At 38.1% G+C, this 138,753-nt stretch overlaps 3 protein-coding genes across 3 annotated transcripts; all 3 read right to left on the bottom strand.

Moving 5' to 3' along the window:
* Nucleotides 1-17,068: 17,068 nt before the first annotated feature.
* LOC139709452 (uncharacterized) lies at nt 17,069-69,004 on the bottom strand (the record flags this gene model as incomplete). Its single annotated transcript, XM_071621419.1, has 19 exons — nt 68,992-69,004; nt 65,758-66,105; nt 57,027-57,278; nt 55,753-55,884; nt 54,371-54,523; nt 53,677-53,814; nt 47,911-48,273; nt 40,769-41,035; nt 40,427-40,558; nt 33,180-33,285; nt 30,625-30,712; nt 29,190-29,436; nt 28,841-28,919; nt 23,857-23,983; nt 22,572-22,818; nt 20,352-20,527; nt 18,584-18,984; nt 17,934-18,033; nt 17,069-17,261 (listed from the first exon to the last, which is right to left on the bottom strand). Coding segments are annotated over exons 1-19 (3,562 nt in total), but the record flags the coding sequence as incomplete, so codon positions are not given.
* A 17,847-nt stretch (nt 69,005-86,851) lies between these two features.
* LOC139709451 (receptor-type tyrosine-protein phosphatase alpha-like) lies at nt 86,852-101,548 on the bottom strand. Its single transcript, XM_071621418.1, has 9 exons — nt 101,096-101,548; nt 100,278-100,427; nt 94,679-94,778; nt 92,618-92,697; nt 91,942-92,067; nt 91,431-91,562; nt 90,026-90,168; nt 88,546-88,681; nt 86,852-87,520 (listed from the first exon to the last, which is right to left on the bottom strand). Exons 1-9 carry the CDS (start codon nt 101,186-101,188, stop codon nt 87,446-87,448), a joined length of 1,035 nt encoding a protein of 344 aa, XP_071477519.1. The 5' UTR covers nt 101,189-101,548; the 3' UTR covers nt 86,852-87,445.
* A 301-nt stretch (nt 101,549-101,849) lies between these two features.
* Nucleotides 101,850-136,754, bottom strand: LOC139709450 (putative receptor-type tyrosine-protein phosphatase mosPTP-1). Its single transcript, XM_071621417.1, has 17 exons — nt 136,699-136,754; nt 134,724-134,852; nt 132,353-132,502; nt 131,043-131,369; nt 130,685-130,755; nt 125,253-125,499; nt 122,903-123,216; nt 121,793-121,961; nt 120,608-120,698; nt 117,030-117,088; nt 115,383-115,558; nt 114,838-114,922; nt 114,082-114,158; nt 108,527-108,563; nt 106,447-106,544; nt 105,813-105,935; nt 101,850-102,667 (listed from the first exon to the last, which is right to left on the bottom strand). The coding sequence occupies exons 1-17, from the start codon at nt 136,739-136,741 to the stop codon at nt 102,485-102,487; spliced, it is 2,379 nt and encodes a 792-aa protein (XP_071477518.1). The 5' UTR covers nt 136,742-136,754; the 3' UTR covers nt 101,850-102,484.
* Nucleotides 136,755-138,753: the final 1,999 nt, after the last annotated feature.

Here is a 138,753-nt window from a genome sequence, read left to right as displayed (position 1 = left end):
TCATCGCACAGCCAGCACGGTTTAGTAAAGATTAAGCGCTTGAATAGACACTGTACTTCAGAGCCTCTTTTCTCAGTTCACACTTTTCCTGAGTTTGTGCTTTCTTTCCAATATTTAGATAGGTTAGGAGAGTCCATTTGATTTGAGTTATACATCATTTTAAAGCTTAAAGTCTGCTCTTTCAGAATATGGACTTAACTAAAAATTCATGTCTGGCGACTTTTTGTTTGTTTTGAGGTGCACTGTCACAATTGCTCTCACGGCCATTTTTTGCGCTAAAAAATATACAATTTAAGTGGCTTCTTGAGTAGCATACCACTATTGCAGTCAATTTACAGAACTCGACTGTTGTAATACGTCCTGTGTAGAAGAGATGACATTGAGTGCCACAGCCACAGCAACAAAGTGCTGGAAAGACAACCACTGCTCAAGAATAATAAGCACAGCTGGTTGAGAGAATGCCACACCCCGCCCAGACCAGCGCCCGCAGCACCGACGCTAGGCTGCACCTCACCGAGAGATAGACCGACGCTGTGGAGCGAAACGCCGTTCACGTTTGGTCGTACTCGAAATCTACTGATTGGACTCCAAGTTTCACAGCGACAAAACTATATAAAAAAATGCAGAAAACAATGCTCTTCATAAGTTTCCGGTGGAACATGCTCTTACCTTACAATTTACAGTGTCCTGAAAGTCTTCTCAGTGACTATGCTTAGGCTGCAAAGCACTCCTAGAACCACTTTCCTCTTTCTCCGCTCTCCACTGTCAACGTTTTCGTGATCGTACGCTTGCAATGCAGGCTAGGGACGCGCTACGGTCGAACGAACCGCTTGTATCATCACTGTGTGACGTGGGGGCGATCGCGAGCGCACACAGCGCGCGTCATGCATGCAGCCACACACAGCGCATAGGTTTTTAGGTTTCTAATAATAATGTGCGTGAGTGTACCAGCTCACCACTGCACATAGAGGAACATCTCTATGCCAATGCGTAAACCGCGCGGATCGGAGTAAAAGATGGAGGTGTTGTGCACTGTTTCACGGTGTGAGGAGCCGGGAAATGTGCAAATTTCAAATGAAGAATGTGCAAATGTTAAATTTTGCTGAGAAATGTGCAAATCATAATTTCTACTTCACAGATATTGTGTATAAAGATTGTAGATAAACTCCATAAATATCAAAACTGCGCATGAATCTTCACCAGTTACATTTTCTTGATAAAATCGTTGCCAGATTTTCACAAAACTTGTCAGGAAGCACTATGCTGATGGGATCTCAATTTGTTTCAGCCCCTCTTTTTGTTTTTTTGTGGTTGGGCACCTCCATGTCCCGAACTTTGTTTTCATAAAAATTCTTTTTAATGAGATAGAGCTAGGTTGGTGCTATAGTTAGTGTAGTTTCAAGTTTAATGTCATATTTCAGAGATGCCGGACACGAGGATCGTGCCGGGGGGGGGGGGGGGGGTGCATTTGGAGATGGATCTAAATTCCAGCATACACTTCTCTCTAAAATCGCATACGTCAGGTGGCCGCTATAGGCAGGTGGTCAACGGCGTAGCCAGGATTTCATCTTGGTGGGGGGGGGGGGGGGGGGGGGGGGTGGGGGGGAGGGTGTTGGAGGGGGATGTCCCCCCTCCCACGGTAAGAACTTTTTGCATTTGGATGTTGTAAATGGTGCAATTTGATGCATGTTTTTGCGCATTTTTATCGACGTGAAATAGTCCCACTTGTTTATGGTAGCAGTTTATTTTGATGTAGATTATCATTGAACAATTTGCCTATAAAATGGTATAATTTAGATATACTTCTTGTATTAATTCTTTTCACTGAATATATGAACGCTGCACTGCAAAAAGTCCGGTGTTAAATAGTGAACACCGACCTGGTGTTAAATTTTCAGTGCTCATTTATGGTGTTAAATCAACACCTACGGGTGTCATTTCCAACTTTTAAACTGTTTTTGAAGAGTTTCTTAGGAACTGCATTTCTTGTTGATTTCTAATTTAAACAAGACGATCAAGAATTTTACATTAAAATACTAGATTTTTAAAAAATGTGAAAATAAATTTACACCAAAGTAACACCAGCTGGCGTGGTCCCTTATTGAAGCTGGACGGATGTTAAACCATTGATATTAACACCAACAAATATCAAATCAACACCGTGTGGTGTCATTTTTAATTAACACCAGTACAGTGTCAAAATAACACCAGGTACAGTGTCAAATTAACACCACGAAGTGTCAGGTGAACACTTTTCAACACCATCACAGTGCATTTTTAACACCTGTGGGTGTGGCCCTTTATTGAAGTTTGATCGGTGTTAGATTTAACACCCGTGGTGTTAAATCTAACACCGATGTTTTTACAGTGTGTCTGTTCAGCAATCAACCAGAAAAAGCATGCACATGAAGGTGTAGATAGGGGCACATCCCCTCCCACACGAAGGTGATTTTGCGTTTTCAGACCTGAAATTCAGCGATCTGGTGCAAATTTTTGGTGCAATACTTTTTCATCGAAGTGTTAAAATCACGGAATTTACAATAGCTCTTATTCCGAATGTGCACGATCTGTGCGTATGTATAAAGTCTAGTGAGGTAGAGCTTAGGGGAAGGGGGATTCCCCTCCCGCTCGCGGAGCTTTTGCGTTTTTAGAATTGAAATAAAGCGATCTGGGTATAGCCACAGTCTACTTCTTCGCCATGCGGCATGGCGGGGGCGGGGGGGGGGGGGGGGGAGCAGGGAGAAGGCGTGGGCGAGTGTTATCTCCACCCTTCCCTTCCGATGGAGCTTTTAACTTTTTAAGGTTGAAATTGAGATATCTCGTATATATACGCATATTTGATGGAATCAACATTTGGGAAATCACCAAAAAAACAAAAAAAAACAAAAAAAAACCTGATGGGGCGGGGGGGGGGGGGGAGACTGAGGGAGGAAAGGGTCGATTTTTAAAAAGGGGAAATTCCCCTTATGAGGAAACCTTCAGTTTCCGGAATATAAGTGATAAGTCTTGTGCACTCAGAATTATTCAGAGTTTTTTTGTAAATCTAAAAAGTGTACTTAGCTAGGGAGAGAGGCACAGAGGGGGAGGGTTTGGGAGGGGGATACCCCCTCCCAAGCACGAGAGATTTTGCATATTTTGAATTGAAATTCAACGATCTGGTGCACACTTTGAGTGAAATATTAAAAAAAAAAAATCTTATTTCATGAAAGGTTGCAAAGGAGACCCGCTTCATGTGCATATATCAGTATACACGCATTTTTTTTCCGCCTCCCAAATCCGCGGTCCAAATCTTATAGGGGGGGGGGGGGCAACCGCCCCCATCGCCCCCACCCCCCCCCCCCACCCCCCATCCCTGGCTACGCCAGTGCAGGTGGTGGCTCTAAGACAAGTTTTACTATAGGGCTCACACGGGTAAATAATTCCCCAGAGACGTGTGTTAAAATTCAAATTTCATAAAATTCTGTAAAATACTAGTAGCTGGAAGAAATGAGGTGTTTCATCTTCACTATTAACCTGAATAAGTGAGCTATACCCTGTCATCCATCAAATTTGCAAGGCAGGTTCTTCTGCTCAAACTCTGTCCAAGGGTCCGCAAAGCCAGACTACGAGTTCTTGTCACTCAAAAAATCACCCTTTTTCCGTACACGTATAATACCCAATAAAATATAGTCCCTCCAAATTCCATGAGAAAGCTTTCATCTTCAAACCAAAATGCAGTTTGTAGAGGAATTCATACTCAATATCTGCAGCTATTCAGTTTTATGCCAAACTGCATTAATGATTTTAATCATTTTTTTCTTCATTTATTTTGGTATCTTTGGTACGAATTTGTGAAGGGGTCTGGGACATTCCATTTTATTTACAGATGTGAGCCCTATACGTGACCCTGCACCTCAAAACAAACAAAAAGTCGCCAGACATGAATTTTCAGTTAAGACCATATTCTGAAAGAGTAGACTTTAAGCTTTGAAATGATGTATAACTCAAATCAAATGGACTCTCCTAACATATCTAAATATTGGAAAGAAAGCACAAACTCAGGAAAAGTGTGAACTGAGAACAGAGGCTCTGAAGTACAGTGTCTATTCAAGTGCTTAATCTTTACAAACCGTGCTGGCTGTGCGATGAATGGGACAAAAAAAACAGAAAGTAAACCGCCAGAGTAACAACAATGAAGAGATTATCAGATTAAAGTGAAATTGAGCATGCCTCATTAACACATTCTTTCCATAATTAATGCCAACTTTCAAAGCAATAGCACTATTCTTTCAAAAGTTATTAGAGTTGAAAGTGAAGAGTGTAGACAAGGTTTTTCAGAAATGAAAAGGGGATTCTAAAGACACACCTAATCACACTATTCTACCAAAAATGTTCAAGATAAACTGCTAAAAAACACACTTTCCTGCCCGTTTTATGATACCAAATTTTAGCATAATGTAAAAGAAGACCCGCTCTTTCAGAAAATATGAAAAAGTCAAGTTCGGCTAGGTTGACCCATTTCACTTATTTTCAGTCCTCACTCAAAATCAGTGTGTGCGACTTTATGTTCGTTTTGAGGTGCACGGTCACATACAGTCAAACCTGTCTGATAGCGGTCATCCCAAGCAAGCAGGGGCGGATCCAGGAATTCCGTAAAGGGGGGGGGGGGGGGGGCGCAAACAATATTCTGGTGCTACTTCTGGGTGTCATGTGATTTTTTTTCCTTTTTATTGCTTTTGTTTTAGCTACAAATAAAGAGTGGGCGCTCGCCCGGGGTGCGCCCCCTCTGGATCCACCACTGCCAATTAGGGGAGACCAAAAAAGGCCGTTGTAAACAGGAGGCCGCTATGCAGGTTCTTTAACATGCCTCTTCTCTCTTGTTTTTATATTATAGGCCTAGTGGTCGTTTAGGGCAGGTGGTCGTTTACGGCAGGTGGTACACCACTCGTCTTTCTGGACTGTATTCGTAGCACTAACCATAGGCCTACCCCCCCCCCCCAAAAAAAAAAAAAAAAAAATACTGGTTTTTGATAAGGTTAGAGCACATTAGAGCGTGGACCCTAGTGCCAACCCCGGACGTTGATGGCGTCTGAATTACACAAAATTACCGATCCTGACTATAGACAGGTTCATTAATTGTTGTTGTTGTTTTTTTCTCCTGGAGGGGTGGTTTCTTCTGGTCGTAGACGGCGGATGGCCGCTACAGACCAGACAGGTGGTCGCAAAGACAGGTTTTTGTTCTGTGCCGTCAAACCTATCTATAGCGGCCACCCAAGGGAAGTGAAAAAGTGACCGTTATAGACAGGTGGCCGCTATAGACAGGAAGTCGTTGAGACATGTTGAACTGTAAAAAATAAAAATGGTAATGGTTCATGCGTAGTTTCGATAGAAAGTTTATATCTTTGATTTACTTTATTCATGCTTTTATTTTCATTTCCAATCAATATACATGTACGTATATAATGCAATACATCTTGTATCATTATTTTAATTAAGGACTTCGTAAAAATGAAAATGAGGGGCTGCTAAAAAAGAGAACTTGTATAGGACTTAGTGCAGTCCCCTCATTTACTCACATTACATATCTATACTTTATACATTAATATATAGCTTACAAACCATGTGTCAAACAAGTTAATCATTGGAAGCATACACTTTTCATTACATCGATAGTAACATGAGGCATGCGCATTCACACACACACACACACACACACACACACACACACACACACACACACACACACACACACACACACACACACACACACACGCATACTCGTCTATGGTCGAAACCGATATATCATGCGGTATTACTTCGTGAATTCTTAAGTTTCTGCCAGTGTGTTGTGTGCAAAAGTCATGGCTCTACAATAGTGTAGCTATAATAGTCATTTGAAAAAAACAAAAAACAAAAACACAATCAGATTTGTCACGCAATGTACATCTACGCAAAGCTTGGCAGTTTCTCTACAACTTCGCCCATTACGTGTCCATACTTAGATAGTAACAAATAATCTGTGAAACTTTACATCGATTTGAGAAACAGAATCTTTTCCAAAGCGTGACTTCCTTGCTGTCCTATAGAATAATGTGGCACACAGGGAATTTACACCATGGCACAAAAAGTGTTAAATGGTAGCCTGTGGGCCAGATCTGGCCCCGCTGCCCCCCCCCCCAAAAAAAAAAAAAAAAATCCAGAAAAAGAATCATCACAATCATAACCCGTAGGTCCCCTAAACACCCGAATTTTCTGAGTTCGCTCGCATCATTTATTGACTAAATAACTTTTGCGGTATCTCTTTTTTGTTTTGCCCAGTTCAGGGACGCACCGTAGGTCAACAGATATGGGGGCACCCCCCCCCCCCCCCCCCCTAATTGTGTTCCTATTGGGTCCTAGTGCCCAATACTACCAAGGAGGTACAATAGGCGAGCCTTCTGCTCTATTTTTGCTATACAGGATATTGACGCCCTCAACGTCCAAAACTGGAGCAGGTTTAGAATGATTCCCCTGCAGAGGAGGCCTCACGCTCCTAATTCAACTCGCGCATTACCTACAGGGAAGGCAGTACTACTTTTTACCAAAAAAATCATTAAGAATCAGTCAAGTGGAAAATTGCCACCTTTGGTAGTGTTTGACATTACTTGAGGATAGGAGCTTCTGCAGGCTTTGAAGAAGTTGAATAAATCAGGGTTTTTGTATTTTTAATGAATTTTTATTGAAATATGAGGTAATTTGCTATTTTTATCGTTTTTGAGAGTGACTGGATGACTAGTCTCATGTGGAGGCTCTTAACTTTTTTTTTAGAGCTGGAAAACATCCCAAAATATGTTGTTTGCTTGAAAGCAAAGACATTTTCCCTTCATCTGTTTCAATTTTAAAAAAAAAATCTATGATTTGGTTGATTTTTTAATGATTTATGGAATATGAGTTACAGCTCGTTATTCCGAACCCTTATGGAACAAACACAGTGTTACCACACTGTGTTCACATAGTGAACTATGTGTAAAATGTGTGAATATCTGTGTTCACAGTGTTGTCACAGTGTGAAATTACAAACTATGTGGTCACCACATAAAACCCATAATTTATTATAGTCATACACAGTTACCACAGGTTACCACATAATAGTCATAGTGTGTCACATGCTGGAGTATGTGGGCATGGTGTGTTCATAGAGCTGTCATCGTATGAATTTTCAGACTGTGTGGTTAACCGCATACTTATCATATGGTGACATGCAGTTACCACATAATAGCCACAGTGTGTCACATATTGCAGTCTATGGGAATAGTGCCTCCACAGAGATATCACAGTGTGAAACGATGGACTATGTGGTTTATCTCCCACTTGTCACATAGTAGTATACAGTTATCACAGCTACCACATAATAGTCACAGTGTGCTACATGTTTCAGTCTGTGGGGAAGATGTGTTAACGTAAGTGCACAGTGTGTATTAAAGACTATGTGACGTACACCACATGCTAATCTCATAGAAATCACAGTTACCACAGCTTACCATATAATGACCACAGTGTGTCACAAACTGCAATGTGTGAAATTTGTGTTTCCACAGAGTTCCCACAGTGTGAATTCTAGTCTATGTGGTTCTTCACCGAAAGTCACATAGTAATCACAGCTACCACAGCTTGCCACACAAAATCCACAATTGTGTCACATATTGCAGTAGCAGTATGTGGGAATATCGTGTCCGCCGAATTGTAACAGTGTGAAATTCTAGATTATGTGGTTTCTCACCTAAAAGTCACACAGTGGCTCGTCACCACAGCTTACCACAAAATAACCACAGAACCTTTCACATGTTGCAGCATGTTGGAATGTAGTTTTGCAGATTTGTCACAGCAGACCGACCCAAAAGTGATTGGGGAGGGGGTACAATGTACGTTATAAAGTGTATGGCTTGGAAAAACATTCATTCACAGTTTACAAGGGACACGAGATATTTTTGTGGTATTTTGGGACACATATCACAGGACAATTATATACCGCACATCAGTACCACACAGGAGTACCATACAGCAAAACCACACAGTATCGCACAGCAGTATCACATAAAAGTACCACACGATAAAAGAAAATATCATAGGATATTTCTGTGGTAGTTTGTCACATATACCACAGGACTACCACAGGACAATACCAAACAGCAGTACCGCAAAGGAGTACCACACAGCAAAACCACACAGTATATCGCGCAGCAGTGCCACGTAGCAATACCACCAGGCAAAACCGCACAAAATACATTAGAAAGTAGGGTCTACTACAGAAAAATGTCACAGGATATTCTTGTGGGTTTTTATTTCTTGACATGCTATACCACATGACTATCACAGGGCAATACCACTCAGCAGTACCACACAGAAGTACCAACTGGAATAAAAAAACAAAGCAAAAACAAAACAAAACAAAACGTGTATTCCAGAATCCCATTAATAGGTGACTTATGCTGTGAATTATGACAATTAATTTAAGCAGTACTTAACCCGTCCTTTACTCCTACAGTATTACCTATATAGTGGGAGTGCTGAGGTACAGCATGTGATACTTCATGTGGTATTTCTGTGGTATTCCTGTGGTATTCCTGTGGTACAGATATTTGCATAGCTCATGAATATTCATAAAAAAGCAACCTGAATTTTAGAAAATTCATAAAATACTTGTAAATTCGAAGTATTTATGATGGGATTTCCTTTGAACTATTGTCTAATAATGTTATGTTATACCCAATATCATAACTTTTGTTATGAAAAGGTAATTTCATATTCAATAACAGCGTTATCTAGTCAGTTACCGTGCCTTCATGCATTACAAATATTGATACACCTGATGACTATGTGGTGATTACCACAATGTGGTGGACTATGTGGTGACTGCCACAGTGTGCTAGACTATGTGGTGAATACCATAGTGTGGTGGACTATGTAGTGAATACCATAGTGTGGTGGATTATGTGGTGACTACCACATTGTAATGTACTATGTGGTTATAACCCTGTGTCACAGTATGTGAGACTGTGGTTTGATTCACAGTGTATTTAATATGTGTTTTGGACCATGTGGTAATACGCTATGTTGCACAGTGTGGTGACGCTGTGTTTCACACTGTGGTAAATACACAGTGTTACCACACGTCCCTAAATCATATATTAAACACATGTGTTCGACACTGTGTTACACATTGTGTTCCACACTGTGTTCGACACTGTGTGCCACACTGTTTTGCACACCGTGTTACATAGTGTGGTAAAACTGTATTCTTTCCATAAGGGAAGGTTCGTTATTCCGAAGGTTCGTTATTCCGAAGGTTCATTATTCCGAAGATTCGTTATTCCGAAGGTTCGTTAATCCGAAAATGAAATAGGGTTTGTTATTCCGAAGGTTCATTAATCTGAAAATGAAATAATGTTCGTTATTCCGAAGGCTCGTTAATCCGAAAATGAAAAAAAAAAGCTCGTTGTTTCGAAGATTCGTTACGGACCCTATGTCACTTCGGATCAACGAACCTTCGGAATAACGAACCCTATTTCATTTTCGGATTAAGGAACCTTCGGAAAAACGAACCCCATTTCATTTTCGGATAGTCGAGCCTTCGGAATAGCGAACCATATCTCATTTTCAGATTAACGAACCTTCGGAATAACGAACCTTCGAATAACGCCACAAATGTTCGGATTAACGAACCCTTTTTCATTTTCGGATTAACCAACCTCTAGGTATAGGAAATTTGTGTGTTTCGGATTAACAAACCTTCGGAATAACGAACCTTCGGAATAACGAACAGCACCCAATTAGTTTGTAAGAGGAGTCCAGTTGGAAAAGTAATTTGGTCTGGAAAACAAACTATAAGTGCTCACCGTGTGTTACGCCACTGGCCCACTAAGTATAAGAATAAGAATTTTGTTAATATAATAATACCCGACAGGATAGTGACACGACTTGGCTTTTCAATTGTTTGCAGTTTTTGAACGACAGAAAGAAGAGTTTATTTTGATCTGCCATGGAAGTATTGAAATAGATGATGCTGTTGTTGTCACAATGACAATGAGAATGAGAGGGATGAAAGCGCAAAGCAGGACGTAGTGGATTGACTGCAGATTGGAAAGCTTATCACGTATGAAGAAATCACGTGAATAACTTTAGGTTTACATTGAAGAAAGATTATTACCCCATGTCTAATATTGTTCTAAATAGGAATAACTCTGCTCAGTTCTGGACGATTTTAAAGGTCCTTACAGGGGACCAAGAGTAGATAAACTGTGGAAAGTCTCGGGATTAAAGGAAAACATGTGCATGATTCTATTCAAATGGCAAATGAACTGAACCAAAATTTGCTTCTTTTGGTGCTACATGACAATATGATCAAATCGTTCAGAGGAGAGGCGTTATGGGTACAGTCAAACCCACCCTGGGAGCGTCTTAAACTTTAATGAAATAGAGCCGAATGTGTTAGAACTCATGAACACGCTTGACGAATAGAAAGCTTCTGGATTTATTACTACATGTATTATTACATTATTACATTCATCTTTATGATGAAACCCTTGCTAATGTGCTGAAAGAGCTTGGATGTGTATAAAGACGTGTAGTGATCCTGTTCCTGGTTAACCACTATCATCACGATGGGTAAATACAGCCCACGAGATACAGCACGGTGCGTAATGTCAATGTATCGATCTTGTGGACCTTGCAAGATTGTCGAACTAATGGGCTGTATGACTCGAGAGCTGTATAACTCATGGGCTGTATGACTCGTGGGTGTCGACTTGTGACGTGCACCCCATTTTTAGGGTACTGTGATGAAATCACGTTAAAGTTCATCTTCAAACGCACCATCTTTTAAAACCTGTGACAGGGAAACACACACTAACACACACGGACACGTTCATGCACACACACACACACATACACACACATATTATATATGTATATATATATAGGGCCTATTAGCCTTTTATTAAAAATTAGAAGGCATTAGTCAAGAAATTGGTCAACAGTAATCTTCAAAAACCAAAATGATGAATTTAATCAGATACACTTACCAAACTATTCAAATGCACAATAATGCTTTAAAAACCTACTGGCGTGCCTCTCACAAGACTACGTCAATCCTGCAATGGTCTTTAGGTCTGTGCTAGTGGTTGTGCTGTTCTATGTTTCAACTGTGTTGTGTCGTCATGTCCCTATTATTGTATGAGGTCAGGTCCTACTTGTCTTGTAAACTGTCTGTCTCCAATCTATGTACGTAAAGTCATGCAATTGTCAGAGCTGGTCAAGTTGGTTTGTTGAGATGGGACTTGGTCAAATCGTATCCGGGCAATTACCCCCAGAGGGAATTACATCCCCCTTTCCCGGCTAAATACTGGTTAGTGGTAAGGTTAGAGTAAAGATTAGGGTATGGGTTAGGTTTAGGGTACGGAGTTTGGGTTAAGGTTAAGAATAGGCTCAGGATTAGAATTTTGATTTCATAGGGCCAGGGGAAGGGTCTGGGGTAATTGCCCAGGGGCTAATTGTCCTAACAGAGACCCGTTCAAATTAAGGTGCACACGGGGCAGTACTGAACTGTTTTAAGTGGCTTGAACAGTCATCAGAGGCTCTGACGCTAAATTGGCTGCACACTACATGTTCATCAACCAACTTCATCGATGAAATTCATTATTATTACTATGGCTTTTTGGCGCTTTCTATGCCTTGTTCTATGCCCCCCCCCCTTCCTCCCTGGTATAGTGAAACCTTATCGAGTATTTGAAAGTGGGTTATGTTCTTCACAGCTTCAGTCGTTTGTAAATAAACACGTCCCAGAGGACTTTTGTTTTCAGAGTTACGAGTACGAGTGTTCTGTTCACAATCTCATGAATCAAGCAAATGTCATAAGTTGTCCAAACCCATTCAATTGATATAATCTTTGAGTTCGCGCTAGAGAGAAAGAGCTTGGATGGTTCAACTCTGTACTGAATAAATCGATGCCTTTCCCAATAAGCAATGTCAGTTTTTTTTTTCGTTTTGTTTCTTTCTTTGTAGATATGGCATTGTTCTAGGAAAGTTGGTTTTAGAGTTCTTTTTGAGATGGATGATGTACTCCTCATTATGGACCAAGAAAAGAAAGCTCGTAGTGGATCTGAAGACGCAGGGTTTATAGTTTGGGATTGGGGTTAGGGTTAGAGTTAGGGTTAGTGTCAGGGTTAGGGTAACGGCTACGGTTGGAGTTAGGGTTAGGATTATGGTTAGGGTTACTGTTGGGGTTAGGGTTAGTGATTAGGGTTAGGGTTAATAGGGATAGGGTTGGTGGTAGGGATATAGGGTTATAATCAGGTTTGACGGCTGTAGGTTTAGGGTTAGGATTATGTGTTCGGGTTAGAGTTAATAGGAGTAGGGTTGGGGTTAGGAATAGGGTTAAGGTTAGGGTTAGGGTTATAGGGATAGGGTTAGGGTTGTGATTAGGGTCTACGGATGTAGGGTTAGGGTTGGGGATGGAGTTATACGGCTGTATAAGGTTATGTTTCGTGTGAGGGTTAGGGTTATTGTTTTTGTTATGTTTGGGGATAGAGGTTGGGTTAGGGATAGGTTTTAGATAGGGTTAGGGTTAGGATAACGGTTTAGGGCTGCAATCAACAGAGTTAGGGTTTTTGTGATATGAACTGAGGACACAGACTTGGGCAAAGGAGAATTGTTTGTTTGTTTGTTGTTGTTGTTGTTGTTGTTGTTGTTTTTGCATGCATAATACGGAGTAGTCTTGAACCAAGCCCAGTAGGCACAATGTTTGTTGAGATTAACTTTTAAGGGACTTTGACAAAGTAAAAGTTTCTTTGAACGTGTAATTTTTCATAATTTTTTATACTTGTTTCCCTGTGAGGCAGATTTCAGCGTTGTGTCACTGTGCATGTGGGGTCCAAAAATGGAAAAGACTTCTTGGATAAGTGCTTCACAATTTTCTCGACCCCGCAGTATGCAACAACAAATCCAAATGCAAATAGTCAAAGAGAACACATAATTCGGATCCAAAATGAGTCAGATAAATCACAAAAAGACATAGTAAAGATGTCATAAAACTACGGAGAAATGAAAAAAAAAAACAGAAGACAGAAGGCCTTACCCTTTAAACAGAGACCAGGACTTAGTCTTTAGCATAATACTATTCGATACAGGCACTGCAGGAAAAGCCTGTATCCTCACCACACTCTAATCCACACCCTTGCTTTGGAATATGAAGTTGGATTTTATTTTCTACCGACCGCCGGAAGGGATGAACATTACGACAAAAATGATCAGTATAATCCATAGGCCTACGTAATCGTTGAACTATTATTTTCCGCCTTCCATCTAAAAAATAAAAATCAGACCTCCAATCAATTAAGTAGCGCACATTTCAAGAAGTTCGTGTACGTCTTTCACATTGGTCTCTCTCTTCCACGTCATGCAGTAAATCATTGATTTTGTTTAGATAATTATCATGTTCATAAATGATACACTTATTTTTTTTTCAGCTTTCATTCATGTGCATCTTATTTTTAGTCATTCTTTTTGAAAAAAAAAAACCCAACATGTTCATTGAAAATAGAATTTTAGCCGAGTAAAACTGGATTGAAATTCTGTGAAGCCTCGTCGGGAGCTCCAAGGCGTCTTGTATGGTTGACTGTTATAATGATAAAAGAGCGAGTAGCACTATAAAAAACAAACAAAACATAAACAAAGCTCACAAAAAAACCCAAAAAAACTTTCACAGTGGATGGCTATGTATCTATTGTGACGTAAGAAAGAAGATTGTTTTATACTGATTTCTAAAGGAGAGAACACAAGACACAACAGAAGAGCTTTGAGTCTACGACATCACTAGGATGATTCATTTAATAATGGTAAGAGATTCTTTATTCAGGGTAGCCACTGCAGTGTTGCCACTGCTCTACCAGAGTGCCCTGGCATTACCGTTATTCTATAGCGTTGCCAGGTACACAATTATACATCTGGATAGAGAGGGACATTGTGGGTATAAACATCTGGTCCACGGAGGTAAGGACTGGGTGGGAATCGAACTCGTGTCCTTCGATTTGGAGTCGGGAATCTCATCCACTATGCCGCAGTGTCCCTTCATTTATTCATTTTTGGACTTATGACTATCAGTAACTATTCATCAATTATACATGTACACACATTTTACCTATACAAAACACACATTTAAACATTCATGCAGGTATTTTAGTATTACATGTAAATGAGCCTAATGTTTGTGGTGGAAAAAAATTCCCTTCCACTGATTTCCATAGAAATGTATGCGGACGTCACTTTAGACAACAAGGGGACGGGGATCTCTCGTACCACCCACTGAGTTTGTATAAAAAATAGCTAGCTAGTTTTCATCTAGCATGTCCTCTATAGAGGTCCTCCTAGACAGGGGGACTGTGAACGGGGTATTATAGTTGTTGAATTACATGAATCTGTGAAACAATACAATAATTACGATGAATAATCATATACCAAAATGTGACTATAAAATGGATGATGATATCATAGCGCGATTGGGAAGAAAGGATAAAATGATAACACAAACTATTTAAAGAGTTTGTTCGCAAGATACTGATGAGCCTATATTTTGTTCATTTTTTTTTAAATCAAGACTTTCGTTAGAAAAAAAAATTCCAGATATCATATGAATGAACAAACTTTCAGATTCCTGAACCAGGGGTACAGATGATCCCACTGTAGAGGCAAATTAATTTGTCCTGCTTAAATGCTGTTAAATGAAATGATACATAATATATCAAATGATTTGAACATGGACACAGACAATGGAACGGATGCACTAAAACTACATTATGGTTGTCCACTATATAACTACTGAGTATTAAATCTCTCCATGGTCACAAATCATCAGCATCTTTGAAAGCTATTCTTGTTTCTTTTATACCTTCTCTTCTCTCTTAAAGGCACTGTAGAAGTTTTCAACTTGTAAGTTTACTTGATTGTGTTCATCAATGCCCTGTATATTCGTTTTTTTCTGTTTTCCACGTCTATTTTTCTCATTCTCGCATATTTCATTTCATATAGTTGTAGAATGTTCTATGAGAAAAATACTCTTAAAAGCTCTGCTTAATAAATGAAAACGAGCACTATAAGCACTATAAATGCCAAAAGGAAGTAAAAGTAAGAAAACAAATCTGAGTAAACAAGTTTTTCTTATTCTATGAAATAACCCTTCATAACAGGTTAACAGCACTATAATATCTTATCAAACGACCACTTGATATAATATTATTACGTGATTTCATAATTTCCATTTTATTTGCGGAGCGTGGTGTTCTATTGAACATCACAATACAGTGCAGCCAGCAGTATATTGCAATACCTTTGCTGCCAATTACAATGTTCAACAATGTCTTCGACAAATAATGATTTCTCAATGGGTCAATCCACGTTTTACAGAACATATCACATTAACAATTAACACATTAAGCTCAAAAGAGAATTTGGCTGAAATCTAATTAACATCGTTTAATTAACACTTTAGTTTTAAACAATGACTAGTTATGAAACTTTATGGATTTTTAATGTTCTCTTGAAGAAAAAAAAGCAGAAAAAATCAATGAAGGTAAGTTGCAAAACAAAAAAAAAATGATAATTTTGAATAACGTGCTTTCTGAATTAGGAGGGGGAACGCGTAAGAAGTTTACTCGCTGTCTTTTGCATCCATACGTAAGCGCTCATAGTCGCCTCGAGCACGACCTCGGTATACAGACTTCACAATAACGAACACGGCAATCAAAACGACCATCATGAACCCCACAGCAACCGAAGATCCCACAACGGCTCCAATTATGAGATAATTGAACTGAGCTCCTGTAGGGTATAAATGACAGTAAAAAAATAAATCGAAGTGGGAAATCGAAGTGAATGTCGTTCAGCTTAAACAAAATACATTCTAAAAAGAGATTCGAATCACTTCTTTCACAGACAGGCGGAAATCGTTGTGTTTCTTTCTTTTATATTTCAAGGGAAATGCGCCATCATAAACTCTTTACGACACCATGAAATCTGGGCCTCGTTTCATAAAAGATGTTAGGATGTCAACTCTTGCTGAATTGTCAACTGCCCATAGTAACATCCAATCAGGAAGCTGCATTCTTGTCGTTACCATGGCATTTGCCATTCCAGCAAGAGTTGTTATCATATCAACTTTTTATGAAATGGGGTCCAGAGATATGCTGCTTCGTGACGTATTTGCCCCCCCTCCCCCCGCCGGCAAAAATGGAATATGTTTATTGTTAGTATTAATGTTGTATAACCTTGCACTAGTTATAGTCACAACAGGCGATGCAGAACACGAAATGAAATTTTGATTTGATGAAAATTATCACTTCGTGTGCTGGAAAAAGAAATAAGATTAAAGTGATGTATTAGTCAGATTTTACTCTGTTTGTAAGACAGGAAAAACAACAACCACAAAAACTACACGACGGGGACTGAAGCCTAAATCCCTTTGACATACATTTTTACCAATATGTTTCTACTGTTGGAATCTCCCGAAGAGTGAAGTATAGCTCTAAATTTGGAGACAAAAACACAAAGATAACAGGAAGAGACTAGAAATGTTAATAGATGTGGAATGTGGTAGTCCCCATATCAAACTGTCACTTAAACATTTTATCTATTATGTTAGAGAGAAAGGCCATAATTTTCACTGTAAAATGCAGCTAACAGTTTTGTTTTGTTTTGTTTTTATGTATGCCTCTTAATGAAATTTGTATTTTTTATATTGTAAACTGACTGTTTTGGGTGCACCAGTTCGGTTGGGGAGGATGGCCTGAGGGCCCAAGTCATTTAGTTGGCTCTTTCCAGACCCGGGCTGCCCAACCTGGTGCACCCTTACCACTCCAGTGTATGTTCTGATTTCGAAAAATGTAATATGATATTTGTGATTGAAAGCCGAATAAATAGTGATAATAATAACTATAATAATAATGATGATGATGATAATAATAATAATAATAACAATAATAGAAATAGCACATGCGGCAATATCAATAGTTTCAGGGTGGCAACAACGTTGACCGTGGTAAAACGTGACGACAAAATTTACCTTGAGGGTTATCTTCCATGTGAGAGGTGCCGTCCCTTCTGAGGAAGAGAGGTCCGTTCGAGATGAGATGCGGAGCGGACCTCGTGCCACGGGGCTGTCGGACGCTGCGACGATCGCGTGACTGGCATCCCTGAAAGCATCGCGATGTTGGATCCTCGTTGTCACACACCAGCACCTGGCAGTGAATGAAGACCTTTGCAAAACAAATGAACATGAAAAAAAAACACGAAAGTTTTGCTTGCGAACAGGATCCAGACGGAATGTACTATGGATGGCTGTTTTCTCACACGTTTTCTCACTCTACCGACAACATTCAAGGATATGCATTATTTAAGTATCTGTTAGTATTTGTTACGAATGGAAATCTTAGAGTAGCACAAAACAATCTATATCAAAGAATTTAGCAAGGTTTGGTGAGAATGGGTGAGAATTTCTAATTCTCTCACAAAGACTGTCAACAAGCATGGTTCTGGCTTGTCGCCAAATTATGATTCAGCTTGAAAACACACAAACCAACAAACACACTATATATAATATGTTTTAGCACGAACAAACATCTGATTATAATGGAAATAGGTACGTGCAGTCATACCATAAAAATGGTGTAGTGTATGTTGTTTATTGGACTGTGTTTTGACAGTGGAGAACTGGACGTTGAAGTTACTACTCGCAATGCTTCTTAGCAGATTCATTCGGACTATCACACTTCACAAAGCAAACAAATAAGTGATAAAATCACTGAATAGATGATATATAAATGAATATATAAGGTTCACACACACACACACACACACACACACACACACACACACAACGAAAACCACTGTCCCACTGTGAAGGCGGAGGCCATTAATCTGCCACTAACCTCTGGGTTTTCCTTGATGAAGGTGAATGCCTCAATGATAAACGGCTGAAATGACGGGTCGCTGTGATCAATAATCTCGAGGGTCGGATCCTCTTCACATCTTTAAAAAAAAAATAGAAAGGAATAGGGTGATGGTAATAATAATGATGCCCATTATCTACATCGTTTTCAACCGCAAATAATTACATTATTGCACTGAAATATCCAGGAACATGATTTTTTTCACAGTAAATAAGAACAAGATTATTTCAATAAAAAATACCACTAACAATCGATTTTTTTCTGGGACCTTTCAATCAAGTCATCATGCCCATCTAGTCAGGCTATGTTCAATGAAACTGTAGGTCCCCATGACTAACGGAGCAATAAATCCACTTTCTTTGCACATTTCAAAAATAATTATTTTTGTGCCTTAATTCATTTGTTACCATATTCTATAACCCTAACTACATCAAGCCTAACCGTTCACCTTTCCAACAATTATCTTTTTTTTTTATCTGCTTAGAAAGAGGAATGTTGTGGAATGTTGTTCGCACAGTCAGTTGAACCATCATAACGTCAAATCTTGGATGGCTGTCTGTATACGGATTATTTGTAACAACATTCAATTTGGTCAGTCTTATACAGCGAATAAGACACGAATAGCTCACCCGTCTGTGAGGAATGCATAACGTTTGTGGCTGTTGGGGTACGGGGTCGGAGTGGCCCAACAGTTCTCAATAAACACTGCTAGCCCTCGGACAGACAGCAGTTCGACAGCAAAATATAGCGGGTCTCCCAGTTCGACTTCGGACTGGTCGTCGACGATGGGCGAGTCAAAAGAATCATCCCTATAGCGAGCGAGGCTGAGGGAAAAGTTCCCGAAACCTGCTTCCCTGTATGAAATGACGCCAGTGACTGTGAGGTAGTTCTCCTCAAGAAGTTGTCGTCGATCTAGCTCGCATTGCACCGATACCTGAAGGTTTTTATCACGAGTGATATCTGTCCCGTTGATGGCCTGAGCAGAGTAGTATGTCACAACGTTCGAGTAGATGATTTTGTCATCCGTCACCTACATTCAAAGAGGAACGATGATACACTCACGATATAATATCTTATCATACAAGTATCAAAGAAATGTTATTTCTTTTATTACGAGCATTAGCCTTTTTACGACAGTCGAGTCTCAGTAAAGATATCGAGGAGCTGCACTGCGTTTGATGAAGTGATGGTCATCGTGCTTCGAGAAAGAAAAAAAAATACTATACGGTCATGTGGTCATGTACAAAACATTACAACTGGAAAAACAATAACAAACAAACACGCAAACACATACATTCATAAGGAACGCAGTATTTCTAAATATTGTAGATTACATAACATGCAATTCACAAAGTGAGAGGAGCAAATATATACATGTGCTATCGATATGGACATCGATATGGATATGGTTGACAATCAATCTTACTTAGCACGTGCTTTGAACCCAATAACAAAAAGAAAATCAGATTTATCATCATTTAGTCTAAAGCCATTAGATGTAAGCCAGATTTTCTGGTATAAATAGAAACACTCTTTAAATTTTACAATGAGTTTAAAAACAGAGCTGTATAATATATCATCTGTATAACTAATGATAACTACTGTTTGTAAAATTCTTCACTAATTGGTTGCATATATTAAGTATACAGAGAAAAAAAAAGCAGCGGACATCCAACAGAACCCTTTCATGCCTGTGGTAGACAAAACTTCACTGTGGTTTTACCAGAGGTAGAGTCACCGATTCTGACATATTTAGATCGTTCAGATAAATAGTACATAACCAACCAAGGATGGTTCCCTTGATACACAAATATTTCAACTTTTAAATCAGAATACATCGTGGTGCGATTTACTGTGTCAAAACTGAGGTCATATCAAGCATGATAAGACCAATGAAGTTACCATTATCCAATTCTCTTGACACATTATCTGTTAAACAAAGTGTTAAATTGACTAACAAGGATGGTTCAATGTTCCCTCCAATGCCATTTATCTCTGATACTGATAATATAATATATTATATTGCTGTATAATTCTTGTATGTCCATGTATTGTTTGAACTGTGATCTATGCATGGATTCTAGTAGTGTGTGTAGCGATATGTTCTGCGCTTGCACGAAAAGGCAACGAATTTCCCGCAGTAATAACTGACAATCAAATTTGACTGAATTGGTTTGGTTGAAAATTTTCCGCCTCTCAGAAAAATCAAGAAGATATCAAATTATTGAAAACTACATAAATATATAGCAGAAAAATTCGAACCCCCCCCCCCCCAATCGAAGTGCCATATTTGCACAAAGAGGTGCTAGTCGTGACAGCTATTACACATAGATAATAGACAAAGGCCGGTTGCTGCAGTTTCATCACTACGCAAAAATTGACCAATGACAAACTTACCGTCATTTTAGTCCGACACATGTCATAGCTCGTGTTAAGCGCCACATATTTAGGGTCATAGTCGAAGCTACCGCAAGTCTCATCTTCAAAATGAACGTTGTTTGCACTGTCATCCGAAAGAAGGCTTTTGTCGATAAAAACCGTCATTGAGAAGCTGGTGCATATAACCTGGGTATCTGAAGACAGGATGTACATCTTCGACATGGATGTGTTTCACGAAGAATGTAAATCGATCTTAAAAATTAAGGTTAACTTTAAATTATGGTTAACCGTGTATGACTTCAATGGTGTTATAGCTTCCAAACAGAAATTACAATCTCGGGGACATTATACACGCAGCTAGTAATATGCAACATAAATATAAGTAACAAAATATTTTTCTGTAAAATTTGATACCAATTTGAATTAAGCGAAGTCCGAAGGGCTGATAATGCTGAACAGGAAACCTGTGGCGCACCATAATTCTGGGACGATCATAACTTTTAAGTGAAAAATGACCGGTTTTAAGACTTTGACTCCGGCGTCATGCATAATTGTAAAATGTTTACTTTGAGCTCATGAGATTTCAGAAAGTCCCAAATCTTATTGGTAACAACCCCTTCACAGATCTAATCTTTGTGCTAAATTAAATAAATAAGCATTTTCTGGGGTTTTTTTTCAAATTCACATGCATGGCTTTTTTTCATCTCACCATTTCTCTTGAGTTTCAGTAAAAATAAAAAAAATCCACTTTTTCAGGTGATTTTCATTGTACGAGATTTCTCACAACTTCGAAGTTTGACGAAAACGGCTAGGAATACCATCCAGGGAAATTTTGATTGATTTACCTTTTTTTCGACAGTTAAACATTATTCAAGTACTTGATCAAAAGCTTACATTCAGAGGACTGGGCTGGCGGAACGACCCTTGTATCATCTTTTGGTGTAAACACAGCTATATCGGCAATGGTAAATTATTTCGAATTCACCTATACAAACATGTATACAACATTTTCTAAGAATTATGTTTAGGGGCTAATTTATCTTTTATTTTGATCCAAAATTTGTAATCAGTCTGTAATCATAAACTATAATTATTTTAATGTGTTCTAGTAGGCAACTTTATTATTTGAAGTTTTGTGTTGCTGTTATGGAGAGCCCCTTTTTAAATCAGTTCTCTAACTACCCTATGAAAAAGGAAATAAAACCTGTCACTGAACAATTTAGGTGATACGTTGGGGGGGGGGGGGTTTATCGGTCGCCCGTGATTGCGCTCTTTCAAAGTAAATTGCAAATAAAGCAGCACATTTAAAAACGTACGCTATTGAAAAGATAGAAATAATCACACTCTCGTCCCCGCGACCATGGAAGCGGATAAGGATTGGAAATTATACTGATATACGTTTGTGTTGTTGAGTGATACGCGTGCATATAAAATATACATGAACACGTCGGAAAAACGGTTCTTTATATTTAAAAAAAAAAGCAGAGGAAAATCGCATGCTTGTGCCTGTGAGAGTAAGTGGGTCTTACAAACTCGGTAACCACTAATTACATTAAAAAAAGACAAAAGACCTTTGTCATGAACAGAATCAAACAAAACGTGAAGTGTCTTGATAATTCATTTGTGACCCTGCATCATAAAACTAACAAAAACATCAACATACATTTTTTTCTAAAGTTAGGGACACCTATATTCCAAAAGAGTAACTTGATACAAACTAACTTTATGATGTATAACTTAATACAAACTTACTTTAATAACCTAACTTAACAGGAATAGTGCTAATGTACATGATTGCTTGAAGTGTTAAAAAGATTGCCGCGAAACGAATCTGGATGCAGGAAGAGTGGCATTGGGTAATCATATTCCCGTCTCATGCAAAATGTAATGACCGCTTCACGAAGTTGGAGTACTTTCTACGAATTTGAATGACAGCATTTTAGATTTGATTGACATGAATACAGATTCGACTGATCGAAAGTGAATGATCGCAATACCAATTTGACTGACAAACTTACGAAATAGGTTGCAAAACCTATATAAACTTATATATAATATGTCAGACTGATTACGCTATGTCCGTGATAGTGTGATAGTGAACGCCATACTCCAGCCTTTACCGGTGAAAGTGTTTTCATAGCGATTCACACGTCCATTAAGAATTCGAATTGAGGATACAATTCAATTCACGATGATAGAAACCATCTACAGCATTGTACCCTAAATTCCATAACTAACCAATAGAGTAGGTTGTTCCATTTATACGACTCTCGGGTCCGGGTAAGTCAACCGAATTGATGATCACCAGGGAGAACGCGTACTCAGTTGAGGGACTTAAACCGGTCACATGCTGAATGATGGAGTCAGTACCTTCAAACTCGATGACCGTATACTCTGCTTGGTTGTCGCTCGGCCAATACGTTAAGTTGTAGCTGTATGAAGACGAGTCGCACTGGAGCCACTTTGACGCTGGTGGTTCCGGCAACTTTGCGAAGAAACCAGGGATAATTCATTCAGAGGAACGCATTTTAGGTGTTATCGTATTTTGGCCTAGTGATATATTGGTAAACTTTGTTATTTGTGTTCGGAAACTCTGCCCATTTCTGGCAGTATGGGTGCTTGAACAAAAAAAAAAAAGTTTTACCGTTCGCCATTTTTTTTTAAATTTTTCTTTCGAAAGTTCTGCCCTATGTTAGATCATGATGAATCCGAATCTGGATGATGCGACTCTTGTATCCTTGATGGGTTTGAGATATTCACGATGACCCAAAAATTGCCGTGAAATCTACAATTCATTTATATTTCATGAACTATTGTAAGAAATTAGACACAAGAGTGAATGTTTGCCTTTTTTTCGTGGGTGCTGAATCCGAATTTGGCTGATGGAACTCTTGCATCCTTGAGGATTTGATATGCGAAGTGTGTCAGAAAAGTTCCAGGACTAGTGTCATAAAAGATTTATGTCAAATCCAAACTACACACTTAGAGGTTTCCCTTTCAAAGTAATCTTTCTGGAGTATGTAACTGTGATCTTAGCCCTCTACAGCCATCAGATATTTTTCTACACAATTTTATATACACATCCTCTGTTTCACGCCGTTCAGCAGTGAGCACAAACCAGGGGCCGATCCAGGAATTTTGTAAAGGGGGGCGTGACTAATATTTCTGGTGCCACTTCTGGGTTTCATTTCATTGTTTTTCTTTTTATTTCTTTTGCTTTTTACGAAAAATAAAGGGGGGGGGGGTGTGCGCCGGTTGCGCCCCCCTCTGGATCCGCCACTGCAAACAATGGACAAACTTGAAGTTTCTGGTAAGGTTGGGGAAGTGCTGAAAGTGCTGCAGCAGGTCTACGAAGATGAGACGATGTCACGCAGAAGGCTCTCAACGACCAGGACTGAGGTGGTGACTAGTAATGACTCTCCCAAGCAAGTCTGATTTGGTTTCAAGTTTCAAGGCGTTGGATGATGTCCTGGCAAAGTTGCATGCATGGATTCTTCTGGTCATCACTCGCGAGTTTTGGCACCATCTTTGCACAGATTTTCCGCATGTCTAGATCTTCAGTGAGAATATTCCAGACGTTGTCCTGATTCATGCCTAGCTCATCTGCCATCATTCGAAAAGTCAGCCGACGATTGCCACGCACCATCTGCCTGACGGTGCCAGGTAAAAATGGCAGAGGTAAAAATGGCAGGGGTAAAATGGCAGAGGTAAAAATGGCAGAGGTAAAAATGGCAGAGGTAAAAATGGCATGGGTAAAAATGGCAGAGGTAAAAATGGCAGGGGTATAAATGGCAGAGGTAAAAATGGCAGAGGTAAAAATGGCAGAGGTAAAAATGGCAGGGGTAAAAATGGCAGAGGTAAAAATGGCAGAGGCAAAAATGGCAGAGGTAAAAACGGCAGGGGTAAAAATGGCAGAGGTAAAAAATTGCAGAGGTAAAAATGGCAGAGGTAAAAATGTCAGGGGTAAAAATGGCAGGGGTAAAAATGGCATGGGTAAAAATGGCAGGGGCAAAAATGGCAGGGGTAAAAATGGCAGAGGTAAAAATGGCAGGGGTAAAAATGGCAGAGGTAAAAATGGCAGAGGTAAAAATGGCAGAGGTAATAATGGCAGAGGTAGAAATGGCAGAGGTAAAAATGGCAGAAGTAAAATGTCAGAAGTAATGAGAGCGATTTCGTCAGATATAAACGTATGAAGAGGTTTTGAATGATAACCTAGCCAGAGCATACAGTATTTATCGAATTATCAAATCCAAATTGCAGATTTGAAGAATATTGATTGAATTGTTTTAAAAAGATTAGAGCACTCTCATTATTCTGAGTTTGATTCAAGTGCAGTGGCGCAATCTGTCTGTGTGCAGCCTGAGAAATAATAAACCAGCTAAGAGCCTAGTAGTAGGCCTATGGGAAATTATTTTCATTTTCAGTATTATTATTACTATTATTATTATTATTATTACTATCATTATTAGTATCTATCATTATAAGGGGGTTCCAACAATGCTGCAGTATAATCCTACGTTGTTTCGCCCAATGAAGTTATCACACACATACACACACACACACACACACACACACGAACCCACTTTTGGTATAAACATATACGCAGATATACATACTCTCACATACACACTCTTACACAAACAAATTCCGCTCACGTCCAAGCTAGTATATTGTCATTATTTTTCATTTTTTTAACTGTTTAGTGTAAAGAAGTGAAGGAGACATAGTCGAAGCAAACCGCTAATTTTTCACCTGTTCAATATTTTTTCTCACATTCAGGTTTCATAGGAGCCTATTTATCTTACAAGGTCTGATCACGACATAATGTAGAAGTAAAAATGTGACCCTGCACCTCAAAACAAACAAAAAGTCGCCAGACATGCATTTTTAGTTAAGACCATATTCTGAAAGAGCAGACTTTAAGCTTTAAAATGATGTATAACTCATATCAAATGGACTTTCCTAACCTATCTAAATATTGGAAAGAAAGCACAAACTCAGGAAAAGTGTGAACTGAGAAAAGAGGCTCTGAAGTACAGTGTCTATTCAAGCGCTCAATCTTTACCAAACCGTGCTGGCTGTGCGATGAATGGGACAATAAACAGGAAGTAAGCCACCAGAGTAACAACAATGAAGAGATTATCAGATTAAACTGAAATTAAGCATGCCTCATTAACACATTCTGTCCATAATTAATGCCAACTTTCAAAGCAGTAGAACTATCCTTTCAAAAGTTATTAGAGTTGAAAGTGAAGAGTGTGGACAAGGTTTTTCAGAAATGAAAAAGGGATTCTAAAGACACACCTAATCACACTATTCTTCCAAAATGTTCGAGATGAACTGCTCAAAAAAACACACTTTCCTGTCCGTTTTATGATACCAAATTTTAGCATAGTGTAAACGAAGACCCGCTCTTTCAGAAAATATGAAAAAGTCAAGTTCGGCTAGGTTGACCCATTTCACTTATTTTCAGCCCTCACGCAAAATTAGTGTGTGCGACTTTATGTTCGTTTTGAGGTGCAGGGTCACAAATACAAAACGCAAAAAACAAACTACAGCAGATGTATCGGCAGACATAAGTAAGCTCTTGCAAAATATTTCATTACATTGTTCAAGTATCACATGGCGCAAAAACAAATATCTCGAAGTTTAATGAACACTTTGTGGTCACTTTACAAACTTATGCCTATTAAAACTGGAGACGAACTTTAGCAATAAACTGTTCTAGTGAGAGTAAAAACTGATAGTTTGCCATGGGATTTCTTTCAATCATTGTTGAACGAATTCGCAGGCGAAAAAGTGTAAATGTTTGATGCCTTTCAAACTTAGCTGTTGCTCCAAAGTCAGATTCCATTATGTTATCAACATGGTGTGTTGCTAGAGATTGGTAGATTCAGCCACCGAAAATGACGTTGTTCCCTTGTTGTACAACAACAGTAAGAAAATCCAACTCAATCCCATCCAGGTAGATTGAAATCACCGCCTATGACTACCATATGATAGCGATTCAATTTACATAGGGATCGCTGAAGCTCTGCAAGACTTTCTTTACATGTGCCGCGGGGAGTAATGTAACACTGCCCTATTAAATTTCTCCCAGTGGTAACAGAAACAGTAAAAGATCCCTGCCAATTTCTCATACCTGCATGTCTGTTATCAAGCAATTTTATTTTCAGAAGTGTGCACACTTTTTAAAATACGTATTAACATATAGTATAGGACCTACCAGATCTAAAGTAAGTTTGATATTTTACTGACAAGATACCTGTAGAGCTGTATAGTGGTTAATATGTCCATTTTCAGGTGTACCGAGGCTCATCCTTTTACTGATATAATTGGATTGTTGACTGGCCGAGCATTTTTCAAGTTACACGAGTGTCCCATATTTCTCCCCGTGTCCCATTTTTCCCCGGTCTCCCCCGTGCTTTATTTCAGGAGAAGGCACGAAAAGCGCGTATTGCGAGAAAGGTGTCAGAAACGTGAAGAAAAAAAAAATATCTGTCACTTTTACCTCGTCCTCTTGCATTTCAACGACTGAATTTTTATCAATGGCATTTGTATCTCTAGCATTTTTACCACTGACATTTCGACCACTGACAACTTTACCTCTGACATTTTTACCACATAATTATTTACCTCTGCCATTTCTACCGCTGCCATTTTTACCTCTGCCATTTTTACCTCTGCCATTTTTACTCCTGCCATTTTTACCTCTGCCACCTTTACCTCTGCCATTTTTACCTCTGCCATTTTTACCCCTGCCATTTATACCTCTGCCATTTTTACCCCTGCCATTTTTACCCCTGCCATTTTTACTTCTGCCATTTTTACCTCTGCCATTTTTACCCCTGCCATTTTTACCCCTGCCATTTTTACCCCTGCCATTTTTACCCCTGCCATTTTTACCTCTGCCATTTTTACCTCTGCCATTTTTACCTCTGGCATTTTTACCCCTGCCATTTTTACCCCTGCCATTTTTACCCCTGCCATTTTTACCTCTGCCATTTTTACCTCTGCCATTTTTACACCGAACCTGCCTGACGCCCTCAATGTTGACGTCAGTCCTGGTCGTTGAGGGCCTTCCACTGCTATGAGGTCATCTTTCACGTTTTCTAATCGTTCTTTAAACCTCTTGCAACACTCAAAAGCATGTGTGCATGACTTCATATCACCCCCGTAGACTGCTGCAGCATTTTCAACGCTTTTGATAGAGTTCCCCAACCCTACCAGAAACTTCAAAGTTTGTCCGTTGTTTGTGCTCATTTACAGAACGACGTGAAACAAAGGATGTGTGTATAAAATTGTGTAGAAAAAAACAAGCTAATGGCTGTAGAGAGCTATGATCACAGTTACATACTCCAGATAGATTACTTTGAAGGTTAAACCTCTTAGTTTGAAGTTTGGGTTTGAAATAAATTTTCCATGATACCATTCCTGGAACTTTTCTGACACACCTCGTATTCAAGATGGTCGACAAAATTTTAAAATTTGAAAAAAAAAATGGTTTTCCCTGTTACGAGGCTGCTGATTCCTAGTCCTGATGCGACAATTCTTGCCTCCTTGAGGATTTTACATTTCTCAAATTGCCGCTAAAAGATTTAAATTCCAAAAGTATTTCCTTATATCAAGCGTGAAAATCCTGAAAATAAATTAATGGCTTTGGCCTATTTCGAGGGTGCCGAATCTGAATCTGGTTGATGCAACTTTTGCACACTTGAGGGTTTTGAGATATTAGAATATCCAAAAATCTTAAATACCTTAGATTCCTCAAGGATGCAGAAATTTCATCTACCTCATTTGGATTTTAATAACGACCTCGATAATAATGATAAATCCATCGCTTCAGTTTTAATTTATTTATCATGTTTGTGGAAATACTTCTTTTGGAATTTCAATTTTATTTTCTTTCGGCGGCCATCTTGGATATGTCACGTCTGTCAGGTATACAAGAGATGATGAAATCAGATTCCGATTCAGCACAATCGGGGTAAAACAATTTACTTTATATTTTTACCATCAATAAGAAAACACATATTTCAAAATTTTTGCCGGTTATTAACTACGAAAAGCTCTGACTTGTAAAAAGTCGAAAAGTCAATCAAATAAATCGCCACTTCAATGGTTTTCAGTAATCAGTTGAGGGGAGCATACTCTGTCCTCCTCAACATTTGAATTTATTATGTAAATGGAACTTCCTCTTAGTTGTCGTCTCTGTTATAGTTAGTCATAGCCTCAACAGTTGAAAATATATTATAATACTAAAAATGAGCAAAGGCTAAACCTAAATGGCATCACACAGAAAAAAAAAATAATTATATCAATTACTAGCTAACGAAAAAGGCCAATACCACAAATTATACGTCTGCTACACAGATTTCACAAAGAGTAAAGAAGGAAGAGGAAAAATTTTTAGAACTTTCAATACTAAACTGTACCATCATTGAGTAGGTCTAGTTAGAGTTCAGTTGTTGAGCAAAATATCTTGGCTTTACATTTAACCGACTGACCTTCTCACCTGCCATGTTACTGCGATACTGCTCGTACCAGTGATGATGGCACTCATCGAAGATGGCGCGTAGAGAGGCGCTGTGTGCGAAGAGGCAAGCAAACGTCAGACGTGTACACAAAGCCGACATATTGCCCTGTCTCTGTTGGGCCATATCGTATTCATATCCCAAATCATGACATTTCAGTAAGAGAAAATATTCATGTCAAAATGCAAAGGATGTTTTTTTTTTATTTTTTAATGTACTATTTAATCAACCTTTTGTGAGCAGAATCATAACAAAGGAGAAATCACAGCGATATTCAAGAATTCATGGAAGAAAAAACAAAACAGATATTGCCTGGGCTCACCATCGCATTGTGTCTTTGCACTGATTGGTGAACTGTTCATTCCACCAGTTGCTATACCTTCAACCTCTCTCCTGACGGACAGGAGAAACTCATAATCTCTATATCCGTAAAGACCAGTGATATTAGCAGTGCTGTCACCAGAGATGACAACTGGTTCATGAGAGTCGCCTGTGTTACCCACATCATCTGTCCAACTATACGTAATCAGGTACGAGTGCACTGGCCCTGTTCCGTAATCGTAGCCGTCCTTCCAGGAGTTCCATGCAATCAAAACCGAGTTGCTTGTGGTGTCCAATATCCAAGGAGAATCCAGCAACCTAGGCAATGCTAAAAATAAAATTCAACGAGGAAATAAAGCCTGGAATGTTTATGTTAGAAAAAGTAAAAGATTACTTACTCTTGTGACTAACAAGACTCGACCTGGTGTAAGCCTTCTCTGATTGTCTGTGTAGTATAATAATTTACCTGAAAATTCGCGCCCGGTACGCCCCCTCTGGATCCGCCACTGATATATCAAAACAATATCAAACGGATAGTATAGTATTGGTAGAGATGAGAATTGGGCTTTTAACTTTCTGTGAGATACAAGAAACCACTTATGAAATAGTATAAAACATACGATTTTAAGAATACTTCAAAGCAGTCTGTTAATTTGATGGAAATCGATTTTTAGGAATAGCCGAAACAGCCGAAACCAAGGTAAAACAAAGCGATTATAGTAAATGGTGGGTCCCACATTCTATTACAATCGGTCTTTTTGGGATATCTCAGCCATTTCAAAAACGATTTTCAACAAATAAACATTGAGTTCCTCTTGAAAATACATGCTTTTTCATATTTTATAAAAGGTTTCTCATCATCTCACCGAAAAATGACAGAAACCTGAAGTTAGGTCTCAACCCACCTATACCATCCCTTTAAGTTTACGTTTAGCTAAGAGCAGTTATCTATCAAATGCATGGTTCTTATGATTTACTTTTTGTTTGTGTACAAATTAATCAGTGGCGGTATATTCAGTTAGGCAAGGAGACGAAATCGCTATGTCATTTTACACGTGGCGATGAGATCAAAATCAGTCTTAGATAAAAACATATCATAAATTTATAATCTGAAGGCTGCTCATTTTATTGCAGTAAACATTTGCTATGGTGAAGTCTTAAGTTGTGAAATACAATATCAGACGTTCATTCATAACTATCCAATTGACTTTAAAGATGTATGAGTGAAGCCACGTGCTTCCATGATAACATTGACCTTACTCAATGCTAAAACAGAGAAATGCCCGATTCCAAGAATTATCTAACCGGATACAACAAAATACAAAATTATCTCACATCCTTAATTCCACTTTTATGTCACTCCCAATGTCCTGTATTACTTTGGTGATAGTAACAGTAGCGGTAGAATTTTGTACATAAAGGAACTTTTGTTGTACCTTGCTGGCAGTCCGACCCTGCCCAGCCATCGGCGCAGGAATCATCAGCAGGGCACTGGCCGCTAGTTCGATGGCAGGTCCTGCTATTCTTACAGTGGCAGAGATAGTTACACAGGGTTCCGAAATAACCTTCGTTGCATGTTCCAGAAGCTTGTGCAATTAGTTGACAAGGGAAATTCAATACAGTTGAAGACGGATTAAAATTTTCACAACGAAAAACGCACTTGATTATCATTCTCTCAAAACAATTATTACATTTCGTAACAAGCAAACAAGAAGTTAAATGGTAAGTATTTCGCTACAGAGACCCCCGGGTGTCCATATGCACGTTATAACACCAGCAAAACCCCCTACAATATATATATATATATATATATATATATATATATATGTGGCTTGTATGTAGAACATTTCACTTAGTCCAGTTAAAACATGGAAAAAAGTGGGTCAACCAAAAACAAATTACAACAGAAACCATACTACTTTCATTTTATCTGAAAGAGCTATCAAAATAGTACACTAATGTACTAAAAGTTCCCTAAAATTCAAATGGTGGATCAATGCCAAATTTGCATAAATTAAAAATGGCCGCCATGTAACCTAGCTATGCTAATATTTTGTAACATAAAACCCATAGAAAGTCAGTCCTGGTGTCTAAACTTCTGAATATAATTTGCATAAAATTTGATATAAATGCACCCTAAATGGCCGCTATTGGGATATTAATATCTCTGGATATACAATTATATGTGACCCTGCACCTCCAAAGAAGCAAAAAGTCGCCAGGCATGAATTTTTAGTTAAGACCGTAATTGGAATTATTCTAAAAGAGCAGACTTTAAGCTTTAAAATGAAGTATAACTCAAATCAAATGGACTCTCCTAACCTATCTAAATATTGGAAAGAAAGCACAAACTCAGGGATAGTGTGAACTGAGAAAAGAGGCTCTGAAGTACAGTATCTATTCAAGCGCTTAATATTTACCAAACCGTGCTGGCTGTGCGATGAATGGGACAAAAACAGGAAGTAAACCACCAGAGTAACAACAATGAAGGGATTATCAAATCAAAATGAAATTAAGCATGCCTCATTAACACATTCTGTTCATAATTAATGCTAACTTTCAAAGCAGTAGCACTATCCTTTCGAAAGTTATTAGAGTTGCAAGTGAAGAGTCTGGACAAGGTTTTTCAGAAATGAAAAAGGGATTCTAAAGACACACCTAATCACACTATTCTACCAAAAATGTTCGAGATAAACTGCTAAAAAAAACACACTTTCCTGCCCGTTATATGATACCAAATTTTAGCATAATGCAAAAGAAGACCCACTCTTTCAGAAAATATGAACAAGTCAAGTTCGGCTAGGTTGACCCATTTCACTTATTTTCAGTCCTCACGCAAAATCAGTGTGTGCGACTCTATGTTCGTTTTGAGGTGCACGGTCACATATAACCTGTAAATAGCAAATTCATGTGTCTATACCTGCGGGATTTTATTTTAGGTCAAGTAACACAATTAGGAGATTAGTAGATTAACTTAAAAGCATTCTTAGATACACAATGTGTATATAAATTATATTATATATATATATATATATATATATATATATATATATATATATATAGAACATATGATTATATGGAAAATGGACGCCGTATGCCTTGTGCATACCCATTGTTACACCAGTAAGTGGGCCTGGTGGCCTGGTGACAAATTAAAAAAAAGAGCATTTTCTTCAGCTCTTTCAAGAAGAAGAAGAAGAAGAAGAAAATGAGTTTTGCCCCCCCCCCCCCCCCCATCTGCCACGAACAAACTTGAAAGTACAGGCAACATTCTATCAAATCATGATAATATTACTTGCTTTATCCCTCTGGCTCTAGAGAAAAAATATTTCCTAAGTTGGGGGCTTTGCCTCCCCAAGCGACGACGGGGCAATGTGCCTCCTTGTAGGGCCACAAGAGGGGAATGTGGTGCCAATTTGCACAGATATAGGTCTATTCCATATACGCTAAGTTTCGTGCGCTTAATGTTTCCAATTTTTGTGTGTTTTGAAGAAGAAGATAGAAATGCGAAAATTGGGACCAAATTCGGTTTCCCCTTGGGCTCATCCCGTGATATACCACGATCAAACAATCACTCCGTCCAGTCACTACTCTTAGTCGTGGCTATAGCCAAGCTTATCATTCATCAGTGTGGTTATACTCAAGGCATTAACTTAGCTCTATATATATCACTTATGGTTCTGAAGTTCTGAAGGAAAAGAATTCTCTTTTGGAAAAAATTTCCTTTGTATAATTAAGGGGATTTGGGTGGGGGGGGGGGGGAGTGTCAATCTAAACAATTGACATATTTCTCCCCTAAAGATCATACCTTTCAACTTTGGTGAAAATCCGTCATATTTTTTTTAAGAAAAAGAAGAAGTAGATGGAATTGTAAAAAGTTTACGCACCAATCAAGACGGATAATAAATGATGGTAAAAGCTCACTTTAGATCACTAGTGAAGTAAAAAGATATGGATTATCTCCCTACCCTGACATAGATCTCCTGAGTACCCAGCGGCACAGGCTCCTTGACATCCAGTGGCCGAGTTACACGTCACTCCGGACGCACAGTTACAGTCCAGCTCACAGTTCGCCCCAAAGGTTCCTCCAGAGCAAGCTGCAGAGAAAATAAGTCAGTTCACAGTTCCAATCTGAGCATGTGTAGATAATGGTCATTGCAGACCTTCTCTTGAAATGGATTTGCAACTGAGGTATTCAAAACCTAGATAGGGCTCCATGATAACTGTTTTATAATTGAACCAGGTGCAGATTGGTATTTACAAGTGAATGTCCATTCTTTTTCAGCAGCATTGACAAAAGCCCTTCATGCAGCACTGACATGTATATTACCACTTCCTGCATGGCTGTTTTCAACTGTTTTTCTTGAAGACTATTCCCTGTTTTGCAAAGTCCGTGGTTAGAGAGGTCATTGCAGAGTAGTGCTAACTGTGAACTGGCTTATAGCGACGCGACTGCGATCGTGGCTGCTTTAGATATATTGGTATATGAATGAAATGAAGTGACATTAGAATAGAACGAAAGGAAATGAAATAATATTGTAATGCATGATTGTTAGAGTAGCCGATACGCCGAGCCTAATCATTAATACTGCCAATTGTGTGTGTGTGTGTGTGTGTGTGTGTGTGTGTGTGTGTGTGTGTGTGTGCTTGGGTAATTGTGTTGACATAGACGGAAAACTGGCCTATCAAGAAAAAATAGCAGATAAACAGCTGAATTTGACCCAAAAAAAATGTATTAAATACATTACGATGAATAGAAAAAGAAATAATTTCATCAGTGGTTTCATTTAGAATTTCATGGCACACGTTCTGCCAACGTAATAATCATCAATAAGCTTACAATTAAACGCTGCCGAAGCGATGTGTAAAGACAATGACTTGAAATGACAAATGACTTTGTGTATTAAATACCAGAACTGCGTCACGAGTTCTCTTTTGCGTTGATTGACTTTTCGTATTTCAAATTAACAGTGTCGAAAGTTTGTTACAGTGTAAACTTACACACATGCAGGCATAACCTACCTAAAGACCTAGCTTTGATTCACCTTTACCATCTGTTACATGTCTATAATAGTACTGGACGGCACTGCACGTAAAACTTTATAATGGCCAGTGTTTGGCTCATGGGAACTATCATGGTACTTTTCGGAAGCAAACTTCGTCCATCAGTTACAGACAAGTACTGCTCTTTTCAAAAATACGATATTGCTACTATAAGCAAATGAACAATTTGTTCCACTGTATTTATCAAGGATATAATAAAAGAGCCAACCTGTTTCACATCTGTTTCCTCCGAATCCGGCTTGGCATGACATACCCACAGGGTCAGGGACGGACAAAAGACGATATCGGCAGTTTCCAGACGATTTACATCTCGACTGGCATGTTTTACCCCAGTCATTGTTACTACAACCTGGAAACACATGTAGGTACAAGTACGTAAACGTTATACTTCGTTGCATAATGTATTAAAATGCGAACTTCCTTTTATACAATACATATATAAGAATGCGGTTAACTTTTATACTAATGTAATCATTAAAATAGTAATGATAATACCCCACAATTTAATATTTATAAATCATTCCAATCGAACAGAGTTTTGTGACGACCCTTGTAAAATACCCTTTACTTTTTCTGTAATTGCCTTGCATTTTATTGTGATCATTGTATTGTATTAAGAGGTAGTTTGGAAGGAAAGAATATTAATCTTCTAAAACAACGGAGAAAATTTCGGATAAAAACTACGGAGGTCATGAAGTTATCATTTCGCTAATCTTCACAAAACGTTTCGCAAAATCAGTGTGGATACGCAAAATAATGATGAGCTATTATGTCATCAGCTCTTAACTTGACACATAGTTTGTACATACTCGTGATAATGATGATCATGAAATTTCCGTTTTTTGTTAAAGCGCAATTGTGTCCTAGTCTTAAATCCCGTGTGTTGCGACACGGATTGTCGCCCCTACACGGATTGTCGCCTCCTGCTCGGGGCGACAATCCGTAACGGGCGTTGGCGGCACGGATTGTCGCCCGCCCTCGAAGCACATTTTGCTGGGTAATATCGTTCTGGACATAATCATTGAAGTACTAACACATAACTTACATGGCTACATCCATGCAAACATGCCATGTAAAAAGTCATGGTGAGGTTTCAAGGAAGTGTGTGTGTGCGCGTGCACATGATAATTTAGTGTCCGTTTGTGCGTGTGCGCGCGCGTGTGTGTGTGTGTGTGTGTGTGTGGAAGAACTGTGTTTATTATGTCAGGTTTTTGTGCTTTTTAGCTGCGCGTGGGGAGGGATACCTAGTAAGCTGTTGCAGGTATAAACATTGATATTGATTTTATCAGCAGCTTTGAAATTGATGAGTTTGTTTGGCAGATTTGTTTATGAATTCGGAGTGGAGCTTGCGTGCGGGCGGATGCTGCTTTTCTGCATACGGTCCATTATGTCTTATTTATCAACATTGGGAAATCGTTTCATCAGGAAGGATGTGGTATCGGTTCGGGTGTGTGTCGGTATGTGGGAAGGGGGTTACATTTCGTTATTGCAAAAGTTTGTTATTCTGAACACTCATTCGTCCGAAGGCTCATTCGTCCGAAGGGTCACTATTCCGAAGGTTCGTTATTCCGAATTTCATTTTTGGATCAACAAACCACTAGGTATAGGGAATTGTGTGTTTCGGATAAATGAAGCCTCGGAAAAAACGAAACTTCGGAATAACGAACCTTCGTGTGTGTGTATGTGTGTGTGTGGGTGTGTGTGTGTGTGTGTGTATGTATTTGGGTCGGTGAATGTGGGTGTGGGATGATTTAGGTTTTGTTTAATCAGGGGTTGGTGGGTTGGGGATTGGATTTGAAGAAGGATAGTTATAAATGGTATGACGGATGTTGGTAGGATTCAATATTTAGGATAGACATAGGCCCTAGATTTGTTTCGGTTTGGGAGGGGAGGGGGTGGTCGGGTTTTTTATGACTGATTTCATTCTAAATTTGTGTAATATATTTGTGTGTGTTTTTTATGTATATGCCCTTGTAAGTAAGAAGGTGTTACATGATCCAAACCAATATATTCAAGGAATATAGGTTTGGTAGGGCCCTATACATGACAAAACTATCTCGTGAAGAAAGTATTAGTAGGGTTGGTCTATAATCGAGTTATCTATGTTGAAGTGGGATTATTTGTGGTATAAATTGACAAATGGATTTGCTTTTGTTTCGAATTGCCATTTGTAACTTTTTTTTGTTCATGGTGCACCCAGAATGGGTCGATTTATGAATGATTTGAATGAAATCAAGATATATCAAGGAAAAAAGTGTTGAGTTGGTTTATTTGCATTATGAGTTTTGTTTGAGTGTTTGTTGGTGTTTGTTTGTATTACGTATGTATTAGCGGTGTGCAATGGCAGTTCGTTTGTGCTAAAATCAAGTAACGATTGACAAATTTTTTACGGCGTGTGGAAATTATTCGCTCATGCATAAAGCATGCCAAACCTATTCTGGGACAAAGAATAGTGGTATGGACGTTCTAGTTCATAAGACTGATGGAAGAAAATGACTGCAGGGAAAAATGAACAGAGACAAATAACATTTGGGGAGAGTACCTCCCTCGTATGTATTTTCTCTCGGTCTCTCTCTCTCGCCTAGCCCGCCTCACCGCTGATATTTGGTTGACACACCCATATTATTTTTAGATCAACGCTGGTGTGAATTCTTTAAACACGTGCTCATACACTCTGAAGGCGTTTGTATTGCCACAGTAGCGCCACTATATTCCACATACACACGTAAGCATACAGGCACACGTATACACACAGACAAACAAACCACTACCACTATGCAACCACCACACATGCACAGTTTCTACATATTGTATTATTATACTCCAAACACACACACAAACACGCACACACACACACACACACACACAACAAATCATACACATCACATATCATGCAGCTCACAATACACACACACACACACACACACACACACACACATACGCATAACTTACCAGTCATACCCATCCCACCAAAGCTTAACACCGGAGGAACCACCCCGAGCCCGGGGCGACAATCCGTGACGGGGCGACAATCCGTGTCGCAACAAATTTTTTGCCAACACAGATTGTCGCCTTCGAGGTCAAAAACTGGGAACTGCACAAGCGTCACGGATTGTCGCCAGGCGACAATCCGTGACGGGGGCGACAATCCGTGCCGCCAGCGCCCGTCACGGATTGTCGCCCCGAGCAGGAGGCGACAATCCGTGTAGGGGCGACAATCCGTGTCGCAACACCCGTGTATCTGACAGATAGGTATTATTAATTTGTATTTACTCACCCATTATTTTTTTTTTATACGTTTGTAGCAGACAAATTGAATTTCTGTCATCTTTTTTGGTACGTGATCAATGGAAACTTATGACGTGACGATATCATCAGCTCACTTATTTGCATATTCGCATCGGATATTGGAAAACTGTTTTGTAAAAATTAGTCAATGACATTTAATATCGCTCTTTCTTTCGTCTGATTTTAATCAATGTTCATTGTTTGTGGTTGGTAAATTTTAGTCTTTATTTTCAGAATTAATCTAAACTGCATGATCCAAAACTCTCCCTTAAATCTTCGGAGGTCCAAGGCGTAACATGTCGTTATCGATATCGTATTGCATTTGGACACCTGTCTGAACATTACCAATATATAGATCGGTACGCCTATACTGTCATAGCTTGCTGTCGACGCAGGAAGGTACTCTTGTTTATGCAGACTGCTTACAGCTGCACCCTGCGTGGGTGCATGATCACAACACTTTGAAGTATGAGCATTTAATTTGATTAATCATTACTTATAATCATAATCATGCTGTTGTTGTTGTTGTTATAACTAGTGAAAGTCATGGTGCTTTAAGAGTGCATGATAAGAATCGCTTTTACTAAAGCTATGTTGCTCGTAATCTCTGTTGCATATAGTTCATAGTGTCACGGTCGGTCTCTCTTCGGAACATAGTCGTATGTGGCATAGTTATTAGGAGATTGTGAGTGTGATGTACTGGGTCGGAGAAGTGTGAGAAGACATGTATTGTTCCTTTGAGATTCCGTGATAGATGAGGTTGGTAGCGGGCCTCACGGACTGTAGAATGGATGTTGAAGCATGACAGACTGCACTAAATAATGAAAGATTCCGGTTCACAATGACTTTATTAAGGCGACATGACACTCGCCTTCTCCACATGACGTTCAATACATGTACACGGTATAACATTGCCATTCTTGTGATCTGCCGAAGTCTGACACTAATCCCAGAGTAATCGTATTCCAATCCTATCCCAGTGTCTAGCTCAATCTCAGTCTCAATCTCAGTGTAATCTGCCTAACAAAGAGAAACCCTGCTCTATTTATAGTGGACATGGCAGTGACCGTCAGTGTGGCTAGCTGTCAATCACGTTTACAAAGCAGACGGTCAAATTAGACACACCAGACCCAGCGTAAACATGAAACAAAGAACAAGAAGGGAGAAGAGGAGAGAGAGAGACTAGACGGGGAACAAAGAACAACATAGGAGAGGGGAAGAGAGGAGGACCGGATTACAAATAAAGAACAACATAGGAGAGGGGAAGAGAGAGGGACTGGACGAGAACAAAGAACAACATAAGCGAGGGAGAGAGGGAGACGAGGCGAGAGACAAAGAGCAACATAAGAGACAATAGACGAGCTGATTAAGACGAAGAGAAGAGAAGAGACAGAGAAGACGCTGAGCTGGCAGTGTACCTCGCTTACACAACAGAAACACACAGAGCATATTACCTAGCTTACATAACAAAAACACAACAGAGTACTGAACGCTATACTTCATCATATACGTATAAATATAAAACCGTTACAATATATTCAACACGGCGGCGTTTCTACTCTGATATTGAGAATAACAAATCAAAACATTAGAATAACTAAAGGCTCTGTCACACCTTTCCGGGTAAGCTACGCGGGTTTGTTACGAGTAGGGATTTCCCAGCACGCAGGACAATTTTCTGCGGGCGGACAAGGATGTTGGCGAGTTCTGTACTTGCGTCTTACATGCTAGACGCGTGCTATTTACCTGCTACTTGCGTGTATTCGGTGTGACCTGCGTGAGAGTTTCGAAACCGATCAGTTTTCAGTTAAGAGCGACATATGGGGGCTGCGAAGTACCTTCGTTACAGCTGCTTATACCCTCGTACAAGTTGCATGCGAGGTGCTGCCACTAAGGGCCTCCTACTGGCGTTCAACGTGTACCTCTGCGAGCAACCCCCACGCGATTCACCCGAAACGAATTTTGAGCATGCTCAAGGCATTGTCACACCATGTCTGGGAAAACATTGCTGGTTGATTTGCGCGGGGGGGGGGGGGGGGGGGATTTTTGCTACCCAAACCTCCCAGCAGTTTTCCCCACCTGACAGTACATAGCGCGTATCTCGCCCGCAGTTGCCCACACGCAAGTCCGGTTTACCTCAGCCAAGTTTTGAGCATGACCAAAATTTTTCCGGGTGAGTCGCAGGAATTGCTCGCAGAGGTCCACGCAGAACACCAGTAGGAGCCCCGTAGCTGCCGCAAGTCACAGGCAGTTGACCCGCTTGCAGTACATAAGTTGCCCGTGGATCTATGTTTTTGCGCCGGAAGCACGTGTCATTTGCATGACATTATGCGGGACATCTGCCATATCAAATTCCTTAAGAGGAATTCCTTCACCGAGTTGTCAGCCCTCACTCGCCACCCATGCGCCTACACGCAGGTCAAACGGAGTGGACATAAGTAGAACGTAAATAGCACAGGTCCAGCAGGTAAAACGCATGCGAATTCTCAACTCGCCCAAATCCTTGTCCCCCTGCAAAAAATTCCTGCGTGCTCGAAAATCTCCACACGCATCACGCCTGTGTATCTTGTCCGGAAAGATGTGGCACGCAGGGCCAAAACTTGGCTGCGGGTACAGAGGACTTGCAACTCCAGGTATCTACGGGTGAGATACGTGCTAGGTACTGTCATGTGCGGGTCATCTTGTTGTTCCTCGCAAGTCGCACGTAAGGCTTGCCCAGAAAGGTGTGACACGGCCATGAACTGAAGAGGAACGACATTTCGTAAAGGAAATAAATTTAACAGGAACTCTGTTACTGCGGCGAATTACCCGGGAAAGTATAGGTTAATGGAAAACTGCGATTTTTAAACACAGCAATTGAATGGTTATCGAAATGAAGATATTTACCTGTTCCACAATTACCGCCTTGGAATCCTGGTCTACAAACACATTCTCCTGTCACATGGTGACAAAGGCCCCCAGCGTAACAGTCCGGACAGTCATTCGAACAATCCAGCCCATACTTCCTAGAGGGACAATCTGTGAAAAGGATAGTCCGTTCACCGCGTTTTCAAGATAAAATAATATTTTCCACGAAACAATTATCTGTGACATACAGTGCAAAGCGACAAAAGCACGTGAAAGAAAATATTAATTTTACCATACTTCTAAATATTTCAAGGAGCAAATATTGAGTTTATCACTTTTGAACGAGAAATAAAGAAAAAAAATACTGGTCAGTTGTCTTACCTCTGACAAAGAGCCTCATAATAGCGTGTTTTCCAGTTTCCCTGTTGCCGTCAATGTAGCATTCATAAATGCCTTCATCGGACTTCCTGACATCATTGAGGGTTACTGATGTCAAGCCACGCCAAGCAGTTATGACGTCATCTCCGTTGTGCCTCCAGACGAGGTCCCCTTGATTCAATCCGATTTTCATTTGTACTTCCAGGCTGATGGTTTCACCGACTCCGATTGTGTATGACAGCTTTTCTGCCCATACCTCAGAATTAGAATCTGGAATCAAGTCAAGAGATGACAATCTGACGTAGCATGCTTTATACAAAGGTTTGTTTTGTCGTTGTTGTTGCTTTTGTTGTCGTTGTCGTTGTTGTTACCTGATAAATTAAGACGTCAGGTAATTTTAATACAGGAAAGACGCTGGCAGCGGATAACTGCTGTGCATATTTACAGATAATGACCTAACTCGGATATGATCTTATATGTTTTAGAGTCGCTGGCAGCTTTCCGTTATATTTTCATCCAACCCAGAAGACTAATCTGGCCGCACGTGCCTACAAGAACTGCACAGGAAACACCGTGAAACTCTGTTTCTGCTGTCTGAATATATCATTCTAGTTGACATTACCATTATCATAAACTGTAGTTTCAATGAAGGAATATTTTCCTGTAATTTGATGACACAACGTTTAGTATTTAGAACCTTCCCATATTCCTTTGCCGGTAGGAAATGGTTTTTGAAAACAGAAGGCAAAAACAACAACAGAAAACAGACTTACTCCAGTAAACGGATGCAAGTTACGAGTACAACACCCACGTGTCATTCAGCCCACAACTCACATAATAGCCCACGTGTCATACAGCCCACGAGTCACACGTCCTGACTGCTCACCAGTCATACAACCCATCACGCGCTATCGAGACACTACGTGAGCATGGACCACAAGTAAAATATGCACATGAGTTTTACGGTCCACCAGCTCGACATCAGGCAAATTAGGCTTGGATCACGAGACCGACACTAGGCAAATAAGGCCCAAGAGCTAGACACTAGGCAAGAAAAGGCCACGTCTGACACTATCACCCCCCCCCCCATCTACCACGAGTCCGACACCACAAAAATGACCCAGTTAAGCAACAAAAGAGCGACACTAGGCATAAATCTCGCACTCGAGGGCCTTAATATCATTAAGGTCCTCAAGTGGTTCTGAAGTCAGAAAGGATGAACAGCGCACATTATATACATTAATGTAAAGTGCATGATTGTGCAAAGGCAATGTGTCATGATAATGGCATAAATGAAGAAATAAATGATGGAAATGCGGAATTCCGTTACTCTAACAGGCGCGAGGATGTTACTGCGGCCGCTCGCAGCGGCAGTTGCCTTTCCTCACCTCCCTCCTCTGCCCCGGAAATATTCAAGACTTACATTAATTTTGTATATGTGTGTTTGTCTGTGTGAGGAAATTTGACGGATTTCGCTAAAAGAGTGCACCAGATTTGTCCACTTCAATAAAAAACAACAAGAAAAGCACCCCAGTGTGCGTGTTTCTTCGACCTTAAGTATTGATGCCCCCCAACACAAACATACACACACACTTTACAAACTCGTCAGTTGACATGCCTTCATATACTTTGTGACTCTCCTTATGGCTAATGAACTCAATGCGGCATTTGATTCCCTTGATGATGATGAATTCTTTGATTTGTTTAGACGCTCCCCTTCGGAATTAAGTAGGAATAATTTACATTCGTCTGCTTTTTTTTTTTTTGATAACCTTATTGCCAATAATGTTAACTGATCTTCAAAAGATATATATAATGAATTTGATTTCAAATGACTCCACTCAAACTCCTTCTAAGCATGTCACTGTTGATCAATTTAAAGATTTTAAAACAGTTTTTCACAATGAAAATTTGCCATATTACGTATCAATACAGGGAGTATTAATGAACATTTTGATGAATTGAATTACAGATATTATTAGATAATCAGAATAAACATCAAATTTCTTTGTACAACAAGCTTATCAAAAAGGACTTTTTATTAATAAATGTATTTTCAGAATGGGTGATTTTAATTGATTTGATTAAGAGTGATGATAATACATCTCAAGAATTTCTGAAATGTTTTTGTCAACCTCCTCTTTGCCATTAATTTCGAAACCAACTCGTGTTACAAATCATTCCGCTACCCTTCTTGATAATATTTTTGCTACTTCTGTGTATATTTCAGATTCATTTATAATTTTATCTTAAAAACTGTGTTAATAAGTTTCATTTTTCTTCATCCAGACGTAGAGCTACACCAGAAATTTGGCTGGCCTTGGTGCTAGCTTAGATATGGCTGATTGGTCTAGTGTTTATGATACGGTGAGAATTTTCAGGGATAATTAATCAATATTTAGATGAATATATTCCTAGATTAAAAGATCAGTCAATTAATCATAAAATTTTTCCTAAATTTTCATGGATTACAAAATCTCTTCTTCGTTCAATGAATAGGAAAAATCGATTATATCATAAATTCAAAAATAAAAAAAACCTGAGAAGTCAACAAATAAAAACACCTCGTATAAAAATATTCTAACGAAGATTATACGGTTGGAAAAAAGAAAATATTATATGATTCAGTTAGAAAAATATAAACATGATATAAAAAATACATGGAAGGTGTTGAAACCGGCTATGAATATATCAAAAAAAGAAATCAAATGTTATAAAAATAAGATATGATGATAAAATTTTTCAAGATCCACATAATATATCCTATATTTTCAACTCTTTTTTTCAATGAGTGGAAAGAATTTGGCAGAAAAAATACCGCAGTCACATATACATTTTTCTAAATTCTTAGGTCAACCCAATTCCAGTTCTATTTTTTGGTCTTTCAACAACAAAATATGAAATAAAAGACATTGTTACTGCAATGAATAACAAGCGAAGTGCCGGTTATAACGATATCAGTAATTTTATTTTAAAGGGAATTATATCTTCAATTGCTGACCCACTTTCATATATTTTCATATACCATATTAAATGGTGTTTTCCAGATTTTATGAAAATAGCTAAGGTTTTCCCTTTATTCAAAAAAGGAGATGATTCTGATATAAGTAATTATAGACCGATTTCTTTGCTTTATCTTTATCTAAAATTTTGGAAAAATTGATATTTACAGGAATGTTTTTGAAATTCTCAATTTTAGTTTCGTCAGAAACATAGCACCATTCATGCCCTTTTAAAGTTTATTGACTACGCTACGCATACTTGATAATCATTCTCCTCTTATTGGTATCTTCGTGGACTTCTCTAAGGCCTTCCATACAATTAATCATGAAATATTACTTTATAGATTGTCTCATTATTAAATACGTGGGAAGGCCTTGGAGTGGTTCAGGAGTTACGTACAAAATCGAAAAAAAAATACGTATCTCTGAACGAGAACAACTCAAGTTTAGAATTCATAAAATGTGACGTCCCACAGGGTAGTTTAGTCGGACCTTAATTAGGACCTTTACTTTTTATCATTTATATTAATGACTTTTGCAGATCATCTGACATACTCTCATTTATACTTTTTGCTGATGGTTCAAATATTTTCTTTTCTCACCAAAATCCAGATACTCTTGTACGCATCGTTAATTCCGAATTGAGAAAGTAACTCAGTGGATAAGAGCTAATAAATTATCAATTAATCTCCAGAAAACTAAGTATATGCTTTTTAGCAATTCTATAGAAGATTTAGGCACAGATAATATTATTATTTTTGATGGCACTCTGTTAGAACAAGTATCTCATATAAAATTCCTTGGTATCACAGTGGACGATAAACTTTCATGGAGGCCGCATATTACTATTAAACATTTGTACAATAGTTTCACGTAATATTGGTATTATTAATAGACTCAAGTTTCATATTCCATTTCCTTCTTGTTGACGTTCTATTTTCCTAATTTTACCTTATCTTAATTACGGACTCCTAGCATGGGCTAATGTCCATCAAACTTTACTAGATAAGCTACTGTTATTAAAAAAAATATAAGATTTTAAAAATTAAAGATTTGTACTTTTTTTTTTCAACTTGGTCAGTTTATGTTTAATTACAATGTAAATGCAATTCCTAGTATTTTCATTTTCATGTTCCCACGGAACCAGTCTTTTCATAAATAAGTTATTCAGAAGTTTTATGAGTGGTTTACAATATAAAAGTTTTTGCTGTTTAGTGGACCTCTCAATTCTTTTTTTTTTTCAACTGAAGCATGACTTTGTTTTTTTTTTTTTTGCCAGTATGCGCTCTTATGTTTATCGGTATCATTTATCTATTGAAAAGGCAAATGTATGTGTTTATGATGTAATTCCTGATTTATTTTGTGTTATGTTTTGTTGAAAAAAGAAGAATGAAAATAAATGAATTGAATTGAGCTCAATGAATACACATTAAGAGATGTTGACGCACGCAAGTGCCGATGAAACCGCTCGAGCTCTTCCTAAAATGCATAATGGCGTGTAAAATGACCGGCAGTAATGCTTTAATCTTACAATTACGTAAAGTAATGCCAGTATAGTTTAAAAAGAAACTTTTCATTAAAAAAATGTTCTTATGTGTAAAGTATACAAATAAAAACATTCGGATGTTAAAATCAAGGAGTGTGTCCTTGTTACGAGAGACCATTTTACCAACAGATTTGTTGCTAAACACAGAGCCTTTTATAAGGCATTTTTTTTTCCACCACATAGTTTATTTTTGTCACCTGAAGCACATGAGATAAAAATTTCATGATAGCCTTTTTCATTATACCAACGCATTTGATCTTTACCATGAGGTGAGTTCAATTTGAACCTGTCAGTTATCTCTTAGGAAGCAAAACCAATTCTTTTTGGCGTCTATGCTACATACATGTTCAAAATTAATGTCAACATGTGCGACAAATAATGTGTAATTCATCGCATAGCAGTGAATTTCTTTGGCGCAGTATATTGCTCCACCTGAAAACATAGGCCCGAATTCACGAAGGTGGTACAAATGAAACCATGATTTAAACCATGGACAAAAACCACGGAGCGCCAAGTGTCGCATGGAGTAGTTCGTCGCATGGAGTATTTCGTTACGAAATCAGTCATTTCGTCGATGAAATGATTATTTTGTAAGGAAATGACAACATTTTGTAACAAAATGAACATTTCGTCCATGAAATGATAATTTAACGAAGCTGCCATTTTGTCGACGAAATGACTGATTTCGTAACGAAAGTTTCCGTGCGACACTTGGCTCTCAATGGTTTTTGTCCATGCGGTGGTTTGAACCATGGTTTCATTTGTACCACCTTCGTGAATTCGGGCCTCAATCAAATGTCAATGTCTCAAATATTTTGTGACCCTGCACCACAAAACCAGACATTGATATTTAGTTAAAGGCAGATATTAAAAGAGCAGATTAGAAGCTTTGAAATAATACATAACTCAAATAAAATGGACTCTCCTAATCTATGTACATATTGGAAAGAAAGCACACACCCTGGAAAGATGGGAACTGAGAAAAGAGGCTCTAAAGTAAAGCGTCTATTCAAGAGCTTAAACTCTCTAAACCGTGCTGGCTGTGCGATGAATGGGACACACAAAAAATGGACGCAAACCACCACACCAACTACAATGAAGGGATTATAACATTAAGCTGAAAGTGAGCATGGTCAATAAACACTTTCTGTTCATAACAAATGCTAATTTTCAAGGCGGTAGCACTATCTATTAAAAAATTATTAGAGTTTAAAGTGAAGGGGGTGCAGGGGATTTTAAAGAAATGAAACCGGACCTCTGAAGACGTACCTATTTATCGCACTACTCTACAGAAAAACTCTATAGATAAACTACTGAAAACACACTTTATAATTCCTTTGATGACCCCAAACTTACGAATAATGAAGACGAATAATAGCTCTTTCAGAAAGCATGGAAAACTCAGAATTGACTTGGTTGACCTGTTTCACCATTTTCAGGTCTTCACGCAAAATCAAGGGCTGTGACTTTTTGTTCGTTTTGTGATGCACTGTCACATTTAGACATTCTAAGGTGCGTATTGCGGTTACATAGATGCAGGGTTATGAGAAAAAAAAAAGGAAATGGCAGCCATTTTAGACACCATTTTTTATTTCTGAAAGTGCTTGATTGCTTTATGCGTGTTTCAAGGTCTCTGAATAAGTATTATATTTGGTTCCTTGTGACTCAAAACGTATATTTCGACATTCCTAGCGTGTTCATGTGAAATCTAAAAAATTATGGAAAAAAAAATCAGGGAATGGCGGCCATACATGAGGGGCGATACATAATTATCATTATCCTCTTCCCGAGATGGAAAAAAGTCTTGCTTTTTTGATAGACAATTGTCCAAATATCACCCACATGTGCATCAGAGCGTTGAATTTCACATCTGAAAATGCAAAACCTCCCTCGATATGGAGGGGGATATCTCTTTCATCAGATTCACCCCCCCCCACCTCATGAAAACAGATCGACACCGCTGACAATTATGATGTTTGAACACCGATCAATTTCCCCTCATTGGACTATGAATTGCATGTTTTTGATAAGAAAAAAAAATAACCACACTCCTCCCCGTCACATTTACTCACTCTATCATTATGCATAAGGGAGTTACCATCCATTTGAGGTAATGGAAGCGACATTTCAGACAACCACGTTACATAAGCCATAAACATAATATCAAAAATTTATACAAATATCCTTAATTGGTCAAAATCGGTCATGCATTGATTAATTCGTAACTTATAACGTCGATGTGAGGTAAATTGTCAATGAATATTACTATGAAGATTATAGACATAGTGATTTCACGATAGAAGATTGCATGAAATGCCAATTGCGTATTATAGAATCCAAATTTTCGGGGACCTCGATCCTCCTGCGTCCCCCTTTATGAAACATTATTAAGAGGAATGCGATTGTTAATAACTATCACTGTAAATATATTTGCATTTTCATTCCTAAGGAAGGGGGGGGGGGGGGGACACCCGAGATTTGGATTCTGATAAATAGCAAATAGCATTCAATGCATTCCTCTATCGTGACATTACAATCGTGACTATCAGTGCCAATACGCAGATCAAATAAAATAATTATGATCGAATAACTCTTACCACCTCGGTACTCGTTGATCATGACCACCTTTTCTCTTCTGCCCTTGTAGCTCACCGCTGTCTCGAAAGCTCCGGCTCTGGCATCCCCTCCAGATTGCTGGTTGAAATACGCACGTAAGATGAGCAATGGTGAAATATATTTTACAATATCTGTGCCTTCTGGTAAACCTGAATCCTGCCATTCTTGGCCGTCTTCAGTCACCCCATGTCCGGTCTCCCCCGGTCCGGTGTCCACCTCTCGCCCGATGTAATGCTCGATTGAAGGATGGCTATGGTCTTCCATCATATAGACGCCGATGTAATTGTTTGCTGTATCGGAAACTCCAGCATAGTGATTGAGAGTCACTGTATCAGCAATGTGCACTGGAATTAAATCCCCAAATCAAAATTACTTCTTGGAAAAAACAGACGGAAGAGGTATATCTAGAAACTGTTTAATGTTGCGTTTTCCTGTGGCAGATGATTTTACTGATAAATCACAAATTTGCGGCCAAGATCCTGAGGGATACACGTAGGCATTGGGTCTAGGAACACCACCCCCTGGAAAACCACCCTCCGGATAACTACCACCCGGATTATTACCCCCCAGGAAAATTCCCCCCTAGGGCAACTACCCCCCGGACAACTACCCTCCAAGGGCAATTACCCTCCAGGGTAATTACCCCCTAGGACAACTACCCCCCGGACAACTACCCTCCTAGGGCAATCACCCCCCAGGGCAATTCCCCCTTAGGAAAACTACCCCCTGGATAACTACCCCTCGGATAACTACCCCTGGATAACTACCCCCTCGGATATCTACCCCCTGGATAACTACCCCTCGGAGAACTACCCCCTGGGTAACTACCCCCCGGAGAGCTACCCTCTGGATAACTACCCCCGGAGAACTACCCCCTGGGTAACTACCCCCCGGAGTACTACCCCCTGGGTAACTATCCCCCGGATAACTACCCCCCGGATAACTACCCCCCCCCCGGATAATTACCCCCCGGATAATTACCCCCCGGATAATTACCCCCCGGATAATTACCCTCCGGATAACTACCTCCCCCCCCCCCAGATATTACACCAGGATAATTATCCCCAGGTTAACTACCCCCTCCTCCCATAACTAGACCCCAGATAACTTCCACCCGATAACTACCCCCTCCGATAACTCCCCATGGATGATTACCCCGGATAAGTAGGCCTACAACTCTCTCTCCCCTAAAAGGAAAATTGCCCCCAGGACAGTGCACCACGTCAGTTACCCCCTGGATAACTACCTCCCGGGTCATTCCCCCCCCCAACTCTTACTTTTAATAAAAAGAATATTATTACTACAGGAAACGAAGTTCTTTGTATCATTCGCCAGGAATCACGGAGATGCCATACTGATACTTCATCTTATGAAAACAACATCTTAAGGATTTACGATTTGTATCGTTTGCATTTAGGACGATTTATGTACAAGCTTAATTTCTCTCTTCTGTATTTTGACTCTATGTTCATCAAAAACGAAACTGTCCCTGCCTACCCTACCCGGTAATCCAGTAAATGTCAATGCCTTTAACCAAAACTATTTTTGCTAAATCTGTATTTTCTTTTACTGTTCCGTTTCTCTTGATAGTAGTATAAAAGAAGTTTTAAGTTTGAATGCCTTTACCATTGAACTAAAGACATTTTGAAGAAATGTTACACCTCACTTTTTGCAATATTTGTTTTTAACCACAATCGTCTATCGTTTACCACAACTCCATGTAACACTTCTTTATTTTGAGGAGCTTCTCATGCCTCACGTGCCCTTGTTTTGACCCATCATCTTCCTCTTCCCTCTCGCTTTTCTCTGTCCATGTACCGTGAAGGTAGTCTATTCCTGTCATTCATTACTCACATTTCCTCTTTCTCTCATTACAAGGGATTTATCTCGTGTGTGTTCATGTGCAGTGCACTCCCGTTATGACGAAATGCTCAGGACCGGCGGTTGTTGTTGTTTTTTTCGTTTTAACGAAATTTCGTTACAACCGAACAATTATAATAATATTATGCAATGTATAACGAAAAGAAGGAAACCACGCATATAAAAAAAAGATTCTGTTTGTTGAATCATCATCATACGCTGGAAAGCTATGTGAAATGGGAGAGTACCTTTATTTCGTTTAAATATTACATTTTAAAAAGAGCATAAAGTTGATTGTGTTGTCACACATGTGTAGAAAATGACGGTGTAGGATTTGGTTACAGTTCGCTATTCCAAAGGTTCTTTACTTACTTAAGTACGTTACTCCGAAGGCTCCTTATTCCGAAGTTTCGCCATTCCCGGGATTCCGATTGTTTGGTTATCTGAAGGTTCGCATTTCCGAAAAATCATTATTCCGAAAGTTCATGATATAGATTGAAATGATATATTGTTCATTTTCCGAAGGTTCGTCGATCTGAAAATGAAATGAGGTTCGTCATTCTGAAGGTTAATTACAAATCAAAAAAAAAAATGAGAAAGGTTCACTATTCAGAAAGTCCGTTGTTCCGAAGGCTTTTTCATTCGAAAATGAAATAAAGTTCGTTATTCCGAAGAAATTTTGTTAATGAAAAAAAAATGAGAAAGGTTACTTATTTCGAAGATTTATTTATCTTAAGACGATTATAAGGATTGCAATTCTTAAGTTTTGTTAGTCTACTCACCTTTTTCCACCATGGATTAACGATTCTTTTTGTAATGTTCCGATTAACGAACGTTTTGAATTCCTATCATTTTTTGGACTAACGAACCGTATAAGAATAAGAATAAGAACCATATTTTATTATCGGATTAACGAACCTTTGGAATAACGCCAAAATGTGCTTAGTATTTCATTTCCGAACTATTACGGACATTTAGTTGTATCAGAATCTGTGTGTTTTGTATCAAAGGACTTCGGAACAATGAAACAAACCTCATCTGAATTCAGATTATTGTATTACAATAACGCCAAGTTCCCCTCGGAAACTGTGCGTGATACACGGAGTGAACATACAATGATGTGAAGCGTTCGCTCATGCATGCAGAGACGCTATAAAAATGCTTGTTCCGCTACGCATTTTCGAATGCGATCCGCATTTCGTTGTAACGGAGCACATTTCTTTTGTTTTTCTTTTGTCAGTGGCGCTCAGAAAAGACTTCGTGATAACGAAAATTTTGTTATATCCGTCTTCGTTATAAGCGAATTTTGTACCATAGACTTTAATGGCGACAATTTTGGGACCAGAAGTTTTGCTTCGTTATAACGAAATTTCGTTATAATCGTGTTCATTGTAACGGGAGCACACTGTATGTACTTCGTCTCTGTCTTAATTTGCTTTCTTTGCATTGTTTCATCAATTTTGTAACTGTTTTACTATTTTACCGTTAACGCTCATTTCAAAATTGCCCTACTGCATCATTGGGCATTAACAACTAGTATATATATCATGGATGCGGGAAAAGATTGTCACTTCCTTGGTATGATCACCGCAGAGCATTACCTCCCTTGACAATTACTCCTTATTAAAATTAGGTTCCAAACAATCACCCCTCTTGCAATAACTCTCCCCCCCCCCGAAAATTACGTCTCTCATTGTCATTTTCGAACAACGTTTGCTATTTGAATTGAAAAAACAAAACAAATTTTTTTCATATCGTCTGGTTTTGGTCGAGACCTAACTTCAGGTTTTTAACATCTTTTGGGTGAGATAATTAGAAACCCCTTACGAAATATTAAAGAGCATGTTATTCCAAGAAGGATTTAGTCTTAAAATGGCTGGGATAAAGCAGAGCAGCCCTAATGTAAAAAAGATTCTGTCAACTACAACTCTCTATAGATCTATTCAAAAAGAGGGTGCAGGACAAAAGACTTCGGTAACAACTAGGGGTGTTTTGTAAAAAAATAGAAGAAAAACAAGAAAAAGAAATACCGTTAAACTCGTAATATTTTACTCTTTCTAATCAGACTAGCTTATATTTGAACTGGATTTCCCCTTAAAGTGTCGAGAACATTTAATTTGAAAACTATCACAATTCTACTTGTATGTAAAATAAGCTGTAATTTTACTCAAATGACAGATTAGGGCACCGTTTGTTAAAAGTTGCCAGTTATGACATCTTGTTAGTCTCTAATGATTTCAATAAAACCATGGGTTCTGCTTGATTGATAAGCTCGAGTCACTGACTTGTTACCATGGACCTGCTTTGATCGACCTACAACGATTGGTAATTGTGTGGAACTGACAGCTTGTCAGGACTGATAACTTTCATAAAACCGTGCCCGGATCCTATCAGAAACTATGGCTTTATATCGAAGGGTCCCTCGCTAACGTTAAGGGAATATATGAATTGCAGTGAAATCAACTCTCCTTTTCTTATGTTTATCGTCTAATGTGTTATAATGGTAGAAAATGACAAGCCCAAAGAGTAAATGATGACAGTGTAAGAGAAAGGTGCATTAATGTGGGGCCTACATGAGCTCAGTACAGTTATGAACTTATGGAAAAATTATAACGGGTGTATGGTAACTTTCGGGGGGAGAGGGGAGGGAGGGTTGTCCAGTGGGTAAGTATCAGGAGGGGGCGGGGGGGGGGGGTCGGGGTATGGTGGGGGGGGGGGGCTATCTCGGGGTGGTAATCCGGGTGGTAGTTATCCTGGGGGTAGTTATCCGGGGGGTAGTTACCCAGGGGGTAGTTATCCGGGGGGTAGTTACCCAGGGGGTAGTTCTCCGGGGGGGTAGTTATCCAGGGGGTAGTTACCCAGGGGGTAGTTATCCGGGGGGGGGGGGGGGTAGATGTCCTAGGGGTAATTGCCCTTGGGGGTAGTTGCCCTAGGAGGGTAGATGACCGGGTGGTAGTTATCCTAGGGGGTAATGGCCCTGGAGGGTGATTGCCCTAGGAGGGTAGTTGTCCGGGGGGTAGTTGCCCTAGGGGGGAATAGACCTGGGGGGTAATTATCCGGGTGGTAGTTATCCGGAGGGTAGTTGCCCAGGGGGTAAGTGCCCGGATACGGTACGGCATTTGAACGCAACACTCGACGACTTGTGCTGCCATTATGTGATGTTGATCACAATTGCACGTTGATTGAAACATACATGCATGCATCTCCTATCATTACACATTAGTGAAACGAGTTGTAATTATTAAAAAGAGGCCATTATTTGTAAATTGACTAATTCATTCAGCATGTGTTCGTGATCAACGTCGTCAAATATGTAAGCACCTTGTTATTTTGATTATTTTTTTTTTCAAATATGGCTGACCGAAGTCAATCACAAAACATAATAAATCAAGCTCTACATCAGGGTGTGCGGCGTTTGTTTGTAAAACGTAATGAGCCGCGACAGCAGTCTTTCTTTACTCTTTCGAAACTATAACGTTCATGGGCCATAAATATATAAATTCAGTCATTATCCAAGCTCAAGATCCATTCATTCCACTTTAGCTTCAAGTTGATTAGCAAAGATTGATTTGATCCAGACGCGAAACATCGAAATTTCGTTGGTCACTAGACATTGCTGGATGAAAGTAGATAATTGTTTATTATTTCATGTTTCACTACACAGTAATGTAGCTTGTTACCATGAAAAATGATGAGTCGATTATATCATCACATAGATTGTTCTCAACAGATTACAATGAAATCTCATTCAATAGCAAAAGGTGACTTTTTAATAGTTAGAAGTAAACTTCTTAATCATTGACAAAAATCATAAAATTAGTAACAGTGGTTGTGTACAGCCAAATGTGAAAGCCTTGAAGAATTGAAGACTCGACTTTACTCCATACCTTGACACTGGGGACCATACCAGCCTGTATCACAGCCTCCTTGACCGTCACAGGAACCAGTCACTGGGTCACATTGGTTGGACGACGCACAGTGACACGTCTGGGTGCAGTCCGCGCCATACATACCGGCAGCACATCCTTGATAACGTAAAGGAGAACTTTTACGAGCTTCTTCACAATCTTCTTCACAATTTTTGTTTTTCCAAACATGATTATTATGATGGACGTATACGGGACACAAAGTATAATAAGGAATATACACGAATATTATCTGGTAACTAGTAGAACTGGTATTAGTATAAAAGGAGTGCACAGATGATTTTAGCATAACTTTACCAAGAAACGTGATCACGACAAAATTAATGCAAAGGGATGGACGACAAACAAACGGGAGGAAATATTTTGGCAAGTATAATATGATTGTTATAGGAATATAAAACCCAGCGTACAGTACAGTGGAGGAAATGAAAACAGGCGTGTGTACCGTATTGGGTGATGCACCCCCCCCCCCCTTTTGGGTTCTTTATTATCAGGACTGGTATGTGTTTACTTGTTAGTTCGTGTATCATTTTCTTCCCTGTTTTTATGTTTTGCATATTGTTGTGTATTTTTCTTGAACAATTAATGTTAATACACTTTGAAGAGGAATTGTGAAGGAGAATTTCAAAAGAAGCGCATGGATTTTATCGATTACCTGTACTGCAGTCGAGTCCTGACCAACCAGCTGCACAAGAGCATCCATACGGGTCTGGAAGGCAGAATAGCGCCCTCTGGCAGTCATTGTTGGCGGAGTTGATATCCATGCATGAAACCGCGCAGTTCTTTCCCACATAGCCGGATGGGCAAGCTGCCACGATTACATGGCGAATACATCCTTTCAACTTGTGAACGCATGAATGTAAATCTTTAAAAGTCGTTATTATTCGATCGCTTTAAGAAGCAGAGTGGGGTATTACTGAGGCCGGTAGGCTACATCTGCTTGTAACATATAATAGACCCAAGTGTCGGTTCGATGAAAGTTTTTTGCCAACCGAAAGTTATTCGTGACCCACTTTATCACAATAACAACATGATTTTAAGAGGAAATCCACCCCAAAAATAAATAAACTTTTAAAGAAAGAGAAATTTACTTCCTACAGAACGATACAAAAATGACAGAAATCAGATGAAAAAATAAGGAAAGTATGACATTTTAAAATTTTACACTCTTCGGAACACATTTCTTGACCAGTCCTTACGAATTTTCAAATGGGCGAGTTGATGATATGTCATATCCTTTGCAATTTGTCATATAATAATGTTATTTATGGAAAATTTGGAAAATTTGTTATTTTTAACTAATACCAGAAATAGCATGTTCCAATACCACGATGTATCAGAGTAAACAGTTATCTTTCTTTTTTTATTTTGGGTGGTTTTTGAGGCAAGATTATAATTCATAAAGCTGAAAATAGATTTTTGTCACTTGCGTTTACGAAATAAATTAGTAAGAAATTGTGAGACCATGACATTGTCAACGTGCTGATTTGAACATTCATAACGACTGGTCAAGAAATGTTTTCCGAAAAATTGTAAAATATGATGTCATAACTCCCTTATATCTTATCCGATTGTTATCACTTTTGCATGTTTTTGCAGTGATTTTTTTCTCTTTTATTTATTTGAAATTGATAAAATTTGGAGTTGGATTTCTTCTTTAACTATACGCGTAAATACGTACATTGAGTGAGTATTTTGTTTCTGCGTTGTGCATTCAGCTGGAAGAAGAATGACGGCAGACTTTGCGCTTTGTATGAGAATGACATTCTCGAAGAAATCCAGGCCGCTTGGAGAAAATTACAGAAACCGAATCGGTGACATAATTAACTTTGCCACTTATCTTTTGAGAGAGTCAGTGACAGAGGGAGGGGGAGAGAGGAAAGAGAGAAAAAAGCTTTTTCTAGATGTTTATATCAGCAAAAAAAAAAAAATCTTTATTTTCCATTCTACAAAATACATTCCTTACAAATGACATTTATAAAAAAAATATCAAGATTAAATGAAAGGTTTACCTGAAGATTGATATCACATACTCACAAATTTCACAGTGATCACCCATGAATCCAGGCGGACAAACACAGCGCCCGCTATTGTCGTCACAGATTCCTCCATTGTAGCACGTCGGGCAGGTATACTTACAATTTGGACCCCAGAGGTTATCCAAACAACCTGGATTTTCATGTTGAAGAGATGATAATGTTGTTTATGCGAACAGTATCTGCCAGTGTTTTAGTTTTCGTTCTTTTTATTTTGTTGCCAACAATGACCTACAAGAAAAATTCCTTCATATTATCATTATTGGAATAGAGTGCGAGATATCAGCGGATGTTTGATCGACTGGGACAAATGCAAATATTATAAAAGATTGATTGCAGGTGATAATCAAAATATATCTTACCTTTGAAACATTAGAATTTCAGCAGAGTCATGACACATTGTCATGAACGTTCATCAGAATAATTTTGACCTTTACACCCATAAGAGTAATAATAATAATAATGACATTTTTAAACTGATTGCAATGTATCATAATATATCATTCTATCTGATTATAATGTATTAAAAAATGCTCGAACTAAACAGGACTTTAAACTGAATCCTGCCAATATTGATGCGAATGTGAGATGAATAAAACAAAGTATATCATACGTTTCAGCCAGAGACGTCGAACCGTTTTTATGATGGGGGGGGGGGGGGGGGGGGGGGGGGGGGGGGGGGGGGGGGGGGGGGGGCTTGGTCTGTTCGAGGGCTGGGGGGTATGCTCCCTCTCACACGAAGGAAGATCAAAAATTAACTCTTTTGATGCGCACTTTTCGTATTTTTTTTTAAATATTTGTCCTATCAAAAAAGCAAGAAAAATGAATATTCACAGAAATGTGAATGAGCAAAGTGCAGCATCTGAGTTCATGTTCCTCGTGTCAGTCGTCATTGTGTACATGTGGAAGCAGACGGGGGGGGGGGGAGGGAGGGCAGGAAGAAATGTTTGCATTTGTGTAGGGCCCCATTTCACTATCTCTCTTCTTTCGTTCTTTAAAACAACAACAACAACATTTTTATAACTGAAATTTAACAATCTGGTGCACATATCGGGTTAAATGTTTGAACAATTTTCTATAAAAAAGGAAGACATTTTCAACATTTCTGAAAATTGTGTGTGTGTGTGTGGGGGGGGGGGGGGCAAAATAACATAATCTTATGTTTTCCCTCACCATATTTGCCCCCCCCCCCCCCCCACCCAGGATCGAAGCCCCTGGTTACAACAACTGAAGATAAGGAAAATGCATATAAAAGTGGTAATGTTCAAGATTTACCTCGAACTATCAGTCTAATGATTCCACCTCTTTCAGGCATGTCGTTGTAGTAGTAGTGATGCACGCCAGCCATTGATTTGCTTGCCTTACTGATGTACAGCTCACCAGTTGACACGGAAGCGGAAAGGTCTGTCTGACCGTTGAGCATCCAGACGAGCGATCCTGTGCCAGTTTCCACAGCATTCATGACGAGGCGTACATCTTCGTCAATGCTGGCAGTTACCGTCAATTTTATATTGGGAGTGAAATGGGCTGTATTTACAACAAAGACGACGAAATCTATCATCCGACTTGCCGACAGCCACCTTCCAATACACACGCTCGACCGTGAGTACAACTTGCAAAGATAAACGTCACATTAAATTCAAATTAAATGTTTAGTATATTTGTGATAACTCAGAGTCATTGAGATTAAAAAAAAAAATTGTGCTCCGCATTTACGTTGGACCAGAAAAGACACCCCATAAAGCATAATTGAGTTATCAGTTTGAGTTTTTATTGGTTATCATGTCGCAATGTGAATGTTAATGTAATACGCTCTGACAGCTCCAACGGATCATTACTTGCCAATACTTCTAGTGGGGGGCGCAAGGGATTTTTGTTTCAAATTTTTCCAAAACCAAAATTTGGCACACATGTAGCCCAAACCATACTACATTGTATTTCGATTTTTGATGGGCGCCAAAAAGGGCGTCCTCTGGGGCGGCCATATTGGCAAAATCCAATATGGCCGCCATATAGGTTTAAAGGTCACTTGCATTTGAAAACATAAAAGGGTTACAATCATTTAAAAAGTCAGGTTAAGAGGTTTTCTGGGTCAAGGAATTCGAATCTGAAGTTGTTTTTATGGTCTGAAGTCAATATTTCCCACGGAAAGGTCACCTTAAGGTCATTTAGGGGTCAAGTCATCGTATTCATAACAGTTTATTGACAAAAAAAAAATGGCTTGCCCATGGTCAATATTCCAGGAATGCAAGCCTTAGTAATAAAATTGCAGTTGTCGACGCCTGAAAAAAAAAGGCGTATTTCTTGTGAAGGGCGACCTCCGGGGCGGCATATTTGCAAAATCCAATATGGCTGCCACCTACGTTTAAAGGCCAGTATAACAATTAAAAACCTTTAAAGTGTTAACAATAATGTGAAAAGTCAGCTTTAGAGGTTTTATGGGTCAAGGAATATTCGATTCTGAAGATTGTATGGTCTGATGTCAACTTTTCCTTATAAGGTCTCCCTAAAGGTCATTTGGGGTCAAACCATTATATTCACAATAGGTAATTTAGAAAATGGCTTGCCTATAGTCAATATAGGAGGAATGCCAGCCCTGCTAATAGAATTGCAGTTGTTGAGGGCTGTGGGAGAGGGAGAGGGAGAGGGAGAGGGAGAGGTGGGATTTCTCACGAGTAACATCAATATATCTGCTTTCGTGTTAAGATTTCAAACACTAGGTATACACTCATGAATTATAATAGGAACCCCTTTCTGAGAGTAATTAGTTTCAAGGTATCTTACTCAGATCCTTATTTCACAATTAATTTTGAAGACTTGGTAACCCTTCAATTTCATTTTTAATTATTATTATTATTATTATTATTATTATTATTATTATTATTGTCTATTCGGCTTTCAATCACAAATATCATAGTACATATTTCGAAATCAGAACATACACTGGAGTGGTAAGGGTGCACCAGGTTGGGCAGCCCGGGTCTGGAATGAGCCAACTAAATGACTTGGGCCCTCAAGCCATCCTCCCCAACCCACCTGGTGCATCCAAAACAGTCTGTTTACAATATATTAAAAAATACAAATTTCATTCAAAGGCATACATAAAAAAAATTCAACCTCCCCCCACAACTGTTTCTTTATAAGTGTCGATTTAAGATATGTGTAACTACCAATCTTCCTTATTCACAAATATCAAATCATTTTCTACTTTAAAAAATAGAAAAAAAAATTATACATTGCATATAAATTATGTATGTCAGCTCTTAAATGGCTGCCGACATCAAAACCTAACTGTATATAAAAATGCATACAGTTAATGAACAATGTATGAATTTTAAATTTCCATGTTAACCATATTCCCTTACAACATTTCATTTTAACTTCATTATACAGTATTTGGATTGACAAAAGATAACTACGAGAGAGAGAGAGAGAGAGAAACAGAGAAAATTAGAGAGAAGAAAATGAATTCATAAATAACTAAAACTATCACTCAATGAGAGTAACAGCCCTACCCAATACCCATGGAGCCAGTTCAACCAGTAATAATCATCTGCAAGCTTTCTATTCGGGGAAAAAAAAAAAAAAAAAACTACCATGGCAATGTACCGCTGCGGCGGCTCAACATTGAACAAATGTACACTCTGCTCACTAATAGTCACGTGTGCCATATCACACATCAAACGCTCATAACCCGAGTAAGGTATTGGAATAAAGAATGTTGTTACCATGGCAACACAATGTTTGACATGAAGAAAAAAATATGAGAAAAAAAGATGAAGATGAAGTTTGCACAACTACATAGCATATAACATAGCTGTCACATGTGCCAAAATATAAATCAAATTGCTCAAAAGCTGAGGGAGTTAAATAAATTCACAATAATACGATTTTCATTCAAAATATGCTGTTAACATGGCAACACATTTTGCAACAATGACGAAAGATCAATTTTGTACAGGTAAATAATATAGTGGTAGCATGTGCAATATTTGAAATCAATTACTAAAAAAACGTAAATATTTGAACTAATTTCATTTCTAATGATTTGTATTCAAAACATACCATTCAAAATACCCTTTCGAACAAAAAAAATTACATACTTTAGATATACAGTGTAGAAATATTATAGTCTAATCATAGGAAGAGACATGCGCTTTCAGTCTTTATTGCCAGTTTGGAAAGTTCACAAGCACAAAATCTGTGCGCAAGTCCGTGGGCAGCTGATCCCATAAAATGGGAAAAAGGTGCATGGCTGTCTTTGAAAGTCTTTGTGTGCGAGCTTCAGATGCTGGAAACGTACATCATCTGGGCGTCGTGTAACAACTTTAATGGTAGACAAGATGTCATCACACGATATGACACGATACAAGGCTTTGGCGATGAAGCTCAATAGGAGGTATGTGCGGCGGGACTCCAATGTGGACCAGTTCAAGGTACGTAGACGCTCAGGGTAAGGCATTTGCTGTCTACGCTGCTTCAGAATCATTCGGGTTGCACGGCGCTAGACGCTCTCAAGTCGGTCACACAAGTTACGATTGTAGGGAATCCATGCAGGTAAGCCATACTCCAAGATCGGCAGAACGAGCAATTTGTACAGGGCAAAACTGGCTGATGATGTAAGGCCGGAAGACATGGAATTAATCAAGCCCAGCAATCTATTGGCGCGAGAAATTATGTAATTAACATGGCTTTCCCACGACAACCTATGATTGATCACCACACCAAGATATTTAACTTCAGAGGCAACATCGATTGGAACTCCCTGTATGAAATACGAAGGTAAGGCAACATTCATTTTCCTTGCTCCAGCGATTCGCGTAACTTTTGTTTTCTTGACATTCATTTCTATACGGTTGCGGGTACACCAGCATGACACGTTATTCAGGTCAAGTTGCAGACCCTCGACATCCCTGGCAGATTGAATTGGTCGATATAACACCGTGTCATCGGCGAAGAGGGCAACTTTTGATGAAGCAATGGCAGGAAGATCATTAATGAACATGTTGAAAAACAGGGGCCCAATAACACTTCCTTGAGGGATTCCGGACGGTACAGGAGACCAGTCAGAGTGGACACCTCTATACAACACTCGCAGCTCACGTCCGCAGAGGAAATCTTTTGCCCAGTGCCAGAGCTTTCCGGTGATATTGTATTGAGTGGAGAGCTTATGTAAAAGAATATCGTGAGGCATTTTGTCAAAAGCACGGGAAAAATCGAGGAACAGAACATCTACAGGTGAGGCATGTGGGCCCTCCAAAGAGTGAAACCAGTCGTTTGTCAAGTGCAATAATTGGGTAACACACGATTTCCCCCTCCTGAATCCGTGTTGGACAGTTGTAATCGGACAGTTCAAAGCGAGATGGTCCTCTATAGCTCTGGCCACCAAAGACTCCATGATCTTACTAGCTATTGAGGTAAGAGCAACCGGTCGACAGTTGGACGGGTCAGATTTGTTGCCTGCCTTAAACACTGGTATAATATTTGATCGCTTCCAGGATGTTGGAACAGAACCAGTCGAAAGAGAAATGGAGAAAATCCGCTGCAAAATATGAGCTGATACAGGAGCTGTTTCCTTGAGTAGGACTGGTGAGATTCTATCAGGACCTGGAACTTTTTTGGCTTACTTACGGTAATTTTTTTCTGCACCATTTCAATTATGGCCTGTTATAATATGGCTACACAAGCTTTTAAGTGAGGTTCTGTCCAAAGCTATGGAATATCAAAATTCATGTCACAATCATTCCATTAATTATTTTTACATTACAGGCGCTAAGAGGAAATGTCCTCACCGACTGGTCATATTTTTGGCTTACTTACGGTAATTTTTTTCTGCACCATTTCAATTATGGCCTGTTATTATATGGCTACACAAGCTTTTATGTGAGGTTCTGTCCAAAGCTATGGAATATCAAAATTCATGTCACAATCATTCCATTAATTATTTTTACATTACAGGCGCTAAGAGGAAATGTCCTCACCGACTGGTCATATTTGCGGGATTCAATTTATTTGATAGCCAAAAGAGCTAGTTAGAATTACGGGGAATGCCCTTTCAAAGAGTTTTCAAGATTTGATTACTGGATTATTATTCTCATCTTCATCTGCAAGGAATGCAATAAAAACATACATACTTGAGAAATAGAATCCTATTGCTACATAATATATTAATAGTTTAGCAATAAGGGGGGGGGGGGGCTACTCTCTATATTACCAGCGTCCTTGACGTTGCCACTAAAAAGAGAAGTGTTTTTTTGTTTCTCTGTTGCAGTTTAGGGATCCTCAATCACAATAGATATTCATAATACAGATTTAAATTCAGTGGAATAATAATTATGAAGATCACTCCTAATCTGGATGAAAAAAGAAAAAAAATCTGTCCTGTTTAAGAAAGTTTTTAGTACATCAGGTTGGCATCAATTTGCTATTTTCGAACTTGTGTAAGAAAGTTCGATTCTAAAGTCCTTATAGGAAATTTTATGTGTCTCCACAGCTAAATATGCCGTTCAGAGAACATGACGGTCCTGGTGACGTCATGTAGGGAACAAGCATATTTCACAGGTGCCACAGTGACACCATTAACAGGGTACAGATTAGATATGCTATAGTACAACTTTCATGACACCTTCTAGGGTCTATTAAGATTCTATCCAAAGTGCTTGGACGCAAATTGGCATGATATCACAAGACTTTATAAGTTGGTATCTCGTTGGTCTGAAGACTATAGGTTGCAACTCTACTCTCCGCAACATGTCTACTACGCACGTCTCCTGGAGACGAGCCCAATCTCCAGGATTCGTAGGAGAATCGAACATTTTCGATTTTTGCAGAGACTATTTCCGTCTTCCAGCTTGTCTCCGAGACGTCTCTGCGAAGTCTCCATCACTGTGGCCATGTCGTGGGGACTAAATTTGTCTGCAACATCTTCGAGATGTCCCCGCATCTTGTGGAGACCGTAATAACATAATGGCGACGAAAGGGAGAAGTCGCTGAGAAAAGACGTCTCTGATAAGTCCCTGCGACTGCAAAAGCCGTGCCAACATCCCGTGACTTCCAAGCAAATAAGTTGTCCCTTTGTTTGAAGACGTCTTGGACGTCGCCCTGGAAATCGCGTTAGTTGTGACAGCGAAAATAATTTCTTCGAGACGCTGGCATTGCGACAATGTCTCCACCCGTCAGATAGGCCCTCAACCCCCCCCCCCCCCACTTTAAGTTTTCAGCTGTGGTGCAGAAAAATGAAATTTGGTACTGAAGCATTGCGGAGAGTGGGTGATAGTACTAGTAATTGACATGCACCTGTGCCATCTTTCCTCCAACTCCACTCCCTGGAGTCAGGGATCACATCATGACCCATGCTGTCATGATTCCAGTAGAAACTCACTTGCAGCAGCACTCATCTTCGAAATGTTGATACAGCGCCATTTGAGCAGAAAGGGTGGTTTCTGATGATCTGCTCCCACGTTTTGACGAGATGACGCCTACCCTCGTTGACACTGGCTGCCCCATAAACCTTGTTGCTCATCAGTCCTTGCTGGACATGAGCACGACTATTAAGTAGTTAATGTGTCAGTGAGCTCTGGTTTGCTGACCCATACTACTTAGACATTTTGCATGCCCCATCAAAGCTAGTCTGAAGTAATGTCGGACCCTGTCAGTACCTGATGTTGGGCTCTGGAAGAGAGGTATGCTGTACAGGAAAGAGCTGAAAAGGTCTTTATCTTTTCAATACCCTGACCCACCCGTAACTCCCTCAGATCAAAGGGATTAAAAAAAACACACTACCGAAAATGTGATGTTATGCTCATCGGTGCGATTGTGTACTGTTTTCAGAAATGCTTTCAGAAAACATTATGTCATCCTTTGTAAGGATATCTTTGCGTTGATCGCATCTAAGTTGTTGGAAAGCTGAAGGGTTGTGAGACCACAATTCCTGTTGGATATTTCCGTCTCGAATCAGGTGCTCAGGATGAGTTGTCCGTCCCATTTATTCTTGGATATCTGTGAGCTGATAAATGAGGGCAGTTCTTTATTTTTCAATTTTAATTTTCAGGAAGCGGCTGCGCTCTTCCAATCATAATTTGAGATTTGAGTGTTGCCATCACCATCTCTTGTCAGAGGACTGCACAGTGTTAAGATTATTTTCTTCAGGATCAGTATCCCATACAACATCAATAGGTGTCCGTTTCCCTGGTCATGTGTGCTTTCAGTAAAGAAACGGTTTCGTTTGATAAAAAGGGAATAAAAAAGATAAGAAAAAAAAAAACCTTCAGCTGAATTGTCTTCATCTACTCTGATAAGATACTGCCATTAAAGGACTTTAATGATCAAATTTAGTTAACTGCCCCTAATACTGGTCTGACCTGGATTGAGGAGCTCGATTCCCTGGAAGCTTCGGCTATTGCTTCCTTTACTGAAGAAGCAGACGCTGTCTTGTCAAGGGAGAGCAGGCATACGCCAATTTCAGCAGGAGGAGAATCATATCTCTTGCGAGCTGGAAAGTTATATAATTGACCATGAAAGGTGACGAGGTGGCTCAGTCGGTAGCGTATGGCTTGCGGTCGAAAGACTTGTGTTCCGACGCGGGTTCGAATCCCACTTATCTCAAGTCTAGCTGAGCAATGGTGTGTGTTGTCATACCGTCCCCTCTAGTAGAGGCACAACACTTTGCACCTCATCACTTGGATGTAAAAAGTGGAAGTACCTTGTGTGAAAGAATCACAAACCCAGACACATGAAAAGATCCCGAATCAGCATTCCGTTATCGGAAAACTCAAGGTGCATAAACCGGTAAAGTAGTCCACCCCAAGCACATACAACTGACCAGCTAGTTGCATACGGGCTATCCAGCTATCTCGTCAGAAAGAAAAACGAAGACAAAATAAGATTAGGCGTGTTTATTACCCTCTTTACCATTGCACCCTGATTCGGCACCTTGGAATATGATGGCGGCCGTATTTAAGCATGTATATATATATATATATATATATATATATATATGTATATATATATATATATATATATATATATATATATTGAAACAAAGAAAGGAAAAACTGACCAGAAACAATTGATAAATGGTGAGAAAACTTTGAGCAAAGAAAACGAAACCGATGGAAGCCCGTTTTCTGTGCTCAAAGATTTCAATATATATACTGTACATATATATATGTATATATCTTACATACAATTTTTTCATTTATTTATCATAATCATTATTGATATGTAGGGGGATGGAACCGCTCTTGGCCCTAATTGACCATTGAAGGAGTATGGAAGAGATGACAAATGGGACAAAATAGGGGTACCAGTGAATTGCAGTTGAATGCTCACAGACGCCATTTCGAAAAATGCACAAAATGCCTGATTTGACCCTTATTTGACCTTGAAAATGACCTTGAGAGGTGAAAGTGACCTTGAATTGCAAAAATTATATTTAGAATCACATTCTCTAACCCCGTAAAATCTTCCACATGGGATTCATAACATTAATCACCCTTTTCAATTTGTAACTGCAGTTGACCTTTAACCCGGATGGCGGCCATATTGGATTTCACCAATATGGCGGCCCCAAGGGTTTTTAGTCTTGGCGCCCATCAAAACTCGAAAGAGTATGGTACAAGGGACCTATGAGCCAAATTTGGTGCTTTTGGAAGAATCTGAACCAAACAGCCCATTTTGAGCCCTTAGGCCCCCAACTATTCACAAGGAACTCAGAATAGCATTTAATTTACATCAACAATTTAGATTTTGACTTGCACAAGACCCGTTTGTTGGGGAAATTCGGGAATGTTATATCCAGTCTATTATGCGGTCAATAATTTCTTTTTGTTCCCTTTGGTTGGAAAATAGATAGTACATGCATTACATAAGCAGGGTTGCTAGTCGGACGTGTCAAAATATATGCAAGCAAGAAACCACAGAAATATATCTAGTGGTATGGGAATCTCAAAGGGGATAGATGACGTCTTAACAAAAATACAGTGTGCCATGAGTAAGAGTATTTTACCGTCAGAACGAATGAACAGAGTCGTAGCGGTTGTTGTCCAATTGTACCGTTCAGCCCGACATGAGTAAGCTCCGAAGTTGTCTCCATTAGAATCAACAGGTAAGGTGACCTTTGCCGAAGAGGTGAGGTAGCTGTCTATATTTGAACCCGACGGTAACTGACACGAGGAGACATCATCACCGTAAGAACACCAGCTTGCCACATCTGACCCCGTAGTCAAGTCTATTGACCTCTGAAAGGTCAATGTACTTGTCGAATCAGCACCGCTCACAATGGCTGCAAATGATGCCGGTTGATTGGGATCAAAGGTTGGGTTGAAATTAACACACGTCATGTCCAGTACATTCCCTATACCCAATGAAACAAAAACACATTACTAGGACTCTTGCACCACATCAGCATTTGGCAGAGTCTCGGAGCAATAATCAACCCCAAATTAAAACGTACAGAAGGATAGATTACATTACACCAAAAAAAAAAAAAAAGTGATTGACATAACCGTCTTAAATGGGAGGTGTCATTGAAAGAACCATCAAATCATTGCTTGTTTCAATGTTAAAGCCCTGTCACACATAAAGTTAGGGGCAAACCTTGCGTGAAACTTGTGAAGAATGATTTTGCCTATTAAACCGGAGGTTCCCGCATTATGGCCTCACATGACAGTACCTAGCACTTATCTCGCCCGTACTTGCCCGGAGTTGCGCACTCAAGTCCTATTTACCACAGCCAAGTTTAGGCCCTGTCACACCTTTCCGGGCAAGCTACACGAGCTTGTTGCGTGTGACCTAGGAGTTTTCCAGTATGCCGGGCAATTTTTGCGGGCGGACAAAGATTTTAGTGAGTTTCACATGCGTCTTATCTGCTGGACCCGTGCTACTTACGTTGTAAGTACATGTATTCCGTGTGACCTGCGTGTCAGCCGCATGCGTGGTGCGTGAGGGCTGACAACTCGATGAAGAAATGTCAGAGGTCCCACAGAATATCATTATCTTAGCCGCAGCCTACTGTCAACTAACCAGCAGGAAGGCAGTAACTGACTCTCAATATGCACACAATTTGCTAGTATAGCTCGCTCGACGCTAACGAAACTGGCTAGCTACACGGATGGTTTCAGTGTCGACACTTGCCAGTAAAACACCCGTATTTTGTTCGTAGAATACCCGCAGATGATGTGCGTGACCGGCGCATGGACGTAGACCACGGGCAACATACGTACTTCAAGCGGGTTTACTGCCAGTGACCTGCGTCAGCTACGGTCCTTCACTGGTGTTCTGCTTGGACCTCTGCTGGCAATCCCCGCGACTCACCCCTAACAAGTTTTGAACGTGCCCAAAAATTGGCTGCTGGTAAGTCGGACTTGCGTGTGCACCTCCGGGCAACTACGGGTGAGATACTTGTTAGGTACTGTCAGGTACAGGCCATTTGCGGGGAGCTCAGGGTAGCAAAATATTGCTCCCCGCAAGTCAACACGCAAGGCTTCCACGGACACGGGCCTTAAGGGCATGCTCAAAACTTGTTCCGAGTGAGTCGCGGAAGTGGGTCACACGGAATTCACGCAAGAAGAAGGTAAGTAGCACGCGCCTAGCAAATAAGACGGAAGTGCGAAACTCGCCAACATCCTTATCCGCACGCAGAAAATTAACCTGCGTGCTGGAAAATCAACACTCGCAACAAGCCCGCGTAGCTTGCCTAGAAAGGTGTGACAATGCGTTTATATGAAATTAAAAATAATAACAAGATAATAGGCAGGTACATTAATAATGTACTATTTTAAAAGGCTCTGTGAATCCTTATGTAACACATCAATGTTAGTAGCTTACTCTACTATGTTCAGGGCAATAATCGCAATCTTAAAACGAAGAGAAAAACAAAAAGAAAGACTGGACAGTATTCATGATGACCAAAGAGACTAAAAAAATAACTAATCGCATCGTGGTGCGTCATTGTGTTTCACGTACTAAGTCGGAGATGATAAAAAGAGGCAGATATAGTGCAGATATTCGCAGCACAACCTTTATACAATTTTCAGACCTCTCTAATTTTTTTTTTTTTTTATGAGTAAGAGGGCTCACAGAAAAGATTTTTTTTCCGATACATTATGGCTTCCGTGAAGACGCATCGAAAAGGTTTGTTGCGCTGCAATTACCTCGAATTTAATATTTTGAGAGGATCAGTTGATTTTTTTTTTACATCGTAAGCCAAGTTCATGGCCATTTTTTTAAACAGATCGATAAAATATGTTATCAAACTTAGCCAATTTGCATATTAATTTGGTTGCAACCTCTCACGCAGGTCACACGTAATACACGCAAGGAGAAGCACGCGTCTAGCAGTTGAGATGAAAGTGCGAAACTCGCTAATAACTGGAAAATCCCGACTCGCAACAAGTCCGCGTACCTTGCCTGGAAAGGGGTGACAGGGCCTTTATCATAATAAATGTCAGATAAATGATAGATAAATAAAAGACAAATGTCAAGAAAATTGGCAGGTATTTGAACGCCTTATGTAACACATCGTTGGTAGTAGATTACTCTATTATGTACAGGGCAATAATCGCAATCTTAAAACGAAGCGAAAAACAAGAAGAAAGACTGGACAGTATTCATGATGACCAAAGAGACTTAAAAGAAAAACAAATCCCATCTTGGTGCGTCATTGTTTTTCACGTACTAAGTCGGAGATGATAAAAAAGGAAAAGGGGGGCGTAGAGCAGACTTTCGCAGCATAACCACTATACAATTCCCACATCTCTCTTCTTTTCATTTTTTTTTAGAGAAAGAGGGCTCAGAGAAAACAATATGTTTTCCACAGATTACATTGCTTCAGTAACAACGCAAAGGAAACATTTGTTACGCTAATATAACCTCGAGTTTACCAAAGTCAACCCAAATAAATAATCGTGTAAAATAACGACTTTTAATATTGTTTTATGTGTATCATATTTATATGCAGAAATAAATCCGTGAAACATGCATTGAAAAAATTGGATGATATAACATTTCTTCTCGGAAAATATAAGAAACGAAATATATGCATATATATATATATATATATATATATACATATATATGACTTGTCTTTATAATACTCAAAATATCATTTTACGAAAGCGTTTGTCTATTTGCTTGTTTGTTTTCTTTTTTATATCAGTTTAATGAAATAAGCATCTAAACAAGGAACTTTGACTGTTATTTCCCGGACATTTCCAAGATGGAATATCGTGACAAAACTTACCAAGAACGGTCATGTTGAGGCTGAAAATGACTGCGCATCGAAGCACTAGAAATCGGAACGATTGCTCCATTTTATTTTTAATACCTATAGTCACTAATACAATGCTGCTGATCAAACTGTCATCACCCATAGAAGCACTCATATATTATATACCATGCAATGGGATGAGGTGAAAAAAAAAAATCACCAGAGACCTTCTCCTTTGTAATCCCCTGATGTGTCAGTGAAAGGTTTGTGAGGCGCTGTATGCACTATAAGATCTGCGCTTGCGTTCTGACGCGAGTTGACAGCGTCCCCGAGATCTCATTTCGTACGCGATCTCATTGCGAATTCCCTGGGATATGCTTTTGACCCATTTCCGCGCATGCGTGCATGGTCAAGGATTATGCAAATTACGTACCGGTTTTCTTCCGCACGCCGAACTTGGAGCGTGTTCAAATGTTCAAATTGCCGGGAAATGTGCACACCGCACCTCTATCATGCATATAAATGGAAGAGAAACTCTCAATCAAGGCTACGCATGAACCATTACCATCTTTGTTAAAGTTAAACCTGTCTTATCTACCACCTGTCTTCAGCGGCCATTGGTCTGTAAACTGCCACTTTGTGCGTTTCCCTGGGTGGCCGCTTTAAACTGGTTCTTCTGTAGAGCAAAACCCGCCTTCGCGACCACCTGTCTGTAGCGGCCACCTGCTGTATACGACCAATAAAAAGAATTCCTTCCGAAAGAAAAAGCATATCATTGAACCTGTCTATAACGGCCACATGTCTACAACAGCTACTTTTCGTCGGGTGGCCGTTATATACAGGTTAGATTGTAACCCCTACAGTAAAACCTGTCTTATTAGCGACCACCTGTCTATACCGCCCACATGCCGTGTACAACCACTTAACTACTTCCTCATGTTTTGTAGCAATGCTCATGCAATTCGGCACGCATGCTGTTCTTTGCAACAAGGGAAGCAGGGCATCATGTTTCGAATGTTTGGAAACTGCGTTGCCGTAGTAACGGTATATTTCATTTCTTGCGTTCCCGTTTTCGTCCTGGGTTAGACGAAAGCTGGGCAGCCTCCAAAGGCTTACTGTCTTACACAATTATTTAGATCAGCACGCAGGAGCCGGTGCTGATCGGACTTGTGTGCGCACTTCCGGGCAACTACGGGCGGTGTGACGAGACCTTGAGCATGCTCAAAACTCGTTTCGGGTGAGTCGCTCGGGTTTGCCCGCAGAGGTACACGCAGAGCACCAGTAGGAGGCCCTTAGCCGCAGTACCACTTAGGCAACTCCCACGCAGGTACTTCGCAGTTTCCGTATGTTGCTCGTAACTGAAAGCGGATCGGTTTCGAAGCTCTCACCCAGGTTACACAGAATACACGCAAGTAGCAGGTAAGTAGCCCACGTCTAGCAGGTAAGACGAAAGTAGGCCTACGGAACTCGCTAGCTCCTTGTTAGTCCGAAAATCCCTACTTGCAACAAACCCTTCGTCGGTTACTCGGAAAGGTGTGACAGGGCCTTTTATATCACGTTCATGTGTATTATAATGTGTGTGTCTGTGTAAGCATGGTTACAATGTAGCTCGTACGAATAATTATACTCGAAGACGTGGAGAAATAGCTTTGAAATAAATTATACGTATTTTTCAACGCATATTCTTGAACGTGGGAACACATCGTTTTCTAATTAATGCCTTTCTTCCCCTATTTTTCATTGTATCAAGCTACAGTGTACCTCCAGCGACCTCACCGTGATGACCGTGACCTGTACTGTTATACTCACTAGAGTGCAGGCTCAGGTCGCTCAGTGGACATTGGGCTTTACGCACTCCTTCAAAGGGCATGCTCTTATAGCATCTACAAAACTTGCAAAACTTGATTTGACTTATTTTAATGAACTATGTAAAGTGTGAGGAAGAAAATCAAGTTGGAACCTGCTCTATAAATGATCAAATCGTCCTATCTTAGGGATTGATTCGATTTCAATAATCTTTTCGCAGTTCCTCATAATCATTATCGGGAGGGTTATTTGTTGTTATTCTGCCTTGATCTGTGTAAATTGAGTCTTATCGCTAATCCAAATAACTGATTAGGATGTTAAATAATAAACATTGAGACGTGGAAACATGTTCCAGGATGCCTTTGTTTTTAATTGTTTACTATGATCTGAAGTGGGGGCCTATGTGAACTTTGCGATGGGCATATGTGACCCTGCACCACAAACCAAACAAAAAAGTCGTCAGACGCGGATCTTTAGTTAATATGATATTGAAAAGGCAGATTCTGAAAGAACAGATTCTAAGCTTTAAAATAACTCAATTCAAATAAATTCTCCTAACCTATATAAATACTGGAAAGAAAGCACACATCCCGGAAAGTGTGAACTAAGAAAAGAGGCTCTGAAGTACAGGATCTATTCAAGTACTTAATCTTTAATAACCGTGCTACATTTATAGCTTGTGCCATAAATGGGACAAAAACATGATGTTAACCACTGTAGCTCCAACAATTAAGGGTTTATCAGATTAAGCTGAAATTGAGAATGGTCTAAAACCACATTCGGACCATGATAAAAAATGTCTACCTTAAAAGCAGAAGTATCATCCTTTCAGAAGTTATTTATAGAGTTGAAAGTGAAGAGGGTGCAACGGATATTCAAGAAATGAAAGAGGCCTCTAAGAAAAACCTGATCACAATACTGTACCAAAAAAAAAAGGGGGGGGGGGTGGGAGAGGTTGTAGAAAACTGCTGAAAACCCAATTTCACATTCATGATCCCCTACACAAAAATAATGTAGTGGAAGAAAAACTCTTTCAGAAAATAATTATGGAAACTCGAAATTGACTCGGTTCACCTATTTCCCCTTTCTTGAGTCTTCACGCAAAATCAAGGGGTGCGACTTCCTTTTTGTTTGTTTTGTGATGCACGGTTACATAATATATTTATTTTCGGACGATACTTTGACAGATAATGAACACTCCCGCTGAGATCAACGTTTTTCAAGTTATTTTTTGACAGTTTGAAAATCACGGCTGAGCATTTTGCTTGCTACTGCCTGTGCAGACTAGTTAAGATATTTCCTGATATCATTATATTGCTATCGTGTCATGCATGATCTGTGTCAACTTAGCCGTTTCGCTTATTTATAAAAAAAAAAACTGATTATGATGTTTAAACAATAAATGCTGAGGCATGGCAGCACGTTCCGGGGTGCCTTTGTTGTTGTTTACTCCGCTATGATAATGAAGTAGGGCGTATATGACCTTTCGCGATGTTTTTTTTTTTTCTGACAAAACTTTAGACATATAATGAACATCCCTGGTAAGATGGACGTTTTCCAAGTTGATTTTGGCATAGTATATATTACAGCTTAGCATTTTGCTTGCAGCTATAGTACTTTGTGCAAACTAGTTGAGATAAGGTTGTCATCACTATGTCGTGTGTACATTACATACAGAGACGCATAATTATGTTACCCTGCATCACAAAACCAAGTCGCACAACATGGATTTTTAGCTTAGGGCAGATTCTGAAAGAGCAGACTTTAACCTTATAAATGATTTGTAACTCTACTCAAATGGACTCTCCTAATCTATCTATTAGAAGCAAATTCACATTGTACATAAGTTTTTAATGAGAAAAGAGGCTTTAAAGTGTAGGGCCTATATCAAGGTACTTAATAGCAGTGGCGTATCTAGGGGGGGGGGGGGGGCAAGGGGGGCACGTGCCCCGGGCGCCACTCCTTGGGGGCGCAAAAGAAAAAACGAAGAAGAAGAAAAAAAAAACGAAAAAAGAAAAAGAAAAGAAAAAAGAAAAGAAGAAGAAGAAGGAGAAGAAGAAACTCACCGGAAAGGGGGGGGGGGGGGGAGGAAGAATGGTGGGGGGGGGGGCAGAAAACGAAAAAAAGAAGAAGATAAAAACAAAACATAATGATGACTCGGACAAAATGACAATGTTTATTGTGTTCACACAAGAATTCCATGTTATGTAAGCTGAAATACAACAATTTTCGGCTCGCTCGCTGCGCTCGCTCTCTAAATGTCATATAGAAGAAGAAGGTAAGAACAAAATGTGATGATGACGCGGACAAAATGACAATGTCTATTGTGTTCACACATGTCATTTTATATTTAGCAGGCAAAATGTTTCACGGAGCAGGCGCCAGCGGTTTCGAACATACGGGGGGGGGGGGCGCCAAAAAAATCAAACAAAATAAGAACAAAACGTACTGATGACGTGGAAATATACAAATTTCGGCTCACTCACTCGTACTAATTTAGAGTATTTCTTCAAGTCCTCAGTTTGTTGGTAAAAATCGTTATCTATAAGGCCGTCACTATATCTTGATTAATTAGAATTGTAAGATTTGATAAACAAAAAATGACAAGAGTTCCATGTTTTGTAAGCTGAAATACAAAAATTTTCGGCTCGTTCGCTGCGCTCGCTCGCCAAAATTTATCAAAACAAAAAGGAGATAAGAACAAAACGTGATGATGACGCGGAAATGTACAAATTTCGGTTCACTCGCTCGTACTAATTTAGAGTATTTTTTCAAGTCTTCAGTTTGTTGGTAACAATCGTTATCTATAAGGCCGTCATTATATCTTGATTAGAATTGTAAGATTTGATGAGCAAAAAAATACAAGAGTTCCATGTTTTGTAAGCTGAAATACAAAAATTTTCGGCTCGCTCGCTGCGCTCGCTCGCCAAAATTTATCAAAACAAAAAGGAGATAAGAACAAAACGTGATGATGACGCGGAAATGTACAAATTTCGGCTCACTCGCTCGTACTAATTTAGAGTATTTTTTCAAGTCTTCAGTTTGTTGGTAAAAATCATCATCTATAAGGCAGTCATTATATCTTGATTAGAATTGTAAGATTTGATAAGCAAAAAATGACAAGAGTTCCATGTTTTGTAAGCTGAAATACAAAAATTTTCGGCTCGCTCGCTGCGCTCGCTCGCCAAAATTTATCAAGAACAAAACGTGATGATGACGCGGAAATAAAATACAAATTTCGGCTCACTCGCGCGTCCATGGGGGCATTTCATGAAGCAATTTGTCAGATATTTCGTCTGACAAACTGTTAAAAGCTGAAATCCTTGCCTCTGATTGGCTGAAAGCAAATTTTGTCCGACAAGTTGTCGGACAAAATGCTTCATGAAATGCCCCCCATTTAGAATGTTTTTTAAAGTACTCAGTTTGTTGGTATAGATAAATCGTTATCTATAAGGCCGTCACTATCTTGATTAGAATTGTAAGATTTGACAAGCAAAAAATGACAAGAATTCCATGTTTTGTCAGCTGAAATACAAAAATTTATCAAAATTCATTACATTTAAATCACCCTCAAAAGACCCCTTTTAAGGGCTTGAAAAGCATATCATGTGGACTTTGCTTAAAGTCCCTACCGGGATGGGGTTGGGGTTGAACACTAGTCTTTTTCAGAAATTAGGGGCGCAATTTTCGCGCTTGCCCCGGGCGCCGTTTTCCCTAGATACGTCACTGCTTAATAGGCCTACCTAGCTGTTCAAGTAATTGGACAAAAGACAGTATGTTACAACACCATAGCAAAAAAAAAAAAAGAATAAGGAATAAGGGATTATCAGATTAAAGCTGATATTCAGTATGCTCTGTTCACACATTCTAGCCATGACTGTATACTAACTTTCAAAGCTTTGCCATCATTTTATAGGGGAAGTGTGGGAGAGTTGAGCCACTGGGAGAGTTGATCCAGGCCACCTCACATCTTCATAGTGACTGACAGCAGTCAGCTGCTGCCATTTCTTGTTCATGCCTATGATTAACTATATACCAGTGTATGAGGCAGCGACGTTGGACGAAGCATGACAAAATAGTCAAAGAAAAACCATTTTTGGTCACAAAAAGTGAATGTCCACTTGTCAGATATGTGGTTTTCTCTCACACCTATGGTAGAGGATAAGTGCGAATCAGTTGGAGTAGCAGATAGTCTGTATATCATTTGTTTCTTTCAGCAAATTTCAACATGTTTGGTGTGGTCACTTTCATAGGTTTTGAGGGTTAGTTTAAATGGCGACTGTGGGGAGAGTTGTGCCAACGTGTCGAGGGAGAGTTGTGCCATGGCTAAACCCTGTATTCCAATGGCTCAGCCCTCAGGTGGCTCAACCCTCCCTTCAAGTGGCTCAATGGGTGTCATTTTTTGGTCAAAGAAACGGGTCTGCAATTGGATGAGGTGAGGAATATTGGAAAGGTATGTGGTGTTCTTGCCAGGGGTGACGCCCTACAGGCGGTTTCTTCTTCCTAACACCAACAGTTGACTTATTACGTAAATCCAATCAGGGTGCATCTAAAAATCCTGATCATGTGATCGTAGGTGGACCCTAACAACATCCACATTATCCATCTGATGACCCGTAAGTCAAACAGATGCCCCGCCCCCTCTGTTACCATTACACCATCTTTCCTTAGATAGGTTTCCATAGTCATTTTCTTTTATAAGCCTGAACTTCTTAATATGATAGTAGGGCCTATAGCATAGTGGCTCAACTCTCCCAACCCCGTGGCTCAACTCTCACCACATCAAGGGAGACTTGAGCCATTTTGCAAAATATTTTTTGTTGAAGTGTCACCCCCAAGTTGTTTGTGCTAGGTGTCTTATTGGGCTATCATATTATGCCTGAATAGTTGTAGTATATACCAGCGAACGAATAATCCATAAATTGTGTATAGTTATTGAACAATATCACTAAATGTAAAAAGTGGCTCAACTCTCCCACACTTCCCCTACAAGGTATTAGAGTTGAAAGTGAAAAGTGTGTTAAAGGTTTTTTTTTTTTCTTTTTTAATGGAATGAAAGGGAACCCCTACAACGTACTTAATTGCAGTATTCTTCAAGGAAAAGGTGTTCTAGACAAAAAAAAAAATGATAACAAAAAAATCCATTACATTCACAAACTTTAGAATTGTATGGAAGCTGGATTGCGGTCATGTAGTATCATAGTACAGAATCAGCAATACTCTGACCGGGTTCCAAACTACAAGTTTTGCAACTTATTTCACATAAAACAAGTCAAAAGTTAATATTTGATGAAGAATTTTGTGCAATTCAATTGCTAACATGTGAAAATTGACACCAATTCTCTAATTGTTATGAGTTATTTGAACTTATACTGCGGTTTTATGAAACTATTTCCAATATCCCACAGCTTTGTTGTGTCTAATTGTAATGAAACTTCAATCATTCTGTTGATGTCGCGTTATTCATCAAACCAACTTAAACATGGAGTGGAATTACAGTCTGCTTTCTACTTCAGAGGAACTTAATTCTTTAAGAACCCTATACTTGCAGATCAAAAGCAATCAGGACCTGTTGTGAGGTGATTCTTGTTGTATTTCAATTTTACTATATCTTTTCTCTTCTAGCAGGTTAATTATGCAGATGATAGTGACTTTGAGGATAAAGCAAAGTGTTAAAATAATCACTGTCGCTGAGTTATGAATGCAATCTAGTACGATTAGAACATGCACATGCATCATAATGATTAAGCGGACTCCTTTCTTATTGGGGGAAACTGGGACCATGGCAGTGTGGGCTCCAATTCTTGCACCAAAAAAAAAAAAAGTGAAAGGAAGCGGAAAAAAAAAGAGCTTTGATAGGAGAGCATAGGTTGGGAAGAAAGGTCAGCTTTGTTGTCTTTGTTCTTGATGGACATTGTATTCTTAATCAGTGCATGAAGCTACAACACAAGGTGGATGGTGTATCTCCCATGATAAGTGTTCTGTAAGCACCTAGCACGTTAGCTTATCCACTTATAACCAGTTCGGGGCATATAGTCTAAATCTGAGACCCTTTGCCAACTGTAGACCCTTCCACAAATGCGTCATCCACGGTGGCGAAGTCGACGCCTTTGCCGAACTATCCTGTTCAACCTACTCCTCGAAATTTGTCGTTAGACGTCGTTAATATTCTTGGAAGAAAAAACAAAGTACAGGCATATTGTCGGGAAGCCATACTTAAGGGCTACTGCACTCTCCAGTAGACACCCTGTCAAAATAAGAAACTTGTTCAAAAAATGTGTAGGTTTTCACCAACATAATTCAATTTTTAAAGCCTAAATTAGCATGTAATGTGTCGAGTTTTTTTTTTTCTAGCATCTGAAGATCCTGACGAAGAGTGCTAGTTCTGTTTATGGCTGAGAAATGAATTACGAAAGAAAGTGTTAATGTTTCCATTTCATTTAGCCGTCAAACAGTGTATGCGGTCGTTTTTTATTCACTTTGATTTCACATGAACTTGAACTTGATTAATGTGTCATCACTAAAGACGAACTTGATCATTTTCCTTTTTAGGATCTCTGTGGAAATGAGGTTATATAACAGTATTATCATTATTATTATTATTATTATTATTATTATTATTATTATTATTATTGTTTATTCGGCTTTCATTCACATATTTCATAGTACATATTTCGAAATCAGAACATACACTGGAGTGGTAAGGGTGCACCAGGTTGGGCAGCCCGGGACTGGAAAGAGCCACCTAAATGACTAGGGCCCTCAGGCCATCCTCCCGAACCCACATGGTGCACCCAAAATAGTCAGTTTACAATATAAAAAAATACAAATTTCATTAACAGGCATACATTTAAACAAAAACAAAAACAAAACAGCCGTTTCTTTGTAAGTGTCAATTAAGATGTGTAACTACCAATCTTTCTTATTCCATTCAAATATCAGAGGCCATTTTCTACATAAAAAAAACTAAGAAAGAATATTAATAATACTTTGCACATTTGTCAACTCTTGAATGGCTACAGACATCAAAACCTGACTCACTTACAAATACATGCAGTTAACGCACAATGCATAAATATGAAGTTTCCATATACACCATATATGTTCCCTTACAGCATTTCATTTTGACTTCATTATATTTGGACAATTAACAAAACAGAACTGCAAGAGAGAGAGAGAGAGAGAGAGAGAGAGAGAAAGAGAAGAAGATAAACAGAAAAGAAAAGAAAAACATCATAAATAACTAAATATCTAACTTAACGTACCCAACCCAACGCAACACCCAGGGAGCCAGCTCAACCAGCAATGCATAAATTTGAAGTTCCCATATAAACCATATTCCCTAATAGCATTTCATTTTAACTCCGCTATATTTGGACAATTAACAAAACAGAACTGCAACAGAGAGCGAGAGAAAGAGAAGAAGATATATAGAGAAAAACATTATAAATAGCTGAATATTTAACTCAGCGTACCCAACCCAACCCAACACCCAGGGAGCCAGCTCAACAAGCAATGATTATACTGCATGCTTTCTATTGGGAAAAAAAAACAAAGCAAAAAAAAAACAAACAAACAAACAAACCTACCATGGCAATGTACCGCTGCGGCGGCTCAACATTGGACAACTGTACACTCTGCTCACTAATAATCACATGTGCCATATCTCAAATCAAATGTCCATAACCCGAGTAAGGTATTGGAATAAACAATTTCCATGATTTTCGTTAAAGAATGATATTACCATGGCAACACAATGTTTGACATGAAGAAAAAATATGGGAAAAATATGGGAAAAAAGATGAAATATGCACAAATATATAGGGACTATCACAGTAACAGTATTCTTACCTAATAGACAGCGTTCCTAAACTGAAACAGCCATCGACACATATTCTTTTTAAACATCTCAATGTGAATATGAAAAAAAAATCCTTACTTTAATTTTAAGATGATGTCAAAGTTATGTGTTGTACATGCTGATAATTGCATATGTTACTTTTATGTTCGAGTGAGAATTATAGACTGTTATGGTGATATCTTTCTTGAGAACAAATTAACAGCACCATTGACTATAGTGGGTTAAAAAGTGAGCCTAATCCGCTTCTTCAGTGGTCATGTCAAGCAATATTTCTGGAAAAAAAATGTTTGTAGGTTTGATGGTCATGTATATAAATATATATATATTTTTGCAATTGAAGTTTTCGGCTGATGCCAATTTTTCACTGTCAGAGTTTTTACGAATGTTAGAAATAAGGAATGCACCTACCTCTAGGAAAACAACAAAAAAGAAGTAATAGAAGAACAGTGATAAAATGGGTCTTTTCACACGTACCGAGTTGCTTAATTACAAACTTGATTACAAACTTGTTTGCAACTAAGTTTCAAATCACAGTCCATTCACACGCAGGAAGAAGCTTCGCGGATTCTGCGTTTCTGAATATCAAAGAGAGGATGAGAGGTGTGTTTTCTTTCCACGTTCCCGTCAATCACTCTTGGACTTTAAGCTTTTGGTTAACTCAACTCAAATGGACTCTCCTAATCTATCTCTAGAAATGAAATCAAAGCTTTGAAGTGTTGGGTCTATTCAAGCACCTTTAATATCTAGCTATTCAAGTAATGGGACAAAGGACAGGATACAAAGCATCATAGCAAACACAATGAAGGGATTATCAGATTAAAGCCGAACTTCGGCATGCTCTGTTGATACATTCTATCATGACTGTATACTAACTGTCACAGCTTTATCATCATTTCTTACGAGGTATTAGAGTTGAAAGTAAAAAGTGTGTATTTTTTTAAGGGAATGAAAGGCACCCTACGACGTACGTAATTGCAGTATTCTACAATGAAAAGGTGTTCTAGAAAAAAAAATCAACAACAACAAAAATCAATTGCAATCACAAACTTTAAAATTATGTTGAAGCTGGATTAGGTTTTGTGATGAGCGGCCATGGAGTATTGTGGCACAGAATCAGCAATACTTTGACCGAGTTGTAAACTACAAGTTTTCAAACAAATTTCACATCAAAAAGGTCAAATATTAATAATTGACGAAGAATTTTGTGCAATTCAATTCGCAACATATGAAGCATGACACAAACAATCTAATTGCTATAAGTTATTTGAACTTATACTGCGGTTTTACGAAACCATTTTCAAGATCCCACATCTTTGTTGTGTCTACTTGTAATGAAACTCCAATCATTCGGTTGATGTTGATTTATTAATCAAACCAATTGAAACATGAAGTGGAATTACACTCTGCTTTCTACTTCAGAGGAACTTAATTCTTTAAAGAACCTTATATAATTTGCAGACCAAAAGCAATCGGCAACTGATGTGAAGTAAATCTTTGTGGTATTTCAATTTCCGTGTTTCTTTTCTCTTCCAGACTGATTTCAAGCAGATAAATTATTCAGGTGATAGTCATTTTGAGGATAAAGCAAAGTCTTAAAATAATTACTGTCGATGAGTAATGAATGCAATCTAGTACGATTAGAACATGGATATGTATCATAATGATTAAACGGACTCATTTTATCTTGAAGGAAACTGGGACCATGGCAGTTAGGGCTCCAATTCTTGCACAAAAATTAAAAAAAAAAAGTTAAAGGAAGCGACAAAATAAAGCTTTGATAGGAGAGCATAGGTTGGGAAGAAAGGTTAGCTTTGTTGTCTTTGTTCTTGATGGACATTGTATTCTTGATCAGTGCATGAAGCTACAACGCAAGGTGGATGGTGTATCTCCCATGATAAGTGTTCTGTGAGCACCTAGCACGTTAGCTTATCCACTTATGACCAGTTCGGGACATAATTATAGTCTAAATCTGAGACCCTTTGCCAACTGTAGACCCTTCCACAAATGCGTCATCCACGGTGGCGAAGTCGCCGCCTTTGCCGAACTATCCTGTTCACCCTACTCCTCGAAATTTGTCGTTAGACGTTGTTAATATTCTTGGAAGAAAAAACAAAGTACAGGCATATTGTCTGAAAGCCATACTTAAGGGCTTCTGCACTCTCCAGTAGACACCCTGTCAAAATAAGAAACTTGTTCAAAAAATGTGTAGGTTTTCACCAACATAATTCAATTTTTAAAGCCTAAATTATCATGTAATGTGTCGAGTTTTTTTTTTTTTTTTTTTTTTTTTTAGCATCTGAAGACCCTGACGAAGAGTGCTAGTTCTGTTTATGGCTGAGAAATGAATTACGAAAGAAAGTGTTAATGTTTCCATTTCATTTAGCCGTCAAACAGTGTATGCGGTCGTTTTTTATTCACTTTGATTTCACATGAACTTGAACTTGATTAATGTGTCATCACTAAAGACGAACTTGATCATTTTCCTTTTTAGGATCTCTGTGGAAATGAGGTTATATAACAGTATTATCATTATTATTATTATTATTATTATTATTATTATTATTATTATTATTATTGTTTATTCGGCTTTCATTCACATATTTCATAGTACATATTTCGAAATCAGAACATACACTGGAGTGGTAAGGGTGCACCAGGTTGGGCAGCCCGGGACTGGAAAGAGCCACCTAAATGACTAGGGCCCTCAGGCCATCCTCCCGAACCCACATGGTGCACCCAAAATAGTCAGTTTACAATATAAAAAAATACAAATTTCATTAACAGGCATACATTTAAACAAAAACAAAAACAACACAGCCGTTTCTTTGTAAGTGTCAATTAAGATGTGTAACTACCAATCTTTCTTATTCCATTCAAATATCAGAGGCCATTTTCTACATAACAAAACTAAGAAAGAATATTAATAATACTTTGCACATTTGTCAACTCTTGAATGGCTACAGACATCAAAACCTGACTCACTTACAAATACATGCAGTTAACGCACAATGCATAAATATGAAGTTTCCATATAAACCATATATGTTCCCTTACAGCATTTCATTTTGACTTCATTATATTTGGACAATTAACAAAACAGAACTGCAAGAGAGAGAGAGAGAGAGAGAGAGAAAGAGAAGAAGATAAACATAATTCAATTTTTAAAGCCTAAATTATCATGTAATGTGTCGAGTTTTTTTTTTTTTTTTTTTTTTTAGCATCTGAAGACCCTGACGAACAGTGCTAGTTCTGTTTATGGCTGAGAAATGAATTACGAAAGAAAGTGTTAATGTTTCCATTTCATTTAGCCGTCAAAAAGTGTATGCGGTCGTTTTTTATTCACTTTGCTATCACATTAATGTGCCATCACTAAAGACGAACTTGATCATTTTCCTTTTCAGGATCTCTGTGGAAAAGAGGTTATATAACAGTAACAGTATTCTTACCTAATAGACAGCGTTCCTAAACTGAAACAGCCATCGCCACATATTCTTTTTAAACATTTCAATATGAATATGAAAAAAAAACATTCCTTACTTTAATTTCAAGATGATGTCAAAGTTATGTGTTGTACATGCTGATAATTGTATATGTTACTTTTATGTTCGAGTGAGAGTTATAGACTGTTATGGTGATATCTTTCTCGAGAACAAATTAACCGCACCATTGACTACAGTGGAAAAAAAAGTGAGCCTTATCCGCTTCTTCAGTGGTCATGTCAAGCAATATTTCTGGAAATTTTTTTTTTGTAGGTTTGATGGTCATGTATATAAATAAATAAATAAATATATATATATATATATATATATATATATATATATATATATATATATTGCAATTGATGTTTTCGGCTGATGCCAATTTTTCACTGTCAGAGTTTTTACGAATGTTAGAAATAAGGAATGCACCTACCTCTAGGAAAAAAAAGTCATAGAAGAACAGTGATAAAATGGGCCTTTTCACACGTACCGAGTTGCTTAATTACAAACTTGATTACAAACTTGTTTGCAATTAAGTTTCAAATCACAGTCCGTTCACAAGCAGGAAGAAGCTTCGCGGATTCTGCGGTTTTGAATATCAAAGAGAGGATGAGAGGTGTTGTTTCTTTCCATGTTCAAGTCAATCACTCTTGTTGCCTGTGTAGTGGCGCAGGTTTTCTCCGGAAGTGATTGAAGGGTCACGTAAGCTCCACCCCCCAAAACTTAAATAGAGGACAATTGAGCTCACAAGCTAGTTTCGTTGCTTAATTCTGGTGAAACGTGATTGAAAAACACCTCCGGACCGTGATTTGAAACTTAATAGTAACTAAGTTTCAAATCGATTCCAGTTCCCATTCACGAGGCAAATTTGCTTAATTACAAAATTGATTTGAGTTTGCGTTATTACAAAACTGTTTGAAATTAAGCAACCTCGGTACGTGTGAACGCTCGGATTGAAAACTGGGGCTCCGCCGAGACAAATACACAAACAATGACTACACATATTTGTAATGAGCTCGCCGTGTTAGCATGCAGGTGAACGTCAACATGACAAACCGGGAGAGGTGACTGATCATGAGGGTGATATATTAAACACTCTACCGAAAATGGTGATAAGTGTACGTTCAGTTTGGTACATGAATCAGTGTATCCATTTTGAACGTAATGGCTAACTCAATGAATTTAGAAAAATGAGAGCAGGTTGAGTAGCACTATAATATGTAGACTTTAGCGTCGCATGGTCATTTATGTATTGTGGCGTTAAAAAGAAGCACATACAACAACGTGTAGGTCCAAATGTGACACACAATATGAAAAGTTCGATAACCTGTCGATATATCAACCTTCAAAACGGCCATTTGTTCGTCTCCCTTGAATGACCGCTACGTACAGGTTTGACTGTTTATTGAATGCCAAGGATATAGCGCTAGGTGCAAAGAAGAGACTACCGTATTGACAAAAAGATGATGCATTTATCAATTTTGTATGTATTTCTTCGCATATGTATTTATTTGTGTATTAATAAACCTTGCAACATCTGTATATTTTCAAGTAGGTATTTACGTAATCTTTCGTAACCACGCCGATGGATGAACAAATAAGACAACTGCAGAATGACATAAGCTAACCAACTAACCGACCATTAAAGTAGAGCAACAGTTTGACTTTTGTCAGAAATGCTATTTTCCAATGTGTTTTTTTTCTTTATTTTTTCTTTCCATGGCTCGGCAATTCGATTCTCCATTAGAAGATACACTCATCTAATTATCTGATAATCATATGAATGGTAATATGTGTTGCTCTTATACTATACTTCGAATATGTATACATGATATGTATTGCATCAATGAACATTTAGCTGCTACATATATGGCTGTGTTTATCAACTTTCCCCAGTTTAAACGACTTTCGAAAGCCCTTTCGATAGCCCTTTCCATAGCCCTTTCCATAGCCCTTTCGAAAGCCCTTTCCATAGCCCTTTCGAAAGCCCTGTCCACTCCCTGTACTATCAATGTGCCGCTTGTTTTCGTCGGCTGCGTTTATCAACTTTCGATAGCCCTTTCGATAGCCCTTTCCATAGACCTTTCGAGAGCCCTTTCCAAAGCCCTGACTGCCTGTACTATTAATGTGCCGCTTGTTTTCTAAGAAGGGACGGCGAAAAGCAATTACCATCATAAAGACATATCTTCCTTTGAGAGTGACGAGTCATGATACAATGCCACATGAATCAATTGTCTTCCTATCTGTGAGGCAGCTCCAGTTTAGCACATACTTCAAATATTTCTGAGTGGCGGCATGAGACATGGGATCAAAGGGAATGGGACTGTTGTTACTCTATTTCTCAAACCTTGTTGGTGAGAGAAACACCTCCTTGTTCCAAGCATATGCGCGCATTACACACAGCTGTATGTATACACCTGTGTACACGTACTCGTGTGCACTTTACGTGGCGCGCGTCAGAAACTGGAAACGCATGGTTGCGTAACCGCAGTTGGGCGACCTAAAGGGCTTTCAAAACAGCTTTGCGTTATCAACTTCGAAAGGCTTTTACAAACAGGTTTCTGATAACCTGTTTAGGAAACATGTTTGGATCGTCACAAATTTCGGGCTTTCGAAAAGGCTTTCCTGAAGGGCTTTCAAAACAGCTTTGCGTTTATCAACTCATGAAAATTCCTTGAAAGCTGTTTGGATAACCTGTTTCTGCCGAGAAAGGAGAGTTGATAAACGCAACCTTTCGTAAAAGGCTTTCCTAAAGGGCTTTCAAAACAGCTTTGCGTTTATCAACTCGTAAAAATTCCTTGAAAGCTGTTTGGATAACCTGTTTCTGCCGAGAAAAGGAGTTGATAAACACAGCCATAGAAATACATACATTTGCATAATTATGCCTATTATTGATAGCTAGTGTACAGACTGAATTAAGGTTATGAAGCGAAACACAACGTCTTGTCACGATGGAACAGATACGTATGCGATGTTTGTATTAAATTGTTTCTTAAAAAAACCACATCAGTATAATTCATTTGTTGTGTACCTAGGCCCATACATTTGCTATATAATACTAATTATATCCAAGAGTTACACACATTGTCATAATACGACATAATACGAAATACATATTTGGGGTTCTATTTCAATGCTAACTAACTCACAAGATCTGAGACAGACACCTGCTTTAAAATGATGCAAGCAAATCCGTATAATACATGTAATGTAGTCTGGGTACACCGTGTACATTTAAAAGTGTATTGAGCACAAACATGACATGAAATATAATACAATGAAAAAAAAATACTATCAAATTTAGAATGTGAGTAATGGAAGAATCAGTTTTGGCTTTTACTTGGAATCACAAATGATCTGTGATCATAAGTCTCGATTATTACTCTTTATTTCATATTGATTTATACACTGTATCGATATCTCGTTCAAGCTGTTTCACAACACTGGTTCAGTATATTTAGATGTGATGACCATTTCAATGTATAAACGCCTGTGACCTTATAGCAAACGAGCGAACAGACTTATTAAAAAAAACATCAAAGCAAACACGAGGCATCTAGTAATCAAACCTAATGAGTGGACAATTTTCGAGATTTCAATAATTCAAATTTTGATGCTTGTTACAATAAGAACAGCGCCTACCTTTCTTTACAACTTACAACTTATTTTTTTTTAAGGGGCAAAATGGATTTTTCCCAACTATCGGCAAAATCGCTTAATAAAACTAGATGTTTTCACATCTCCAGAAAAATATTACGGACGCTCTGCTACACGTCATGATTTTACTAAATTGTATGTCACTACGTGATATACAGGTGAAAACAGGACAAGTTTATCATTTTTTTTTCTTTTATTCGATGCAAAGGGTATCCAATAACCAGACCAGGGTCCAGACAATAAGCACTGAATGACCCAACCTGATACATACTATTTGATAGAAAGTTTTTAGCCAAATACAACCACTGTACTTCATCTCTTTTTCTATGGTAACTACATTTTAATAGTGTTTCACACAGTGCTGCGCAGAAGACTAGTTTGATCTAGTAGCGATGGCTTGCTTTATGCTATATACGTCACTAGGTCATAGTAGTTAGTTGGCTTCCATGTTTTATTCCGATACGTTTAAAAAAACAGCCTCACTTGGCTGTTTTTGGTGCATTCGCACATCAATTGATGATACATCGCATGATACAGTTCCAACTATAACATTCACAAGAGGAAGAACACATTGATAATACAAGGAACAAGACCTAATACCTGCTCATGTTCAAAGATTGAGATAAAGGGTCACCTTTCAATAGTTCGGTATTTCTTGCGATTTGAGAAATCATCGCTGGTGCAAATGATGTAGATTCAGTAGTTTTCGTACATTATCATACCCCTGTCTGCAACCTGCAAGCCCGAGTGGAAGTTGGGTGGCTACATATCAGTCATTGGCGAATGGAATGTATGCCTGAACAGTAATCTAAAGTGTAAGGGAATGATAAAGAGTAGATTTACAAGTGGCAATGTACAGTGTGTGTTGGGGTAAATGGGAATGAAGAGATAATGATGACAAGCAGCGACTAACCGATCTGCAATTAGGTGCCGTCAGAGAACACAGTTATAAATGTTGTTCCTGGGCAGGGGTGACTTTATTTTAGCTTCAGCTCCAATTTAATGACAGCCTGTATCCTCATCTCATAGCTTTTAAACCAGCAAACTAAATGTCATACAAGGCCGTGGTTGGGGGGGGGGGGGGGGGGGCATGGGTCTCTGTTCAAGAGAAGCTGGTATATGAGTCCCCTCCATTCCCAATACCTTCTCTTTGATACCCTTAGTCATAGTTTGTGATTAAATATCCTGACCCAATAGTTTTCATTGTCATAATGAGCTCGATTAATTCTGTACAAGTATGTAAAATTATGTAAATGTTATGCTGAAATTGTATGTCTGTTAGAAATGAAATAAATGAAATGGAGTGAAATGAAGAGGAAAATTGCAACTCTTATCTAAAGAGGCTTCACAGGAAAAAGCTAATATGCTATTTATATAATCTACCGTTTTTCCTTTTTTTGGTAGATATAGATTAGTGATAAAAAAAATTGAAGTATGTTGTATAACTATTGACCTTACTTAGGGCAGATGAATCAAATAATCCTTGATAAATAACTAATTCACCACTTTCATAGTACTACTTGTCTCAATATATCCTATTGACATTCGACTCAAAAGGTCGCCAGTGATAACATTTAACACTTCAGCGAGGACTCGTTCGACTATTTTTCATGTCTACACTGCTATGTGTGAAGTAAATGCCTGTCTTCCAGGACTGGGAGTGACAGTCCGTCGGGATAAAGATTCACATTGCGTTGACGTAGGTTTTCACATAATCACTGTAGGCCTCCACAACGTCAAAGCAGAGTTCGTAACGTTCCTGAAATTGGGCAAGGAAAACATGTAGGGACAGTTTTTTATATCGGGGGGATTACGGCAGTACTAAAGATGTGAATGACACACACCAAACATTTTAGAAAAGCTCAAAGCAAACTGCATGGAACATTTCACTTGTAGACACACTAAAGTAACTTCGTCAATTGTGGAAGTAACATGTGTCATTATAACAGATATTGGTTATAACCACCACGCTTCCGCAAAAGCCACTGATGATAGAAGGGTTATAAGCTTTACTACGTAAAACTGGTCTTACACATATAACCATAATCCGATACATGATTATATTTTGTGGGCAATATGATAGCCGCTAAAATTCGAATTGTTTTCCATTGAAATGAGGAAGCCAGAAAGTATTTGGGTATGCCAAAAAACAAACATACAAATAGTAAAACAAAATAAAACAAAGGTTTAAAATCATATCTAAATCAGACCGGGACACATATCGTAAATGCTTTTTAATAGACAAAGTCAGATTTCCATCCATTTTCAGTTCACAGCAATACTCCTGAGATGCTGCCAGGCATAACTTAACACGAACATGGGATATGGCTTTGCATTTGTGTAAAGTATTCTTCTTACATCATTAACAGAAACATTGTTTTGGACATTGCATTTAAATCAGTTTATAACGTTTTCCCCCACTATTACGTCCTGACTGAGGTATAAATATTACAGAAAAAAAGAAAGATAATGCGACTGATAAATCTCCAATGAAGGAGATGTTCTCTTTGAAATAAAAAAAAAATAAGGGGGATATTATGAATAGTTTTTATTAAATTATGAGATCACCATTGCCATTAAAATCATACGCAAAAGAAGAAAACTTTAATATATTGGTGAATTTTACATTAAGAAAATATAATGACGCAAGGTGCAATGGGTCATGGATCACGTAACAGACGGTCTGCCCAGAAGAGTTCAGATTTACGTCGAAGGCATACAATCTCCTTCACGACCTCTCTACATTACCCGGAAATACAATCATATCAATTATGACTCTTTTACCAAACTATCCACGACGCCCGGTCTTGTCTTGCGAAGACGTTTTACTGCGCTGAAAACATCCATCGTTTTGTCCCGCTTCACTTTGTTGATCGTTGCCATGGCAGCCAGGAATGTGCCTGACTTTCCGAACCCGTCTCTTAAGATCGAATTGAAATGAAAAGTTAAAAGATGTAACTAGACATGAACCTGAGCTTAGTGTGAGCAATATTCTAGAACACGTCATCACTCTCATTGTTTCCACGACATTAAGCAGGGCCGCAAACCATAGGGATGTGAGTGTGTGTGTGTGTGTGTGGGGGGGGGGGGTATTTTTAGAAAGGTTCAGTCCTAAAATTCTTTCCGTCTAATAAAGCAGGGTTGGGTAGATGGGTGGGTGAGGAAAATCATTCCGCGGCCACTGTCCAAGACATTGGTTTTGGATTCGTTTCATCATTAACTTGATCCTGATAGTATTTTGCTTTGCACGAAAAAAGCAAAATCAGAGAAGAAGATCATGGTAAATTCTCCAGTCTCTCCGCCGTTTCTCCTTTGCTCTTGTCTACTGCTTTTAATTCCTGATCCTTTCTTGGGATGGTTTGTTTTGTCAATGAGTTCTCCCTCATTTTCCTCCATTGCTTGATCAAAATGTGATGAGTTTTTCTATTTTTGATGAGTTTTTCTATTATTTGTCAGATTTGCGTGGTGATTTTTACAGAAAGCCAAAAAGCCAAAAGTCAACTTCTGTTGTTTGCAGATTAAGTCAGACAATGGTAGAGGGTCAATTCAATGCTGCTCTCTGATTGGTCAATTCCCCATGACGTCATTGGAGTGTTCCGATGTAGTACCTTTTGAGACCCAACTAAATTGGATGTAGTATACCTTTTGAAACCGAACTGATTTTTAAATGTAAATTTAAACACTTTCTGCTTGGAAATTCAGCTTTTCGTTAGTATAGGTGTGAAGAGGTCCTAAAAATGAGTACATCAAGACCAAAATGTGGATTTTGATGGAAAATGGATGTAGTACCTTTTGCAACTGAGCTCTTCATATACACTGAAGAGGACATGCAGAGACGTATCTACCTTACTTTATACCCAGAACAGATCTAAAGTTTGCCTGCTGACAAAAATGAAAGGTTGTGACTTTTTGTGTACAGACGGAATGGAGAGCTGCTCAACACCTACGTCACACAGAGTTACCAATTTGTTCTACTTTCTCTAAACTTTATCGTAACTTTTGTCTAATTTTTTTTTCTGTCTAGTTTTTCCCGCCAAAATTCACATATCTACTTTTCTGATTTTTCTATTCTTATATGCGACATGATATCAGGATGGAATTCCCCTACAATGTTTTGATTTCTCCCTACGAGATTTGTGCATCTGCGTTGTTAAAATGTTAATTACCTATCATAGACACTTACTTCAATAATTGAAATTCTGTGTTTCCTGACTTGAAAACTGAATGATTCGTACCACAAACAATTGTGATAGACGGCACCTACATGCATACGATCAGTAGAGGTCGCTCTTCATCATTCTCTTCCTGTATGTGAAGGATGAGCCAACAAAAGTTGCTCTTTGATTTCGGCACACTCTGGTTTTTCGGCCAGCCGTGAAAATGATATTGCGTGAGCCTGCGTGCTTCCTGCCAAATAAATTAAATAACAATCAAAATAAAGGATAACCGCAAGAAGTTTATAGGTAGAAAGATCGACAGTCAAAAAAGTTTACCTACATTAGTTATGTTAAAAATTCAGTGAAGACTTACTTCAGTGAGTAAGTTTATATTTCAGCAAGTTTTATTTCTCCACTTGTACATAACAGAAAATAAGTATTACAATATCAAACATATTATTCATAATTCATGAAAATACAAACAAGATTTTACATAACAAGTATATTACCATGTAAAATAATACATGAATTCCATTACACATCTTTAAAATGTACTTGTGGAGGAGACCATTATCAGTAAACAAATCACTTGACCTGGATAACGGCCTTGTAACTTTTTTTTAAAGCTAAAGGAACGGAACATACACACGTAGAACAAATAACATAAATTCTTAAAGTATATTAAATGTCATTTGACCAAAAAGAACAACACAAGGTGGATTTTATAAAGACGAAAAAAACAAAAACAAACGAGAATAAGGGACCCAAATAGGAAGAGTAGAGAGAAGAGAGAAGAGAAGAGAAAAGAAGAAAAGCGATGAGATACAGTGTTCAGGAGTTGAGAGGTGACAAAAGCATTATTCTAATTCGAGTGGCACATTGCGAGAAGAACGCTTTTATAGAATGATTTAAAACATTGTAAAGAAGAACTGCGTTTAAGGTCATCATTCAATGAGTTCCATGCATCTGGACCATGATGGCTTATGGAATTTTGAGCTGTAATAAGTTTAGGATTTTCCAAATGATAATCTGTTGCATGACGGGTAGGATATGAATGAATTCTAACTAATACTAACTAACTTCGAACTGCACGACCGTACGTATTCTTAATGACTTTTTTTTTGGTCCCCGAAAGTGACCTAAGGATTTCCAAGTGGTCGATTATGTAAGAGAAGAAACATTGTGTCTGTTAACGTTGCATGGACAGAATGTTAACTCTAGACCAGTTAACGTTAACATGTGCAAGGTTGGTGAGCGCCATTCTCAAACATGTATAAGTAGATCCATCATCAGATAGAACAATATCAAATGATTTCAGTAATGCATCACTTTCAATATTCTTTTATCTAAGGCTGAACACATCCGTCATTATTTTTTAATTAGTTTCTTCATTTTGAGCCCTTCAATCGAAAAATGTCTCAACTTAATAAAAAATGGGTTAACTTGTTTTGCTACGAACTGTACATAAAACATGTATACAGCATCCCCGTCTTCCTGGGAGACGGTAGTTACCTTCTCGCTCGTGGACGTAATGTTAAGAACCCTTTTGGTGACGAAGTCCACATCTTGGTATTCTTCAAATAATTCAACCGTGAACGATCCGCACTTTTTCTTTCCTTGCGTTGGCCAGAACTGTACACACGTCTTAAAAGAATAGAGGTGAGAGTATAGATTATCGGTAAGGGAGATTGGAAAGAGAAAGCGGTGATGTTTTCGAACAAAAAGGGCAGTAAGGATACAATTATCATAAACAATATGAGTAGTGTTTTGTTCTCCCACAGAGAGAATTGAGTATTTACAGAAAGAGTTATTGTCGTTGCCTGTTTAAAACCTTTAAGACATGTTTTGGTAACAGACTTAGTCGCCCTACCTTGGATGCTTGAACAAGAAGCAATGGAACTGATTCTTTGAAACTTTATCTGATGGATATCGAAGATTTTAATGTTAGAAGCTATTCTCATTTTAATGTTAGAAGCTATTCTAAAATGATTAAAAAGACAAATACTTTTCCAATTTTCAATACCTTGTCCATTTCGTCCAGTAACACAACAGCTTGACATCCGTAGTCCCACACGAGACGTAAAATGTCAGTAACAGTTGACGACAGAGGCCACTGCGTACTGATGTAGGCGTTCTTCTTACCTTCAGACTATCGAATGAAACGTTATTTTCAATAAAAGAGCTGTATTGATGAAAGGAGGTTTGTAAGCATAAGACAAACTAAAAGTGAAGTGAAGAGAAAGCGTTACGGAATTGATCTTCACACAAAAATGATATTTTGAGTATCATTCAATTTTAAAAGTTACACATAGTAAAGATTTAAGAGTAACATTATTACGATTGTGATCTCCCCCCTACTTTTTCAGAATACAGTATTCATGTGGACGATTATTCCATAAATTCACAGGCTTTGTACATTAACATGCAAAAACAAAACAAAAATAAGTACATTTTTGGTGATTCAATTTTACCAGGGTGTAAACTATCTATATCTATTAGTGTTTATTTTCTTCATTGTTCATACAGTTTTGTTTTCAGTCGGATGACATGTCCTTCAGGGAAAAACCCAATAGATATACGTACATTGTAATCATCGTAAATTAGGGGTACGGAGGGTCTTTTCTATCAGTATGAAAACACGTAAATTTCCGTCTTTCAGTGGGCTCCAACAATTTCAGGGTTTATTCTAAAGAACGTACATTGAAGACCGATGCATTGATGTAGTCATTTGCGCCTGCGTAGTCGCCTTCCATTGTGAGGCGAGGTCGTGACCTGTCAGCTGAGTGAGTGAAAGAGAAAAAAGAGACGAATGCCTTTGCCACGACATTAAAAAAAAATATCAAGTGGAAGATACATTACAGTATATTGGTTAGACGACAAGGATATAATGGTGTAGGTGACTTTAAACCTTAAAGCATTGCTTTTCCTCTGACAACATTGCCAAACTTTATGGATGTCAATACAGAAGCTGATGCTAGTGTTTGGTTTTCCATCCTTATATTAACATTGATGGTATCAGCGTTGTTCCCAATGGTGTTCCTTTCATTATCAATATTTCCTGTCTTTCCTAGCACCGACTTTAGAACTGATGTGACAAATAACGTTAGCAACTAGGGTTAATAATCTAAGGATTAATACTTCAAAGTCCCATGCAATTATGAAAAAGGATACGATTTGGAAAAAAATCGTAGCGTTTTATCCGCCAAATGTACAGACAAGGTCCAAATATTTTTTAACCCTTTGTTCAACCCTGTTCAAGACTTTCTGACCTTTTAAAGTGCAGTTCCACACAATTTTGATAGGTAGAATAAAATTAGACGGTAAGAGTAGAAGAAATTTGACAGAATTTAGACTTCTGGACTTAATCTGGACTTAACTACAGAAGTACTGCAATGTCATGTGTCTCTACCGAAGGATAACATTGGTTAAAAAAAAAGAATATATATATATATATATATATATATATATATATATATATAACTGATGACTACGATGTTGATGGTGTCAACAACTCAACTCATAAACAACACAATCGTGATTTTTTTTTTCCGCAATGAAGAAAAAAACTCTCTTGATAAGTTGATAAACATGTTAACAATCTCCCGATTAAATCACTATTTCTATGCATTTCAACGCAAATAAGATGAAGCACAGGATGTATTATGCAAAGAAATTATGTTTCATTTGTGACCCTGCATCACAAAACCAACAGAAAGTCGCCAGACATAGATTTTTAGTTAAGGGCAGATTCTGAAGGAGTAGACTCTAAACTATAAAATGGTGTATAACTCAATTCAAATGGACTCCCTTAACCTACCTATATACTGGAAAGAAAGCACACCCTCTAGAAAAGTGTGAAATTTTGAAAAAAAGGGCTTTCAATTACAGGGTCTATTCAAGTGCTTAATCTTTACCAAGCTGTGCTTAGCTGTGCGATGAATGGGACAAAACACAGGGTGTAAACCATCGGAGCAACAACAATGAAGGGATTATCAAATCAAGCTGAAATTGAGCACGTTCTATTAACACATTCTATTCATGGTTAATGCCAACTTTCAAAGGAGTGAGCAATATCATTTCAAAAGTTATTAGACTTAAAAGCAAAGAGTGTGCAAAGGATTACAAGATATGTAAAGGGGCCCCTAAGGACAAACCTGATTATTCTACTCCCCCCCCCCAAAAAAAAAGGATGCAAAAAAAAAAAAAACCCACTGAAAACACACTTTCCCATTCATGTTGTGCTCCTAGACTTAAGAATATTGTTGAAGAAAGATAGCTCTTTCAGAAAATATGAAAAACTCAAGATTGACTCGGTTGACCCATTCTACCTTTTTTTGAGTCCTCACGTAAATCAGGGGGTGCGACTTTTTGCTGGTTTTGTGGTGCACGGTCAGATTTTGATTGTTTGTCAAAAAGGTACACCTAGAGAATGTTTGCAGTCTTCTTTGACTCTGGCGTCTTCACCTTTAAATAGCCTGTTCGAATGTTTAGCAATTGATCCTACCTCTTTGTGAAACATTAAACCCTGCAACTTTATTTGTGATTTTTATTTGAATTTTCCCGCAGTCTCAATTTATCGTCTGTTTATCATGACTCTATCAAAAGCAATAGCGGTAACTTTCGCCTTCATCTCCAATAGAGAATATCAACACTATAAAAAAAAACAAAATATACATATATTGATAAGCCTGTATAATAGTTAAAATGCACACGTGAAACAACTAACAGTGTATTGCCGAGTACAATACAAGTACACAAACCTGGCACCCTGTCTGGAAAACGGTTCTTTTTCACGTTGTCTGGTCTCAGTGCAGAATGAGTCGTCAGATTAGCTCCACCTGGTGTGATGTAGTCCAGCAGCTGTTTCCAAAGATGACAGCCGTTAACAACTTACAAGTCGATGGATACTTGGCAGTGCATACATCATAATTATAGTTGTAATATGTGTGGTACCCGATAATGTAACACACCCATGGTTTTCTTAAGAATCTCACAAAACCCCAGAGACACTTATGCATTGTTACAGGGCCTAATTGTATCCCCCGAACAGAGTTCGGAGGATACTATCGATTTGGCCTCGTCGCGCCGCGTCCGCCGCCGCCGCAGCCGCAGAGATTTCTTTGTGAGCGCTCTACCAGCTGCGTTTCTTCTCCGATCATCTTCAAATTTGGCATGAAGGTGTATTATGGTTAGACAAAGACGCCTATTGTTTTTGGTGATGGCGCCCTCGCTTGTTTCGTCTTTATACATGAAAAGGTAAATTCAATAGGGTCTGCTTGTGAACGCTCTACTGGCTGCAGTTCTTCTTCGATCATAATTCTTCAAATTTGGCATGAAGGTGTATTATGATATTTAAAGACGAAGACGCTTATTGTTTTTGGTGATGGCGCCCTCGCTTGTTCCGTCTTTATACATGATAAGGTAAATTCAATAGGGTCTGCTTGTGAGCGCTCTACTGGCTGCAGTTCTTCTTCGATCATCTTCAAATTTGGCATGAAGGTGTATTATGATAAGACGAAGACGCTTATTGTTTTTGGTGATGGCGCCCTCGCTTCTTCCGTCTTTATACATGAAAAGGTAAATTCAATAGGGTCTGCTTGTGAGCGCTCTACTGGCTGCAGTTCTTCGATCATCTTCAAATTTAGCATGAAGGTGTATTATGGTATTAAAGACTATTGTTTTTGGTGATAGCGCCCTCGCTTGTTCCGTCTTTATACATGAAAAGGTAAATTTTAAAGGGTCTGCTTGTGTGTGTGACGCTGGCCTTGTTTCTTGACCAATTTTTTTTTTTTTTTTTCAAATTTGGTATGTAAATATATCATAGTCAAATCTATACATCTATACCTATTGATGATACTGCCCTCACTGTTCCACCTTTTACAGGGTCAAAGGTCACCTTGATCATGTCAAAATTTGCAAAAGATTTTATTCTGACTTGCTAGGGAGGAGTATGGGTGATCATTTTACATGAAGGACACAACAGTTTGTGATGACGGCGCCCTCAGTGTTCCGACTTTGGATGCCAATGCACATTTCTTGTGTGTGCTCTATCAGCCACATTTCTTATAAGATTTTCTTCAAATTTGGCGAAAAGGTGCATTATAGTAAAATGAAGATGCCCATATGCCAATAAACGTGATCCAAGATTGCCATGGGTGTCAAAGTCATTATTACGTTCAATTAATCGTAAAAATAATTTGTATTATGTAAGTAAGGCTAAAAAAAACACAGCAATCCCGTGATAAGTATACTGCATACAAAAATACTCTCACTATGGTATTGCGCAAAGAAAAAAGGAATTATTATATGAGAAAATTAGATTTGTTTTAAAAATGATATGCGTAATACTTGGAAATTGATAAATGAAACATTGAATAAGCATAAGGAAAGCAATGTTATTTCTAAAACTAAGAATGATGGATTTGAAATAAAAGATTTACGTATGATAGCAGAAATATTTAATTCACATTTTTCAACTGTTGGCCGGAATCTTTGTGCAAATGTTCCGTTGTCTACTATAGAATTTTATGATTATCTGGATTTAGGTAATCAAAATTCAATCTTTTTTCCCCTGTAACAGTATATGAGATTTTAGATATTATTCATAATTTACCTTCTGAAAGAAGTTCTGGTTATGATGATATTGATAATATACTGTTAAAAAATATAATACCTTATATTGTTGATCCTTTGTTTCATATTTTTAATTTATCAATATCACAAGGGCAGGTACCAGATGTTATGAAAATATCAAAAATAGTTCCAATTTTTAAAAAGGGTAATAGGGAAGAATTGAATAATTACAGACCTATTTCACTTTTGCCTAATATATCTAAAATATTAGAAAAGATAATATATTCTCGAGTTATAGATTTTTTAAATAGAAATGACATTTTGTCAAAATATCAATTTGGATTTCGTAAGAAACATAGCACAGCACATGCAATATTATCTTTCACTGAAAAAGTATCTCGAGCAATTGATAAGTTTCAACATACTGCAGGAATCTTCCTGGACCTCTCCAAGGCCTTCGACACGATTAACCACGACATTCTTCTTTATAAACTTAATCATTATGGTATACGTGGGAAGGCCTTGGAGTGGTTCAGATGCTATTTGAAAGACAGAAAACAATTCGTTTGCATAAACAATGAAAAATCTTCTTTGCGCTCAATTGATTGTGGAGTTCCACAAGGAAGTATACTAGGGCCGTTACTTTTTATTATCTACATCAATGATTTTCCAAAATCTTCAAATGTTCTTTCTTTTATATTATTTGCAGATGAGTCTAATCTTTTCTTTTCTCATTCAAATCCTCATACATTAGTTGATGTCATGAATATAGAATTGAACAAGATAATGCAATGGCTAAGAGCAAATAGATTATCGCTTAATTTGCAGAAAACAAATGTGATGTTGTTTAGTAATACCCTTGATAAATTGCCACATGATATAATTTTTGAAAATGAAGTGATAAAACAGGTCTATTCTGTTAGATTTCTTGGTGTAACTGTAGACAGTAAGCTTTCATGGAAACAGCATATAGATTGTATATGCCGCACTATTTCCAGTAACACAGGTGTAATTAATAAAGTAAAGTTTTGTTTTTCTGTTAAAAAGTTGCTAATGTTATATTCAACGTTAATTTTACCTTATCTAACGTATGGAATTATAGTATGGGGTAATACACATTAAAGGGTGTGTACAGTTCTGGTCGAGGTGAAGATTTAGCTTTTAACGTTTGGCGAGATATTCAGAAACCATTCTGTAAGATGTCAGAGAGCATGCAGTTCTAAGGGGTATCAAAAGTTTATTAGATGAAAATCGGTTTTGAAATGGCTGAGATATCCAAAGACAAGGTGAAACAAAGAGATCCTAATAAAGTTGTGGCATGTCGCCTTTTATTATTAGCACTTTTTTGGATATCTCAGCCATTTGAAAACCAATTTTCATCAAATAAACGTTGAATCCTTCTTAAAATTCCATGCTCTTTTATATTTCATAAGAGGCTTTTCATTACCTCACTTAGGAATGTTCAAAGCATGAATCCCTACCTCAACCAGTACTGTACAGTCCCTTTAAACTTATTTGGATAGATTATTTTTGTTACAAAAAAAGCACTTCGAGTAATATGTAATACCTCCAAATATTGCCATACTGACGGATTATTTGTGGAGAATAAGGTTTTGAAAGTAATGGATTTGTATTATTATTACCTTGGTCAATTTATGTACAGTTTCTATAATAATTCACTTCCTTTAGTTTTTGAAAATATGTTTAATAAGAATAAAAATATTCATGAATACCCCACTCGTCAAACAGATGAATATCATTTGCCCCTTACCCGAACTCTATACAAAATCCACGTTTATCTACAGTGGCTCAAAATTTTGGAATTCCCTTGAGAAAAATATAAAAAATTCCATTAGTTTGAAATCATTCTCTAGTAATTTAAAGAAATATTTGATTAGCTCATATGTACCCCATGATTAGTTTGACTGTTTGGAAATGTTGTTCTTTTTTTCTTCGCCCTGCATCGAGAATGTTGACCTGCCCTTCGCTCTCTCTACTCCCCCTCTCCCCCTCCCGCCCTCTCTTTCCCTACTCTCTTCTGTGTGTGCACAATGTATGTGGATGCATACATGTGTGTGTACGTGCGTGTGTGTGCGTATGTGCATGTGGGTACGTGTGTGTTCTTGTGTGTATGTGTATGTGTATGTGTATGTGTATGTGTATGTGTATGTCTATGTCTATATCTATATCTATGTCTATGTGTATACATGTGAAAGCGTATACTTCATGTAACCATCCGATTCGATTGAATGAAAACTGTATACAGTGTACTCCCGTTATAACGAAATGCTCGGGACCGGCAGTTTTCTTTTGTTATAACGAAATTTCGTTATAACCGAACAAATACAATATATATATAACAAAAACAAGGAAACCACGCATATATCATAATAAGTTAACTCTGTTTGTTGAATACTCATCTTACACTGTGCAGATATTTGAAACGGAATGGTACACAGTACCTTTTTAATTTCGTTTGGATATAACATTAAAGAGAACATAAAATTGACGGAAACTGGAGCGAACACACTGTGATGTAAAGCGTTCGCCTATGCTTGTTCCGCTACGAATTTTCGACAGCGATCCGCATTTCGTTATAACGGAGCACATTTCTTTTGTTTTTCTTTGTCCGTGGGGCTCGGAAAAGACTTCGTTGTAACGAAAATTTCGCTATAACCGTGTTTGTTATAAACGAATTTTGTACCATAGACATTAATGGCGATCATTTTGGGACCAGAAGTTTTACTTCGTTATAACGAAATTTCGTTATAACCGTGTTCGTTGTAACGGGAGTGCACTGTACTTTCAATGATTAGCTTGTACGGTACATGTATCGTTGTATTGTGTTATAAAGTCATATATAATTAATGTATTGTAGTAATGTAACGTAAGTGAGGGGACTGCAATCTACAAGTTCGCTTTTTAGCAGCCCCTCAATTTCCATTTCCATGAAGTTCTTTTAAGAACCAATATGTATTATTATGTTCCAATATATGTAATCATGTCAAAGTGTATTACCTGTGTTTGATTGGAAATGAAAAAAACAAAACAAAACATGCATGAGTGAAATGAAATATTGTTTTCGGTGGTGGCACCCTAGCTTGTTCCGTCTTTATACATGAAAAGGTAAATTTTACAGGGTGTGCTTGTGTGTGCGACGCTGCCTTGTTTCTTGACCGATTTTTTTCTTCAAATTTGGTATTTAGATGTATCATAGTAAAATCTATACACCTACACCTATTTGGATTTTATTGTATCCTGCAACAGTTGCCATATCATACAAAATTCTGGCCGAAAAGGAATCCACATGGAATATGGGAGACGGGTTCGGGGGATACATGTGCTCGATTGCGAGTGCTCTGATTTCTTTCGTGGCGTAACAAAGGTTGATCAAATTGTATGGAATGGTATTGAAGACAACGACAAAATATTGGAAATGTACTTTAATTTCCATAACAATACATGCATTCCAGATTAAAAAACAAAATGAAACCTTCGCCGAGAGTAAGTTCCAGTGTATAAGTTGCAGAGTCTTGGACAACGAAATTGTTAGCCGTAGGCCCTATATAGTTATCCTACCTTATACCTTGTTACAGTATAATGGATGCTGATATCGGCCCTTCAATCAATGAGTTCCAAGTTCAAACTGATTTAAAAGCGCTTACTTTAAATTCCAAATGGGCTCGATGATTTGTTCTTATAGCGGCATGAACGCAGTGTAGTTCTTTTTAAATACAGCGGAATGGCCACATTGTAATGGACGAATTATGCGTCTCTCTCACTAACCTCAAACTGCTTCGCCATCTCCGTTTTGCCAGTGGTAGGATCGATTGCCCGCCATTTCGACCTGACCATCGCGATATCGGGTACATGACACGTCACAACTGGACAAACTGACCATTGCAGCAGAGTCTCGTAGATAAACTCGTATTGAGACTGTCGAATAAACAAAGTGATACGTAAGGAATAAAAAAAATGAACAAGCGAAAAGTCTGATTTTTACTTGTGGTCCTTGGAGTCTTGAAACCTCATCGATTAGAGTCTACATTGCACTGAAACAGTGTTATTATGCTCAATGTAAGATTCATGATGGCATCATCAAAACCGATAGAACTGTGACAAAGATAGAAATTTAGTGCACAGATGCACCTCTAATAATGTCTAATAATAAGGTCTTATTTGTCAAGGTCATCCTCTTCAGTGTTGCCACTGCTCAACCAGAGGGCTCTGCCATTGTAAATACCCTAGATCGAGCGTTGCCAAGTATCCATTTACACACCTTGGTCGATAGGGGCATGGCAGGTAAAAACATCCAAGGACGTATTAAAGCACTGGGTGGGAATCGAACTCCGATTGGGAGTCGGGAGTATAATGGAGTTGGGAGTTGGAAATCTTATCCACTATGCCCCAGCCCCCTCCCCCCCCCCTCGCTCTATTTAAAGATTACTTTATACATGCTCTCATTTTAATTCAACAAGATGCTTGTAAGTGCAGAGAAGACTCAAACATACATATGTACTCCCATGCGAGGATTAAAAAACAACAACAATGAGGTAATAATGGTCGCAATTTCTGCATCGCGGTCTGCATTCCGTGATAATTACCTGGACCTGAACCATGAATGAACGCCGCTTCCTCATGTTGTTCACAAAGTTGAATATGTCAACCTTTTTCTCGTGTTCGATCATGGACATCATTGAGTCAATGGTAAGGAATGTACCTGTGCGACCGGCTCCACCACTGCAAGGGAAAAAAAGGGGGGGTTATAGACTACAATTTCATCTGCCAGAAACAATTAGCAGGACAGAAAGCCTGTTTCACTGAATTCAACTGAAATAACTTGTATAATGGAATATTGGCACACATGGTATGAAATAACTGTGCCAAAACCGCTTATAAGGCGCCCTCCATGATATTGCTCACTACATCTCTTTGTCTCATGATGTGGTTTTTATAGTTGACATTCTGCTCACGCACAGAATTACATAGAACCGGCTGATACTGTGTTTACACTTAACAAATCCGCCACGAAGTCACCGGAGACATATGTTTTCGCGTGGTCGGTCCGTCCGTTCCTAATCGATTTGTTTTGCAGCATAACTGAAAAACCGTTCGAGGTATTCGAATGAAACTTGACATATTATAAATGCATGAGTGGAAGATATAGTGCCCATCAGCTTTTGGTTGCACACGCTGAAGTTCAAAGGTCAAAGGTCAAGGTCCAATTCTTAAATTTCAGTATTTTCCAATGATTTATCTCTGCAATACCACAGGGTATTTTCGTGAAACTTAGTGTATACTTGTCTTACCAGGTAATCATTCTCTACAAAATTATATTTTGGGGCATGAGCTCAAAGTTCAAAGGTCAAAGGTCGAGTTAAAATGCTAAAATTTTACGTCTTTCTTTGTCCATATCTTGGAAATGGCTCGTGCCATCTTCATGAACTTAGTACATAATAAATATGCATGTTTCGCCTGACTATTATTCTCTGATTGATCTACGGTGGCACTAAGGCATGGGTTTGATGCATTACACTGTCATATTGAAATCTGTACATTTTCATCTGCATTTTCATCTCATTCTCATAACAAAAGAAGTGCAAAGATATTCATTTCAAAGGCTTTACAGACTTAATCCCAAATTGGACATTAATAATCAATTATTGATCACAAGCCATTTGTTTGTGATACCATAATTCAGTACACGTGACTTTACCATGTTCCCAGCGAGAATTCTTACATTTCAGCCACAAATCTGGAAATCACAATGTTTCTATTGTTATGCCAATGAAGTCATATCCAAATTCACTTTAATTGGTAGTTCCCAACCAAATATACCAAAGTCACACCGACGTACGAGCATTCCACAATTCACATAATCAGAAAAAAAAAACACACACACACTTTAAATAATCAAGCCTACGAATAATTATGCAGACAACTATACACACATACACCCTATGTCATATCATTACGATAACCATTAAATAGTTTCAAATGTTTAAATATCTGAGCTGTTGCCTGCAGTGAACAACAAGCGGGCTAGCATCGGCTGGGTGTTCGTTTCTCACGACGTTCCTGAAGTCAATCAGTGGTTGTGAGGATTCGGGTTCTCCCTTCTCCGGCCAGATCGTGAAGTGATATTGACTCACCCGTCGAGCTTCTTCGCTGTCTCGCTGGATGTTATAACAAGGAAAGCAATTTTTATGAGAGAAAGTATTGCCATGTTGTTGTATTCATAGGCAATGGCGATGCTGTTAGATAAACCAGCCATCGGGACTCTTGGAAAAAAAAAGAAAACATGTCTTTTTGTTGAGTATGTTGATATGCAATGTTTGTTTTCGAATTTTTTTTTCTGTGTGTGTGTGGCACTTCATTTTTGGTGAGCGAACAATATCCGATCATGCAAAGAAGCTGTTTACTATAGAACTATAGAACTACAGAGCTATTTGCATGTTTGGTCTTGACATTGAAAATTTGAATGCAGTCTGAATTACTTGTTTATAATAGACCAGACCATCAAAAAGGTATCAGCGTATTATCATTAAGGAATGCAATAACTTAATCGTACATACTTTCACACCATGTGCAACTCAAATAACAATAGTGAAAACTATGTTATTACTGGCAGCTTTAAAGAAGAAATTCATAGGAAATGAATTGACTGTTTTCCATCATTTAATGTTATTTTGATTAATTTCTGACACAAATCATGCAATAAAGTTGTCTCTGCTTTGAATGCGAAGAATCTTTATTTTTACCAAATTTGAGCATTGGAAAAAAGGTCGATGCGGCTACGAAAAGTGCCAAATCTGCGACGTCACCAAATGTGTATACAACCCAGTGGGATTTACGTATCTATAGGCAAACTGTGTGCACTTTTCAGGAAATTGGTGTGTAATTTGTTGCCAATCTAGAATAAATTTTTCGCCAAAACTATACATTCACGTCGTGAAATTGTTTGTTTGTTTGTGTTCATTGGAATCATTTTTTTTTCACCGGTAAATTTACGGAAAAACTAAGTTTTAAAAGCACAAAACCTATCGTCAGCTTAAGATTCACGATCGCCGTGATTAGCTGTTCCTTCGTACAGCCACAACTTGCTGTTATTATTGACACAACAAATCGATCATTGTGGAGGAATTACGTATAGCTGAGGTAATCTTACATACTCATGAAGGATGATAACTAAGTCAAAGAGCTGTAATTGATTTGGAAATCATTTTTACACCCATAAATTTACGGAAATACGACGTTTGAAAAGCACAAAACCTACCGTAATCAGCTCAAGATTCGCAATTACCGTGATCAGGTGTACGCACAACAGTACCAGCAGAATCGGCAATGAAGAGGTATTCCTTGATGCCGTGATTTCAGCTTGATTCTTCTTCGAAATGGCATGATGAAGGTTTGTTAGATAAATGTGACCTTCTTTTTCTCTTGTGTGTTGGTTTCTAATTTCTACCTCAACTTGCTAAAAAAGAAACAGTCTAACAAAGCGGGAAATTGCAACATTTCCGTGCTGAGCAGCAGTCACGATACACGTGTTGCATGCAAGCATGCACCGCTGCTGCAGCGATCCCCATAGTATAACACGTAGGTTGCTTGTAAACAAGGGGGTCCTCGGCGCAGTTGACCTATCGTGAACACGTATTTCGATTACGTGTCTTGGTAAGCAACAAGGCTATTTACGCGTCTGGGAGACGATTTGCATAAACTTACGCATGTTTCAGACGAGTTTATGAATTAAAGTGAGTAGCATGACATCATGCCATGACCATATTTGGAATAAGCAGAGGTAGAGCTTTCTGTAGGTACCAAATGTGTCAGGGTTCAACGCAGAATATCTAAGACACGATCGCCAAAAGAACAGTCATTTTCGCCGTAAGCGAAGGCGATTTGGTCATTAGACGTATGATTTTGGCCAACTTTTGAGATTGACACCACACTTTTCTCTTCAAAATTCCACATTTTGTAGGTAGTATTTCGAAATGTTGTTGATATCAATCAGAAACTAGAAAATTTTCCCTACAACGTAATACCAAAATGTCAATCTGGTCCCTGAGGTAAGTCATTTTTTGATCTTTTTCGGGCTGTAGCGCGAAATCACATTTGCCGAGAAGTTTCGGGTTTTGCCAGAGCGGGTCTCATATATAGCCGTACGGCAAATCAGCTCATGAATACACATTACGTCGCTCAAATCCGATGTTTCTTGTAGCGAACGGAGCTACGTGGTCATGGAAATTGGGTGTTTTTTTTTTCAATCTAAAAAACAGTTTGGGGGTAAAGTTACATCGTCTAAAAGATATCCAGTTTTGTTAACTAGCTTCTTAGCTTTCCGTAGATATCAAACTTGTCATATTTCTAGATTCTCTATAAATTTCTGCTTTAAGAAAGGGAAACACCCTGTAAACACTTGTGAATATACTGTGCAAACGCAGCGAGGAAATATTGTAGCTGGTTTCTTTTTTCAGTAACATAGAATGTGCAACTGGATGAGTAGGTATGACCCACACATCACATCTGAAAAATGACAACGTTATGCTTGTTATGCTGTGATTCGGACGATCGAAGCAATTATTCTGTAATCAACAAAATCAAACATTGTCAAACGGAATAGCACAACAGAATGTAGTTATTAGTTTAAATGTAAAGGCATGCTGGAAGCTTTCACTGATAATTATGAGTGAGATAAAGTACTCAAATTTGTACAACATGTAGTCCCCCTCTCCCCAGAAAAAAAAAGAAAAGAGAAATCTTTTCACTATGCATACAAGGTTCCAAGCACAATGTCCTTGCAAACTGCTGGAAAGAACAGTGTCCCACACTGTGAAACACAATGGGAAACACTTTGGAAACAAATTGTGAACAGCGTGATATCTCTTCACATTGTAAAAACCGAGCGTTTCAGCATTTTAAACAGACAGTGTGACACAGTGTATGACTATGTGAGCACTTTGTGGAGAACCCCCCCCCCCCCCCCAAAAAAAAAAAAAAAAAACCAAAAAAAAAAAACCACTACACCAAAATGTTTTGGAAATCATCTTCACACTCTAAAATTCGAGCGTTTTCTCTCAGCCGAATATTATGACTATTGTGGCAAAATCATACCTTTTTTGTCTATAAAGAAGGTGATCCTGTCTGTGGAATAAAGCCTACCTAGACCATTGAATCTAAAGTTCGCGTTTCTTCCCGAGAAAAAAATCAATTAGATCATTGACAAGACACCGTTAGATTTTGCAGCACTTGCATAACTGCTCTTATATCGCTCACTTAGCCGTTAGGTAATTCCAGACTAGAACTGGTAACTTCAAGCCATACCGGTCGTAATTCCAGTCGACGGTGGATGAAACTTGCTTGCGTCTGTTCCAGGTCACATGTCACGACAAAATTTCCGTATTGCTGTCTGTCGTTACTTTCGGGCCAGTACTGAAAACATCTAACCTGGAGAATTTTGCGTGTGAGAGATGATAAAACATTTTAAAAGACATAACGCCATAGGTTTAAAGGCATGTGAAAAAAAAAACCCAATGTGCGTATTATACGCATTTTACTTCAGGAGATTAAATTGTAAACAATAACAAATATGTATGTGACCTATTTCTATTTAGATACTGTTCAGGGGGTGGACAAGACATTTCATGCTTGGGGATTAAACAAGAGTATATGCTATTTTAGATATACAGCAAACAATTTCGTTAAATCTGATGTTGGTGACACGGGTCTCGATAAGCCGTTTCCTAGAGATAGCGCATTCGGTATTTGTTTTTGGTGTTGTCGCTTTTGTGTTTTTGAAGGGGTTAAGGGCCATGCTACAATGGTATACACTTTTGCATTAGATATATCTTTGCCGGGTTTTTTTTTTCTAACAGGTAAAGTGTACAAAACTTTTGGGTTGATATGATATTCTTGGAACATGTAATTGTACAATTAAGTAAAGTCACTTTGTTTGTACCTTATCATCTTCTACAAGATTGGTCAGCATGACGACAGTAGCAACATTCTGCTCGTAAATCATCTGCCAGAAGTCGTTCACAGACGCATTGTTTGGAGCTGTGAAGTGATGATATGAATATATGTTTATTTCCTAATAACTCGGAAGTCAATGATACATACACAACACAAACATACACAAACGCACATCTCACGAATGTATAATATATATTGTATATATATGATATACATACATTACCATAATTTGTAAAGGAGAGAGAGAGAGAGAGAGAGAGAGAGATGCATAGCTAATGAAAAAGTTCTAGAAAGTTTTGCTAGAAGCATTAGACATGTTAGATGTGGTTTGATAGAGATAGTTATTCCGAAGGTCTGTTAATTCTAAAATGAAAATAAGATTTCTATTTCTGGAGGTTCGTTGTACCCATATTATAGTCTTTATGTTTTTGGGTTAAACGACCCGTACAAATCAGTGCCAGCTCCCCCCCCCCCCCGAAAAAAAAGGAAACAAAAAATATGCGAATAAGTGTTAAAAGATATGCGAATAAGTATTGAAAGATAAAGAATAATGCTTGAAAATGTACGGTATAATAATAATTCCTACAATGCAGGTATGTTCCTTATTCATACACAAAAGCGTAATTGTATACAGTAAAAACAAAAAGAAAGAGAGAGATGCACGCCAAAAACACGAATGCAAAGAACAGGATCATGAAATTTGTGATATACATATGTATCCATGAACGAATTTATAATTTCAAACTGATTCCCCAAAATCAAATTAACAACCCAAGCAAGCTCCTGTGGGGCAACTTCCTGATTTCAATGCACAACCATTGAAATCTAACGTACCCCCCCCCCCAAATAAAAAAAAGAGGAGGTAAGACTATCCCTAATTCGTATCCCCTGTAAATAAACCGAAATGTGGATAAAGAAAAAAATGAAATATTCTTCAATAAAGAAAAATGATGATAAGTGACTTTTGGTGTTCATAGATTATTGCCTGTTTCAAACTGACTTTCAATGACTGGATTAACATTTCTAAATGCCGATATCGATTGTAAGACTATTGTGTTTGACTTTGAATACATTTTGATGTATTTAAGTGCCACAAATGGAATTCTCCGTATCGCCAATGCGTACAAAAAAAAAACATAAAAAAAAACCAAGCAGAGCCCTGTCACTTATGCACCCTGGGATTCCTCGGGAGCTTTGTCACTCCCAGTTGGTCGGTTTGCCGTGCGTATCAGTTCGCAAGCGATTCAACTCCATTATCGTCTGCGCATGCCTTTCTACATTTTACTGATTTGCGGTCACTAACATCATATTTCACTGCTGTAAGGCTTCAGTGTGCTGGTCACGAGGTAGACAAATTCGTCAACACAAAATACGCCTAGACAAAAGCGGAACGTGACCTGAATGTACAATGCAGCCAAAATCCGGTGGAAGTTTGTCCCTTGAGCGATCCCATAATGCGTTTGAAGCGATGTTCGCCGCAATGGACCGAGGTATTGACAATACAGAGAATTCAGCGGGAAAATCTATGTCATACGTTTTTGTTTCTGTTTTTTGTTCTTGCTTCATCACTGGATTTATTAAGTATGTATGCATGCCTTTCATTCAAAGGTACTGAATAATTTCATAACACGATAAAAATTTCATCATGGCAAAATTATCAAGACAAATCTTTGAGAGAAAATGTACAAAACATTGAAATATCTTTAACGCAGGTATTCAACAAATACCCCGTAGTTTTTTTTTCAAGTTACATGCAACAACATTGGTGAATATACTCTGTCTGATATGATTGAATTTGTGGAGAGTAACCTGTTCCGAATTTTCCATTCTGTTCGAAATTTCTCTCCGAAAAGTTTGTTTGCATGCAAATATTATTTTATATCTTGCTCTAAAATTGTATATAATACAATATGGTATCATTTGTGAATAATCAAAGAAAAAACATATTAAAAAACAGTCATCTTACTTTTAAAAGGATAAGAATATTCTATAATTTTGACAACAATTTTGACATCAATTCTATTCATGATTGCCATTCCAAATTTGTTGAAAACAGTTTACATTACCTTGTGTTGCAATGTATGCCTCATCTTTTCTGTATCCCTGCAGATTCACACACGATGGATTGAAACAGTGACATTGCTTTGTTGATGATAATACCTATCATGATGATACTCATACTATAATGCTAGAAATAAAAGTGATACCAGTGATGAAGACAACGATCTTAACGGTCTCATTTATATCCATGCATGGTAGTATCTTCCTCTGTTAGCATTACCCCTATGTGCAGAAGGCCATTGTAGCTGTCAATACGTTTCACTCTCCCTATTAGCACAATATAGCTTAATTACCAAGAACCACACAGCAACGGGGATATCAGTGACGGAAAAAAAAATCAGTGGTGCTTGGTGCTTATTGCAATATATATATATATATATATATATATATATATATATATATATATATGGGTGAGAATTTTGAACGATGTACAATTGCCAATTTTCGTACCTTCTGACATTCTTTCCCTTAGAACACGCCAGGATGATCTAAGAAACCAGATTTTTTCATGTCATCTCAAAGATTGGTAAGTTTCCTTTCAGGAAATATATGGTTTGGTTGCCTTTTGCCTGATATTTTTCATTTCACAAGGACTTAAAGCGTAAAAATACGGTAAAAACGCTATTTTCACAATAATTTTTGTTTTTCAAACTAATGATGTGCATTTTTAATGGTACGTGACATCTAATATCTGACCATATTCTGGATCTTACATATCATGGGTATGTACCACAAAATTATAAGAACTTTATGAGCACGTACAAAATTACAGAGAACAATTAAAATATCAAAGTCCTAAACAGACGAACGTCCGTGATGCTTTTATTTCTATCGCTGCTGCAAATTCTACTTTGTTGTCCCAACTGTAACGTATACGAAAATTTGGTGTTCCACCTAATGAACATATCCTGCAAAAATTGTACGTCTGCTGGCTCTACATGGGACGTAATATTCTTTTATGCAAAATTATACTCAGTTTTCGTCACGGACGTGCTTCCGCTATTTTCTAATAAAGATCGTAGCCCATGAAACGTTATCGGCGATATTGTTCTGAGTCGTAATTAACTAAGATCTACCAACACGATAATATGTTTGTTTTGAATATCTGTCCATCCTTTGTCAAATAGGAACGGAAATTGTATTTTTAGACGAACCTCCAAGAAAAAAAGAACGTCCGTGATGATTAAAACGTTTTCGAGTGGGACACCATCTTGCTTTGATGGCGAAGGTGCATTTTACCTTTGGCTCTCTTGCCGAGGAGCTGCATGCCATTGTTGGAGCGGACTGAGGTTCGTCCGCAGTTTTTGGACCATGCAATTCACCAAAAACCAAGCAAATAATTGATATTTTCTCTGAAAATTCACCTCCTGATCCCCCTCTGGGCAAGACATATGTTGTAAGGATGTCAAATTTCTTATAATGTGCATCGACAATACCTTTTCAAATTTTTGAAAGAGTTAGGAAGGCTAGGTACTCTCTGCCGATTAGTTATCCGTCCTGGAACATGACCCTAGTAGTAGAACGAACGTCCGTGATAATTCCAGAGAACGTCCGTGACGTATGCAATCCCTCCGATAGGGATAACTTGTCCCGAAAGTGTCCTGTATTCTTTAAAACTTTTGGCTCGAATAGCGACAAATAAAGTTTTACAAAGTAAATACTGAGTTTAGAGCAGTAGTTTCAGAATTTTTAAGGCGTTATGTGATCATGATGAACAAACAATTGAAAATTTACTCACAATTTTACGCTTGTTTTCCCTCTAATTATACAAAAACAGCTAAACACTTAAAACAAAGTTATGGGAAAATGGAATTTTGCGTAATCTGTAATTTCTGTGCGTTTAAATTTCTTTCTAATGAGGTTCTGGAGACAATTTGTACTGTTACAGGTTCTGAAAGTTTCGCTCACGGACGTTCTGTCCGAGAAAGGAAATTTCTGACAATTACAAATATATCACTGCACATAAGATTAATGTTAGTTGAAAATATTACCAAATCACCGAGCCGCTCATACCCGAAAATGAATAGCGTTCAGCACTCAATTTACCTGTAATAACAAACGGAAAACGTTTTTTTCACGGATGTTCGTTGGTTGAATAAGTCAATGGATTACATAGTAGGAGAAAGAGGATCAGTGCCACTTTTTAGTGACAGGTGCTCTAAGTGTTTATCTTTTGAGTATGGTAGCTGCCGTCTCAAACAGAACACATCCAGTTTTGGTCTCCATAACGGACGTTCGCTGTAATTGTCATGATATTAAATGCCTTAACTCATTCTTATTTTTCTCTTCATGACGATTTTTCTCTCATTCCCTCAATAGCCTGAACATGCTGCGACCAAACAGAAAACAAAAACAAAACAGAACAAACCAAAACAAATCCGAAAAGTGCTACGCAATCACATTCAGGATAATGACGGAAGAAGTTTGTAATGAGCATGTGTTGAATAAGAAACGGAAAAATTTCAAAAGGACGTGGAAGCAGTTGAATGAAAATGACTGAGAAACAGAGAAGGGATCGAGCTCCAACACACAGAGAAAAGAATTGCCAGTGCACTCCCGTTGTACCAAATTCCTCTGGAGAAGTTTTTGTTTGTTTGTTTATGTTTTTTTATTCATCGAAATGCCGTCACAAGCGAGCAAAAATCATGCAGTATACAATTATTGTCTGATGAAAACACACAAATCCTCCGCTTATCATCACATGGTGTTGTTTTATACTCATCAATGAAAAGCAATATTCATTTGTAATTTTTTCCAAGATTTTTTTTTTTCATTTTACATTTAAGAGACAGAGAGATCGTCAATTTGTTTGTGCTTTTGTGCTTACTTTGAAAACACATGTTAAAAAAGTAATGATTAAGAATAGGTTTAAGGTTGCACTTTGATACGTTCGATCTTCCAAAGATTCGTTACTCCGATGTCCAAAGGTTTGTTATTCCAAAATGAAAAAAAAATGTAGTTAATTCAGGAGGTTGTTATTAGAAATGTTCTTCGAAAAATAGATATTAAGGATCATTATTTTTAGGTCCGTTCTTCTAAAAGTGGAATGGGTCTGATATTCGTTTAGGTGAAAACGGTTATTATGATGTTTTGAAATTGGAGGATTTTAGTTGTTAACTTGTTTCTCCACATTTGGATAAGCGAACATAAGTTTTCATGTTCCAATTAATAAGCCTTTCGGTTAACCTTCGGAGATTCCTATCATTTACCGAATAAAAAAGCTTCATGATTATACGAACTCTATCAATTTTCGTATTGACAAACTGTATGAATAACGAGCCTCCGAAATGACGCGCTACAAAAGGTTTGTTATAACAAACCATATTGTATAATATCGAAGTCACAAACATCCATCCAAGATATATGGACTTATTGTGTCTTGTTATGACGAAACTTCGCAGTATCGAACCTGTTATCATTTCTGCCTAATATAATAACACATTTTTTTTTTCTCGGTAACAGTGTGTAACACAAGGAGCAAACACAGAGGGATTTCTTCCTAACGTATTCGTTTGCCCTCCCCAGCTAAACTTCGTATTTCTATAACGGAGCACATTTCTATTGTTTTTCTATATTAATTCTTTGTCATAATTTTAGCTGTGACCATGTTCGTTGTATAAAAAGCAAATTTTGCATTGTAGACTTTATTGAAGTTTTGGACCTGAATATTTACTTCATGATTGCGAAATTTTGATAAATATTTTCGTTCTCATAAGGATGGACTACGTCACTGAGATTACACGTACGTTTGTACGTTCATTTACGAGAGATGGAAAATTGTTTTCTTTGATTCCTCAGTGTGAGAAGATAAACAAGTTTATATAATTGAGAATTGGTAATATCTATTCAGGATTTTGCAGAGGAGTTTGTTCTCGACATGAAATTGCTGTTTGTTGTGAGTAGAATGCGTTTCCAACTCAAGAGAGCTGTATTGTTCAATATCTTGTTTGTTCCGAACGTCCGTGAGCTACATGCGAACCTCCGTGATGAAAACTATGCTATGTTTGTTGGGTTATAGAGACTGCCCAAATGAGATACATCTTAAAAAGGTATATTATTATTTGGGAGTGAGGATTAAAGTATAGGATAGTGAAATAAGAGGTGAAAATATTGAGTTTCTGTAAAATGCGCGTAAAGTGGAGAAAGTGTTTAGCGGAAGAGCAATATTTTTACAGAAATGACGAATTTAGTTAAATCATCAGTTGTCTACCATTACGTACAGGTTAAGAGTACAAGCTTAATATTCTGCAATCACGTACACATGTCCCTTAAGATATTTCGTTAGGATTTTGAACTGAATCAGATCTTTGAAAACTATGTTAAATGGTATTCAAATCTATGTGCAGTACTATTCCTTACGGACGTTCGTTGCTCTGGACATGGTAAACTTCAGCGGTGAATAAAAACTTGTTCCTCTGGGAAAATCCTAGTATAATTGGGTTCATATTAAAGCTTGAGTTATACTCTTTCAGGTAAGATGAATGATTTGGAGAATTTCCTACTTTTTAAATTTTGCCTTGTTTTGGGTCAATTGTACATCGTTCAAAATTCTGACCCATATACATATATATATATATATATACATATATATATATATATATACATATATATATATATATATATACATATATATATATATATATATATACATATATAAAATATATTGATAAACAAGGTAGAGCCATGTGTGTCAGTCTGCGAGACCATTGAAATATAACAACTTTTGTTTCAAACTTTCGAGTACATAGCGTCTTAAGAGATTTACAACAGCTTCAGTGCACATGTGCATGAACGTTAGAGGGTTTTCGTGATTAGCTTTTATACATATCAAAATTCTTCACAAAAAAAAAAACACTGCTCTTTGGCAACATTTTACCGAACACAAGACCACAGATGAACATTGTGCTTGTATATGTATATATATATATATATATATTTTTTTTTTTTTTGGGGGGGGGGGAGGCGGGATAAATTAGATTGAAATAGAATACGTTTCTAAAAAGAATTCTCTACGGGGTTTTTGGTCCGAGAAATTGTTCGCAATGAATGCAGTGAGAAGACCAATTGATAATCGCTATCCCAGGACATCCTGTTAAGAAGACTAGAGCTAGATCCACCACATAACGGAACGATCCATAATAAAAAAAAAGGTCTTCAAGTGCGAAAGACTTCATACGACAAAAATTAATAATTTGGAGTTACAAAACAATCATTCTCTTTAAGATGTAACAGAAGTGAAATAAAATTAATGTTCTGATTTAAAAAAAAGCATTATACGAGGGAATCATCAGATGTGAACAGTCTACAAAAGTCAAGACGAAATGTACATTAAAAAGAACTTGGAGGCCTCGTGATTTCCCCAACCTTATCCTTCACCTTGGTGATGTTCATTCCATATGATGTCATCTATATTCTATCGGAAAAATGTACGTTCAGAAATGTCATGCTTTTCTATAACATCATAATTTTTTTTTTCTTAGCCTTTGAGCTGAATAAAGAATACAGTTCGCAATTGGTTATCTCTCAAGAGCATACTGGAAACATATAAATGTATACTTACATCGATGAATGTTGCATTGATGTAATCTGCTCCCGGCTCGGTGGATTTTGAGTGTAATTTTACACGATGCTCTTCGACTAAAAAGAAAAAAAAAATTAGCAACAACAAACCTAAAAATGACATAGTAAATCAATATTTTAAAGGTTGTCGCTCCTCCGATCTTTTTGCAAATGTTGAATCTAAAGTCCAACCAAAAGTTAAATCTAAAACCGAAAGTGCTATATTTATCATTTCTGAAATGGTAGTTCAACATTTGGGTATTAAATTTAATATTTGATAAAAGTTTAGAGGAATGACAACATTCAATATGTTGATTTACCATTTAATATCTTAGAGTGTACAAGCGATGCTAGGAGTTACGTTTTAATGTTTGAAACGTTATACACTTCCAGGTCATATGAGAACCCTAAGAGGGAAAAGTGAGGTGTACAGGTGTAGGTCTAATTCATGTGAACTTTGTAAAAACTTGATAATTTCAGGATGACTACAAGTATACGACAATAAAAAAGACATGTTGTCCTTTGGACACCTGCTGCCATCCTTGTTTTTGTAAGTAGATAACGTTAACCTAGCACCAAATGCACCCTTACCATCTGATATAAATTGAATAATAAGCATAACAACTATTTGCAAATATTTAACTTGTTTAAATACCTAAACTTATTTTCGTCACATTGCGTAGGACGGAATCCAATTCAACAATGTGTTCTTTTGTATCGTATCCTTTGTTCAATACTTGATTTGTGATTGACTTACATGTGACTATGTTGTTGTAGCGATTCTTCATTTTGTTACGTGGAAGGAATGCCGTGCTGTTGCTATGCGCCTCGCTATAAAGATCCTGCAATGAACAGATGCAGAGAACCCTTCAACCGTTAAAAGTTATGCTGATAGAATAAAAGAGATTTCATGTAAATAATCAAGAATGTACAGCAAAACGATAGGAGAGATGACATGGACATACCCTGGCGTGGCCTTATTTATCAACTGGATTTAAATTCAAACTTCTTGACATGTATCCACGTGTGTTGATACTGTTGAAACGTGCTGTCGTTCAAAGAGTGAGTGTTCAGGAAATATGTACTCGTTTAATTATAATGTTTGAGAGCTGAAAATCAAATAATGTAAAAGAGAGAGATGTGTAAATACTACAAAGAATGATTGCTGGACACTAGGTCTTTTCAAGAGTTTTGAAAATTCATATGATTAAAGCACAACAAAACGCTCTCAGTAATTTCAACTGAATCAGCGCACTCACGCTATGGTTAAGTTAGCGTTTAAAGCGTCTATAGTCTCAATACCTTGAATTCCTTCTCGAAGCCATCGGGAGATTCAAGATTTTGTTTGACGTAGTTCGCCAAATTTCTCTCCAGAATGGGTCCATGAATTATTGCGTCAGCCTCTTTAGGTGGAGTAACGACTTCCTGGTATGGGGATCCTTCGACGGACAGGTCAGGAGCGTCGCTGAGACTGAATGCTGAAAAAGTAATTTAAAAGAATAATGCAGCGCATTTCCTGTCAGACTACAAAGGCCTACACCATGTCAGAAGAAACCAAAGCCCAATATAAACAGAAAGTGAGTGAAAGCAATATGTGGTAGAATACATCGGGGTTGGCCTAATAAGAATGTTTAAAGTCTGAAGTTTTGATTGAAATCGGACAACGTGATTGAAAAACAAAAAAAAAAGAGAATTTTTAAAGTTTCGTGCCGTCAATGCTGGATATAGGGAGACAACATACAGCTCTTGACGTCAATTTGTACAACAATAAAGCCAATAATATTACGAGAATCCTACAATCGCACAATTGTTTTTCATGCAAAGTGCACATCCAATTCAATTGTTACTGATATGTAATGCTTCTGAAAGTGGTAAGTCACGCGCTCTTTCACTATGCTACAAAAGCGAAAATCTGCTGGCGTCTCATTATTTTCTTCCCAGTTTTGTCCATAATGACGTCATAAAGTGTAATAGTTTCCTTATCCACAGATGACGACACCATAACTTAATGACTTCCTAACTTCCGCGGACATTGTTCTCTTTGTCTTTTCTTTTTCTTTTTTATGCTTCAACGTTTACATTTCCCGAATTCACAAATTTCTTTTCATTCCTTTAATTGCATATATCAAGTAAGAATTAACCCGTTCCATACTGAATTCTGAAATGCCCATAGACTAACACGCAGGCCACCAGGTTCCCGTATGGAACGGGTCAATATCACATCCGCATCTGGGAATCTACACCCTACAAGCAATGCTTCTATGTAGAATCCTCATATTTCACATGTCAAGCTGTACTTGACAATTCATCCATGCTTTGTATTGTTATGTTTATGGTTTATGTATTTGTTAAATTGTGGAATATGGAACAATGAAAACAAAACAAACAAACAAAAACATTTGAATAGATTGCCGGATTTTGCTCAAACTTTCATTTATGTGTTCTACTGGTTTTACTGCTTTTGCTTTCAGCCTGTCCACATTTATATTTTGGCTTTGGTTTCCCTTTCAAAAGAGTCCCTAGGAGATACGAGTCTCACCGGACCAGAAGAGTGAACTACTTTAATGGACAGAGTAGTCGCAAACTATATAGACCAGTCAAACGGTTTCTCCAATAAACTTACATGTAGTTCCACACCCACTCACTCAGCTGTATCAATCACCGGCAATCGATTCAGTTCAGTGTATTTTCTCTCTCTTATGTTGACTAGCAGAATGATATCTCTTACGTTTTTGATAATATCTTATATCTTATAACAAATGATTTTCTTTCCTCAGAACTCGCACTTTGTGTAAAAAGCGCAGCATTACATTTCCCATTGTAAACACTGGTAAAGAAATGCATTGTAGTATTATCGCCTGTATGCAATCAGTGATACATTACAGTAAACAATAGTTACAGGAAGGGCACGTGCTTGCTCCTATTTACTCATACTTGTAAAGAACTTACACTTGACTTTTGAAGATTTCGATACAAGCATAATGTCCGATTGAGGCGAGAAAGCAGATCTGAGAAAAGCGGGGAGAATGCGAAAATTAAATGTCATTAGAAAACATTGTTACTTCTGTGGATTGCTCTCAGCGAAATGAGACGGAATAAAGAAAAATGGTTGTCTTCTTTCTTGACGCACAAAAAGTTCACAATAGTAAATACGATCAAGAGACAATAACTGGCAGAACGTTTTTCAGAGGGTTCATAATATGAAAGGAAAGAGGAAATAGTCATGCTGTTGAATACAATCACAAACATTTGTATGGTTTAAACAAAGTAACAAACCAGAACACAACGTTGCACGGACTACATTCAGCATTACGTATACCCAAAAGTGGGCAAAAAGTTAATTGTTTGACGGAATTCCGTTGTTAGAAGATTGAGAATGTTTTGTCTGAACCTTAGCATGTTGATAATACAAAACACAATGGAGGGTGTTTTCAGCTGAATCGGTTATGAGTGCAGATGCTTAGAAGTGCTTAGTAGGCGGCTGTAGTACAGCGTAATGGCAATGATAATTATGATGTGTTCCGGTCGAGATGTTTATTTATTTATTTATTTATTTATTTATTTGTTTTGTTTCAGTAGGGTAGCTCTGTCAGTGGCTAAACACTGTTATTCTCAGAGGCCCTACATATACAATAACGTACATCACGAAATACATACATTGTAAACATATTAAAAGAAAATAACATAATATACAACTGCGGTACACTTACAACATGGCCAGATAATTGAGTATTGCGGAGGTAGAAAAATAGATAAATAACTTCATCTTTAACATTGCAATTAACTGAGAAGTGATATGCTGAGACATAACTGAGAAAGATTGAAGTGTCTCGGTTACAGCACATGTATATATTGCATAATCCATAATTCTTCATTTCACATCATATTACATAATTATAATCTTTCTCAGAAACAATCAACACACACATTTATACATTTTTACAATTATAATGATGACAGGGCCTTTAAAGACAGGCTAGCTGAATAAACACAAAAAACCTGCTCACAATACCACTCTTTCATTCATTATACAATAACTGAAATAGTACAGCATATGAGAGAGAAAAAAATAAGGAAATAAGGAAGTATATGGAAACACCGTCAAACACATGAAAAAAAAAACATTTCATATACACATTATTCTGAACAAAAAACAATCATATAATTATCATTAACTTTACATTACTGGATATCATTTGATACACAATCCATGCGTAATGAAACATACGTCATGATATGACATATAACACTAAAGATCACAGATGAAGAAAAGAATCAAAATACGCTCAATATTACATCTGCAGTCGTAATTACTATCACATTCCATATCTCACTCTCAATAACACAGTTTTGATCACCCCCCAAAAAATACTAATACAAAACATACTATTTGTCTCTTACAATTAAATAACACAATATTCCTGTTACTCTTGTCTTTCAAAATAGAAAATAAAAAATATGTTTCACTACAAAACATTTGGCACACAAACTAATCACACGTGAAAGAATGAAATAGAAAGAAACAAAATCAGATAATGAACAATTTGATAACTTAGCAACCCAGCTATTTTGCTTATTCTCAAGTTTGTCTCACTATCTCCTCCAGTACAGATTTGTAAAAGCTTGTTTTGAGGATGCCTTTTTAATATGATTTGGGAGTTGGTTCCAGATTAATGCTGCTTCATGGGAGAATCTCCGTTTTCCCATCTGTGTTCGGGTTTTTGGCAAGATCAGACCCATATTTACTGCACTTCTAGTTCTGTGACTATGTAATGATTGAGACTGGGCAAGCATGTTTGACAGATAGCACGGTGATTCAGTACTTAGAGCATGGTATACCATTTTGCATTTGTGAAACTTCCACCTTTCTTCAATGTGTACCCATCTCAATTCATCTAATGCTGACTGAGTCGGAGTTCGAACATCAGCTCTTGTTATAACTCTAGCCATCTTTTTATGCTGTTTGATTATTACATCTTTTGTATTTTGTGTACAATTTGACCAGGCATTGCAGCAGTATTCAAAGAGGGGCATAATGAGTGAATTCGCAAGAAGTTTCAAACTACTTCGTGGTAGGTATTTTTTAATGCGGCACAGTCGAGCAATTCTTGCGCCAATCTTCTTGCTGGTATTTTGAATGTGTTCCTTCCATGTGAGCGATGGGTCTAACCAGACTCCAAGATATTTGAAAGTGTCAACCTGGGAAAGCTGATGTTCATTTACACTGATGCAGATACCGTGAGACACTTTTGACAAATTATGTGGCGAACCAAATATCATGTACTGGGTTTTTTGTAAGTTCAGGGCCAGCTTATTTACAGTCACCCAGTCATGTATAGATCGCAGTGCTGAATTCAGAATCTTTTCTATTTCTTGTGGATTTGAGCTACTGAAGAAGAGAACAGCATCATCGGCATACAACATAATTTGACACTTTGTTGTAACCTTGGGTAAGTCATTTATCATAATAGAGAAAAGGAGGGGCCCCAGTATGGAACCTTGGGGAACTCCCGAATCAAGTTCACCCCAGCTAGATTCTACTTTACCAATCACTGTTTTCTGTCTCCTATTCTCTAAATAGTTAGTAAACCAAGCCAATTCCATACCTTGCACACCATACATATGTAATTTTTCTAAGAGAAGGCTGTGGTTTACGGAATCGAAGGCTTTACGAAAATCCAAAAACACTACTTCCGTTAACTTCCCTTGATCCATCTGTTTCAACAAATAATCAGAAAAATACGTGAGTACTGTATGAGTGCTGTGGCCCTTGCGGAAACCAGACATGAAAATCATGTTGTAGCAGGTAAGATTGCAGTTGATCGTGTACTGCACGCTCCAGAATTTTCATGACAATTGGTATTACAGAAATCGGTCTGTAATTATTTTTGTCTGTTCTATCTCCGACTTTGTAGATAGGGGAGACTTTACCTTCTTTCCACTCACAAGGTACTCACAAGGTACACAGCATGCATGGCTCCCTGCAAGCTTGGGTTGATTCAAAGAATAGTAGCAGTGTCAGGGCAATTGTGCAGGCATTAGGGAATTCCATTGCTGAGGCTTGCAACTATTGTCCCGGACAACACATTGAAGAGCACTGTACTTGGTAGCTGAATAGACTGTGGTTTCTCAAAAGACCCATAGGTTGCTCAGTCAAGTAGGTCTGTTAGACATGGCACCCCAGTCAAGTGTGTAGAGCCATATCATGGAAAAAAATATGTCAACTTAGTCATACATTTGACCATTTAGCAGCTTCAGGGCGGTGTTGATGGATCCTGACGCAATACACAACAACTTGGTCATGAACTATACTACAAAAATCCACTGCACAGTACATAGAAGCAAAAAGAGATGGAGCAGTATGAGGAGCTGCCTAGGCGCTCACTCACTCACCACAACTTATTCGTACGTACAAGTGGGAAAGACACTGAAAGAGTTGCTACTGATTTCGGCTGATGAAAATTGGCAATGGTGATTGCTTTAGAGTCCGCTCAGTTTATGAAAGATACATTTATTGTTGCACTCACCGTTGCCTGCGACGGAAGACAATGCCGACGACCAGGACTATCAAGAGTAGAGGGATACCGACTCCGAGGCCAGCGATCAAACCCACTGAAGCTGCATGAACAAAAAAAAAAAAGACATGTTAAAGCTTCATATGCGATTACATAGCGAAATAACGAAGTGGATTATAAGAGTTATATGATTATGCATGCCTGTCATTAGTACTGCCAAAATGCAAAACTCTGTATCACCATTGGTGAGATGTTCGAGGAAATGGATTTCCAAATTTGGTGAGTCTCGAATGATACTTCTGGATCACGCAATTTTGAAAAAAAAGTCCTTTTTATTATGCAAAGTCATGTCAACTGCTTGTTTGTAATACCAATTTCAATAGCTACTAAATTTAAGAGCAACGTTTGTGTGGGAGAAAGAAATTATTCATGAGGGGAGATGTGTTGTAACGCTTTTATTTTTTTTTTTGACGAATTTATCTGTTTTTTAAGATCGCTATATTGGCAAATTGACTGGTGAAATATAAATTTTATTAACAAACACGTCCAAATATTGAAACGATTGGGACTCGAACCTGTCATTTAGTGCTTTCCGTGCAGCGACGCTGCTTCCAGACGACTACTATGCCTGGTTGCCGGCACTTACACGATCGAAATTAGGAATAATTAGTCAGGCTCTGATCAAGTAAACACATTGCTGTATGATAAGTTATCCAAGATTGACAAAACTTCTCGAGCGAGAGGAATGGATCATCCACGAGGACGAGAGAATGTTCGTTTTTATAGCGACCTTCCGACATGTTAAAAATGTTAAAAACACAACGCAGACAAGGCTTGTTAAGCGAGAGAAATGCCGGAATTTAGAGCTACCAGAGATAGCCTGGTCGAATTGTCGCTACCAAAAAAAAAAAAAAAGTAGATAGGCTCGAATCCAACTGATTTCGTTTTTTCCGAAATGTTTTGATTATTATTACATTGTATTATTTTAGATCAGCTGTGACGTAGCCTTATAGTTTGTGTTTCCGATTAAAGCAATACCATCCATATACAGCATCATAAGTCATGTTAACACAAATATTGAAATATTGTAATATCATCTCATACTCGGTAAATTAATTCAAGTTTGAACACACACACACACACACACACACCTAAGCATCAGACAATCAGGATATCAGGATATCAGTAAATACGAACCACTTGGTAGGGTTCTGGCTTGAATACTGTCGCACGGACCCGCTCCAGCAGAGGTGTATGCACAGACAGTGAAGTTATAGCTTGTGTAATCCGATAAGGACCGATACGTCAAAGTCGTAGAAGCCGTGAATATGTCCTCTGGAAAAGTAGGGGGGTCGTCATCTCGTAGCTTCACGAATGTACATCGATAGAAAATATCTCCATTCCTGGTTTCACATGGTGGTATTATCCATATGTATGTCAGCGCCTGTTTCGTGCTAGTTCCTACTGCAAGGTTACCGGGTTTTTCTGTAGGAACTACATATCAATCAATATTATTTTTACGAAGTTTGGTCCTACTTTTTTTTTCTTCAAAATTCCCATGTCCATTATCTGTTTGTATTACAAAGTACAAAAGAAAACTTCGATTTAAACTGGATTACACTTGTAATCATCATGAACATCATGAAACCACAACCGGCTTGTAAGATATGGCTAAAGTACGCTACTGATACCACACGCGAGAGGTTTCTCACTAATCAATTTACACATTCTTTATTTTATGTTTGTCTCTTTTCCTATCTTTTGCAGTCTCTGTATAACGTCCAGAGTTCATACGTAAGAGAAAGAGATATGCATATGAGAGGCATTCATCCAAATCCTACATTATTTGTAAGAACAACCAAGATTTGAAGTTCATATGCAAAATTAGTTGATACAAACACTAAATGATACATTAAATAATGTATATGTCCAACTGATAGCCTTTGCGACTCACGAAAAAAAAAATGCACGTAGTCTTTCCCAAATATCACAAATTTCTTCCATTTTTTTCTTCCTCTCTCAAGCAGACGATTCAACACCTTTGCCTTTTCGCTGGCACCGTTATTACTCTGATGTTGTTTCTTTTTTTTTCTTCTTCGTGTTATTTTAAGTCAATTTCATTATTCATAGTTATCACATGGAATATTCGAAAGAGAGGCTAACCGAAAACAAAAGATGTTTTTCATGCAAAAGATACCACCATGGATTCATGGTCCATAAGCCATTCACTACAGTTGAGAAGCATATTTAGATATATTTTCCACACACAATCATACTTTCACTCACTTAATTTCTGTTATGAAGTACCTGATTCATTTGAATGAAACATCGTCCACGATGCCTGTATGGCCATGTAGTCGTCACGTTCCACATAATATGGGAGGACAGTAAAGTTGTATGTTGAATGTGCATACAAGTCGTCATAGGTGTAGAAGGTCTCATTTGTTGTAGAGACACTTTTGAGTTGTCTGATTCAGTGTCGTCGCACTGGTCCCGTAGTAGAAGGGTGCGTGTGACTTGGTAGGCGAGTGGGAAGCACTTTGTTGCTGGTTCTGCCCACAATATCTTGACGTTATCATACGACTCCGAGGTAGCTGTAAGATCGTCCACTGGATCAGGTGCTGAGTAGAGAAACATTGCTTTCGTTTTTTACGTCACTACTTTTGTAAAAAACAAAACAAAAAACAAACAGACAAAAAAAAACACTACATACCATTGACTTACTCATGAGAATGATTCGGTTCATTATGTTGGAATACATGTACGAAACCATGAATACCAATACCACTGAAAAATACACTCACACACACACACACACACACACACACACACATACATATAATATTTACACATTAACAACTATCACAATAATTGGTGTACTTTTTTATACACAGTCTTTTACTCTGTCATGTCATATCAATTGAGACTAATTCCACCTTCAGGATTTTCTATCACACTATAATGTTATATTCAGTTAAATTTTATAAGCCGTTAAGTATTTTTCTTATTCTTTTTTATAGATGAAATATCGTGTATGGTTGCGCTAACTTAAAAAAAAATAAAGCCTACCAATGACAGGGGTATTCGTTGCCAATTCAAATGCCACTTTTGTAATCTCAACTGAGACATATCTATGGGACCGCGTAAACACTTAGCCAATCTTAGTCAAGGGCGCCTGTGTGGGCAGTTGTGGTCACATTTTGTCGAATGTCTTGCATCGGCAAGAAACTTTGTGTTTTTACATATTCATGATCACTGATACTTAAAGAAAAAAAAATAAACAAACCATTTTTATGTCAATTGGTAGGGACCATCCTAAGAAATACAGAAAAAAACAACAACGTATGCACAGTTCATATTGCTCAGTTGGTTACGTGGGAGCTCAGCATCGGAGTCGTATATGAAATGATATGATTATGTCAATTTCAGGAATTCCTCTCCTACATCCAAAGTTTCTATTTCTAAATAGTATAAAGTCTCATGTTACATTAGATACTCGCAAATGTAAATGGCATACATTGTTCTTGACGTTGACTGTGACAGATAGATCTTCTGGCATCTATACAAAGTAGAGCTAGTTTGGCTGGACCCATATATTTATGCTGACATTTCTCTCTTCTCCATTGTGGTAAATCTAAATTCCTTTACGTATCACTACGTTGTAAAGGAAATGTAGTTATTAAGAGGTACATAATCATGTGTGTGTGTATGTGTGTGTCAGTGGTAGTGTCGACCAAACTGGGCGCCAAAGGAGTACTAGTACCACAACCATGAAAATCGTTTTTATAGCATGTATACTAACACCACCATGAAGCTTGGTGGGATCTTTTTTCTTTCATGCACCTGAGCCGAAGGAATAATTAATTTTAGTTTATAACTACGCGGTCCCAAAACAAAACATAAAGAAGCACATAAGCTCTTGTGTGATATTTTGTGTCGTTACTCATGGAGGGGAAAACAATTTCTTCGTTGCAGTTTCAGGAGTAATCCCTCTGAAGACATTACCAGCTGATTTTAGGTGAGCTTAGGTAAGCCCCCATCCACCAACTTCTCGACAGTGCTTGGGTGCTATGTAGTTACTATGAAGTGCTCACAATTTCTTATCGGTTTCTTTTTATATTCGAAGTAGGTATCTTATTGGCTTGGAACAAGGTGGCAACCTGGTGGCGACTCGAGTCTCGCTGGTTGCGGTGACGTCTCCGCAACATCTCCGCAACGTCTCGTGCAAGCTAGGATGATTTGCGGAAATTGCAAGAGATTTGAACATGTTAGATATTTTTCAAGACTATTCTATTTTTTAATCCTCCATCAGGCCACGGAGACGTCTTCTTGGTTGTAGCAACGTATCCAGGACGTTTTTGCAACCTTGCGGGTACCAATGGCGACCTACCAGCGACTATGCGGAGACGTTGCGGAGATGTCGCGGCGACGTATCCGTTATTGAGAAGACGCCTCGAGGATGTCCACGGACTGACGGAGACGGCGCGATTTTTTGGATATTTATATAGATTGTTGGATATACATGTAGGTTGTAAACTTATAAACATTTCAGCAAATATTTTGGCTTTTGAGTCGCACAAGTCGCAGCGATGTCTCCTCCAGTGAGTTAGGCTTATACGATCCGTGTGGACAGAAAGTCTTCATTGCATTAACTTACCTATAACATCAGTTGTTCCATTTATTTTCCCCTCAGGCCCGGGCAAGTCTATCGAGTTGATAATCACCACAGAGAAAATGTACTCAGTACAAGGACTCAAGTCGGTTGCAAGATGGGTGATGGAATAGTCACCTTCGAACCCCATGACTCTAAAATCGGCTGGGTATTCGCTCGGCCAGTACGTCAAGTTGTAGCTGAATGAAGACGAGTTGCACCTAAGCCACTCTGACCCAGGTTGGTTGGGCAGCTTTACATAGGAACCACAACATTTGTTACAGTTTGAGTAACATTTTCTTTTTCATTTCTTTAGATATGCCAAAGTACCTTGAATGCCTTAATAGATTTCTGTTCTCCATTGTTCTTATACATGTTATATACATTGTTCTTATACATGTTATATACATGTCATATGCATTTCAGATTGTAACAAATTGGTTGAGCAAACTGAGATATCTGATGTTATTGTATTCTCTTCTGAGGATGATCCCAAGCAATGTTACACAACCTTATTACCTTACCCATGTATGTCTGTTAAAAATGTTAGGTAGTGTATCCAACGGTATTGATGATATGAATACTCTTAATGATGATATGCCTAATCTTGACCTTATTTATGATGACCATGACGCTACATTCCATCCGAAACTAACAACATCTTGTAATATTTTACCGCAACACGTAGCACAGCTTAAGTCTTTCAGAGCGGAGTATACTTTCTCAGTTTTGCATTATAATATAAGGAGTTTGATTAAAAATTTTGACCAGTTACAATTATTTCTTGACACTTTCAATGTAAAACTTTCAGTTTTGGGATTATGTAAAACTTGGATGACTGAAAATTTCACTTCCCTTGTACAATTAGATGGTTACACACTGGTAACAAATAACAGAGTTTGTAAACGAGGTGGAGGTGTGGCATTTTATATGAAGAATAATTTGACATTTGAAATGATAACCCATTTAAATTATATGTCTGATTCAATTGAAAGTATTTTCATTGACATAAGTATGCCAGGTGGTAAAAAAAGTATTGATAGGAGAAATTTACAAGCCCCCAAATTGTAATCATTCTGACTTCATCTCAACCTTAGAAATTATTTTAGATTCGCCCTATCTCCGCAACAAACACGTGTACATAATGGGAGATTTTAACTTAGACTTACTTGATTATGGTAAGCCACAAACACGTGATTTTCTTGATACTATGGTATCATCCTCTTTCACTCCTTGTATCACCAAGCCTACAAGATTATTTGGAGCCTCCGCAACACTGATCGATATCTTTAAACAGCCATGATTATGATGATCAATGTATCGCTGTTACGGACATATCAGATCATTTTCCCGTTATAGTTTCTTCCATTTCTACTGTACCTGAATCGCATAAACAAAAGGTGTGTAAAAAATTATCGCAATCACGAGTGTTCTCCGATCATAACATCCAGCTGTTCAAACAAAGTTTATCCGAAACTGATTGGGATGAGGTTTTAAACTCCACTGATCCGAATGACGCGTACGACAGATTTATGAATATTTTGGTACCTTTATATCACTTGCATTTCCCTTTGAGAAATCAAAGAGGAAACTACAAAACAGTTCCGCGCTCACCCTGGATAACAAAAGCTTTACGTAGATCCATAAACAGAAAAAATACTTTATTTTCATGTAATACAGATTTGAATAAACCAAAGTACATTAAATATCGGAATACTCTTACGTCCCTGTTACGTAAAGCAAAAAAAGATTATTTTTGTTCTTTGTTTGAACAGCACAGGTCAGATGCAAAATCTACCTGGCATGTAATAAATAGCGTTATTCATAAACGTGTAAATAAGGGTATCATCGATAATATCCTTTGTGAAGGGAAGAATTTAAGAGATGATGTGGAAATTGCGGAAGCATTCAGCTCTTTTTTTTTGTTGTTAATATTGGTCCGAATCTGGCCCGCAATATTTTATCTGTACACAGACCCTTTCATTCTCACCTTTTAAGTTCCAATCCACAGTCTTTATTTTTTCTCCCAGTACTTGAAACAGAGGTCGTAGATATTGTCAATTCTTTTAGCCCCAAGAAGAGTACAGGTCATGATGGGATTTCTAATCACCTCATGAAATGTATTGTAAACGAAATACTATCACCCTTAGTTCACATTTTGAATTTATCTTTATTGTGCCCATTAAAATGAAAATTGCTAAAGTTATTCCAATCTATAAGAAAGGCAGAGAGGATGAGTTAGGAAATTATCGACCAATATCGCTTCTGTCATCTTTTTCTAAATTACTTGAGAAGGTGATTAATAATCGTTAAATCAAATTCGTAGACGATTGTGATATTTTAGCTGATAATCAATTCGAGTTTCGGAAAAAAAACATGCAACCACCCATGCTATATTACTACTGGTTGAGAAAGTTGTAAGAGTTATAGACACTAAGTCGCACACAGTCGGTCTGTTTCTGGACTACTCCAAGGCCTTTGACACAATAGATCACGAAATTCTTTTGTATAAACTAAATCATGACGGCATTCTTGGAAAGGCCTTGGAGTGGTTCAGAAGTTATCTTACCGGTCGATCTCAATTTGTTTCCGTAAATAATCATGAATCTGATATAAACTCGATTTGTTGTGGTGTTCCACAGGGCTCCCTCTTTGGTCCTCTTTTATTCATTTTATACATCAATGACTTCCGTAACTCATCCTCTCTGCTGTCTTTTCTTCTGTTCGCAGATGATACAAGTCTCTTTTATTCTCACTCAGATCCTTATGTTTTGCTCGATTCTCTGAATAATGAACTTAAGTTGGTGTTTGAGTGGATTCAGGCAAATAAATTGTCGCTTAACATAAATAAGACCAATTATATGGTTTTCAGTAACACAATAAAATCTCTTCCAGGTTTAGTTTTAATGAACGGTTTACAGTTAAATCAAATAGATTCAACAAAATTTTTAGGTATTTATATTGACAGTAACCTTTCATGGAAGGTACATGTTGATTATTTATGTGAATTGTTGTGCATGAATGTTGGAATTATTCACAAACTGAAATATCTCTTCCCAAAGCCAATATTGCATTCTCTTTATACAACTTTATTATTACCTTACTTTAATGACGGAATATTAGCCTGGGGGAATTGCTCAAAGACTAAAATTGAAGCTTATTTTTGGTTCAGAAAAAGGCCTTATAATTATAAATCGAGCACAATTTTTTGATCACACTGATGAATTGTTTGTTTCAAGTAAATTGTTAAAAATTTATGATTTGTATTTATATCATGTTGGAATTTTCATGTATAAGTTGAATACTGGTGACCTTCCTAGTATATTTTCCTCAATGTTTGTGAAAAACAGTGATATTCATACTTACCCTACAAGACACAGTGAATCCTATCATTTTTCCCCTGTTCGTACAGTTCTAGCCCTTAAGACAATTACATCTACCGGCCCTTCTTTCTGGAATGACTTAGATTCGGTTCGGTTGCACTCAAGTTCTTTAAGCTCCTTTAAGAAAAATCTCAAAGCCAATTTTCTAAAATCCTACTTGTAATTATTTTGCCGTAATCGCTTAAATTTTTTTTTTTTTTTTGCATATACCCAAATGATGCCTCGCTCGGAAGACCTCACCAGTTTGATTAACTTCCTACTTTTCTAAGCATTTATACCATAAGTTAATCATAAACATTATACTTTGTACCTCCCGTAAACATTGTAATATTCTCGATATTTTGAATTTTGCATGTTACGTCACTTCTGACTTTGATATACTGTACTAAAACCCTATGTTATATTTTTGGAACCCACATCCTACAAGCTTTGCTTTTTAGTGGGTTCCTCATATTACACGTTAAATATGTCCTTATACATTTGTGCATTATTGGTTGAAACTGACCATTGTGTGAAAAACATTTCTGCTTCAAATCAAATGGAATATAAAACTTGTACGAAATGTGGAATATGGAAAATGAATAAAAAATATAATTATATAAAGGGTCATGTAGAACGCTGATGCACTACACATTGCCATGTTAATTTTTCTTTATGGTCTCTCTTAAACATTAAATTAATAAAATTGTATTGTATCACATGCACAGCTCCGCACAGCACAGCATAGCACAGCACAGCACAGCACTCACCTCAGCACAGCATTTTGGTAAAAAATGCCTATTGATAAGAAACAAACGAAAACTATTTTGAATTTCTCCTTTACTTTTAATTTCATAAATTATTACAATATTTTCGATTTGACTATTGATTCTGCTTTGGTAGACACGTCCATTATACAGATATGTAAATCGATTTTAAGCTTTGAATTTTACCCCGAGGCCTCGATCCATGTCAAGCTGCTGCTTATGATCGCGGTCTCCTGCTTTTCTGTTATTATAATAACCAAAATGTTTAATTTCTAATATCAATTTATCCAAATCCCCTCTGTTATATTCTTCTCTTTGAAATTCGTTTAATGAAACGACGTGATCATTATGCTCTGAATGAATACTTCATTATTATTCATAAAATCTACAAGTGTTGATTTGATGATTCTCCTCCGAACTTTCTTTTTTGTGAGTGATATGCTACATGTTTTATACATCGAATACTGTCATGTTCGTAGTGTGTATATGTATATGTACCTTGAATTAATTTGTAAGACAGTATATGCTTGCTTAAATGTCGTGTAACGTGAATATGTGTATTCTTTTGTTATGTGTGATTTGGAAAAAGGCAGAAATAAAATCAATCAATCAATCAATCAATCAATCAATCAATCTTTATTGTGCCCTTCGCACAATTACCCCCCCACTCAGTGAGTGGCAAGATTTTCTTTATGTATCTCTTTACCTGGGGCCATCTTCCTCGTCAAGCTAAGCTTATGATGATGGTCCCCTGCATTTCATTTTTATCATTTCCTATTGCTTCCTTTCATATATGATATTCGTACTTGAAAAAAGGAAAATGTATGTAAGATCGAAACGTTACGAATATTAGCTGTGTAAATGACTATGTAAGTATTTTGTTGATTTGTTGATTTGTATTGATTTTGAAATGCAGAAATAAAAACTGAACTGAACTGAACTGAAATCCAGAATAATAATTTGATAATCATCTTTCACTGTTGCTCTTGGCCTACCGGCGGCTTCCGGCTGTCATTGACATTACTCTGTTGTTGCCAGGTACTAACTTATACACATGAGTGGAGGGGATATACCGTGTACAACATCTTGCCAAAGACTTATAAACACTAGCCAGGGATGTCCGATTGAAAGTCCAGAGTTATATGCCCTTTGCAACAGTGTCCCATTATAAATAGAGTGTTATAAAGAACTGCTTTCCAGTAATAATGGGTTCACTATCATCTCAATCTTACATGTAGAGCGAAATACACCATACCTGTATGTTTCATCTTTTACTGCCGTCTTTCGAACCACTTGCTTTCATTCTTACCTGCCAAGTTACTTCGATACTAACTGCACCAGTGATGTTGACAGTCATCGCTGATGGAGCGTAAAGAGGCGCTGAGAACATTTGGCAAGCAATGAGAAACAAATTGGAAAAAAAAAAGGTCAGTGAAAAATAAAAAAGACCTGTATGAGACGTTAACAGCCACTCTTATCCCACACTGTTTTCATATTGTAACCAAAATAGATTATGTGCATATTTATGACCTTAACACTAATTTTAGGCGTTTCTATTAAAGCAAACACACCCGCGAAAATGATTTTTACAGCATACACCAGGTTGTACACTGAGATATTCGAATTTAAAACATGTAGGATAATCCAAAAGTATTGCTTGGACTCACCATCGCATTGTGTCTTTACTCTGATAGGTGAACTGCTGATCCCACCCGTTGGTATACCGTCTACCTCTCGCCTGACGGACAGAAGAAACTCATAATCTCTATATCCATAAAGACCAGTGATATTAGCAGTGCTGTCCCCAGAGATGACAACGGGTTCATCAGAGTTGCCTGTGTTCCCTACGTCATCTGTCCAACTGTACGTAATCAGGTACGAGTGCACCGGTCCAGTGCCATAATCGTAGCCGTCCTTCCAGGCGTTCCATGCTATTAAAACTGAATCGCTTGTTACATCCAATATCCAGGGAGAATCCACCAGTCTTGGCAATGCTAAAAATAAGAGAACAACGGATAAATATAGCCTGGAATGTTTGTGTTAGAAAAATAAAATATTTCTTACTCCTGTGACTAACAAGACTAGACATGGTGTAAGCCTTTTCTGATTGTCTGTGTAGTATAATGATTTACCTGAAAAGCCAAGATAACGGTATGTTTAGTATTGTTCTACGGTATGTTTAGAATTCCTTAGTAGTAATACTCGTGTTCTGTTCCGTATACGGTCGTTGACGGTAATTAGAAACATGAATATAACAATTGCTTCTTAAGTCAAGTCTTATGAGTATCAGACTGCGCCTGCAAAGAAATAGTCATCAAATTTCCTTTATTGACCCCCCCCCCCCACCCCCGCAATTAAATGACAGGAAAAGGAAAAAACTTGCATATATAAAATCGATCCCTGTGGTTACTTAAAGATGACTTGTTGCTGAGAGCAGTTATCTAGCAAATGCATGGTTCTTATGATCTTATTTTTCTATATGTACGTACCAGTGGCGGTGTATTAAATTACTGCAAGAAGACGAAAGCGCTAAGTCATTTGATTTGCACGTGACGATGAGACCAAAATCAGTGTTAGATTTAAAAAAAAAAGCATGTCACGAATTTAAAATATTCTGGCGGCTCATTGTATTGCATTAAACCTTTGCGATGGTGAAGTCTTAATGTTGTTAAATACAATACCAACCGTTCATTCTATCACTATCAAATTAGCTGACTCTATAAAGACCTATGAGTGGGGTCATGATTATGCTTCCATATATTGACTTTACACATTAAAACAAAGATGCCCGACACCAAATTCTAGTTTACCGGCTACCAAGAAACACTAAAGCCTGTCACATCCTTAACTTCTACCTTCATATAATTCCAGTATGCTCTGAACTATTCTAGTGACAGTAACAGAAACGCTGCTTAGTTTTTTTCTTCTTTTTTTAAGTGTTATGTATAATAGGGGAACTTTTGTTATATAACTATACCTTGCTGACAATCCGACCCAGCCCAGCCATCCGCGCAGGAGTCATCATTAGGACACTGGCCGCTAATCTGATCACAAGTGCTGCTAGTCTTACAGTGGCAGGGATAATTACATAGGGTTCCGAAATAACCTTCGTTGCACGCTCCAGAGGCTTGTGCAATTAGTTGACAAGGGAAATACAATTGAAAACTATTTAAAAATTTCAAATAAAAACGAAAAACACATTTCATTAATATTCTTTTACAGTAATTGTTACATTCCTTAGCAAGCAAATAAGAAGTTAAATCACAAGCATCTCATTACAAGCAAGAGACCCATGCAAGGGTGTCCATTTGTATACATTATTGTAGCAGCAGAAAGATATTAGAATGTAGAACATTATATTTTCAGTGTGCACTTTATTTCTATTGTCTAATCTGGGGGTTCTTGTGGCATGGTGCCAATGGGCCAGATGCATAAACGCTAGCAATTGCTAGTGCTAGCCTTTTACCTGAATCCGTATGCATAAAAACAAGCAATTGCTTGCGAGCAGTAGCTCTTGCTAGCAAGCACAAGCAATTGCTCGCTGCCCGCAAGCAATTGGTCAGAGACCAAGCATTTGCTTAAAAACGTATGCATAAAATATACCCTTTTCTTGTTCTTGCTAACAACTGCTTACGATTTTCCAAGCGTTGTAAAATTAGATTGAGCTTTTGCTTAACTGGGAAGTTCCCTTTTAAGTATCATTTTCATATTCATAAAGGAAATACCACACTCTTGTGCAGGAGTGGCATAAATCTACAAGAAATTACTCATATGTAGTGTAATAAACTTTTTCGTTTCCACAACTGGAATGTCCAGTTGTTGAAAAATGTGATGAAAAACAGGTAGGATGTCTGACTTCGGTGGAGAGCAAGGAGACCTCTCTCCACGTGCGATCTGGCACATCCGGGCTAATATAAGTAACGATGGAAATCAGTCAGTACGTGTGTGTGTATATGATTATATAGATGTGTCTGTGCGCCTGTGTGTGCATTTATGAGTGTCATTTCATAGCTATTTTGCTATGTCAGGAAATGTTTCCGAACACACATGCCCTTTCAAATACAAGCTGCCACACTCTCCTTTGTTCTTGTGTTCGCACAGACGTGACGTCCCTTTTGTGCGGTACAAGCAAAGGGTATAAGCACAAGCAAAAAGTTATGCATATGGATTTAAGCAATTACTTGAGCTAGACCTTTTGCTAGACGAGCTTGTGCTTTTGCTTGAAGCAATTGCTTACAAGTAATTGCTTGTTTTATGCATTCGGCCCAATATCACCAACATTTTGTCACCCTTGTGATAATGCCTGCCAAGTTTGGTGACAAATGTGACCGTGCACCTCAAAGCGAACATAAAGTCGCACACACTGATTTTGCGTGAGGACTGAAAATAAGTGAAATGGGTCAACCTAGCCGAACTTGACTTTTTCTTATTTTCTGAAAGAGCGGGTCTTCTTTTACATTATGCTAAAATTTGGTATCATAAAACGGGCAGGAAAGTGTGTTTTTTTAGCAGTTTATCTCGAACATTTTTGGTAGAATAGTGCGATTAGGTGTGTCTTTAGAATCCCTTTTTCATTTCTGAAAAACCTTGTCCACACTCTTCACTTTCAACTATAATAACTTTTAAAAGGATAGTGCTACTGCTTTGAAAGTTGGCATTAATTATGGACTGAATGTGTTAATGAGGCATGCTTAATTTCAGTTTAATCTGATAATCCCTTCATTGTTGTTATTCTCGTGGTTTACTTCCTGTTTTTTTGTCCCATTCATCGCACAGCCAGCACGGTTTGGTAAAGATTAAGCGCTTGAATAGACACTGTACTTCAGAGACTCTTTTCTCAGTTCACACTTTTCCAGAGTTTGTGCTTTCTTTCCAATATTTAGATAGGTTAGGAGAGTCCATTTGATTTGAGTTATACATCATTTTAAAGCTTGAAGTCTGCTCTTTCAGAATATGGTCTTAATTAAAAATTTATGTCTTGCGACTTTTTGTTTGTTTTGAGGTGCAGGGTCACAAATAGAAAAAAATGTGTCTTCTTCATCTTCTTCTTCTTCAAGAAGAAATAAAACAAAATGAAACTTGCCCCCCCCCCCCCGCCATGAACAAACTTATAACTACAGCTATATCCTATTAAATCATAATTATGTGACCCTGCACCTCAAAACAAACAAAAAGTCCAGCTAAGTCCAGCTAAGTCACTAATAAAGCAACGCCTTCCATCCTACTATAATATTATATTGTACTATAACACTACGCAAGACGGACGATGAATGATGGCAAAAGCTCACTTCAGATTTTAGCACTAGTGGGGTAAAAATATACGGAACATCCTCATTTTTCTTTCTTACCCTGACACAGATCTCCCCAATACCCAGCGGCACAGTCTCCTTGGCATCCAGTGGCCGAGTTACACGTCACACCGGACGCACAGTTACAGTTCAGCTCACAGTTGGCTCCAAAAGTTCCTCCGTAGCAAACTGAAGAGAGAATAGCAACGCGATTGCCATCGTGACTGCTTTAAATGTAATCGCTATTTTATATATTAATGACATGAAATGAAATGATATATGATATCAAATGAAACTCGTAACGCACGATTATTTGAGTAGCCGATGCACCGAATCTAATCATTCTATTCAAACATGCTGATTGTGTGTGTGTGTGTGTGTGTGTGTTTTTGTGTTATTGTCTGTGCAAGTTTAGTATTATGTCTACTTTTGCTGTGACCGCAAACAACATGTTTCGTTGATTTTATAGTCACCCTTCTCATACATTACATCCATCTACCAGCCACCCTTCCAACAGCCAAGCTCCTTATCCGTTCTCTGGTTTCTTTCTCGCTGTCAAGATCAACTAATATTCCAAAATGCTGATAAGCGACAATCAGTTCCCACTTCCTTTCCGCTCCCTTTGCCATGCTGTCTTCACCACATCTCATATGTAAACAATGTGTACAAAATGTAAACAGGCCACCGAAAAGTCACCGAAAAAAAGACTGTTAACACATGCTGTACACTGTAAATGCAATGGAATAAATTGGAGAACATTGAATAAAGAAAGACACTTGCATTCTGACTCCAAGAAGAAGCATCTAAAGGGCTTTTTACACTTGTGTTTCTTAACCCCGGACTTTCTCTGACCCAGGACTATCGTTAGTCCCGTACCAATTTTTTCAGCTTTTTACACTCGCCAATTAGTCCCGTACTATCTCTTGTCCGGGGCTAAGGAGAAAACTGACCTTTTTACACTCGTATTTCTTAGCCCCGGACTTTCCAAACCACATGAATATTCATAATTACGCTGTGTACTGTACACGTACACGCACGCACCGGCAGCACTTGATTACCTCGTTTCTGATTGGTCAGTGAGGGTCGGACTTCGTCTCCGTCGCTTAGCCCAGGATTATTTTTTCGTTCTGTTTACACTCACTTGCTTGGCACCGCAATTGCGGTGCTAACCCCTGCTATTTTGCAGGGCCAGATAGTACCGTACTATCGGTGGGGCTAGCCCACTTTGGCAAAAACGAGTGTAAACAGAAAGTGGGCTAAGGATAGTCCCGTACCAACGGTGGGGCTAAGGCCCCCCCCCCCCCCCCCTTAGCCCCACCGTTGGTCCGGGGCTAAGCAAAAATTTACAAGTGTAAAAAGCCCTTAACTGCACCCCTACAAATATGAAATGTGTGTGATAAGTGTGGGTAATCGTGATGAACACAACATATCTAGCAAAAAAAAAAAGAGATATCAAAGTTTGTTTGTTTGTTTTTTTAAATACATTGTCATGAACGAAAAATGAAATATTTCATAAGAGGCTTGAAGCAGAATCAACCTGATGTTAGCCCGTTTTACTACACTATGTTCTCCGATTATGATCTTTAAAAATACTTTTGCAAACGTTTTCCAAGCAAAATATAAGAGATGACGACTGGAAACATCACGTAATCATAGTATATTCTATGGTAGAATTACTCAGAGAGACAGAGAGGTGCCCGTATTTCTCTCTTATATATAGGCCTCACGTGTTCTCTTTTGCGATGATTGTATCTTGGTATTTCAAATTACTAGTGTCAAAAGCGGAGCTATAACAATCTAATGATGTACCTGTACACGTAAAATGAAATTGACGATACTCCTCATAAACCTTACCGGCGTTCCACTGAAGGGAACTATCTTGGTAATATTTCTCGTAAGCAATAATAGTAACGTCATCTACCCATCACTGACAACTACTGCTGTTTTCAAAGACGCAAATACAGTCCCCAAATGTGTCAGTATACAAATAACCAATTTGTTAGGTAATTGTAAAGGGTACATTAAAAAGCAAAACCTGTTTCGCATCTGTTTCCTCCGAATCCGGCTTGGCATGACATACCCACGGGGTCAGGAACGGACAAAAGACGATTTTGACAGTTTCCAGCAGCTGAGCATCTCAACTGGCATGTCTTACCCCAGTAATTGTTACCACAACCTGGAAACACAAGTACAAGTACGTGAACGCTCTACTTCGTTGCATAAGATAATGCAAACTTCCTGTTATACTAGGTGCTTCAAAAACATTTCCCACTTTTGATCATTAATAGTTCAAAAACTATTCATCCGATAAAACTGTCATTGACATGAGTAATAGCTGAATAGTGTACAATTTTGTTGGAGGTAATTTGAATGTGAAAGCATAAATCAGTTTCATTGAATCTATGATTGATTTTGAAGTATGGTTTCAGATTTTGGTCAAATTTTAACCCTCTGTACAAAAATTGAACTTTGCACAGGAACCAATGATGTGTATGTGGGTGTGTGCTGACAATGGCCCTAACAATGGACATGCCTGAACCACTTGTTAGTTAGGCGTCAGAGACGGACAAGAGGCGATGTTGGCAGTTTCCTCTAGATGAGCAGACCAAAGAGCAACTCTTCCCATAGTTGCCACAACCTGCAATCATGGGTAATAGTAAGTAAACAATGAATTACACTTCTTTGCATAAGGTAATGCAGAGAGCTGCCTGTAAAACAGTACTTAAATTATGTCAATTTTTATTCTGATAATGCCTCTCATGCCCCTCAAAAAAAAAAAAATGCATTGTATTTGGGTTCTTTTAGATAATTTGATTTGATTTGATTTGATTTATTTATTTTCCGTCTGGAATCATTTACAATTTTTTCATCAATATAATTCTGATTCCGATACGATTCTGATTCTGATTTGATAATCAAACATAATAATATATACAAATATGATACCCATTATAGCTAGTTTCTAAATTTCAACAATTTTGATTACACATTATCTGTGACATAATTACAGTTCATGTGTCATGAGTAACCATGCAGCTACTGTCTGTTATTGTCAATAATTATGTAAATAAAGAAGGAGACTTGAATAGTAATGCAATGGTAATAAAGAAAATAATCAAGATTTTTTTTTCTTTTGGTTCTAATTAACAATTTTATGACGAGAGAATCGTCTTCTGCCTGACATTGGATTAAACTTCGGCAAAAGATTTGGGTAACGAACCTTGCAAAACAGTCTTTACTTGTTTGATTTCATAAGGGGTTAGTTAAGGTTCTGTTGCATTCTCCAGCCTGCGCCTTAGATGAACATTGAGTCAGTGTACCGTGGTACACCTATTAGTCCTTAATGTCGATATTTTAGTTTGAAAATCTCAGATTTTTTTCTTCAGTTATAGTTTGAAAAAAAAAAGAAAATCCAGTATAACCAAGAGTATCTCTATGTTTTTCGAGATCCTTAGAATTAATCAGGGTATCCAAATATCAAATATCAAATATCCAATATTCCAAACCATTGTTCATCGCCCAACCAGCAACTCCTGGATAAAGAGTTTACAAGTGCAGTAAACATGAGTTCACTCACGTAAAAAAAGGCATGTTTACTTTTCAGTATTTATTGATTTCAGAGTCAAAACGGCGTCAATCATAATATCTCATTGCCACTTGGGTAATACATGCCGTCAAACCTCCGTCAGACGAAGCTGATGGGGTGCTATACCCCCCTAACGATTCCTCGTTGGAGAAGTGGGAGTAGATGTATTTGCCCACTGCAAAATAACTTTCTACTCAGGCGTGGCAAACCTGGAGGCCAAGCCAGGGTTTAATGACTGCAACAGCTGTCATATTACGTAAGAGCATGATAAGGATATCTGCCTGTGGCAGACCATTCAAAGTGCACTCAATTTTCTCTATTCTTTCTAAAGTTTTAGATTTTATATTCTATTGAGAAATTCTATAGTCATCCGTTTTGAATTTCGAACGAAAAAAATTGACTCCTAAATAACGAAAATACAGGAATAAGAAGGAGAGCATTGTAGAAGTTTGTCGACACACACACACGCACCATGGAGCTACATAGCCCATGCCAAAACCAAAA

The sequence above is a fragment of the Diadema antillarum genome, unplaced genomic scaffold, assembly GCF_040938485.1.
Source record: "Diadema antillarum isolate AM-2024a unplaced genomic scaffold, OU_Dant_1.0 seq00001436_RagTag, whole genome shotgun sequence".
In the NCBI taxonomy this organism is placed as follows: domain Eukaryota; kingdom Metazoa; phylum Echinodermata; class Echinoidea; order Diadematoida; family Diadematidae; genus Diadema; species Diadema antillarum.
This window is presented reverse-complemented; position numbering and strand designations above follow the sequence as displayed.

Bases quoted from the DNA above. Each gene is read 5' to 3' on its own strand.
- LOC139709450 (XM_071621417.1), bottom strand. From the start codon at position 136,741: ATGTCATGCCAAGCCGGATTCGGAGGAAACAGATGCGAAACAG. The intron at 125,500-130,684 runs GTAAGAATGAAA...TCCTATGTAAAG, and splicing joins GTATCGAAGTAACTTGGCAG to CTGCCCAACCAACCTGGGTC. The intron at 102,668-105,812 runs GTATGGCTTGAA...TATAACATCCAG, and splicing joins GTCGACTGGAATTACGACCG to CGAGACAGCGAAGAAGCTCG.
- LOC139709451 (XM_071621418.1), bottom strand. From the start codon at position 101,188: ATGATGTCCATGATCGAACACGAGAAAAAGGTTGACATATTCAACTTT. The intron at 100,428-101,095 runs GTAATTATCACG...TTTATTCGACAG, and splicing joins CATTCATGGTTCAGGTCCAG to TCTCAATACGAGTTTATCTA. The intron at 87,521-88,545 runs GTAAAAGAGTCA...GCCCAATTTCAG, and splicing joins CGGGCGTCGTGGATAGTTTG to GAACGTTACGAACTCTGCTT.